This window comes from Mauremys reevesii, linkage group 5, assembly GCF_016161935.1.
Source record: "Mauremys reevesii isolate NIE-2019 linkage group 5, ASM1616193v1, whole genome shotgun sequence".
Classification (NCBI taxonomy): domain Eukaryota; kingdom Metazoa; phylum Chordata; order Testudines; family Geoemydidae; genus Mauremys; species Mauremys reevesii.
The window spans coordinates 113,072,865-113,217,043 of NC_052627.1; the positions used below are offsets into that span (position 1 = coordinate 113,072,865).

Consider the following 144,179-nt stretch of genomic DNA (forward strand, 5'->3'; position numbering starts at 1 on the left):
AAGCAATTGCTTAGGCAGATAACTCCTCACCACTAGAAATAACAGGTTCACAGCTTGGCTCGTAGTAAAGTATTACTAGAAGTGAGAGAAGGTGGAAGAATAAGGCTGTGTTCCTATATAGTCTTATCCTTATAAATTTTGGGGGGAAGGGTTAGCTCAGTGGTTTGAGCATTGGCTTACTAAAGCCAGAGTTATGAGTTCAATCCTTAAGAGGCCCACTTAGGGATCTGGGGCAAAAAAATCAGTACTTAGTCCTGTTAGTGAAAGCAGGGGGATAGACTCAATGACCTTCCAGTTCTAGGAAATAGGTATATCTCTAACTAATTTATAGAGCCTGATCCAAAAAATATAAAAAGTCAGTGGAAACCTTTTAATTGACTTCAATGGGCTTTGGATAAGACTTCAAGTTTTATATTATTGGACTGTAGCTAATGTACTCTTATGCTATTTGACTGTACTTTAGCTCTTAGGAATATAAAAGACATGTTTGAAACTTTGACATTCATCCTATCTTCCTGTGTTCAGAAACAGAATCTCATTGGTGCTTATTTCATATTCAATTTTTGCTTTGTTCTATGCATGTTGGTACTTATTAAATGGTATATTATACATGATTTTGGAATGAAAATTTGACCTATTACCATGGGTGATTTGCTATTGACTGAAAGGGTCATATTAACCCTATGAGCTAAAATAAATACAAATCTGAGCAATGACTGGAATAACAGAAAAAGAGGGTAGTGGGAGCGTCAGCATATTAAAGCAAAATAGACTTTAAACCGCAAAGTATAATTTAGGTCCTGATTCTGAAAAGACTTACACACATAGTTTGTGCACTGTGAATTCTCTTATTGAGGTCAATTGGATTACTCATAATGCATACATTAAAAACATACATAACTCTTTGCAGGATCAGGACTTAAGGTTGTAAACTCTTCAAACCAGGACTGTCTCTTTACTTCCGTCTGTTAGGCCCCTGCATGCTTTTAGGTACTAAGACATAATGTGTGGGTGGAGAATGAGAGAGTTTTCATCTATTTACTGAAAATAGAAAAATTATCATATTGGTTAATTCATAATAAAATTACAGAACCCATTCTTGAACTTATAGTCTTTAAAACTTCCACTCAGAGTATGAGGACAGAAGCCGATATATGTTTCAGTGGCAACATGGTGTTAAAATTCTGCATAGCTGATCTCATCTGTCAGCAATAGACTGAGCAGCTAATCTGGAAGAGGAAAAAGTTAAAATATTTTTTTTTAACCTGGAGAGAAGGCTGCTTAAATGGTCTTTCTCATTAGGTATATAATACCCTTCTCCTCCTCCGCAGAGATAAACAGATAGCTTTGTAGATTACAACTACTTTAAAATCAGTTGTTAAGAACTGGTGCCCAGACCTTTTATTTGAACTTGATCCTAGCTTCCTGTATACAGTAACTGCATCTACTCAGTGGTTATTGGCAGTTCCATAGGCACACACCTTGTTTTGAAAGTTTAAAGCTTAGTTTGGGGCCCGACAGGTTTCAGTAGTACATACTGTAGCTTCCTGTAATTGCTAAAAAGACTAACCTTGAAACTTAAGATTTTCAGGGTGGAGTAAATTTCCTAAACACACACAAAGAACTACATTCTTTCCATAAGCACTGCAGGTAAATATGTAAAAATGTATACACTGAGGCCTCAGTTATACCTCTGCAGAGAGAGAGAGAGACTCAAGCAATGCCTGGAGACATTAGGCCTTTGCAAAGTATAATTTTCCAGGCACTGTGGGGAGAGCTTGGTGGGCATCAGGACTTGATACATCTGTATAACAGCAACAGGTGTATCCAGTGCTGTCCCCAGCGCAGCCCTGCTGGGATAAATGGGATCTGGGACAGGGTAATTCTCCCCAACACAAAATTGCTTGTCACTTACAGTCTCCTGTACATGAGTGGCTCAGTAGAGGGAAAGAAGCTCCTGAACTTTCTCCTCTCCAGTGCACTCATGCTGGAGCAGCAATAATTTGGCCCTAACTATATAAAACTATGTCCAGTGTATTTTATGTGTGCCATATTTTTTGGCATAGAAATAGCAACTTCTTGTATGCGATGTTAATGTTGAAAACTTAATCAACATATCAAAAGGAAGGCAATTTGCTTACAAATCACATTTGTAATCAAGGCAAATCAGAAGGGGAGAAAAGCTGTATCTGAAGATTGTTTAAATCACTGAGCTAATTGTATACATTCTCATTGGCCCAAATTCAAAGTAAACCCAGCAACTTCATGGATGTGTAAAGAACTCTTTTTCAGCATTTGAAACTAAACTTGAAAAATTTTACAATGTCTGTACAAAGAACCTCAGCGAAAGAATGTTCAATATATACAGAATATTGTATGGAAATAATGGAGCTGAAGAGCATAGTTATAAGCAAGTTGCATTGTCTATGGCAACAAATTGCATTGTCCGTGGCTGCTAGATACTAATGCAATTCGCAATAACATCAAAGTTATATTATTTCTTTTGACTCCAGACCACTACTAGCCAATCCACACCAAAAAAACATTAAAACCTAGTTTAAGATGTATCATTTCCTAAAATCTTCTGTGATATGGGATGTCTGAGGAAACATTAAAGTCTGAGTAAAAGTTTAGGGGGAAAAAACAGCCTGTCTTTAGCAGTCTTCAGGGACATGGGTACTCTATAAGATGAAACCATTTTTAATTGTATTGGAGGACAGCTGTATTGTAAGTGCATCCGCTGATATGATAGATACCATCTAAATTACATAATCAAAGTGCTAAAGATATTTTGTGTATATATAAACAAAATTATGGAGCTTTATAAAGTTTGGCTTTCTACAACATTCAGGGCTGAATCCTGGCTCTGCCAGTTGACCCACTGTAAACACTAGAGGGAGCTAACAGAAAGAGTCAGAAGGAAGGGAGAAATTGTGGCAAGAGAGATACTATTACAAACTCCTGTGATTTTTATGGCAATACAGAATAAAGTAGATTAGGTTTGATACAAATTGAATTAATGTGGTCTATTATTAGGGTGGATGCAATTTCTCTGCACCTCTTTTTTTCCCCTTACTTCCAATGGCTATCCCACAGTGTTTTTCAGGTGAACAGTTACTGACAGTCTGTTCACCTGTATGCCCTCTTCTGATCTGGTGTCAAGTTCCCAAGATACCTCCCCCCTCCCCCTTTAAAAGCTGGCATGGGGACAGCACTTGCCCGTTTGCTCCTGGAATCAAGTGTATTAGCATTGTTGTGATATGACAAGGACAGCTCTCCAGAAACCCTACAACATGCCTCGAGCTGCTTGAGGTCATGCTGAGACACTGGATCTCATCGCCTCATTGACATAGGAAGATCTCGTGGCCAGCCACGAATAAAGACCTTTTTGTGGACTTTGCCAAGAAGACGTCCGAGAGGGGCCCTGACCAGGACGCTGACCAGTGCTGGATAAAGACCAAGCAACTCAGGAGTAAGTACATTGAAACGAGAGACAAAAGGGGACAATCCAGCAGGGGACACGTAACCTGTCCATTTTTATGATGAACTAGGCAGGATCCTATGCAATTATAGCACAACCCGTCCAAGACACCATGCTGAGCCTGCAGGCTTCACTCTACCCCCTCACTGAGGACAACTGGCAAGGCCAACTGGGGATGAGCTGTCCCCTGAGAGCCAGGATCTTTTTGGAAAGCCTTAGCCCAGGGCAATATACCTTGATCCCCATCCACATAGGGCAAGCCCAAGCAGGGCTGGCTTTAGGACATGTGGGGCCCAATTTGAAAGAGCTGCCGCCGAAATGCCGCCAAAGGCAGCGGTAGCGATTGAGCTGCCACCAAAGATAGCGGCGGCAATTCGGCGGCAGCTCAATCGGTTGCTGCTGTTTCGGTGGCTCTTCGGTGGAGGGTGCTGGCCCCCTCTTCCAGACGCTGCAGGGCCCTCTTAGGAGCGGGGCCCGATTCCCGGGAATCGCCCTAAAGCCAGCCCTGAGCCCGAGTCCTAGCCAGAAACACTAGCCGGGACTGAAGAGGCAGATCCCTTGGAGGGAACTTTGGAATGTAATTAGCTATGCTTACAATGTATTATTATTGTGCTATTCTTCCATTCTACCTTCTATTCTAGGTGACCTTTGAGTAGCCAGCCCCTGCCTCGCTCTTTCCCATACATATTTCCAAAATGCCGGCTGCTCCACCCAAGCGGTCAGCTTCTATCTCATACTAAGGCCACAAGTATTGACAATGTTCAGGACCGAGGCATGGAAGGCACTTGCCCATCCCCCTCTTTTCCTTTCCCCTTACCTCAACTCTTTCTGCCCAGAGAACGCCTTTCCCCCCCAAATCCTATTTGCCAGCCCAAAATGGTATCTGGCAGCACAGCTGCTACCCCTAGCCCACCCCTCTCCCATGGCATATTTGAATAATGAAAAAAATCATTTGTGCAAAACATGACAGTTTATTGAGACAATGGTTACAGGGAAAAAAGCTTCTTAGTGTGTTTGTAGCTTACATGAGGTATACATGGACATTGCATGCCTGGGGTAGAAAAGTAGAAACAGGACTGTTCTCTGCTGAAGTTTAAATGCCATGCCTTCCAGCTGACAAGCACTGGAGGACTCTGTCTATTTTTCTCTGCACTTTCTTCATGTCTGCAAAAATAAAGCAGAACTTAAGCCCGAGGAATAGCTCAATTTTGGGTTCACACACTGTAGGGAATAGCCACATACACCCTGCCCCATGGCATAGCTCGCAAGCCCCTCCCACTCCTGAAGCATTTCTGGAGAGGCCATCCTGGTGAACAACTTCACAGGGTATGTCACTGGTCTGCTCTTTGCCTTTTTGAATAAGACCATTTTCTGCCTTTTAGTCACCCGCCTCAGTCTACTGTCAGTCTAAAGGAGATGCAGGGGTGCTCAGCCCCGATGTTCCCCCATAGCCCCTCTGAAATCATAGAAGTGCCTCAAATACACAAATACAGAGCATTTCCATGGACAAGGAGAGCATGGGAAAAGTCAGGGAGATGCAAAGGCAACTCATGGCATTGTGCTGAGCCAGAAGACTCTCCTACAAAACATGCTCCTGTTAGGCCAGGAGATGCTGCAGTCCTGTAAGCCAGGACCCAGCTATGGCCTTCTGGACAAAACTGGCTACTGGAACTGACACCAACTCCCCCTCACCATACCCGCACAGCACTCATCCCAGAGGCCATTCCCCTTTCAGGTCTAACATCTGCCCACTGAAAACACTGGCTCCTGGGAGCCCAGCACTTTTGAGCCCTTCAGTGCACCTGAAAATTGTATGCTGGTCAGCTCAGCACTCAGCTCCAGGACCGTGGTGTATAAGAAGAGGCACAGGAAAGACCTATATGGGGCTCTAAATTTAAGCCTTCCCCCTCCTCTGTAATTTTTGCACTGCCTGCATTGTTGCACTTTCAATATGGTTTACACTGTGTTTTTATTTAAAGGTTTGCTCTTTGTTGGTCAGTAAGTAGATTGCTTTGGTAAATATATTTTCAAATAAAACATGGGTTCAATTTTTAGACCAACGCTGGCAGACAGCGATTCAAGATAGGGCTAGCCTGCTGTGACATACCAGAGTCAATCCAGACCATTGAGGGGGCTATGTCACCCCTGTCATGCAACGTTGGGTGCCTTACAATGCCTTGCTGAATTAGTTCCCACTTGGGCTGCTCACAAACAGCCTTCCAGCACGCAAGCCTCACCTTGAATGTCTGTGTGGAACTGCAGCCTGTCAGCTACTCCCTGGCTCTCACCAGCTTTGGTTATACTACAGGGTGACTCCAACACATCCCCAGTCCTGGATTTCCCACGGAAATGTATGTTTTGTACTGCCCTCTCCTGGACAGTACAAATATTTTAAGTCCATTATTCCTTTAAGGGAATAATATACCAGTTTATTATTTTACATAAAGTTACCCAGACACTTCAACTTAAATACACTGGATTAGATAAAACAGTAGAACAGGATTATTAACTAAAAATAAATTGATTTTAAGTGATTACAAGTAATGAGGCATAAAAGTCAGAAATGGCTACAAGAAAAATAATGATAAAAAGCTTACTAGTGCCTAACTTAACAAACTATGTTAAATTCAAGCAACGTTTCTCACCAAGTGCTTCCAGCTAGGTTACTTATCAAACTCTTCAGGACATCTCCCCCCACCCCGAGTCCAGCAGCTGTTTCCTTTCATCTTCTTAGGTGCAGTTGCTACAGAGGCGGGGGGTGGGGTGTCCGTCCTTCCTTTTAATAGTTCTAGTAGCCCTCTTGAAAAACCTTTCCAGCTGAGAACCAGGAGACAAATTGTCTATGTGGAAGAATGTTCCCTGCTGGTCATTTTAACCTGTTTGAGATTTTTTTTTTTTTTTTTTTACAGTTCTGCTTGATGACTCTGTTTGCTGGTTAAATGCAAAGTAAGACAAGTACACATTTCTGTGTTTAGGTGAGACCTGTTTGCTGACCTCTGCTTGGGCAGAGCTGTGGGGTTTGGAGCATATGTTAATAACATCATACAGGGGAATCTTATAACTTCACACTCAGTGTTGCCACACATATTTTGATGAGGACAATACTGACCAGCAAATTATGAGTTTTCAAATGATACCCTACAAGGCATATCTTGTACAAAAATTATTACAATATTGTGTAGGGTGTGGACACAGAGGTATATTCCATCACACTTGCCCAGAAAGAAAGAATGGGTGGAGACAATGGAAAGAACTTTTTTTTTTTTAAATTTGAACCTGCCTGGCTTTCTCATGCCACAATTCACAGCTCCAACAATCCCATGATGCACACTGCTCAGCCACAAAGCAAAGGACCATGGATACCATCCAAGAACACTACTCCCTCATTTAGCAGCATACTGCCACCATGTGTTCACATGAGGAAAATTGAAATGGAACAGGAATCCTGTGTGCATGCTATTGGTGTGACGCGCATAGTGCGAGTTACCAGATGCCCATCAAAAAGTTTTGCATTAAATCCCCCATGTAGACCTACCCTTAGGTTAAGTATTAGTTTGTTTCCATTTCTTTCTGCATTCATATTATGGCATCATTAGGATTTGTTAGTTGGAATATGTATATTGAGAATACAAACATAATAGAAACATAAGAAATGCCTTTTCTTTTTCATTTAAATTGATGTTTATTTGAGTTCTCTTGTTTCTGCTCTCTTGGCTTCATCCTCTGCAGTCTGATATTTCATCTAAAATGGGTAAGAAGGATTGTAAGAGGACTTTGGCAAACTGTAGATATACATCCCCTAGGAAAATACAATCATTTTCAGTGAACACAATACAATGAGGAGGTGTCTTATTACATAATTGAAGAGACAATGTCTTTTATATGCATCCCGGTTCACTTTTCACACTAAATTAATCTTAATAAGCATCTGCTTTGAGTAAAGAGAGTTTTGTGATCATTCAACCATGACCTCTCTAGAAATGATTTCAGTGATTTCACTTTATGTCTCAGACTGGAGTATTCTTTTGAAACATTCCTCTTTACTGTATGATAATCAGTGTGTTAACATGAGTTGATTAATCCCATCAGTCTAAATAATGTTGATATCCTAGCTCTTGTGCTCTTTTCTCGATAAACTCATGACTATGAAATCACTGGCTTTACAACCCAAACTGAAAGTTACACAACTACATTTATCTTCTCAATTAGTGAGCGGTTAGACTTTTTGATATTTAGTCAAATAACAAAATAAAAACCTTTTCTAAACCATCAATACAACAAAATAGAAAGTAAAGTCCTTTTAAAGAAGGCTTCCCTTTCATTTTAGAATATAGACTGAGTTGAGGTGTGTGAAAAATGTTTATTCTAATGTATCAAATTATATATAAACTTGGAAGGATTAGATTTTTGTTGGTAAATGTCAATTTAATCATATACACACAAAGGAATGAAAAAATATTTCAATTAGGGCTGTCAATAAGTAGCAGTTAACTCACACGATTAAAAAAATTAATCACAATTTAAAAAATTAATTGTGATTAATCACACAACAATAGAATACCAATTGACATTTATTAAATATTTGTGGATGTTTTTCTACATTTTCAGTATTGATTTCAATTACAACACAGAATACAAAGTGCACAGTGCTTATTTTTTTTTTATTACAAATATATGCACTGTAAAAATGATAAACAAAAGAAACAGTATTTTTCAATTCACCTCATACAAGTACTGAATGCAATCTCTTTATTGTGAAAGTGTAACTTATAAATGCAGATTTTTTTGGTTACATAACTGCACTCAAAAACAAAACAGTGTAAAAATTTAGAGCCTACAAGTCCACTCAGTCTTACTTCTTATTCTGTCAATCGGTAAGACAAACAGTTTGTTTACATTGATGGGAAATGCTGTCTGCTTCTTATTTACAATGTCACCTGAAAGTGAGAGCAGGCGTTTGCATGGCACTTTTGTAGCCGGCGTTGCAAGATAGTTACATGCCAGATATGCTAAACATTCGTATGGCCCTTCATGCTTCGGCCACCATTCCAGAGGACATGCTTCCATGCTGATGATGCTCATTTAAAAAAAAAAAAAGCGTCAATTAAATTTGTGACTGTACTCCTTTGTGGGGAGGATTGTATGTCTCCTGCTCTGTTTTACCCTCATTCTGCATATATTTAATGTTATAGCAGTCTCAGATGATGACCCAGCACATGTTCATTTTAAGAACACTTTCACAGCAGATTTCACAAAAGGCAAAGAAGGTACTGATGTGAGATTTCTAAAAACAGCTACATCACTTGACCCAAGGTTTAAGAATCTGAAGTGCCGTCCAAAATCTGAGAGGGACAAGGTTTGGAGCATGCTTTTAGAAGTCTTAAAAGAGCAACACTCTGATACAGAAACTACAGAACCAAAACCACCAAAAAAGAAAATCAACCTTCTGCTGGTGGCATCTGACTGAGATGAAGAGAATAAACATGCATCAGTCTGCACTGTTTTGGATCGTTATCAAGCAAAACCCATCATCAGCATGGATGCATATCCTCTGGAATGGTGGTTGAAGCATGAGTGGACATATGAATCTTTAGTGCATCTGGCACGTAAATATCTTGCAATGCTAGCTACAACAGTGCCTTGTGAACGCCTGTTCTCACTTTCAGGTGACAAGAAGCAGGCAGCATTATCTCCTGCAAATTGTAACCAACCTTGTTTATTGGAGTGATTGTCTGACCAAGAAGGAGGGCTGAGTGGACTCGAAGGCTTTAAAGTTTTACATGGTTTTATTTTTGACTGCAGTTTTGTTTGTACATAATTCTACACTTGTAAGTTCAACTTTCATGATAAAGAAATTGCACTACAGTACTTGTATGAAGTGAATGGAAAAATACATTTTTTTTTGTTTTTTACAGTGCAGATATTTGTAATTAAAACTAAATATAAAGTGAGCACTGTACTCTGTGTTGTAATTGAAATGAATATATTTGAAAATGTAGTAAACATCCAAAAATATTTAAAATAAATGGTATTCTATTGTTGTTTAACAGCGCTATTAATCACAATTTATTTTTTAATCGCTTGACAGACCTAATTTCAATTGATGATAATAATCAGTATTTACAAATAAGTTCTCAAGCAACAGTTTTATTACTTTGCCTATTTGAGTTTGATTTAAGGATATTTACTCTGTATATTTTGATATGTGATGTTGACAATTTGTGTTTAGACAGTAATAAAACTTTAACTTTTCAAATCTCAGCGTCTACTGCAGGGGCAGGCAAACGTTTTGGCCTGAGGGCCACATTGGGTTTCCGAAATTGTATGGACGGCTGGTTAGGGGAGGCTGTGCCTCCCCAAACAGTGAGGCGTGGTCCAGTCCCTGCCCCCTATCTGACTCCCTCAGCTTCTCACCCCCGAGAGCCCTCCTCGGGACTCCTATCCCATCCATCCCCCCGTACCCTGTCCCCCGACAGCTCCCATGGGACCCCTGCCCCATCCAACTGCCCCTTCTCCTTGTCCCCTGACCGCCCCAAGAACCCCTGCCCCTGACCCCCCCACTGCCCCATCCAACCCCCCCTCTTCTTCCTAACTGCCCCCCCGGGTCTCCTACCCCCATTCAACCCCCGTGTTCCCCGCCCTCTGACTGCCCTGACCCCTATCCACACCCCAGCCCCCGACCACCACCCTGAACTCCCCTGCCCTCTATCCAACTCCCCCTGATCCCTCCCCCCTTACCGCGCTGCCTGGAGCACTGGTGGCTGGCAGCGCTACAGCCACACCACCCAGAGCACTAGGACAGGCAGCCGTGCCGCCCGGCTGGAGCCAGCCATGCCACCGCGCGGCACAGAGCACCGGGTCAGGCCGTGGCTCTGCAGCTGCGCTGCCCCATAGAGCTCATAGCCTTGCTGCCCAGAGCATTATGCTGGCAGCAGAGCAAGCTGAGGCTGCGGGGGAGGGGAAACAGCAGGGGAGGGGCCGGGGACGAGGACGAGCCTCCCGGGGCAGGAGCTCAGGGGCTGGGCAGGAGGGCCCTGCGGGCTAGATATGGATAGATATCGTCTCCTGTCATTAAATAATTATTGTCTACCCCCTCCATAATTTCCCACAACTGTGAAAATTTAACTTGCTAAAGCTAAAAAAAGTTTAAAAAAATAAGCATCAATATTATCTGTCAAAATTAGAAAACAAAATTGAGTTCTGCCAAACCTAAATATGTAGCTATGCCTGAGTAGCGATAATCCAAAGACTCCCTGGCTGATCCTATTTACTTTGAAGTCAATGGAAATAAAGAGTATACAGTGACTTGCTGAATAAAGCCCTGTTTTGACATTCCAATGCTAGCATATTTTCTTTAAATAAAAAAAAGCAGCAAAGGAAAGAAAACCATAGCAAAAGCAGGCACCTTTGTTTTTTGTGATTATCTGCTCAAAAAAAAAAATATTAGCACATTACACACATTCAAAAAAAAACTGTTCAAAATACATTTCAGTTACATTTGTCAGCTGTCAGAGCTCTAAGACCAGAAAGGGGGACAGCTCAAATGAAGAAGGGCTGGACTGGGCCAGTACTTCAGCTGGAAACCATGTAGGTCCTGCAGGAAGTGGCTTGGTGATTTACTCAGTGACACTCTTCTCTCCAGGGGCGGCTCTAGCCATTTTGCCGCCCCAAGCACGGCGACACACCACGGGGGGCGCTCCGCCGGTCGCTGGTCCCGCGGCTCCGGTGGACTTCCCGCAGACGCCTGCGGGAGGTCCACCGGAGCCGCCTGCTGCCCTTCCAGCGACCGGCAGAGCGCCCCCCGCAGCATACCGCCCCAAGCACGCGCTTGGTGTGCTGGGGCCTGGAGCTGCCTCTGCTTCTCTCTGAGGGTCTGATCGTGCTGCAATTAAAGTCAAATGATAGAATTAACATTGACTTCAATGGGAGCAAGGATGGGCCTAAATCAGTACTGTATTTATAGAATCATAGAATGTTAGGGTTGGAAGGGACCTCAGGAGGTCATCTAGTCCAACCCCCTGCTCAAAGCAGGACCAATCCCCAGACAGATTTTTACCCTAGTTCCCTAGATGGCCCCCTCAAGGATTGAACTCAGAACCCTGGGTTTAGCAGGCCAATGCTCAAAACACTGAGCTATCCCTCCCTGAAAAAAAAAAAAAATCATTGAGTCCAACCCCCTACCTTCACTAGGCAGGACCAAGTACTGATTTTGCCCCAGATCCCTAAGTGCCCCCCTCAAGGATTGAGCTCACAACACAGGGTTTAGCAGGCCAATAGTCAAACCACTGAGCTATTTGGAAGGGTGTTTGCAAGTATTGGGCTCCTGGAAGCATAAAAAGGAGCTTGTAATTACTGTTGGTCATTAACAATTCCATAGCATTTTTTATACGAATAAGAATGTTAACCCTACTGTCCTGACCAAACCCAACTCCAGTAATCATATTTACCAACCTTAAATTCCTCCTGCAGTTTCAGTTATTTATGCTATTTTCCTTTACTTTGTCCAATAATTGTGTACCATGGCTATTCATTTTTACATGGGCTTTGTTCCCTCGCAGACGAGCTGGCATTTCAGGGGTAGGTATATATATACCTTCTCTACCACACAGGGGTTTTGTGGGACTCAATTAGTGTTTGTAAAATACCTTGAGATGGAAATGCAAATTAGATTCTATTTTAAATAAATTTTATTGTAAATCTAAACCGCAATTATACATTTAAATAAAATATTTAGAAGAAATAAATATTTAATCCAAACTCCTTTATTGTCTCTCCAGACTCCTCCCTTCTATTTCTTTCTCCCACCCCAACAGCAAAGTCAGAACATTTGTTTTATTTAAGAGAAATATTTATCAAGCAGTGCAATGTTTGGCACAGTACAAGCTGCAAATACACACATAAACAAAGAATTTCAAATGTCTCTAGTGATTTTGTAAAAGCAGCAAAGAGTCCTGTGGCACCTTATAGACTAACAGACGTTTTGGAGCATGAGCTTTCGTGGGTGAATACCCACTTCGTCGGAGGCATGTACATGTCTAGTGATTTTGGCAGGCTCAATTTTTGGGCATTCAATTCGAGACACTTTAAAGGGACCTAATTATAAAAAGGGCTAAACTCACACACCCTCTAAAAATCAGGTTCATTTAAGATCTTTTTCAGCTTGATCATCCCCCAAATCAATAGTCATTTTTTAAAATCTTGGCCATAGTCCACATCCCCTGGAATTTCTATCCTAAGGATCTCACGGCCTAAAAAAAGTTAGATTGAATTTATTTTCAGCAAACACTGAAAGTCAAATTTATTTTGTTTAAAATCCAATTCAGCAAATTGTTTACAATGTAGGGGATCTCACACACATTCATAAGGGCAGAGCTTCAGCTGGGATAAATTATCATAGATTCATCAAGCTATGAGCTTCTGCCTCTTATTTTTTGTTTGTTATTATGCAGGTGCAGTAGTGGCTCTACAGTTAAATTTACATTGAAATTAAAGCAGAATTCAAATCTGTGTTTTCACAATTTAATGATTTAAATTTGTCTCCAAAAACCTGGGAAATCCCTGCCGCCTGCCAAAAAAACCCAACTTTGTTAACTTAGAGTTAAGGTTATTAAGGTTGTTCATCAGAATTTACTATCAATTCACTCACTAAAAATCCAGGAACTCACCAATTAAACCAATATGCTTCTTACACCAATAGCAGCCTTGTCAATATTAATACCCAAACATACATAAAACTTTCCCAGCTTCACAACTTTCTTTCAGTTCTAAACTATAACCCCACACACTCAAATGCACAACTTTAACTCAGACCTCCATACTTTTTGTTTTTCAAACAACACATTGTAGACTTCAATGATACAGATATGTTAATAGGTAATTTTTACCTTAATTTAGCTAAGTTTGAGCGTGATTATGAAGAACTAGATGTGAGCATAATAGCTGGGCCTGTGGATGTAGTTGGAATTGACAGGGAAATTTGTTTTCGAGTGGAGAAGACGGTAAATGTCTTTATGTGTTAACATGTTAGGGTAGTGCGGCATGTAAATTGAGATTGGTGTGCATATGGATGCTGGTTTAATTGGTGATTTCCTTGAATTTTAGTGATTGTGTTGCTAGAAAACACATTTGAGCAATGTTAACTGGCCATTTAAAGTCCATTTAAAGGCCTTGTGTGGGATTAAATAAGAATATAATTTTGGGCTACAAAAAAATTATATTCATTGGAAATTCTTTAGGTTAAGTGTTACCTCAACACTGCCAAGGTGACCTTTCATGGATGGACCTTGCTGTTTGGGTGGAATACTGACTGTATAGCACCAAACCTCTTGCACCAGGTACTACAGATGTGTTTCCATTGGAATCCAATGCTCCATGATGCTTTGGGAGCAGGAAGGGGTGGAGGACTGGACCACATGATCTCTGAGACACCAATCCATACAGATTTATAGAAAACCAGCTGGGGCTTTATTAACTCCCTCTGGGTTCCATTAATAGTTGTTACTGAGAAGCCAAAGAGAGTCCAGGAGAGAACACTATGCGGTGAAGTAGCACTGAAGGGCATTCCCCTATATAAATGACTCTATGCACCCAAGATTTGGGATGTCCTTTCTCTGTGGACCCTGGAGATCCATGGTATTGACAGGACTTATCTTTGTGGCCCTAGAAGCCCCTCCCTATTGAAGGGATTGTTTATAGAAAATGCCATGAAATCAAACCTCACAGTATTTTTCTGCCTGTCTGACCCTCTCTTACAATGTTATTCTTGAGAAGGGTCAATCTAGCTCCTCACTGGGAGTTTTGTCCCAGTAACGGATATGGGATTGGGTCAATTATTAATACACTATTAACACCTGATTTGATTATGATATGTGTGTATATCGCAAAGAAAGATTTACTAGACATTTGTTATCACTACCTCAATGTGAACACTTTAGTACATCTTGGATTCAGCACTAGAATTAGGCCTAAAGAAGTAAGTAAAGATTTCAGATTATGGCCCAGAGGTTTTTTTCAAGTTGATGTGCTAAGCCCTGTATTAGCCAACCCAGTCACACATAGGCATATCACATTTTATTTTAAAACTAAATCATATCAAGTAACAACCTTTGTGGAAATGTTTTTGAGGGCTTGTTTACATTCAATTCCTGTGCCAATTTAAACTAATTTAAACTAAATTGGCACAGAACATAATTTTAAATCAGTACAACTCTTCGGTGTGGATGCAGTTACACACACACACACACACACACACACACACACACACTTAGATGATCACAATTGGCTATCTGATGTAACTTAGCTAAACCAAAATAAACACCTTTATGTCACTATAACTGCAGCCACACTTAGGGGTTGCACCAATTTAATAGTTTTTTCTATTATTTAGTTAAATCGGTGAAAAACTGAGTGTAGACCAGGTCTCAGAGCAAGCTCTTATTAGTAAAGCAAACACTGACTTTGTTTTTGCTGCTGATGTTGTTTGTTTTCATTGCTGTCTGAATGACCCTTTTGTGGTGTCTGCTTTTGCCTGGATGGCTGCACCCAACTGCATTTAATTACACTTACTCAATAGTTTTATCCAGGCTCACTGATCATTACCCATCAAGTCCAATAACTATTATTTAAATCCAATGATTCAGAATTGGATAATTTATCTGTTATACAATTATTGCCTAAATACCCAGTGTAAACATGCAGAAAATCTGGAGGACTTGTTCTGACGGTGGTGATTAAAGGCAAAGAGCAAGATGGATGGAGTCAGTTGTGATCAGCTGGCTCAGTTTCCTGCTGTGCGCCAGTCTCTGCCATTGTACTGGGCTCTGGGTACCAGACTTGCCATGGTCCTCTCAGCTCTAAAAGGAAAGCTGGCTTTGTTTGCCTGTAAGCATCTGCAAACTGTTCTGACACATGAGCTACCCTCTCAGCAAGGCCACTCATTAGGCTGATTATCACTTCAAAGTTTGTATTATCATCCATCTCTAAAGGCAATTAGGAATGGGTGGCTTTGAGTATCAGACACTGGGTGACACTAAGTGACTCATCTTTATTGATTCTTTTGTGAGCAGAGACAGTGATTGAGATGATACGATTGCAGCCTACCTGCCCCTTTGACTGGTAAATACTGAAGAAAACGGTGTGTAATTAACTGACAGTTAATATAGGTTCTGTTTAGTGTTCAGAGAGCACAATAGGATAAGCTGCCCAAAAGGAACAAAGTAATGCAACTCCTTTGACAAGTTAAACTCTAAAGCCAACTGTGTAATTATCTGACAGTTAAAGGGGGGAGGGGTCAGGGGAGGGGAAGGACTCTGTTTAGTATTTATGAGACCAAAGGAATTCCTGTGTGTGAACAACAGAGACAGTTACAGACAATAATCATAACAGCTGCACAAGATATTTGTATAAGTTTGACTTTCAAATGAATGATGATTGGTTTCATGGACAGAGGAAACAATACAACTTTAGAGATAGAGCGCTAGTGATATAACTTGTATCAGTTTGTATGTGAGAAATAAGTCGAGCTGTATTATTGGCCTATATTCTAAACTGCTTCCATCTTAGACCTAAGAATTAGGGCTTGTCTACACTTAGAATGCTATAGTGGCACAGCTGTGCCACTCTAATGCTTCAGTGTAGACACTACCTACATCAAAGAGAGTGGTTCTCCCGTTGTGTAGGTAATCCACTTCCCTGAGAGGTGGTAGCTAGGTCAACAGAAGAATTCTTCTGTCGACCTAGCTCTGTCTACATGGGGATTTATGTTGGCCTAACTGCAGAGCTCGGGGTGTGGATTTTTCACACCCCGACCTAGTTAAACTGACTTAATTTTCTCATATAGACCAGGTCTAGATTCCAACCAGACCAATGTTTGGAAAGTCAGACTTGCCTGGTCTACAGTAGAAAGTTGTACCAGCAAACCTCAGCACAGCCTGGCTTGCGCCCACTCTTCCTTTTGTCTCCCACCAACAAAACTCTCCACTTTTTCCAGCATAGTTATTGCCCTTTATGGAGTAACATAAGCTGGTATAGTTTTATTTGGCACAATGGCAGTGTGAATGCACATACACCTGTACCAATATAAGCAGTCCTCCAGCTGCAGTCCCACAGTGCAACCTTCCCTTCAGGAATGGGCTGTCTGGTAGCACTTTTGAACTCCACTGTGCAGAGGTCCCAGTAAATGAGAAAGAAAAAGCTGACCTGATTTTCATTTTAATAATAACTGATAGGGAATGGAGATATATTAGCCTCATGCTGTCCAGCCACAGCTGTAGTTGGGGCAGGTGGTCAAGACCGATTCAACTCGTGATAGAAGAGCGGGGACTGGCAGCAGAAAGTTCTGGAACAAGCTTTACCTCTCCACACCTCAGGCCAAAATAGCCTCTCAGGGCATGCTGCAAGGCACATCTGTTTGTGTAGGCTGCCACAGAGGGTGGGGTTTCATGGGGCTCTTATGAGTGTGTGAGAAGGGAGTTTTATGCTCCCCTTCCCTCTGTGCCCATCCCCTCTGTTTCCATTGCCCTTTTCTCTATGGAAGTGAGAGATTCCCCTGGGAAAAGGGGAAAATAAAGGCCAGGTCTTTCTTACTTGGGTTAGGCCCTACTGTCCCACCTGCACAGCAGGGGTTTGATTTGAGCTGGACGTGACCTCCTGTCTATGGGTGAAAAAGTTACAATTGGGAAGAAAATTACCTGAGGAGTAACAAGTTTGTGGGATTTGGTTGGAGGCCACTGTAGCTAGAAGGGATTAGGATGTTCTGGAGGGTTCATAAAGAGGGGTTGTGAGGGTGTTTTTCTTTCTTTTTTCCGGGGAAGGCTTTTCATCCCTGTCTGGGGGTGGTTGAGAGGGAGGTTGAGCTGGTTGGCTGGTATCTCCCTCCTATGTTTCAGGGGAAGGGTCTCAGTAAATTAGGAAGTGAGGTTACCAGAGAGGGATAGTACCTTTGGCAGTGGGAGAACAAGGCTGTGTGGGTGAAGGTATGAGACTCACTTGAATAACATGTGTTGCAATACAGTTAAGTGTACTGTCACACACCCAGGAGCAAAGAATGTAGGTTACACCTATAGGGTGGGGGACTAGTTCAGAAAGCAGCAGCTCCCTTTGAAAGGGACTTATGGGTCATGGAAGATAACAAATTAACATGAAAATTGATGCTGTGGCTAAGAAAGCAGATGTGATGCTTGAATGTGCAATCAAGGAAATATAAAAACAGAAGTAGGGAGATGCTATTAGCACTGTATACAGTGTTACTTAGACCATTATTGAGATACTGTGTACAGTTCTTGTGTCCACACTTCAAAAAGAACATTGACAAACTGGAAAAAACTGAAGAAAAGAGCTAAAAGAATGATTTGAGGTCTGGAAACCTGTTTTACAGTCATAGACTAAAGAAGTTCAATCTGTGTAGTTTATATAAGAGAAGGTTAAGAGGTGACTTGCTCACAATCTATAAATATCTACACAAGGAGAAGATTTCTGATAGTATAGAGCTCTTTAATCTATTAGACAAAGGCATAATAAGATACAGGGGCTTGAAGATAAAGCTAGATAAATTTAGACTTGAAATAAGGGATAAATTTTTAGTGAGGGTAATTAGCCATTGCAACAATTTACTTAGGAAGATTCTCCTCCACTGCAAAGTTTTTAAATAGTACATCAAGCTTGGATGTATAGCTAAAAATATGCTCTAGTCTAAAAAATATGCTCTAGCTCAGGAACCACTTGTTGATATTCTCTGGCCTGTGTTCTGCAGGAGGTCATACTAGGATGATCATAATTGTCCCTTCTGGCCTTAAAATCTATGATTCTGAGTAGGGATAGTTAAGAGGCAGCCTGGGGGACATTAGGAGTTGGGAAGGCAGCTGTACTGGCAGGATGGATAGGGTTTTGGACTAGGACTCAGGGCTCCTGGCTCTGCCACTGACCTGCTGTGTGACCCTGGCATGTCACTACACACCTCTGTGTCTGTTTACCCTTTGCACCCTTTGATTGTTGTATCTGTTTGGAATGTAAACTTCAAGGCAGGAACTGTCTCTCACTATGTGCTTGTACTACACCTAGCACCCCTCTCTCAGGTGGGGCCTTCAGATGCTACTGTGTTACAAAAACAACATCAAAGCACTTCTCTGTCATTGCTAGTTCCTCCTCCACAAAAAACGATCCCAGTCACACACTAGGAGTTTCTGGTGGGCAGGAAATGTAGGTTCAAGACCTATATTGGTATATTCAGTAAAACGAAACAATGTGAGAACTGCACAATACAGCAGAAACTAAAAGTAGCAGCTGGAAGAATTGTCAGCAGGCAGCAGAGAATCAAAGGAAACTACATTCACTATAATTGTGTAGTTTTTTTTTAATTCTATCCAAGGGGGAAAATCCTTGATAAGTTTAATAATTCCAGACTCTCTTACACTACAAAAACATTTCAAAATCACATAGTTCCTCCTGGACATTTAACTGTAACTAGCACGCCCCCCTAAAGTACATAGAGTAACCGGATTGGAGGGGGGAGAAGAAAACTGCAAACAATGATTTTGCTAGCTGTTTGTAGGGTCCGCATTACTTTCTCTGACTCCCACTTTTACCTTGATTCCAGTGTAATCTGATCCAAACAAATTATATGTAAATGGTTGTTTTTATTTTAGCCTTGTTCACTGAGACACTTAACATACGATCAATTGACGAACAAGATAAGAACAGCAAACAAAGATTAGCTTTTGTTTAGATAGCAGAATCACAGATAACGGCCTAACTAGAAATAGCCTGCACAGGCTCAACACTGAATTATATTATCTTTTAAAGTGCAGCATTGTGATCTCAGACATTGTATTTATCTGTTAGGACTACTCATGAAGCCTAATTTACATGAAGACTGATTTGTCAGTTCATTTTAAATAGGTACAGATTAGAAATAAGGCATATTTTTAGAGTGAGGGTAATTTTTTTTGGCTGAAGCTAAGAGAAAATGCCTTTTAATCTCTATGTTTTGCCTCAAGAAAAGCAGACTCACTTGAATTGGTAGAAGGAGAAGAGCACATGGAAAAAAAGAATAAATGCTTTAGTGAAGTTACAAAATGACAACAATCCTTCTAGGTTGAACTGCGGCTTTGTCTACACTAGGGGTTCCCAAACTTGGTTCGCGGCTTGTTCAGGGTAAGCCCCTGGTGGGCTGCGAGACACTTTGTTTACCTGAGCATCCGCAGGTACAGCCGCTTGCAGCTCCCAGTGGCCGCAAACCAAGTTTGGGAAGCCTTGGTATACACTACCCACCTTTTAGTGACACAGCTGTGCTGCTCCAGCCATGCTGCTAAAAGGCGTACAGTGTAGCTGCTGTTCTGCCGACAAAAAGCTTCCATGCACCTTTGTCGGCAGGAGAGCACTCCTGTCAACAAAGCGCTGTTCACACCAGCACTTTTCGTCGGTAACACTTTTGCCGTTCGGTGTGTGGTTTTTTAACACACCTGACAGGCAAAAGTTTTGCTGACGAAGTGCCAGTGTAGACAAAGCTTGAGTTTCATCAGTGGAGCAGTGTGGGAGATCTTGCACTGTCATTGTGAGTGCTGTATCTTTTCTGTGGATAAATGAATAATACTTTTCACTTCTGTAATATCTTCCTTACAAAACACATTACAAACATGAACAAAATCAATCTCATCACTTTCCTATGAAGTAGGTAGGGATTATATTATCTCTTTCACAGATGGGGAAACTGAGTCAGAGTGATCAACTGACTTGCCTAAGGTTAAACAGAAAGTCTGGCAGAGTGGGTAACTGAACCCACATCTCCTGACTCATAATCCCGTGTCTTAACCAAAAGACCATAATTCCTCTAATAGGACATCCCCCAAAATCCATTGATGTTAATGGGTTTTGGATCAGGTTCACAAAGAACTTCAGTCTTTAAAAATATTTATCTGATGCCTCTCACCAGCACTAATGTCACATAATTACATTTTAAAAAAGAGCATTACAATTTTAAATGTACTGGAAAAAAATGAGTGTAGTTCAAAGATATCAGTTCAGGGTCATGAGTTCTATATTTCAGAACATATATATGTACAATCGGAACACAACCAAATGTTTACATTGACTATATCTGGATATTGACAACAAGCTTTTCTAAGAGGTCATGCATAAATATTGTTCCACTGAGTGAAGCATTTTGTAAACAAATCCCATTAATTACAACGCCAATGAACATTAGTCTGTGTTAGAAAGTCTGATTCACATGGATAACCTAAGCAGGGGTTCTCAACCTTTTTCTTTCTGAGGCCTCCCAACATTCTATAAAAATTCCATGGCCCACCTGTGCCACAACAACTATTTTTCTGTAGATTAAAAACCAGATCTGGCGTTAGGGGGTAGCAGGCAAAGCAATTGCCCAGGACCCCACAGCACAGGGGGCCCCATGAACCTAAGTTGCTCAGGCTTCAGTTTCAGCCCCAAGCAGAAGTGGACCTGTAGGAGGAATTTGAAGGAAAGGATAGTGGTCTAACAGATCACATCTAGGAGCGCATTCCATTTCCTAGGGTTTCATGCAATAAAGCTCAAAGACGGTTATGGGAGAAGTGGACAAAAGAATAATGGAAATGTGGGGCTGGAAGGGACCATCACCTTGAGAGCTTATCTAGTTCAGCTCCCTGCGGTGAGGCAGGACCTAGTATACTTAGACCATTCCTGGCAGGTTTTTTTCTAACCAGTTCTTTTAAGCCTCCAATGATGGGGATTCCACAATCTCTCTTGGAAACTACTCCAGAGTGTAACTATCCTTATATTTGGAAAGCTTTTCCTAATGTCTAACCTAAATCTCCCTTGCTGCAAATTAAGGAAATTACTATTTGTCCTACCTTCAGTGGAATACAATTGATAATCATCCTTTTTAGAACAGCCCATAACATACTGATGACTGATATCAGGTTCCCCCTCTTTCTTTTCTCAAGAATAAACATGCCCAGTTTTTTAAACCTTTCCTTATAGGCACAGGCACCGACTCTGTGGGTGCTCTGTGGGTGCTCCCATGGGAAAAAGTTGGTGGGTGCTCTGCACCCACCAGCAGCCAAGCTTCCCGCCCACCCCACCTCACCTCACCTCCACCTCCTCCTCCTCTCCTGAGCGTGCCACATCCCCGCTCCTCTGCCTACCTCCTGTGGGTGCTCCAGCCCTGGAGCAGTTTCCTTCATCTTTCTCTTGCTCCTAATGTATTTATAGATTCTCTTCTTATTGCCTTTTATTTTCCTTGCTAGGTATAACTCACTTTGTGCCTTGGCATTTCTGATTTTGTCCCTCTATGTTTGTGCTATTCTTTTGTTCTCATCCTTAGCAATTTGTCCATGTTTCCTCATCCATGTCATTCAATGCTGGGGGATAAGACTAGCATCACTGGTAAAGTTGGAAGGGCTGCAGGGAAGAGGGGGTGTATAGTTCAGACAACAGCAGGTAAGTATGGATGGGCAAAGTTGTGAAAGGTCTTGAAACTGAAGACAAGAAACTTGAATTTGATGCAGTGAAAAAGGAGGAGCCAATTAAAGGATTCAAAGTGTATGTGTGGGGGGGGGGGGGCAACATGGTCAGTATGGTGGATGATGACCATAGTAACAAGGTTTAGAATACACCAGGATGGGGCATAAGATGTGGGTATTGGGGAGGCCAGAGAAGAGGAGTTTTCATATCTCACAAGGAGGTGATGATGACTTGAATGAGAGTTCTAGTGGTGTGAGCTGCAAGAAAAGTTCAGATTTTAGAAATGTTGTGGAGGAAGAGTGGCAAAATTTTGACCACGGCCTGTATGTGTTGGGTGAGGGAGACCGAAGAGTTGCAGATGAAGATGCAATTTTAAAAGAAAGAAAAATGTTAGAGAATGGCCTGGTCTGTCACATTCAGATCCAGAGATGGATCATTCAGATTTCAAGCATCCTCCACTCTAGAGTTGTGGTTCAGCTCAGAAAGATAGGGTCTATTATCCAAATTCAGATATAGGTTCAAGATTTCAATCACCTCAAGGAGTTGGTGTGATATTATCTCTAGAAAAAAACATATAATACAGTTTGCAGTTAGGTTTATATAGAGGGCAAAATATTCAGAACAGGAGTTTTATGCTGATTGATATTTGCTTGGGAGTCAAATTTGTTCTGCCTGAGAAAAGCTAGGGAAAGGGTTCCTCTTCTCTGATTCACTGAACAGAAGGTAATTGAAAGATCTCTTTATGGGAGAATTTACGACCTTTAAGCCTCGGTCGTTTTGAACTAAATAATAATGCATTTGCATCGTGACTGTATCTAATTTGAATTTTGTTTCCTGCCTAAACACTTTGAAAAGATGCATGCCTTGAGGTGTCTGCCTGAATAAAATTCCTGTGGAATTGAGGCTTACAAATAAAGTCTGTCGTGGTGCGTTAGAATCTGCCTTGCCCTAGAGAATAGCTCTCCTGATAAATTGTCTGATTTATGATGACAATTACTCCCACTGTTGTATACAAGTATACCTTACAGTAATGGGGAATTAAAGAGGCTTTCATGTGAACCAAATATTTAGCTTTGAAGTTGTGGGGAATGGAGTGCTCAGTACATCTCAGGAGCAGTCTCTAAGGAACTAACTTTTTCACTTTATAATTTCTTCTCAACATTTCTTCCTTCTCTATAATAATGCTATATGAGTTTGTAACTATACCGAGTAGTCAGAATGCTGAGATTTCATAATGTAGGGTGGGTTAACATGAGGTTCTTTCTGGCTTAAAGAACGCAGGGCTTATTCTTTGGTCTATTACCCCAGTTTTACACCAGTCTGATGCCCCTGACTCTGGTGTGAATTTAGTGTTTGCTAGTGAATCTTTTATAATAGGTTTGGTGTTTGACCATAAGATCCTCAGGAAGGGCCTTTGTTATCCATGTATTTGCAAAGTGCTGTGGACCATTACAGTACTCTGTAATCCATCACTCTACTTCTTATGCCAGAGTCATACCAACTCTGTAATTCTCTCTCTTGCCTGTTAGATATTTTGTATTTGCCTTTTGTGTCCTGCTCAGTTTGGATTAATCAAAGTGCACATGAAAAGCTGGTATGTTCTCCAGTTACTTACTACCCATGCCATAGCGGGGAGCACTTCATTCCAGGTACCCCTTTGTTAATGACAATGTTAAAAATGACTTTTAAATGGGTTGTTATGAAACAAACAACAAAATAAGTCAGTGTGAGAACTGACAAACTGCTTACAATTAGTTCTGGTCATTAGAAAATGGCACCCTTGCTGCTGGCACTGTAAAGTATACAATGTCACATTGCATGAAATATGTGGGGTCAGCCTTCCAATACACCCAAACTACTAGTTATTTATTAATTGGTAGTATTATGGGAGCGCCCAAAGGCCCCAATCAAGATCTGGACCTGTGAAACAAATAAAGCAACTTAAAAAAAACGAAAACAGGACAAAGTGGGTAATGATGAGGATGATTCTAAGGCAATGCATATACAGGATCCAATACTTTGAGATGTGAGCACCTCCACCTTCAAACGTTTTTGACTTCCATGGGAGTTAAGTTAATACCTTGCAGGGGTATTTAGGGACTGAGCTCTAAATGCTTTGTTTTCTCCATGAAGAATTGAAAAATGAGTAAAGGGCATAAGCAGCGTTTTCACATACAGAACTTTGACACTCGTCACTGCTTTCAGTGCCTTCGACTTGTGCATGCCAGCTTTCCTTGAAAACTCCAGTGAGTTATGTGAACTATGTGAATGTTATATTGTTCTATGTTGCTGTTTGGGCTGTTAAATTGGGCAATTAAGCCTTTTGCTTGAAGAGAATATGAGAGGAGGTGTTAACCAGTAACCCTAATAACATTGGAAAGTAGCTAGTGTAGTAAGTAAAAGAAATTTTAACAGTGCAATTGACTGCAGTTACAGGAGCCTTAACTCCATTCCTTTATTAGGGTTGTAACATATTCAACCCTTACCAGAGGGGTTTCCCTCTAGGTCTGTCTACACTAGTGAATTTTAGTGCACACAGCACCAGCTAAAGCACTTATGAAAGACTTCATGTCAACACATACAAGTGCTCCAAATGCTTCCCAAGCATTCCAGGTACCACTGCAACTGCACTAGAACCAAGCAAAGCTGCCATTTCAGTCTAGCATAGACAGGACGTGCAGGCAACGAATGTGCACTGGATCCACTGTTCTTCAAGCACAACTACACGGTGTTCTTGCGCAGCTTTCAGTGACAAACCTCAGAGCATTGGCTCTATCATCTGTCAAACCCAACCACTGACTATATGCATGAAGAAGCTCTTGGCTTTGCCTATTACCCCAACTCCTCTGTTGCATGCAGGCTCAGGAGCAGCTAAGGGAGTGGTCAGCTGGTCTTCCTCCTGCCAATCACCTCCCTGCTTCTCCAAGGTAGTAGTCATGCAGGATGCAAACAGGTTCCTTAAAATTAAAAACCAAAGTCAAAATCCCATTTACAAACAGTAACACTTCTTCCCATCACAAAACTAGTTTTTTCAATTTTAATGAAGAAACTAATTTTACTTTAACTCTGACCCCAAACTCCTCCTCCTGACATGTCACCTGAAAAACACAAGGTAAACATGTATTGCACACGTACTTAACACATGTACTCATCGCACTGGGAGCTCAGGTTGGCACTGTGGGTAGAACATAGGGCATGGAAGGTTAGTAGCTCATTATGATCCAAGTTTTCTAAAATTTTCAATGATTAGCCTTAAACATTTTTCAAACAAGTACATTTGGACTTCTTGGAAATAGGTGTTACAGTAACAGAACACAAAAGGCCAACTCCAGACTTAAATGATTTAATCTAAAGGGTGTTTAATACTATTTCCAAGCTGCTATTTAAAAGAAGGCTTTTAAAATAGATTTTTACTATTATGTGTAATGTATCGAGTTCCATAGATGTACATAGTGCTTTACAGACATGTGAGACAACAACTTCTCTGCCCAGAAGACCTTGCAATCTTGATTACTATTAACAAGTGGTAACCAATCACAAAAGGATGTAGAGAAGGGAAGAAGAGTTAATAGAGAACAATGAAAAAAGGGATGCTGTTCTTCAAGGGGAAGCAATGGGTGCTGTGTGCACTCAGCACCTCTGAAAGTCAGACTGCTCATTCAGGAACCTACACATGGATTTAGACGTCTATGTCTAGGCATCCAAGCTTGAAAATTTTAGGCACATAGTAAGTTATCATAATAGACATTGGGCCAAATTCCAAAGTCCTTACTCAGTTCTTACACTGACAAAAGCCAGATTGGCATCTGTGATTGTGCCTGAAGAGAGAATGAGTAAAAACTGAGTAAGAACTTCAGGATTTGGGCCATTGAGATTGGAGGTGGAAAAGACCTAAAAGGTCATTGTTACCATAGCAGAATTATTCCCTTCACCAGACGTCAGTAGCGTTTCACTGATTGTTATTGTTTCTTAGTCCTTTTTTTCCACAGTCAGATGTTTTCCCAGGGAGCAGTGCAGATTCTCATTCACATAATGCACTTTGACCCAAAGATAAGAGCATGATATTGCCTGAGACACTTAATTAAGAGAACATCTTCCCAGTGGTCTGTAGCTGCAGTCTTCAGAAGCACGATTTTGTTTCTGACTATAGATTAATTAATTAAAGTTGCAAGCACATTTTTCCCTGTCAGACTTTTGACTGGCTCTGAAATGTGTGTGGACAGTTTAAAAGAAATATCTTCTGTCAGCACAATCGCACAAGCTTCACTTCATATTTTGTTTAAAACAAAAAAGAACAGATGCCTGATAAATTGTAGCACCAGAGTTGAAACTTGCATCGTCAGCATTGACTTCATAACTGTGTGAACATTACCCAACTCCCTGGGCCAGGTCTGATTTCTGTTACATGACTGCAAACCCACAGTAACTCTTCTGAATTCAGTGGAGATTTTCAGGATTTATACTGGTGTAAATGAAATCAGAATTCATCTCCATGTAAGGACAAACAATTGAAACTGTTTATACACAGTCTGAAAGATAGTTGCAGAATATTTTGACACTTAACAGGTGGGGAATGGGCAAGCTGAGGAAAGTCTGGCTTTGGCTTTTCCTATCCACCATAAACGTTTCTGAATCTGAACTTTTGCATCCTATGCTCCAAGGATAGGTTCCCAGAGTGCAGGGCTCTTAGCCGGTCACATGCAGAAATTACTGGCCCTATTCTAACCCTTGTGCTGTGGTGATGATGTTCTCGGTCTTCAGCTTTCTGAGGAAATATCTAACCCTATTTTCATGCCCTCAGTCTGGGGAGGGTCACCCAGAATATAAGGCTCTGGCACGTGATGGAATTTGTGCCACAATGCGAGCAACACAGTGTCTGCCAAACGTGACCTCACAGTCACTGTGTTAGGTTCAGCTCACTCAAACTGGTTGGGATTTCCACCTGATTCATTCATAGAACTACAGTGAATATCACAAAAGGCATATCACACACCTGTGATTCCAGCAGGGCATGACACGCTTTGTCTCCTCACAAGCTCTCTACATTGTACACAGGCAACTGAGACAGCATGTGAAGAAATAATCTACTACTGGTAAGGGCCATGAGTAAATTACGTCCAACCTGAGAGTAAGGAGGAAGGAAATGTATTTTTCCAAGTCACAATTTATTCCATGGACTGCTTCAGAGGTGGTGCAGCTATGCACCATCCCTTATCTAGCTGAGATGTAAAGTCTCAATCTTGTTCTAAGAAATTAAGGGTCAACCCAAAGTCCTTACTGATGTCAGTGAGAGTTTTGCCTGAAGGAGGGGTGAGCACAGATGTCAGGATTTGGTCTGACATGCCCAGTGAATTCAGTGGGAATTGAGAGTTCTCTGCACCTTTCAGGAAATCTCTAACTTTCAACATAAATAGATGAAAATTTCATCTCCATTAGGACTTTTACCTTTACAAGGACACTGCTGTTTGGCATAAGGCCCCAAGCTAGTTTTTATAAGGAGAATTTTTGAAAGAATAATATGAATGGAAAAGTTGTTATGGTATGTTCTCATTATAATGAAAAGCATTTTACATTTGAACATCACTTGCCATGTTGTGAGTCCAGCTAACACTGGAATGTGAGTGCCTGAAAACCAGAATATGAACATTACCAGAAAGTGAGTATAAAAAAAAGTGACACTGATGACTGTTTTCAATTTGTATTTCATGCAACTGAGAGAATGTAAATAAATGGTCTCAATAATAAAAAGAAAAGTAGATTTTGAGAAATCCTTTGAGCCAAATTCTGGCTGGCATTTGTGCCTGGCTGCATAAGGAAGCACCCCAAATCAGTTTCCCCCATAATCTACAGAAAGACCACATCACAGACCGCTTCAAGAGGTTCAGAAAAGAATCATGGAGCAACATTCATTGTGAGGTCCAGGGGCCAGGAATGTTCATTTAAGCTTGTATATGCCCTTGCCTGGCAATAGTTCTGCAGATGACACATGCACCTGAAAGAAATAGTCTATATAGAGAGAATGTGCATGAGGCCGTAGGAGGCACAAAACTAATACCACAGTCGGTGCTCTAGTCTAAAGGGCTCAGTTGTATCTGATGAGCACAGACAGCTGTTGGGGGTGGTGAAGAACTACACCACTACAGGAGGCCTCTGGAAGGCCATGATCCCACCTCCTCACTGCTTTCCCCCACCCCCTTTGAAGTGGCTAGCATCCCAAGGAACATTAAGAGAGACTACAATTGCAAAACTTCTTTGCTCTTGCCTCCCCTAAGCACCAACCCTTTTTGAAAGGGAAACCCAAAGAGTTCCAGAATGTGCCCAGATGTTTTTGAAAATCAAAGATGTTTGTTAGTACAGCTGATTGAAATACTGTTTTCTGGCAGAAAAAAGATATGGTAAAATTTTTTAATCAAATACAAACATTTTGGTGGGGAAATAATTTTCAACCAGCCTTTGATTTTATTTTGTCCCCCCCCTAGGAAATTTCAAAGTGAAAAGACAATTTATTTAATTTCAAATGGTATTTCGTGTCATTTAAAAAAAATAAATTAAAATCAAACCACAATGAAAACTGTTTATTAAAATAGAAATGAAAATTTTGCTTTTAGAAATTTCCCATGAAAAAAAAAATTGCTCAAAATTTCTCATGGTAAAAATGTTTTTGACCAACTACAGTCACTAGCTATAGAAGTAAAGATTTTTCTTTAAATACATGAGTGTTATGTTGAGAACCCTCTAAGCAAACATCCGTTTTGTCATTTACACTGTCAAACACAAGTATTGGGAATGACAGTTTTTAAATCTGGAAAAAGCTCAGCAATGCTGTCTTAAACATTTTTGAAATGCCATGAACGAGAAGTATAACCACATCCTGCTGAATATCTGGATAATAATAACATGGTGTGAAACTTTGCGGAGATGTGTCCCAAATAATTAACCTCTTTGGTCAACTTCCTTTTGTCTGGTGCCAGTTGCCATATGGAACCTCTAAAATGTTCATTTACGATCAATGGAGAATTTGCCCTGTTGTTGTGCTGTTATTTTACTTTAAAGATAAAACTTTTTTTTTTAAAAGTCCATTGAGATCTCAACTCATTAATAAAAATAAACATTTAGACAGAAAATAAGCAATTACCTATTCATAATGAATGCTTTTAGTGCTGGGTGAACCAGTTGAGATAAAATTGAAACTGACCCAAACTGGAAGAGTGAAACAGAACCAATTTTTTATTCAGTTAATAAAAAGTTCCATTATTTTGCATTTACACTGGCCTCTACCCTTCCTGGCTGTAGCTGAGGCTAGAAGCACAAAGGTTAAAATACAAGTGTTCTGTCCATTTTGTGCCGAATTTGGAAAGAGCCATAAATCCCTCAAGAAAGCACACTTGCTTTAGAATTCCAGCCTAAGGGCCTGATCCTCTTCCTGCTGTAGTCAGTGAGAGGCCATTTACTGATTTCAAAGAGAGTTGGATTGGGTCTAGGTGTAGTAAATGTCATTGTTTTGGATAGTTCGGTTGGGCTGAGGTTTGGATAAGCATCTACCCATTTAATTCATTACCTGACCCCAACTGAATTGCCAAAATGGAAGGTCCACCTACCGCTCGTTTTTACATTCCAAATCTTGAGCTCAGGGAATTTGTGTGTTTCTCTTGTAACATTCATGTCACTAATGTGATCATCTAAAGTAATGCAGGAGCTGTGTCTTTCATAGTGCTTTTAGAGAAGGCCCCTGTAGTGTGGTGGAGACAGGATACGACTGAGTGAATACTGTGCACATTTGATAGACGGGGTAGTGCTCTCTGACACTCTAGCTCCAGTCTAGCTAAACAGAGTCTGCTGCCTAATATCATGATACCAGGCCTTGGCTAAGCAGTCAGGGAAGGGACTGCAGACAATCCCAAGACAAACCCCCTTGAAGTCTGGAAAAGTTCAAATCAGGATCCCAGTTTTGCAGCTCAAAGCAATCTGCAAGCGCTTTAGGTGTCAGTGATTTCTCTATCTAGGTTCTCTTACTTCACCCATCACCAGAGCATCTGAGTGTGAGAGCACAGCAGTCATAAGAAACTCAGAACTTTGTTGTCCTTAACTCATGTTTTTGAAGCTACATGATGGAAGAACTAATTTTTAACAACTTGTGTTAAGCTGCATTTACAGTGCAATATTTGTAACTTCTAACTCTACATATGTGTTCTGTAGGGAAATGAGATCTCCAAGAGCTCTGTGTGTGTATATTTAAAGCATTTCAGTTCACCTTTAACCACAAGCTTCTATAACACAAGAGGATGCTGTTTCAACTTCAGAGCTATAAGCTCAAGGGTCTTCAGAGGCCTGTGACCTTGGAGCCTTTTGAGCTGGACAAATCAACAACCAACAAAGGCCACAGTACCCAGGCCCTGCCACCCTACCTTCAAAGCATCTGTGGGTGCTCACACAGCAATTTCCTCCTTCGTAATCTGACAATTACAATGTAGTCATGGGGCTTTTCTTTCTCTCTCTTTTTTTGCTGGTCTTGGTGCCTTTTTCAGCTTTCAGGCTGCTACACGTTGTCAGAAGTCTGGCTTCAATGGTCTGAAGGGAGACAGATACTGATAAATTTCCTTTTGATCTCTGCTCTGCAAAACCACTCAGTCAGAAAAAATAGAGGGGTCTGTGTGTGTAGGGGTTGGAGGATGTGAAAGGCAGAAAGCACCCTATCATGCTAGAGTGAATGTAACTTCCATTTCACATTAGATCCCAAAGAGGAACATGAATTGGGTAAGTATGTTGCAAATCAAGGCAACAAAGCATAAGGAAATGAAACAAAAACTAATTTAAGATCATTACCACTGCAATTATTTGAGAAAAGTCATAGTTGAATGATATGCATTGATATCAGTGTTGAAAGGCTGGAGTTTGTAATCTATAAACTAATCTACTTTGGTTCTGTATTCATGACACTGAATTAAAAGTAACTGTTTCAGTTTGATGAGAATGTACTAACTTGCCTTTAATCACCCTGGTCAGCATTTACACAAGCAGTTCACTAGCTTTGTCTGCACTAGGCTTAGGCTCTACCTAGGCTTAGCTATTGGAAGCACTAATGAAGACAGGGTGCCAGTGTTTTAAATGCCATGTCATGTAGATGTGCTGTTGGCAGAATTAGGAAACACAATGCTTAAGATACCAACTGCTGCCTTGAGCCCTTTCTACTCAAAAACTCACAACATTGCTAGCACTGGTGAAATTAAACCACTGGAAACAAAGGTGGAACTTTTGGAGCAAAAAAGCCTCATTGTAAATACCTCCAATGAGATTACTTGGATGGCCAAGTGTTTACCAACACGAATTAAAGCTCCAGAAAGAGGTCCCAGATTACAATATCTCCCAAACTAGCTTTTTCTCAAAGGCATATCTGTTTCTTTTGATTGCTACATACATTCTGCTTAACAGAACACATAAACATTTATAATTAGACCTGTAAAGAAAAAAATTAAGCCATGTGTAAAGTATTTTCTGTTGACAGGAATGCTTTTTTTAAGGTAACAGGCATATATTAAACTTATAAAATAGCTAGTAATTGTAATGTGTAACAAAAACTGATAGCAAAATGCTAGATACAGAGTGTGTGGACAAAACTAACACCACTTTTATATATGGTTTAACAGGGTTTGTACTATATTAGTTTACATTAAGGTATGTGTTATATCTTTTGCTCTTTATACAAAAACAACAATATGAAGAAGGGACAAAGGGATAGTCAGGTTCCAAATAACCGCTCTGTATTCTGTGTATTCTTCTCAGTTCAAAACTCTGCATTTCAATGGTCCATGACAAATCCATTATATTTTCAAATAAACCATTCCCCTTTCTCTGGAGGCTTACAAAGTTTTGAAACAAAAGGAGTCATTCTACCACAGGCTCTTCCAAACCATATCACAGTACATATGTACAGTATATCATCATATTGTTCTTAAAGGAAATCTCAGTTTAATATAAATGATATGCTTCTCACTGCCTTTAATTACGAAGAAGAGTAAATTACTGAAAAAAGGTTTTAAATTTAATTAACAAATAATAGAACAGGACTATGACCTCTTGACAGTCTCATATACTTAGCTATAGTTGAGATTCTGTTCTTCTTTTAGGGGTCAGTTCTATAACCCATACCCATGTGACTAGGATAAGGATTTCTAGGATTAAAGATTGCGAGAGCTATTCCTGTGAGCAAAGGTTGCAGGATTAGGAAATTAACAATATTTTGCATGTTTATATTGCCTTTCATCCAAGGATTTTAAACCTCTTACCAACATCAATGAATGTAGACTTCAAACACCCCTCTGAAGTAGGGGATTCATATTCCCTCCACCTCCTTTCAGGGTTCACTTGTACCTACCAGATGTGCATTAGGGGGGTGAGTAGGTGGGATTGTGTTTCAGGGTTCCACAGTCCTTCCTACAGTTCCCTGGAATACAGAAGGAAACAGGCGCACTGCACCGTCCTTTAGACTGGTCCCATGTACTCCCCTCTCTGAGCCCAGCTAGCTCTGTTAGCCAGTGTGTAGGGGTTGACTGGTGATAGTGGGATCACAGTCTTGTCCATGCCAACTTGGTGTGAGCAATGGCATCTTGCACCCTCCTGTCCTGTATACCTGTGCAGCAACTGGGCACTAGCTGGCCCTTTCAGGTGAAATTGCTCAGGCACATAGAGGATGCTATCATTGTCAGAAACTATTCAAAACCCATGAAATTAAGAGTAGGGTGAAACTTTAACAGAAACCCACATCGGCAAAAATATGGATAATGGGGTTTTTAATCTCAGTGGGAGACATCACTAGTGGTCATCTTACACTGTCTCACAAGGAAAGGGATGGAGACTACAGATGGGTAAATAACTGATTTTTTTGGTTCATTGGCACTTCAAAAAATAGGCTGGGGTTAAAAGGCAACTGATTTTTTTTTTAATTTTCAGCAAATTAAAACATTTGGAAAAATTTAATTTTGGGTTGAACAAAACATTCCATCTCTGGGTAGTGGGGTCCTTGGTAGAGTAGATGGCCTAGCAGTTAGCATCCTCCCCAGCCGTAGGTAGGGGTTAGTGGTAGGGGAACTTATGCCCACCTACTCCACCAGGCTCTGACCCAGGGCCATATGAGGGTCATCAATGGTGGCACCTGGAGAGAATTGTGGGCCCCCTGTGTTACTTTCCATGAGTCGCTTCCTATCACTGCTCTCTCTGCTTCCAGTCCCAGCTAAGAAGAAAGAAAATATAATAAGGAAACCAAACCATCAGCCCCAAATGGGCTCAGTACCCAGCCTTAGTGTCTCAGGGAGGCATCTCTGCCTCCTTTCACAGGAGCCTGCAGGATAGGCCTGCATTCCTCCCCAGGCTCTCACCTTCTCAGCGGGGTTGCTCCCCTTCAATCCTGTCCAGTTGGAGCATGCTCTGCAGGGTTGGGGTGGGGGACTATCTGAGCCCAGTATAGTCTTTTATCCCCTTCCATCCCAGTGTGAGGTTTATATACTTATCCCACTCTCAAAAGTGGCTTTTCTTTTATCTACAAGGGTATCTACATGAAATGGGGTCTACAAAGCCCACACTGAACATAGACAGAAGGGGGGAGGAGACTCTCTTCTGTTTACAAGCAAGCAGCTTGATCACAATCACAAGCAGCTGCCAGAGCTGTCAATCATGGAGGCAGGCACCCACAGCTGCAACCAATAGAGGAAACAAGGCCTGGTACAAAAGAGGGAGAGTGCAGCGAAGGAAAGGGAGGCAGAAAGGGCTGGGATAGCAAGGTGGTGACAGTCCTGCACCAGGCTGCTTCCAAGAAAACAGCCACGAGATGGAAAGAGACCAAAAGCCCAGAAGGTGAAGGGCTGACAGGCTTAATTGAAGATGAGGGTCCAAGAACTGACCTGACTGAGAGCAAACTAAGGTGGGTCAATCAAGAGAAGCTAAGGCCCCTCAGAGACCACCCCAAGAGGCAGTGACAGTGTGTTACTAAAGTTGCGATTGCAGTTAACCATCCCTGCAAAAAGGGAATGAAAAGCAAAACAAAAAAAAAACCCCTTCCCTCCTTTTTTTTCTATATACACAAGGGAACTATGGAGGTGAATCAGCTCCTGCAATGGCTGGCTGACTCATAAGCACAACAACAATAGGGAAAACAACAGGTATTTGAACAGATGGCAGCCCATCAGCAACTGTTTTTGCAATGGGTGGCAGCACTAGTACTGGCCACTACCCCTCAGAGTTCTGCCCCTATGGGGAATGCGTCCCTCATAATTCAGAGGATCACTGCAATCCTGATGCTCCCCAAGGTGATAACAGATGATGACCTGGAATCATTCCTGGTAACCTTTGAGAGGATAGCCTTGCCTTTCCACTGGCCTACAGCCCAGTGGGTGATCTGGCTCATCCACTCCTCATCAGGGAAGCCTAGGCAGGCAACATACCTGGAGCTTGATGATGCAGCAGCCCAGAACTATGAGCAAGTGAAGGCAGCCACATTGGACATGCTCGGACTAGATGAAGAGATCCACCACAAGTGTTTTTGCCATGAGTGCTACCCCTCAAGGCACAGGCAATCGCCCAAAGCTTTAAGGTTAAAGCCAGAGTCCCGGATGGGACCCCAGACAGCTGATCTCAGTAATGGAACAGTTCATACGGATTCTTCTGCCCACTGGCTGAGACTGGGTTTGTAAACACTGACTGGTAACTCTAGCTGAGGCCACATGCCTCATGGACTATATGGCCACACAAGCCATTTGGGGATCTTCTCCAGAAGAAATAACTGCTCCAGATACATTGGAGAAGGAAATGGGCCAGGGATCCAAGCGTGGTGGCCCCCTCATGTAAACCCCAAGAAAACGCTGACAGCTGACCGGTTGATGGACAGGATGGGGGCAGGCAAATGCCTTAAGTTTCGTGAGTAATATTTCCATATAACAGTAGGTCTGTGCCTTTAAGTGCCCTGCCAGCTCCTTGCCCCACGCCTACGTAGGAACAAGGACCGAGTGGACATTAAGCCAACACTGGCTGTATTTTCCTGAGCTCTTGCAGAGACTTCCATTAACACAGGAGCCTGAGGAAGACATCCTAGAAGAGATGTTAGAGTTCTTGTTTCCTTTTAAGGACCCCGACCTTTTTACCTCCCGGCCTAACAAAAGAAAATCCCAGAAAGAAAAAAGGAGAGAAAGGAAAAAGCAAATTTGGTGAGAGAGGCTGTGATGGTACCTCCCATAAGGCTTTATGGGAATATGTCATAACTGGAATATGTTTTGTGCCGCCTGTGCCATGTAACATATCTCTGTAAAGGTTATGGTCTACTATATCTATTCATCATATTTGTACACATATATCATTTTGTACTTGAGGTTAAGAATATTGGTTGTATGCCTGCTTGATTTCTAAGTAAGCTTTGTGAGGCATTTGGTCAGCTTCTTTAGGAAGGAATTTGCAAGGTTAAGCAACCGATCAGGAAGCACTTGGGGAACAATGCATCTTGGAATGCTCCAATCCACATAAGAAGTCTTTCTGCTGACATACAAGATACCATGTGGACAATGGCTTCTGCCTGTAAAGACTGAGAGTCATGCATGGACATGTGACTTGTCCAGGTGACTCCAGAACTCCATCTTGGAGCTGGACTTTGCATAGGAGTGAGGAGGGGGGTCTCCACCCACAAGAGAAAGTCTATTTAAACCCCTGGGAGACCCCTCCATTTTGTCTTCAGCTGGCTAAGGAAGGACCCTCTCCACCCCCCAGGATACTTGAAGGAAACTTGAACAAAGAACAGTAACTACAGGGGGTGTGAGTGATTGCTGGACCCAGGCTAAAAGAAGATTAGTCTGTAAAAGAGAGCATTCTGGAACTGGTAAGGAGCTTATCTGTATTTGGTTTGATTAGACATAGATTTGCGCATTTTATTTTATTTTATTTTGCTTGGTGACTTACTTTGTTCTGTCTGTTACTACTTGGAACCACTTAAATCCTACTTTCTGTATTTAATAAAATCACTTTTTAATTATTAATTAACTCAGAGTATGTATTAATACCTGGGAAAGCAAACAGCTGTGCATATCTCTCTATCAGTGTTATAGAGGGCGAACAATTTATGAGTTTACCGAGCATAAGCTTTATACAGGGTAAAATGGCTTTATTTGGGTTTAGACCCCATTGGGAGTTGGGCATCTGAGTGCTAAAGACAAGCACACTTTTGTAAGCTGTTTTCAGGTAAACCTGCGGCTTTGGGTCTTTGTTGGAGCAGACGGGAGTGTCTGGCTCAGCAAAACAGCGTGCTGAAGTCCTGAGCTGGCAGGGAAAACAGGAGCAGAGGTAGTCCTGGCACATCAGTTGGCAGCTCCCGGGGGCGGGGAGGGGTCTGTGATCCAACCCATCATAGAGGCAAACCCTTCTGTAGGCATAATAGAGACCACAAACACTGGAGCTGATGCCAGTGGGGTGGAGGACCCCAGACAAGGGCCGTCTGTGGAACCAAATACAGCACCCTCTCCACAACTGAACCTGGAGAAGTTAACTGAACATTTGGATTTCCATGTGGAGCAAAGGAATGATGAGACCTTGAGTCGAGCCTTCAAACAAGTACACCCAATAGATGACGAAGAGGTGGATCCCTTAAAGGCACAGGAGTACCCCTACTTTGCCCTTAAAACAGACTTTTTATATTGCATAGACCAAGACAAGCAGACACAAGAGATACAGACACAACTGCTAGTACCTTGGGAGTTTCGCCATGAATTACTGCTTCTGGCACATGCAACCCCATGTGGTAGACATCTCAGGAAAGACAAGGTACAGTATAGGATCCTGGCCCAATACTTTTGGCCAGGGCTCTTTAAGGAAGTCAAGAATTTCTGCACCTTGTGTCCTAAATGCCAATTAACAGCCCCTAAGGGAATCCCGTGGGCTTCACTAGTACCCCTTTCTTTGCTGGAGACTTCTTTTGAAATAATAGGAATTGACCTTATAGGACCTCTAGAGAAGAATCATAGAACTGGAAGGGACATCGAGAGGTCATCTAGTCCAGTCCCCTGCACTCGTGGCAGAATTATCTAAGACCATTCCTGACAGGTGTTTGTCTAACCTGCTCTTAAAAATCTCCAATGATGGAGATTCCACAACCTCCCTAGGCAATTTATTCCAGTGCTTAGCTACCCTAACAGTTAGGAAGTTTTTCCTAATGTCCAACCTAAACCTTCCTTGCTGCAATTTAAGCCCATTGCTTCTTGTCCTATCCTCAGAGGTTAAGAAAAACAATTTTTTCCCTCCTCCTTGTAACAACCCTGAACATACTTGAAAACTGTTATCATGTCCCCTCTCAGTCTTTTCTTTTCCAGGCTAAACAAACCCAGTTTTTTCAATCTTTCCTCACAGATCATGTTTTCTAGACCTTTAATCATTTTTGTCGCTCTTCTCTGGACTCTCTCCAATTTGTCCACATCCTTCCTGAAATGTGATGCCCAGAACTGGACACAATACTCCAGTTGAGGCCTAATCAGCATGGAGTAGAGAGGAAGAATTACTTCTCATGTCCTGCTTACAGCACTCCTGCTAATACATCCCAGAATGATGTTCGCTTTTTTTGCAACAGCATTATATTGTTGACTCATATTTAGTTTGTGGTCCACTATGACCCCTATATATCCCTTGCCACAGTACTCCTTCCTAGGTAGTCATTTCCCATTTTATATGTGTGCAACTGATTGTTCCTTCCTAAATGGAGTCCTTTGCATTTGTACTTATTGAATTTCATCCTATTTGCTTCAGACCATTTCTCCAGTTTGTCCAGATCATTTTGAATTTTAATCCTATCCTCCAAAGCACTTGCAACCCCTCAGAGCTTGGTATCATCCGCATAAGTGCAATCTCTATGTGTTTATCTAAATCATTGATAAAGATATTGAACAGAACCAGACCCAGAACTGATCCCTGCGGGACCCCACTTGTTATGCCCTTCCAGCATGACTGTGAACCACTGATAACTACTCTCTGGGAATGGTTTTCCAAACAGTTTTGCACCCACCTTGTAGGTGCTCCTTCTAGGTTGCATTTCCCTGGTTTGTTTATGAGAAAATCATGTGAGACAGTATCAAAAGCTTTACTAAAGTCAAGATATACCACGTCTACCGCTTCCCCTCATCCACGAGGCTCATTACCCTGTCAAAGAAAGCTATCAGGTTGGTTTGACATGATTTGTTTTTGACAAATCCATGCTTACAGTTACTTATCACCTTATGATCTTCTAGATGTTTGCAAATTGATTGCTTAATTATTTGCTGCAATATCTTTCTGAGTACAGAAGTTAAGCTGACTGGTCTGTAATTTCCCAGGTTGTCTTCATTTCTCCTTTTATAGATTGGCTCTATATTTGCCCTTTTCCAGTCTTCTGGAATCTCTCCCATTTTCCATGACATTTCAAAGATAATCACTAATGGCTCAAACATCTCCTCAGTCAGCTCCTTAAGTATTCTAGGATGCATCTCATCAGGCCCTGGTGACTTGAAGACATCTAACTTTTCTAAGTAATTTTTAACTTGTTCTTTCCCTATTTTAGACTCTTCTGATCCTACCTCATTTTCACTGGCATTCACAATGTTAGACGTCCAATCACCTTCTTTGGGGAAACCTAAACAAATAAGTCATTAAGCACCTCTGCCATTTCCACATATTGTGTTATTATTTCCCCCCCCCCCCCATTGAGTAATGGCCCTACCCTGTCCTTGGTTTTCCTCTTGCTTCTAATGTATTTGTAAAATGTTTTCTTGTTACCCTTTGTGTCTCTAGCTAGTTTGATCTCGTTTTGTGCCTTGGCCTTTCTAATTTTGTCCCTAAATACTTGTGTTATTTGTTTATATTCATCCTTTGTAATTTGACCTAGTTTCCACTTTTTGTAGGACTCTTTTTTGATTTTTAGATCATTGAAGTTCTCCTGGTTAAGCCAGGATGGTCTCTTGCCATACTTTCTATCTTTCCTACACAGTATACTTTCTCGCAGGGAAAGTTTCTGGCTGACATATACTGTCAGATGGTCTTCTCCATCTACCTCTTGGGAAGGACCTGCCCCTAGTCCTACCTCAGATGTATCTATTTGTAGAACAGAGTGATGTGGGTGCTTGTGGGGGCATGGCCTGGGGAGGGAGCGCTGCGGGTGCTGCGGGGAGGGTGCTGCAGGTGCTGGGGGAAGGGGGTGGCAGATGCTTGGGGGGGGGAGTGGGCGGGGCTGGGGCAGGTTCCCTACCCACCGCTTCTGGGAGGCAGCGACCTCCAGCTCCTAGATCCACATGCTGCCTCTTCTTCGTCCCAAGAAGCCCTGGTTCTGCAGCTCCCATTGGCTGGGAACCATGGCCAACGGGAGCGGTGGGGGAGGTGCCTGTGGGCAGAATGCCTCTGGATATCACCATATACTTCTCATTGTGGACTATACCACCAGATACCTGGAAGCCATACCACTCTGGTCTATAACTGCTAAGATTATTGCTAATGAGTTACTGAAAGTCTTTGCATGGGTTTCCTAGAGAAATCCTGACAGACCAGGGGACAAATTTCACATCCTGTCTGATGAGAGAAGTATAAGAATTATTAAAAATCAAATCATTATGCAAATCTGTGTACCACCCACAGACAGATGGCTTAGTAGAAAGATTCAATAAGACACCCAAGAACATCTCAAGAAATTCATTGCCCAGGATCCCCAACACAGGGACCATCTACCCCCAGCCTTATTCTTCACCATCAGAGAAGTGCCACAAGCCCCAACAGGGTTTTCACCCTTTGAACTGCTATATGGAAGACAAATGAGGGTTATTCTCTACCTGGTATGGGAAACCTGTGACAGCCAAGCACTGAGAGCTGAAAACTTAGTGAAGTCTGTTTTAAAGTTGTGTGAGAAACTGGAGGAGGCTTTGGGGGCATACACCAGAGAAAATGTCAGGGAAGCACAGGAACAATAACAAAGACAGTATACTAAAGTGGCGTAGATGCACATCTTTCAACTGAGCAACAGAATTCTACTACTTCTTTTAAGCTTGGAATCATAGTTAATAGCCAAGTGGCCAGGCCCTTATAAGGTGATAAAGAAAGTGGGGATTGTAGACCATGTGGTCAAATAACCAGGTAAGAGAAAGGAACAATAAATTTACCATGTAAATATACGGAAGCCCTGGAAAGACAGAGAAAACCTTTTCATCACATCATATCTGGAAGAACTAGAACTAAAACCCCAAGTTAATGACTGCCTAAAAGAAACCTCAGAACCCCTTGGAAGAATATAAACCGAAAGCAAAAGGAACAGGCACTCCAACTGGTGGTCACTTTCCCACAGCTATTTTCAGCTCTCCCTGGGAAGACGTTCCTGACACAATGTCACATTAATACCAAACTTGTTAAAGTAATACAGGAAGGGCTCTGACCAATCCCCAACAAGGTGAAAGTGGTTGTTCCAAAAAAGATCAGGACCATTTTAGAATTCAGAGTGATAGAAGAATTCTAGAGTGATTGGAGGTGTCCTATTGGGCTGGTCCCAAAGCCAGATGGCTCACTAATGTTTTGCATAGATTTCAGAAAAGTGAATTCACTTTCTAAATTTGATGCCCCATCCAAGTGGATGAACTCTTAGACCAAATGTGCAAAGCCCAATACATCACCACTTTAGATTTGACAAGGGGGCATTAGCAGATCCCCTTAATGCCAGAATTCCAGGAGAAGATGGCTTTTTCTATGCCGTTCAGCCTATTTCATTTTAAGACCATGACCTTTGGGTTATAGTTACACAGAGTGGCAGCCACTTTTCAATGTTTGATGGACTGATTACTCCAACAGCACAGTCAATATGCGATAGCATATCTAGACAATGTAGTTAACTCTAGCAAGAATTGGGACTCCCATCTAGACAAAGTAGCTGCTGTTCTCCAATCACTAAGGGCTAGTCTACACTGTGTGTGTGTGGGGGGGGCGGGGTGTTCTGATGTAAGATACGCAACTTCAGCTACGAGAATAGCATAGCTGAAGTTGACTTATCTTATTTCGACTTACCTCCCGTCCTCATGGCACGGGATTGACGGCCGCGGCTTCTCCGTCGACTCCGCTTCCGCCTCTCACCCTGGTGGAGTTCTGGAGTTGACGGGGAGCGTGGTGGGGATCGATTTATCGCGTCTAGATAAATTGATCCCCGATAGATCGATCGCTACCCGCCGATCCGGCGGGTAGTGTGGACGTACCCAAAGCCAATCATGGAGGCAGACACCCAGACTGCAACCAGAGGAAACAAGGCCTGCTATAAAAGGGAGAGTACAGAGAAGAAAAGAGATGACAAGCCCAAAAAGTGAAGGGCTGACAGGCCTAACTGAAGGCAAGGATCCAGGAACTGACTGGACTAAGAGAAAACTAAAGAGGATCAGTCAGGAAGCTAGTAAGCCTCACTTCAGTACCGGGCAAATTGGTTGAAACTATCGTAAAGAACAAAATTGTCAGACACATCTTCTTCTTCCTCTTATTCACTCCCAGTGGAGCATAAGGCGTCAACCATTCTCCTCCATTCATTTCGTTCTTGAGCGAGGCAGCAAATTTCATCCCACTTCATTCCCATGCCTTTCATTTCCTCTTCAATGGTCCTTCGCCACATCCCCAATGGTCTACCTCTCCTCCTTCTTCCTTGTGGTGTCCATCGTAGGGCAATATGAGGGTGTCTATCAGCACCCATTCTCAACACATGCCCCAACCATCTCCATCTTCGTTGTTTGGCTTCATCCACTATGTTGTTAATGCCCGTTAATCGGCTCACTTCAACATTGGTGATACGCTGCGGCCAGTGTATGTTAAGAATTCGCCTAAGACACCTTCCTTCAAAACCCCGAAGCCGACTTTCTATCTTCTTGTTGGTCCTCCATGTTTCTGCCGCATAAAGCAACACAGAGCGGACGTTCGACCTGTAGATCTCTACCTTGGTTTTCATTTGCAAGATGGCCGACCTCCAAATGTTCTGAAGTCTATAGAATGCAGTTGCTGCAAGACCGATTCTGGTAGATATCGCCTTCTGAATATTACCATCAGCCGATATGTAACTACCAAGATATTTAAAATCGTTCACCTCCTCCAATTCTACGTCACATACTACTGTCGTCGTCGAGCTGGCTGTTTTTACTTTCATTGTTTTGCTCTTACCGGCGTGGATATTAAGTCCCACGCACCTTGCTGCTCTACCCACTCTATCAGTCTTCTCTTGGAGGTCCATCTGAGAGCTTGAAATCAAGGTGATGTCATCCGCAAAGTCACAATCTTCAATATGACCAGAGGGTCCCCATGCGATCCCTCTTGGCCTATCTTCGGTGGCTTTCCACATCACCCAGTCTATAACCACAAGAAATAGGATGGGCGAAATAACACATCCTTGTCTAACTCCCGTTCTCACATGGAACCACTCGCTCCACTGTCCTTCACGGCGAACACAACACTTATTATCGGCATACATATCTTTGAGGATCTTAATAACTTTCGGAGGGAATCCATATGTTTTTAGGATATTCCAGAGAGATGGATGGTGGACGCTATCAAATGCCTTCTCGAAATCAAGGTAGTTAATGAACAGTGGCGAGTTCCATTCAAGGGATTGTTCCATTATCATACGTAATACAAATATCTGATCAACGCATCCTCTCCCACTCCTAAATCCTGTTATGTTCTTCCTATGTGTGTCAGACACATAGGTGAACATAATTTGTCGGGAAATAGTCAACATGGTTTTTGTAAAGGGAAATCATACCTCACCAATCTAATAGAATTTGAGGGGTCAACAAGCATGCGGACAAATTTGCAGATGATACAAAACTACTCAGGATAGTTAAGTTCCAGGCAAAAGGATCTCACAAAACTGGGTGACCTGGCAACAAAATGGCAGATAAAATGTAATATTGATAAATGCAAAGTAATGCACACTGGAAAATAATCCAACTATACATACACAATGATGAGGTCTAAATTAGCTGTTACCACTCAAGAAAGAGATCTTGGAGTCATTGTGGATAGTTCTCTGAATTCATCCACTCACTGTGCAGCAGCAGTCAAAAAAGCAAACAGAACGTTGGGAATCATCAAGAAAGAGATAGATAATAAGACAGAAAATATCATATTGCCTCTGTATAAATCCATGGTATGCCCACACCTTGAATACTGCGTGCAGATGGGGTTGCTCCATCTCAAAAAAGATATATTGGAATTGGAAAAGGTTTGGAAAAGGGCAACAAAAATGATTAGAGGTATGGAACGGCTGCCGTATGAGGAGAGATTAATAAGACTGGGACTTTTCAGCTTGGAAAAGAGATGACTATGGGGGGATATCTTAGAGGTCTATAAAATCATGAGTAGTGTGGAGAAAGTAAATAAGGAAGTGTTATTTACTCATCATAACACAAGAACTAGGGGCCACCAAATGAAATTAATAGGTAGCAGGTTTAAAACAAACACAAGAAAGTATTTTTTCTACGCAATGCACTGTCAACCTCTGGAACTCCTTGCCATAGGGCGTTGTGAAGGCCAATACTATAATGGGGTTCAAAAGGGAGCTAGAGAGATTAATGGAAGATAGGTCCATCAATGGCTATTAGCCAGGATGGGCAGAAATGGTGTCCCTAGCCTCTGTTTGCTAGAAGCTGGGATTGGGTGACAGGGCATGGATCACTTGATGATAACCTATCTGTTCATTCCCTTTGGGGCACCTGCCATTGGCCACCATCAAAGGACAGGATACTGGGCTTGATGGATCTTTGGTCTGACCCAGTATGGCCGTTCTTATGAGAAGCTGAGGCCCCTTGAGAGACCACCTCAAGACATGTTGATAATGGCCATTAGCTGCTGTATGCCCAATCTAGAAGTGTTCTGAATTATACAATTAAGCTTAAATTTCAGAGCATAATTTTTTACTTATATCAAAACTTTATAGGAACACAGCAGAGAAAATGCACTTTAATAATAAACATAATTAAAAACATTTGAGACACATGTCCGTGTTTTATTAGTAACTAAAAACAATGGTATGTTGCAATTTAGTTATGTGGGTTGATCTGCTGCTATGTTATATGGCAGTTCCAAAGACGTGTCACAGGCCTAGTTGTAAAAGTGTGGAACCCACTATTAACAAATTCAATTTTTTAACTTTAACTACTCACCCCCTCCTTTTCTTCTAAAGTGAAGTCACATATCATCCCTCACAAAAGGCTCAGTCCTAAGGCAAGCTGAAATAACGACAATCCTTAGTGAAACATCCCCACCCTAGATATGCATGTTTATAGAAGAGAAGAAAAGTAAAATCTGGAGGAAAGTTTGGTTAGTTTTTTAGAAGGCTTCAGTGCTGTTAATGGAGCTGAGATACTCTGATGAAGGGTACCTTAGAAATGTTGTTAATGTTACTAATTAATATGAAGAATTAGAAATGTAAAGGAACAACAAAATAGGAACAAGAAGTTCAGCTGGTGTAAAGCATAACAGCTTAACTTAAATCATTTTTTCCCACTGTTCTGGCAGTACAAATGGGCCACATAGCTTCCTTAAATAGCCACCTGGAGATTCCACCATTGCATTTGGGATTTGTATAATTAATTAACTCATTTCTTAGGGTATATGTCAAGGTGATGGAAGGTTTCATCTAAAAATCTGACTAAAGAACCCAGTAAAGGTTTGAATGCTGCCTCGTGTATCCCTCCACAGAAAGGATGGTGGTTAGTTTGCCATTGGCATCACGTTGGAGGAATCTACCATATTTGAACTCATTAACCTTTTTTATTCCATGGGACTATTTAGTCACAGTTGGAAGATTCCCTGAAGTTTGTGAACTATTACTGTACATATAGAGGAACACAGATCATTTGTGAGTTATAAGTGGACAACTCACTGCCAACTCTGTCTAATCTAGCATATGTGTCTGTATTTACATAGCACCAATCATCATAGTATGTAACTACATCAACCTGTTTGCCCTCTAACAATGCAGTTGATAAACAGGTTCTAGGCTTAAATATCACAAGATTACCAAGGCCAAATGCTTCAAAAATAGCCTCTAATTTTGAATAACTTGGGCTCGATTTTCAGAAGTGTTGACCACCCAAAACTCCAGCTAAAATCAATGGAAGCTGAGGCTGCAAAGCACCTCTGACTCAAAAAGTCAGAAATTAGGCAATCAGAAATCAAGGGCACCCAAAATTAGAAGCCATTTTCATAAATAGTTTGGAAAGAGAACACATGCTGAACCCCATGTTGGGGAAAACAAGGAATATGATACAACATGGTCCTTTACATGAGTTATTCACATTATGTTGTAATCCTTGCTCTCCTGTCCTCTCTCCCCCCACCCTTTTAAAAAATCTTTCTTTAAAAAGTCTTTTGTGATTCCAACTAAAGCATCCTCCGGGTTCAGCAGATGGTTGCAGTTAGCTATTTGTTTGTCTGGTTATTGAGTTTCATGGAATGGAATTTTGAAACAGCAATTGTACTTGCTGCATAACAAGTAGAGCTGGGCTGAAAAATTGAAATTTCTGTTCTAAGGTAATTCCAAAAACAATTTGTTTTGGAAATGTCAAAACATTTAGTTTTGGCTCAGTTTGACATTAATCTGTGCCCCCTGAGCTGCCATGGTGCCTTATAGGAGCTGTAGTTTGAAAGCCTCTGACCCCAATTCACTCCTATGGGCTGGCTTCCCCAACCAGACTAACTATCCCATGAGGAATCAAGCTCACATGTCTCCTATGATGTACCACATCAGTTCAACCAGATGGGACACTATATTGCATCATGGGAGAAGTAATTCAGGTACCCCGAGTCCCTCCCCTACAGGCCAGGCTCTCTCTCTGGCTGGACTACAACTCTCATGAGGCAGTGCATCACCTCAGGCAGACAAAAATTAATGTCAACCTGATCCAAAATTAAACATTTGAATTCAGTTTAACAAATTGAAATGTTTAGATTCGGGTTTACCTGATCTGAAACAAAATATTTTGTTTAAATTATTTCAGTAGAAAATTAAAAAAAAAATTTCAGCAAACGTGAAGTTTTCTTGAGGAAAATTGCATTTCCCATTGAATAAACATTTCAATGGATCATTCCTGACCAGCTGTACTAACGAGTAATGTAGGTCCTCTTGTATCCCATTGGAAAAGAGGTTAGTTTAAGTTGACATCAATAAGTGCTATAGTAATTACACACTAGGCACAGGTTCTGGCCTCTGCTAGCGAGCACCAGGGGTTACACTGGGGAAACAGCTCTGAGCTGTTACCTTGCAGGTGTATGAAAAATAAACTGTATTCCTTATACTTTGCTTTAAAGTCTATTTGTAGTTTAGGAACTTCCTGGCTATGAACAATAAATGCCATTGAACAGCATTGTCAAAGGTATTAATGGCAGTTAGGCATGTGGCTGCCATTGACTTTTAATTGGAATTAGATAATTAACTGCGACTGGTACATTTGAATATCTTTTTCATATAAACATAATGAAACAGGGACTAAAGGCCTCAACCAGATCAGAGCCCCATTGTGCTAGATGCTGTAGAGATATAATAAATGACAGTCTCTGCCTCACAATGTATAGCTGCACTCTAATCCCAATTAAGTAAGGATGAAACTTGTTTAAATATGTCTACACGAGGGATTTGTACCAATTTAACTAGATCAACTTTTTAATAGATTTAGGTAAATCCGTGCACATTTCTAGTATAGACAAGGTCTTAGACTCCTTTACACTCAGATTTATTGGGCCAAATTGATAGGTGATGTGCAAGTGGTGGATTATAAATTTTACAGTGGTCAGCAGGTGTGAGTCTAGGGGCTAGCAGCTTCACAAAGGGATTTAAGCATTGCAAAGTTCAGCATTGCAACACCTGACTCTTAGGCCTGGTCTACACTACGCGTTTATACCGAATTTAGCAGCGTTAAACCGATTTAACCCTGCACCCGTCCACACAACGAAGCCCTTTATATTGATATAAAGGGCTCTTAAAACCGATTTCTGTACTCCTCTCCAACGAGGGGAGTAGCGCTGAAATCGGTATTGCCATGTTGGATTAGGGTTAGTGTGGCCGCAATTCGACGGTATTGGCCTCCGGGCGGTATCCCACAGTGCACCATTGTGACCGCTCTGGAAAGCCATCTGAACTCGGATGCACTGGCCAGGTAGACAGGAAAAGCCCCGCGAACTTTTGAATTTCATTTCCTGTTTGCCCAGCGTGGAGCACTGATCAGCACGGACTGTACGGGAGATACTGGATCTGATCGCTTTATGGGGAGACAAATCTGTTCTATCAGAGCTCTGTTCCAGAAGACGAAATGCCAAAGCATTTGAAAAAATCTCCAGACAGAGGCCACAGCAGGGACTCAACACAGTGATGCATGACAAGCGTAATGGAAAGCCAAAGAATCAAATGGACGCTCATGGAGGGAGGGAGGGGGAACTGAGGACTCCAGCTATCCCACAGTTCCCGCAGTCTCCGAAAAGCATTTGCATTCTTGGCTGAGCTCCCAATGCCTGAAGGGTCAAAAACATTGTCCCTGGTGGTTCAGGGTATATCTCATCAATTTACCCCCCTCCCGCCCCTGTGAAAGAAAAGGGGAAAAAATCATTTCTCGCCTTTTTTCAATGTCACCGTATGTCTACTGCATGCTGCTGGTAGACGCGGTGCTGCGGCGCTCAACAGCAGCATCCCCTCCCCTTCCTTTCCTGATGGCAGATGGTACAAAATGGTGGAAAACCGTCCTCATCATCCCGTGAGTGCTCCTGGCTGGCCTCAGTGAGGTCGGCCGGGGGCGCCTGGGCAACAATGGGAATGACTCCTGGTCATTCCCGGCAGATGGTGCAAAAGGATTGAAAACCATCTTCATCATAGCAACTGGGGGCTGAGCTCCATCAGCCCTCCCTTTCATGTCTAATGAAGAATCTGTACTGCCTGGACTATCATAGCAGAGGGAGGCTGCCTTCCCCTCATTTTATCTCACTAAAAAGTCGGTGTTTCTTATTCCTGCATTCTTTATTACTTCATCACACAAATGGGGGGGACACTGCCATGGTAGCCCAGGAAGGTTGGGGAAGGAGGGAAGCAACGGGTGGGGTTGTTGCAGAGGCACCCCCTAGAATGGCATCATCATTTTTGCGGGATCTCTGGGGCTCTGACCTGGAGCGGCTATGCTCTCTGGTTCTCTAGTACACTTGTCCCATATTCTAGGCAGGACTGACTCTATTTTTAGACAAAACATAAAGAAGGGAATGACCTGGGGAGTCATTCCCATTTTTGTCCATGTGCCCCCGGCCGACCTCAGTGAAGCCAGCCAGGAGCACCCATGACAGCAGCAGACGGTACAAAAGGACTGATAACCGTCATCGCCAATTTCCAATTGCAAACGGTGCAAAATGACTGATAAACATCATCGCCAATTTCCAATTGTAGACGGTGCTATAGCTGGTAACCGTCTCTGCTACCTTGCAAAGGCAAATGAATGCTGCTGTGTAGCACTGCAGTACCACGTCTGTCAGCAGCATCCAGTACACATACGGTGACAGTGACAAAAGGCTAAATGGGCTGCATGGTTGCCATGCTATGGCGTCTGCCAGGGCAATACAGGGCAAAAGGGCGCAAAATGATTGTCTGCCGTTGCTGTCACGGAGGAAGGATTGAGTGATAACATTTACCCAGAATCACCCGCGACACTGTTTTTGCATTGGGATCTCAACCCAGAATTCCAATGGATGGGGGAGACTGCGGGAACTATGGGATAGCTACAGGATAGCTACCCACAGTGCAACACTCTGGAAATTGACGCTAGTCTCCATACATGGACGCACACCGCCGAAATAATGTGCTTAGTGTGGCCGCGTGCACTCGACTTTATACAATCTGTTTTAAAAAAACGGTTTATGTAAAATCGGAATAATCCCGTAGTACATAAACATAAGAACATAAGAAAGGCCGTACCGGGTCAGACCAAAGGTCCATCTAGCCCAGTATCTGTCTACCGACAGTGGCCAATGCCAGGTGCCCCTGAGGGAGTGAACCTAACAGGCAATGATCAAGTGATCTCTCTCCTGCCATCCATCTCCATCCTCTGACGAACAGAGGCTAGGGACACCATTCTTACACATCCTGGCTAATAGCCATTTATGGACTTAGCCACCATGAATTTATCCAGCCCCCTTTTAAACATTGTTATAGTCCTAGCCTTCACAACCTCCTCAGTAAGGAGTTCCACAAGTTGACTGTGCGCTGCGTGAAGAAGAACTTCCTTTTATTTGTTTTAAACCTGCTGCCTATTAATTTCATTTGGTGACCCCTAGTTCTTGTATTATGGGAATAAGTAAATAACTTTTCCTTATCCACTTTCTCAACATCACTCATGATTTTATATACCTCTATCATGTCCCCCCTTAGTCTTCTCTTTTCCAAACTGAAGAGTCCTAGCCTCTTTAATCTTTCCTCATATGGGACCCTCTCTAAACCCCTAATCATTTTAGTTGCTCTTTTCTGAACCTTTTCTAGTGCTAGAATATCTTTTTTGAGGTGAGGAGACCACATCTGTACACAGTATTCGAGATGTGGGCGTACCATGGATTTATATAAGGGCAATAATATATTCTCAGTCTTATTCTCTATCCCCTTTTTAATGATTCCTAACATCCTGTTTGCTTTTTTGACCGCCTCTGCACACTGCGTGGACATCTTTAGAGAACTATCCACGATAACTCCAAGATCTTTTTCCTGACTCGTTGTAGCTAAATTAGCCCCCATCATGTTGTATGTATAGTTGGGGTTATTTTTTCCAATATGCATTACTTTGCATTTATCCACATTAAATTTCATTTGCCATTTTGTTGCCCAATCACTTAGTTTTGTGAGATCTTTTTGAAGTTCTTCACAATCTGCTTTGGTCTTAACTATCTTGAGTAGTTTAGTATCATCTGCAAACTTTGCCACCTCACTGTTTACCCCTTTCTCCAGATCATTTATGAATAAATTGAATAGGATTGGTCCCAGGACTGACCCTTGGGGAACACCACTAGTTACCCCTCTCCATTCTGAGAATTTACCATTAATTCCTACCCTTTGTTCCCTGTCCTTTAACCAGTTCTCAATCCATGAAAGGACCTTTCCTTTTATCCCATGACAGCTTAATTTAGTGTAGACATACCTTTAGATGCCTTACTATTTCATGGAATTCACAGCACTGAGTTAGGCACTAAGGCTCCTGATACAATCCACATGGAGAATTGGGTGCCTAAAAAGGGATTCACAGAAGCCAATATGATGAGCGGGCAGGTGCCTAAACTAGTCAGTAAGAAAAGCCAAGGAAAGGGGTGTGGCTTAAACACAGCCTTTCAAAAGATGTTAAGTGCCTAATATCTGGCTGGAGGGAGGCGTGCACCTACTGCCACTTGGGATACACAGCTGTGAACCTTCTCACATCAGTTATTTCGCAGGAAAACCCAAGGAGGCTTATACCTAATAGCCCACAGGTTAGGGCACTCAGCCACAAGGCAGAAATACAGGTTCAATCCTTGCTCTGCCTGACTCAGAGCAGGGACTTGAATCCAGGTCTCCCACATGGGTGCCTTAGCTGGTGGGCTATAGAGTCATTCTCTCTCTCTAGTCCAATGACCATGTAATGGAACAAGACAGTTTAGGTTGGACATTAGGAAAAACTTCCTAACTGTCAGGATACTTTCGCACTGAAATGAATTGCCTAGGGAGGTTGTGGAATCTCCATCATTGAAGATTTGTAAGAGCAGGTTAGACAAACACCTGTCAGGGATGGTCTAGATAATACTTAGTCCTGCTTTGAATGCGGGAGACTGAACTAGATGATCTCGTGAGGTCCCTTCCAGTCCTACGATTCTATGATTACATTATAAAATTGGCATTACTGGTTTCTTACTTGCTTAGATGAAGGAAAGAATCCCTTTAAACTCCAGCGTGACTTGATGATCCCTTGTAAATAAACTGAAGTGTAACCTGTGCGGTATTTGCTCTTTTCAGCAATGCCAATATTATTACTCTTTCTGGTGTATGTTTATGTCTTCATGGGATATTTGCCTTTCAGGAATTAATTGTGTCTCAGACCATGCCAGCAATAATATTCACTCACAAAAAAGAAAACCGTATGAAACTCGTGCTGATCAGTTGTGTTTAAAAACATATAAAGGAGGAAATATCTTAAGCTAGACAAAACATCATTTTATTACATACAAGAAATATATTAAAGAAGTTAAGAGTCTGGCTTAAAGGAACAAAATCCAGGAAATTCAGAGGTAAAGGTTTTTCTCTGCCCTTAATTTACCCCTTTAAAGAGTCAAGTGAAATAAGGCAATTAGGGCTAACGTGGTGTTCCTGTAAAGAAGCTTATTAACCCTAGTAGGGTGGTCAAGTTAATCCAGTTTATTTAATATGGTGATCAGTTACTGCTCTGATGGGGTCTAGATGAGAAATTAGATAGCTAATTTTTGCTCAATTTGTTCTTATACAAAACTTCCATTAATACCAGTGGACATTTTGTCTGAGTAGGGGCAGCAGTAGTGGGCCTTTAAATGGCTAACCCTTTCTAGCATAGCTCCTTTTAAAAGATACATTAGACTGATTTTGCCTCTCAGTTAACACACAGGTTTCCAATTTCTGTAGTTTATTGCTTATCACATTTGTCTCATGTGGTCCCTACTTTGAAACCAGACAGAAACAATCTTGCTATCTTGCTATTACTGCAAAACCTTCCTCTTTGAAAAGGCCTTTCTACCATACGACTACCACAACATTGACACCCCATTCTTCTAAAAAAACCCTCAACCCCTCAAACAAAATAAAAAATAACCCTGAACAAAAAAAATCAACCTTAAAACATAAATTAAGGAAAACAAAAACTACCTCAAGTAAAGTTTCTACCCCAAAAAGGGAGATGTGCCAGAGATGCCATAAAATCCACTAGAAACATTGCTGTTAATTGATTTTATGTTGAAGGTGCTCAGATACCATAGCTGTATAAACACTAGGACAGATGGATACATATGAACTAAGAACGGCCATACTGAGTCAGAACCAAGGTCCATCTAGCCCTGTATCCTGTCTTCCAATGCCAGGTGCCACAGAGGGAATGAACAGAACAGGCAATCACCAAGTGATCCATCCCCTGCTGCCCACTCCCTGCCTCTGGCAAACAGAGGCTAAGGACACCATCCCTAGAGGTAGATATATTGGGAGTAACTCCACTGAAGTTACAGCAGTTCTACGCTGGTGCAAATAAAAGAAGAATCAGGCTCCATATACCTTTATATGGCTGAACTCATCTTTTTGTAACTTGGAGATTATATAACACCTTTTTGAACCTTTTGAAGTCATATGCACCTCTGCAGAGTAGGTGTAAAATGCACCAAATCAAAATTCACTTCCACCTGTGCCCAGAGGGTGGGGAGTATATCTGACCCACTTTGCACAGAATGAAAGGACAAGGCGGTGGGGAATCATCTTCATACTCTTCTTGATCAGTTATGATTATTTGATTTGAGTTAAGATTATGATTTTTTTGGTTCTATTTTTTCAAACTATTTAGTACAGCTTGGAAAACAAGTTATGGGATGATTTCAAATGTTATGTTTGGACCTAAAAAGGCTGATTGATCAGGGAAGGACCAGTTTACACATTTACTATTTAGCACATTTACTACTTGCTGCCAAATATGATAGCTCATTCATTTTTGGAAAAGGACGGATCCTCTTATGTTAGTGGCCTGGAAAAATAAGGTATGGGAAATCCTTTCAATGGCAAAAATGACAGACAATCTTATATCAGGATCAAGTAGATTTTATAACATATGGTTAACATCTTTGGAATATGAACAAAATAAATACACAGATAAGAGGCTGACCAAATCCAAATGGGTCTTTTAAAGGTTACAACTCAGATTTGTTAATATTTCTATAGAAAGTTAATATATGTTAATAATGATAAAATAAATAGGGGTTTAAAAGGTCTGATTAACAGTTGGACATTTGAAGTAGTGCAATGGTTTGTAGGGCTTTGTACTTCATGACAAAGAAAAGTTGTTAGACTAAGTTGCTGTGGGTTTTGCATCTGGATTTTATGATGTTTGGCTTTGTAATGGCTGTATATAGAACTGATTCCAGTACTTTAAAATTTTGACTAAATGTAATTAGCTTAAGGGCTTAGAAGATGAAAGTTTATTTGTTTTATACTGGATTGAAGTATAAGTAGCAAAGGTAGCAAGAAAAGTAAGTTATATCTAATTACTGAAGTTTCCAAAGATATACATGTTAGTGTAGGACAGTGGTGGTCAGGAAGTCCAGGGATGTTAGAATTTATTAAGCTTGTAGTAAAAAAAATACCAAATATGTACAATGGAATAAAGAGATTAAGTGAAAACACAACTTGCATAAGGAAGTGTCTGATCATATTTCTTCACAGAAATGCTGTCATAAATGGGTATTGCACATCAGTGTTTCTAGCTTAAACAATGTAACACACAAAATTTCCTAGGGTTTTCAATACATTCAGGTTTTTCCTCACCTAGTTTTCACTGAAGAAGATAGCTTTGATACTCTCTGTCATGTGTTCAGCAGGATAAGAGTAGGGGAGGTGTACAGGTGATCATTAGCACTAAATTCCATTGTGGCATCGGTGATTTATTCAAACCGCTAGTACAGGAAAACAAAGTGCCACAAAACTGACCATCAGGACCTAGCTCCCTGGCAGCCTAATTTTACATTTATGAATCAGTAATACGTCAAAGTACAATTCTAGATAACTAAAAATAAGATTAAAATAAAGTTAGAGTGCCAAAACTGTTCCACATGGGAAAGCTCACTGCTGATTACCAGATCTGGAACCCATGCAATACAGATAAAACCCAACCAGAGGCTACTGGCAGATGGAACACTTTTATCTTTTCCAGGGAGATAAACATGCATACTTGGATGGTATTCTTTATTTATAAGAGCAAGTTAAGTCAGTTTTAACACTTATATAATCATGTAAAACATGTTACCTAGTAACTGCTATAAACTCTCCTTAGTACTATTCAAGCTTGGCTGATTTACTGTTTTTGTTGTTCGTTTTTTTTTCTTGATGTTGAATTAGATTGGAATTTCTTCATTCCTGGTGATGCATGAGGTGATACTCTTTCAAAAACACTTGAACGTATGTTCATTTTCTGCATCTTGAAGACAACTGCTTTTTCTCAGTCAAGGTAAGATACCAGTATTCCCCATGGATAGGATTTCTCCCCTTATTGGCTCAGTTCTGCTGGTGTTATCATTTGGAACTGGAGGTAAATGAAAATAGAGTGAAAAATGTCTCACTATTTTGCAGGCTTCTTCCCTGTTACTTGTCACAAAACATCTCTAAAAATGGCAGCTGTGCATCAACTCATGCAAAATTTTCATAAGTGCGATCAAAAAAAAAAATAGAAAAAATGTGTTTTTGGCAAAAATATTATTTTGATTCTGCAATTTATTTTTTAAATTGTTTTGCTCAAACCAGAGCCCATTTCCACTCCACATTGATTCTATTTTTGAGCAAAATCCCATGGAATTTCATTTAACTCCTCTCCCACAAAACAGATCCAATAAAACTGCAAAAAACTAAATGACATGCAATAACTTTGAAGTGTCAGTATTTCCAGGCACAAATATCACTGTAACTGCTATTTCTTAAAAAACATACTGTCCAACCTCATTTAGACAGCTCACAGTACCACCATCACAAGTTATTTTTTTCTCTTTTACAAGTCTCTTGTGATGTTCTCACTGTAGTAAGACAGGATAACTTGCACATTAGTCATCTCTTCATTGGGAAATACTCTGTTGGTTTAGCTGTGACATGATGGATCCAAGATCTGCTTATCTGATCATTTAAATAGTCAGACAGCAATGTGTTAACCCTTTGAACAGCATACAACATGGAAGATATAGAAATAGGTATACTTGTCCTCTGCTCCTAATCCCTCCATTACCAGTGATCACTTCCCCTCTGTCAACCAGCCGGCACAGAGAAAGCTTCCATGCTCTCCTATCCCATCCCTAAGGACCTATCCATCACACTACTGACCTGTTGTGGCATGTCTTCTTGAAGGCTACAGTAGCTAGATAGTATACTCCCTCCCCTTCTCTTGTAGGGTACTTTTTAGACATTGATCAAGTAGGTCACAACTGATCTGGTAGGTCACTATCTGCTCTGTTCCGTGAGGACCCATGCCAAAGGGCCTGCTGAACTAGGGTTGCCTCCAGGGAATTAAAGATTAATCCTTAATTAAAGATTGTCATGTGATGAAACCTCCAGGAATATGTCCAACCAAAACTGGCAACCCTATGCTGAAGTGACCACTTAAAAATATTGGGTTTCCTTAAAAAGTCTTCACAGAGTGCAGAAAAAGCTCAGAGAGTGAGTGAAAACACTACTTGTGGTATTAGTGCTTCCTATGTAAAAGGAGGGAGGGAGCTCAAATGCTCTGTGCTTTAAGTATCCTGCTCTGCATGCTGGGGCATAAACTGCAGAGACTCTTCAGTCATGCTAATCTCTAAGGGTCAGATTTTCAAAAGAGCTCGGAACCCAGAAGCTGCCACTGAGAACAGAGGGAGCTGCTAGGTGCTCAACACATTTGAAACTCTGGTCACTTCCAGTTGCCTAACTGGATACTGAATTCTTTTGAAAGTCCAACCCTAAAGCTGCTCAATATGAGGGCCCATGAAGGTTGTGGGCCGCTGGTCTCCATAAAGTGGGAACACAAGAAATAATAGAGCCAGGCTTGGGACTGGTGATAAGTCAGTGTAAAGGTTGGATAATTAGGATAAACATTGGGGATGAAATCCTGGCCCCACTGAAGTTAATGGGAGTTTTTCCATTTACTTCAAGAGGGCCAGGAATTATCCCTTGATATTTTGGAAGCATATCTAAACTGACCCTTTAGTTATTTACCCATAACTAACACTTATTTCAGATACTGCCTTCTGAATGACTTTGAAATTGGAAAGCTACTTTATTTATTTTACTTGGCCCTGCCAAAAAACACCATTTGTATTTGGTTCCTTCAAGACTTGGGAACGTCTGTTTTCCATAAGCAATATGCATATTCAGAGGTAACAAAGACAGGAGGCACTAAAAGACCACACACAATGCTCATGCCATTATAACGTTGTGAGATGATGTTTTTATTCAGTGGATGGACTTAATTTTCTGACACGGAAAACATTGAACGGGAAATACCTGGCGCAGCTATAAATGGCACCATGCCAGGAGTGAACTGGGTGCAGCAGTGCAGAGAATGGAGCCTTGCTGTGCCCAATGGAGGTTACTGTTACAGGAAATATTGAAGAAAACTGGGGGGCAGGGAGTTGAGAGTAACTGATGAAGAGGAGAAATAAAGATTGCCTTGTCTTGCTTGTTGTCACTTGTGCTATGTGGGTCAGATACATTTGAGTCATGTTTATAGCTCTCTCATGTTTACCATACAGAGGAAGAAAAGGTAGAAATCCATTAAGGTAAGAATTAGAGACACAATCTACCCTGAAAGAGATGCATCATGAAGCTGCTTGTTTCCAATCCACACTTTGTGTGTGAAGTTATCTTTCCTGACTATTTGGTTTATGCTCTGGATTTATGCATTGCTTCTTCTTCTAGAGAAAATAGAACCTCTCTAGGCTCTGAGTCTAAGATCTGGCACTATATGGCTTTACACATACAATATCTCCCTTCAGAGGCTAATTACATGCAGACTTTTATTTGAAACAACAGATCAAAATCAGATCTCTTTAGAATGGTATTTATTATTTATAGATATTCATAAAGAACGAGTGCAGAGAAAATACTTGTTGAAAATAAGATAACAGAATTTCTATTGCATTTAGATCTGTCAGTATAGGAATCCCAAAAGGTATAAAAACAAGATAGATTCATGAAACAAAGTATAACAAATTACAGACAAAAAATAAATCTTATCATTTCTCTCTCTATTTTAGACCTAGGTCCTGATATTCACTGTGCACTAAGTCATCACCCTTCTTTCCCCCTCTGATTCTCTGTAAACAACCATTTGACATTTAAGATTTTTCCCTGTACACCTATTTCCTGGAAAGTTAGATGGACAGCTAGCTTAGATCAATTCCTATTGGTCATTTCCAAACAGCTGAGCATATACAAATAAAGCTGTGATGACTCTAGTATGCTTTCCTAGCTCTATATATTGCAATTGTCTGGCTCTTTAAGGTTATATATCCTCCCTACGGTATCTCTTTTGCTTTAATCTCTGATTAAGTGATGATATCTTAATTGAAGATTACTTACAACAGGAGGCAGTCTTTGGTTATATGTTAATATTCAATTGCCCTCATTATCAATATATCAAACAATACATGGTTGTTAGGCCAATCTGTGCTAGCTAGGCTAGAAGAAAATTAGTACTCAGTATTGCCAACTCTAAGTAAACAAAAATCATGAGTCAGGCTCCAAAAAATCACAAGACTGGCTTAAAAATCATAATATATAATGAATGTTGGGTTCTTTAAATTTGCCTTGTGGGTTTATTTTATGGTGCACTTGGTTAACATTTTTGCAGGCTTGTCTCCACAACCATTAGTGTTAAAAACATTTTTTTTTAAATGAAAGCTGAGATTCTCAAGTAGTCACTTAGAACTGGGGCTTTAAGAAAAACATCAAATATCAGAAGACTTGCTATAAAAGCATGATAGTTAGTAACACTGGTTACCCCTAGATTACTATTTATATTGCAATAACAACTAGGGGCCCCAATCAAGGATCAGGGCACCACTGTACTAGATGCTGTACGGACAAGTAGTAAGAAGACAGTTCCTAACCCCAGGGAGCTTATCATGTAGATGAGCCCAAATGAATTAGCAGTTTACACAGTCCCTTAAAATTACACTACTACAGGCTTTCACCCAGAATGCCGCAACATTGGAAACATCGTTCACCTTTACTGAAGAAGGTGAAAGAATGCACCACTACTAATTGACTTGTGATAAATAAAAGGCTAAAGAATCAACCTGGTAACTTTGATAGACTGTGTAACTCTCATGCGAGATGAGAGGAAGTGGGGGTCAGTGTGGAGAAAATGGAAAAGCATTTGCTAGTGTGGATAGATTCAGCATTAGAAAGGGCCATTAGAACATGTCAGGTGGTGGAAATGGCTCTAGAACAAGATATCAGCCAGTTGACTGTGCTCATATCTGCTTTAAAATAAAAAGAAGTACGGAAAAGAAGCACAGAAAAAAGGCTTAAAGGAGCTCCACTCACAAATATGGCAGTGTAGAAAGTGACTGGCAAGGTCATAGTGCGAAAGCTTGAAGCATTCCACTTATGTACTGTTAGTCAGAAGGGAAAGTCCATATCCCTGGCACAAATAGGCAACATTAACTACAGCAAAGTGGAGTGGTTGATCTTTTAATTTGTTATGACTATCCTCATGAAAAGTGGATTGTGCAAGCAAAAATTTTCACTGGACTTCAGTGAGCTTTGGATTGGGCCCACACTTCCTTAAATCTTGATCTGAAGGAAACATTTGCTCTGAAAATGATTATAGCGGTGTCAGAATGAAGATGAGGGATTTCATATCCGCTGCTCCCTAGCAGCACTCCCTAGCAGCACTGCTCTTTGGCATCTATACTGCCAAACACTCCTCTGCTCGCTGCTGCCTCTAGAATCCCATTAGAGGGCAATTCCAAGTTGTGGTGGTAGCTTACAGGAAAATTCATGCACCTTAAAGCTTAGCAACTCTCTTCTAAAGATTCATCATTGGCTGAGACAACACTTTAGGGTACCTGTCTCCCAGACTCCACCCTCTTAACAGGGACCCTGATCCGAATAGACGTTTCACAGGTCTGGGAAGAGAAATAGTGCCATAGAGGCCGCTGACCTTCTCCCATGGGAAAGGGGAGTTCATACAGGGAGGAGAGCCTTTGCATGCAGAACTTGGGATCACAGTCTCCCCCAAGGAGCTTGAATTATCTTTCTGAGTAAGAAGAAGGGTTGGACCAAACCTATCAAGATTCAGACCTGTGGCTCTATAGTTCGGGTGTAATAAAACTAAGGTGACATCCTAGGCCCAGTGAAGTCAATAGCAGATTTGTCATTGATTTGACCCTGATACTTACCCATCCAAGTCACTCACTTTGGAGATAATGAGCTATTGACTGTGTACAACGTTAATTGAATAAACCAGACAACTATTCACGTATAAGATCCAGATATTACTGTAGATTTCAGTGCAAAATAACTATACTGAAGCTCAGCTTTTAGGATAATTGTAAAATTACTGGTTTTTCTTTCTTAGGTTACCTGTTATTTTCATGTTCTTGAGAAGCCAGAATAGGTTTTCTAAGTTACTTTCACTTTGAAATCTTTGATAAGTGGTTTGCTGTTTTCAAATGACCAGTAATAAGTGTGAATTTTTTAAAAAACTGTATGAAAAACATTCATTTGTAAAATAAGTTAGGGGCTTGTCTACACTTGGAGTTAACTCCACATGTGGACACTTACTCTAGAATAAGAGTGCGTTGTTTCCACTTTCAAACTGGTTAATCTCAACAGGAACAAGGTACGTGCATTCATTATGAGTGTCCACCACTGGATTGAATCAGGAACAACTCCAGGCGGAGACAAGCTCTAAGTTCCAGTACCATTTCACGAGTGCCTGAACAATTGTTTCATATGAACCAGAAACTGGAGGCAGGAACAGCCTCTCTTTATATGTTGGTAGAGGCAGGGCTGGCTCCAGAGGTTTTGCCGCCTCAAGCAGCCAAAAAAAAAAAAAAAAAAAAAAAAGCTGCAATTGCAACGCGATCTGCGGCAATTCAGCGGGAGGTCCTTCACTCCTAGTGGGAGTGAGGGACCCTCTGCCGAATTGCCGCTGAATACCTGGATGTGCCGTCCCTCTCTGGAATGGCCACCCCAAGCACCTGCTTGCTATGCTGGTGCCTGGAGCCGGCCCTGGGTAGAGGCCTTTGTTCTTGGCTTTGGCTAGGAGCTGAACTCAGCCTAACATTAGGTAGGCTCTTTCACTTTCAACTTTTCACTCAACTTTCCTGTGTGCTCTCTCTGCAGGCAAGGCAGGCAGTAAAGAAGAAGGATTCCAACCATTCAGTTAACAAAAGCATGATGAGCCTCTTGTCAGTCAAGCCTCAGCCTCCCGGACTTGGACATAGTCAAATTCAGTCTCTTGCTCTTAGATCCCTATAGAAGCCCCCCACAAATCTGGGCAATCTCACTATTCCAAGCAGGAGTTCAGTTCACTTCTGAGTCTCTGCTGGTGTTCCCCACCCAGGTCTCACCACCAGTTGCTGGAAGCAGCCTTGGTAAGCTCCTTCCACAGTGGAAGACCTAGCTTCTGGAAAGCCATTGGCTTTTCCAGGTAATGAGAAATTTAAACAAACCTTTTCAGTAAGTTAGAATGTGCCTGGTTTGCTACTGGTAAATGGACCTTGAAGTAAGAACAGCTTGTTTATATTGGTAAAATTTATTTTTAGGAGTTACTTTGACTGCACAAATATTGTTGTACACTTACCAAACTTTAAATTCTAGAGTGGTCCATTAGCAATATGCAGAGAACCCTTTCTACAAAACTCTGTTAAAAAGCTGTCCACCTTTCCCACGTTCCCTTTGCATTATATATGCATCTTGCTTTGTCTCTCTCCTGGTGCATGTTTATATTTTGCATTTAATTGATGTGCATCTACAACACAATATGCTTCCAAATAGGATTTTACTAGGATGTAACTAATTTTAAGATTTGAAACAAGTTGTGGTCATATTGACTCTATGGGACAATAAAACTAGGATTAGAATGTAATTAAAGCTGAGGATAAAGAATGAGCTCAGAGTAGTTAGATGGGAAAAGTATAAACACATCAACAGGATGTAAGTTCTCTTTCTAACTCTTTACCAAATTAACAGTTTTTACAGCAATTACAGTGTGTGAGGAATTCCTGATTAAATCTTTTCATCAAAGATCAAACCCCCAGTTTACACTGGCTTATGAAAATACTTTCAATTGTTATTAGCAGACCTTAATTGCACCAATATGCTTTTCAGTGCTTAGAAAGGCCTTTGTTCTTCAGAAATAGTAATACAAAGGTAACAGCAATACTTTAGTGGCTTTTACTGCTTGGATGCAAAATGTCCTTAAGCTTTAAAAATCTTCTCTCTTAGAGATACCATCTTTTGCCTGGAGCTAAAGGAATTAGGGGATATTTACATGATTTAAAGCTAATTTTATAGCATATTATGTTCCTCCTCTGCCATGGAATCAAATACTGGAGGATTTGATTTTTTTTAAATGTAAATATTGGTAGAATGTAATAAAAATATTGTTTGTATTGGAAATTTTCATATTAAGCTGGAAACAATATGCACATATTTGAGTCATGTATCTTGGTGGTCAGCAACATGAAAAAAACAGTATGGAAGCTCTGAAAAGATAAGCACAATTGCATCCAAATGTAGGCTGCAAGAAAAAGTAGTGTGTGCTACTAGTATCTATGATAGACACTTGAAATAATGTAGAAGGTGAAATTTGAGTTCTAAAGCCTGGTTTCTTTGGCAATGGAAAACAGAGCGAAATGTGTGATAGATGAAAACTGGATGCCACCAAAATCTGATGTATGTAAGTCTCAATCAAAATAATTAAGCATGATGTTTCTAAACTGGTTACCCAGCATCAGAGTCTATGAACAAAATGGGAATGATCTAATCTTTAGGTTTGAAATAAACCCATAGAAAAGTGATTGCCTTTATTTTGATTAACCTTTAACACTTCTTAAAGACACATTTTGAGAAAGGAAATAAATGAGTCAGTCTAGCATTTGCTTATCCGGGTCCTAACTGTTCCTTATGTGGTGGTGAATGATAGAGAGTAGAGGGTTGATTTAACAGCAGTATTTCTAGCTAGTCCTTTTAAATTTATTGTTTGTATAAAAACAAATATGAAGAGCTCTGTAGTGTTTCCAGAAATAGTTAACAACATATTATGGCTCTCCATTCAAAGTGCATTTATAACTATCCTCTTACCCTTTTGTGTAAAAAGTTACTATCCAATGGGTACTCAGATACCATGGTGATTGGCACCATGGTCCCAATCCTGTAAAAATATATGCACAGGTATCTTTCTCCATGCAAGTAGTATTGCTGAGCTCAATGGCACTACTTATGTTTGTAAAGGTATTTACATGAATAAGAATTTTCAGGGCTGTGGCCTGTATAAAAACCTAGACAGAGGACAGCAGGATAGTAAGTCTTCAATCAAAACACACACTAACATTAACTGAAATTGCATAAGGACCTAGTAAAGACTGCAGGAACTGGCACTAAAATTAATCTGGTCATATATGCATTTATTTTGTGTTTCAACCCAAGTACCCATACACAGGGCATTGCTGAAGCAGTAAGAACATGACTGATGAGAAGATACTTTCAAAGTATTAGTATTTAGGACTTGTTTACATGGGGCATTAGTCTGCACGAGAAGGGTGTAAATTCTAGTATGCACCAGCATATCACGCACTAACTGGTCTGTGTGGATCTTTTTGGTATTCATTAAAAGTTTCTAGTGCACATTAATATAGTCCCATTTCAAACAATACTACATTACCATGCACTAGGAACTTTTAGTGCATGCCAGCATGGTTCACACGGGCCAGTTAATGCACTACACGCTGGTGCGCATTAGAATTTATTCCCCACAGGTGTGGACTAACATACTATATAGACAAGCCCTTACTCATTCCTTTGTCTGCTGTGTTTCATTTTTCTGGGTATACAGATAACTCTGGGATTCCCTACCTTGTGATGAATCTCCCACACTGCCTTTATGTCCCAGAGTCATTTCCCTGCCTCCCTCCCTCCCACCACTTAACTTTGCCCTCATTGTAAGGAATTTGTTTTAGGTTTTGTGACTGAAAATGTGATTAGAGTCATATTTAATGGTAGAAATATTTGGTCCTTCAAGCATGTTTACTTGATTTGACTAACTAGATTGACATACAAGCAATAGTGTCACTGGCATACAAGCAAGCAAGTCTGTATCAAAGTAGTCTGGGGATCATTGTTTGAATAAACATCAAGCGTGCATGCTGTAAAAATGTGACCAAACAGCTGTTTCTTTGAGTTAAAAGTTCTTGTACTTAATATTAGCATTTTCAAGCCACAAGCAGTACACTTTTAACAAAATATACTGCAATTTCATAGCTGTCAAATATCCAGGCAAAATCTGAAGTTGAGTCTCGACCTTGTGTGATTTGAGTTTGTTTTGAACAGCAAGAGAAAATACCCTGCAGATCTTGTTTGACATGAAGTTCTCATACACTTTTGACTTTGCTTTTGTCATGAACCTCAAGGCTTTGCAGTATAACAATTTTGGCTTCTTTCAACAAAATATCCCTTTACCGTATAATTTTTTTTGCTATTTGAGCATGTTTGCACTTTAATAATGATACTTAACACTTGCATGGCACTTTGTCTCTTCAAAGTGGTATTGAGAGTTTTGCCCAAGTAAGAACTAGGTAAAGACTTGAGGGCTTTTCCCCCCGTGGTGACTTAATATTAGACAAAGTGATTTTAGGTGTCTGTTTGCAAAGTATGTAACATTTAAAGAAACCAATGCATTGAAATTAATTTCTACAGTAATCTTTATATGCTGTTTGAGTTTGCAAATACAGTTGGACTATATTTAATTTTTTTTAAATTGTTGCTTAAGAAAAGTTACCACAAAAGCACATTGTTTTAAAAGACAACAGAGTTAGCAATAGCAAATAGAGTTCAAGTGTTTTGAAATAAATTACAGTCATAACAATATCAAAATATTGCAGACTTGCAGTTTTCAGGACAAACACAAGAGGGGGCTTCTAGATCCTGTTCTATCTTTCCTTTAGATTGCTGCTATAGAACCTTTTAGCAAACACTAGGCTCAGAAAACGTGTACACTGGCTCTGGTTCTCCTCTCACACCAATTTTACACTGGTGTAACGCCATAACTTCAAAATGAAATTTCTTCACTTTTGCACCAGTGAGAGTAAGAACCAGACTCTGCAAGGCTAATTTATTTTCTGGCTGGGAAAATTCAATGTGTTGAAGTGTGTGTGTGTATGTGTGTATCTATTTATATATTAGACACCACAGAAAAGTCTTTGTGAACATTGGGCATAGCCCACAAAAGAAAACACAAGGCAGTTAAATCATTCCACACCCCATTTATAGTCCACTCATCCATTTCTCTTCTCAACCCCAACTACTTCCCTTCCACCACTTGCAGCCCACATATCGCGACCTCCAACCAAAACAACCAACATGCACCCTTGAACTTTGGCCAGGTTTACTGGTTATAAGTGCCTATGTTTTAATGATTACTCTATGGCTAGTGTGGCTTTCATGAATTACACTCTAAGTGATTCTGTATGTGGTTTTCTACTGGGGTGTGTAAGTAAGACAGTGTCAGACTGCAAATAGTAGCTATAAGTTATATTTCTTGAATGTTCAGGGAAACATCTGAATGGGTGATGATCTGTGTTAGTGATTGCTCTACATTTGGTATTAATTTTTATGAGGAAATTACAGTATTGAAATCTGCATGTGCTTTGGTGTATTACATTTATGGATGGAGTGAAGGTTGCACAGTGATTGTTCAGGATGTCAGCAGGGTATATGGGCCAAGAGGGGGGTGGTAGAAGCAGAGTCTGAGAAGGGAACTGATTGTTGGAGTATAGATGAGGTGTTGAATGTCTTAACTGGTTGTTTTCTTGCTTCTTACAGTTTGCCTTGGTGGGATATGTGGTCTGCCCACTAGGGTGACAAAGTTTTTTGGGGGAATTTACCAGATATTTAAAAAATATGTATCAATATTAACAGTTATAAATAGCTATCATTGGTTACGTATTATCGCTTGTATGCCTCCATGCAGAACCCCACAGTCCTTCTTGCCCCAATATAGAGCTTTGTTCCTTTACCTCAATGCCTTAATAGTTCCCCTGCTCTCTCCCTGAAGCCACCTGCTTCCTTCATTCCTCCCCATCATGCCCTATTCCACAACATGTTCCCCCCTTATCTTCATTCCTTATCACAATTGCTTTTTAAAATGTTGATGAGTATCAAGATTTGTAAATAGTCCCCGGGACATACACTGATGTTTGAGAACTGAACGTGGTAGGGAAGTACAGGGCACGATGGGGAATGAGCACGCGGGGTGGCGGGAAGAGCAATATTGGGGACATGAGGATTGTGCTGGTGGAGAGGAAATGCAATACTGGTGTATAAGTGGTGGGTGAGGGGGCATAGAGGGAAGACGGGGCGGGGAATATAGGACTTGAGCTAGGGGGGGGGGTATAACCCTTCTCCCAAGTGTTGTCTGCAGCAACAAGGGCCAGGTTCAATTATCTAATGTTTCCTTCTGAAAACTTAAATAACATTGCTCGAGCCCCTGCTCAGAAACCTGGGGAAACTATATGATCTCCCTTGGGTGACCCTGATGAGCAATACTTGCCCCTACACAAGCACACAGTCCATTGTACAAAACCAATAAGACTTACTGGAGGAAAAAAGGGCACCAAATAAACCAGGGAAAGCCAGTAATAATATATCAACAATATCTGTGTGTATGTAAGTGAGACTCCCCAACCCTAGGTGTCTTGGCAATGGTTTTAAATAAACTCATCCACTTGCATTGTGAGCATCCAGTAAAGTAATGTGATCCTAAAATAGCCACTTCCCTCCTCCCCTTCATCCCCCACTCACCGTTTGTTGTTCAGGGTTAGCAGAGTCCAGAGTTCAGACAGGTCCACCTCCAGCCCCTAAGTTCTGCTCCAGGGGCCTCTACCACCTAACCCAGATGTAATGATTACAGCTTTAGTGATTACTGTGTAGGTGGAGTCCTTACTGGAGATGCACAGCTATATTGTTGCCCTTTATGGCTTCAGCAAACGCCACCTCAATGCCACCACCCACCTCAAAATTGCCTCTTCTGTTGGTCTTCAGAAACGGATCAATGGCTTATAGGATCCTGAGCAGAGTCCTGGGATGCACTCCACCAGAAGACAGACACTCCTTTCCCCATCTTTCTCTATTTAGCTTTGTCCAGGCTCCACTACCCAACCATGCCAGACTGGTTTTGGTTAGGGTGAGTGCTTACCCCAGAATCATTTGGTGCAGTTCTCCTGTACTATCATTACCTAACAGGGATGATACTGTTTTATTACTCTCATATTTTAAACTTAAATGACTGTTGACCAAAAGGCCCCAAACTGTTACATAACAAAGATGCAAGTAAGACCTGTGTCATTCAGTCATTTTGCGTTGCTCACCAGCAGATGCCAGCAGAGAGCTCCCTCCCATATGGAACTTCTGTCCATGTGGGTTCTCAAGTAGCTCTGGATCACTCCTTTCCCTGTTTACCAACAGGTGTCCCTAGACAGCTCTCTACTCTCTAAGGCTACAGGGCTTACAGGAAGAATTGGAGAGTATAGATCCCCACTGTGACAAAGCACCTGTGGTTCTTCAGAGAGACTGGTTGTTCTTGATGTGCGTGGTGGAAGGAAAGGTAACTGAGGATGACAAGAGGAACTGATGTGTGGAATGTAAATGGACCACTGAATGACTTAACTGCTCATTTCTGTACATTTTATGGTTTGTGTTGGTAGGAACCTTACCTCAAAAATTAACACAACTATTTGTATGCACCAAGTGTCTATGAAGCTAGGACAAAAATGTATACGTCTCATGCTACACGGTATAAGATTCTTGAGAAATAAGGCCAGGAAGAAATTGCTGTGCCCAATGGTACAGTATCATGGAGGAGTTTATTCCTTTGAAACATTTGGCCTCTGTCATTATCAGAGACAAGATGCTGAACTGAATGAACCATTGATTTAATTTAGCAATGGCAATTGTTATGTACTTAAAGTTCAAAATATTATTTCTTCTCCTATCTTGAGTTAACTCTAATGAAGTACATTGGACATCTCAATACATTTTAAAAGTTTCTTTCCAAAGAAAGCACAACAAAGTAATCATCCAGAAAATGCTTCTGAAACCCTTTATATTTGTATATTTTCAACATGGACTAAAACATCTGAAATAGGAATCTGTCTCCCAACCTCCTCCCCAAATACTATCTTTGGCCCATGAATTTCAGAACAGTCTCACAGATCCAAAGGAAAATAAAGATATTCTTTACATGTAAAAGTTGAAGTCATGTGGCAGGCCAAGCGCTGTTAATTTTCAGGTAAAAAAAATTATTTTAGCTACCTCTTAAACATTCAAGTCTTTTATTCTCAGCCCTATATAGATACTATGTGTCAAATTAAGACCTGGTGTTACTCCACTGAAGTCCCATGAGTAGAGTTACACCCACTTTGTACCATTTCTGAATTTTGCCTATTACTTGTTTGTAACTAATAAACTATTTCTTACCTCTAATAATTGCTCTCTTTCTTATCTCATCCTTCTTGATCTCATAGTAGACTATGATGAAAACACTTTCTCCTCTATCCTTGTTGGACTTTGAGAAAAAAAAAAAAAAGGATGACTGTACCAGTCTCCTACCTAGTTTGAATTTTCTGGGACAATTTGGACCCTTCCAAATCCACAACATTTGCTCTTTAGATCTATTTTCATGAACCCCAAGAGTATCATATCTTTTTTCTCCCTCATTGTTTTTGTTAATTTTCATTAAAAAAGATCAATAAAAAATACAAAAAGGTAAAACAACGTACAGTTTTTATGTGTTACCAAATACCACACATTTCACAGGATAGCCAATAAAATGATGCAGTTATGCAACTTTACAACTTGTCAATGCTGCAAGACCAGAGAATGCAAAATCAAACAATATTACACAGCCATAGGATGGGGGATAACAGAAAAAAAGAAGACGACATACAGAAATAGGTAAGAAAGGGAAGGAGGGGACCAGGGGATGGAGGTGGGGACAATGGGAAGAGGGAATGAAAAAGAGAAGAGGTCAGGTGTAATGGAAGTCTGGCATTATTTAAAGGAATATCATATCTGGCAAGGATGATATACCAACATCCAGAGTGGGAGTAAGCGATGTCAGAGGCAGGGAAATTATCCCAACTCTCCCTTCAGCATGGTGCTGATGCTTTACCAAGGGTCTCCTCAGAGCCTCCTCTAACACATCGCTGTGGGGGAGGGGCAGTTGTCAGAGGGTCTCTAGTTCTATCTGCCTGGAACTCTGTCTTTGTATCTTGCTTTACAATCATCTCTAAAAACGTGTGTGATACAAGGGACCCATTTTTCAGATATGGCAACTTTAGGCCATCTTTTGTCTGATCAGACCTTGCTTTTGAACATTTATATGGCACTTAAGCGGCAATAGGGAATTTGGAGCTCCTGTTAATGACCCACTAATGGAGAATTGGGCTAGTTTCACAAGGGGACCTAAGCACCTAACTGCCCCTTCAGGTGCCACTGGCATTCACAAAGCCACTGTTCAGCTGCCTTTGGTACCTCTGGAGGTGCCTAAAGTCCCTAAGCTCCTAAATTGCCATTGGTAAAGTCCCCTAGGTGTCTGAGTTTGTTCCTGTGGCCAGGTGGGAACCCACCTAAGTCCTGACACTGCCCAGTATCTCATCCCCAAACTCATGCCTAAGCCCTGGTGAGATTCATTAGCTAGGCATTTCCCCACCTATCTTGCCTGTGGGGCCCTATCCAGTAGGCATACTCAGAGCATATCTACTCTGCACAAAAGCTGGCTGAGGAAGAGGTACTGTGTACTTCTCACCCTTTATACCCAACAGCTCAGTGGTTAGGACGTTCACTTGCAATGTGGGAAATCCAGGTTCCAGTCTCTAGACTAATGAATATTTAAGCGTTTTTTTTTTTCAGACAGAGTGGAACAGCTCCAACAAGAGAGATTGGGAGAGCAGGGCTGGCTTTATTAACTGCGAAGCCTGATTCAAATACCTGGCGGTGGTCTGGGGCTTTGGCGGCACTTCGGCAGCAGGGGGGGTCTGCTCCGGGTCTTCCACGGCACTGAAGACCCCCGGAGTGGACCGCCGCCAGGTGAGTAAAAACAATAATTAAAAAGGCACCTAAGGTGCGGGACCCGATTTCGGGGAATCGGGCGAATTGGCCTAAAGCTGGCCCTGTGGGAGAGCCTCCTAACCCCAGAGTACCTAAACCAGTGGTTAAGATGCTGTCCTGAGAAGTAGGTGAGATGGGTTCACATCCCTATTCCAGCTCAGCCAGAGTGGGAATTTGAACCTGGATCCCCACATCCCAGGTGAATGCTTTCAATATAAGGGAGGTATAGGTTCCCCCTCTGCTTTTTGGGAGAAAGGCACCTAAGCCAGATAAGCACTATCTCCAGGAGAGGGTTCATGGCTGAGAATCCTCAGTGAAGGGAGGTGCCTCCTTAAGCCTGGTCTACACTGGGGTGGCGGGGAGAGGGGAAATCGATCTAAGTTACGCAAGTTATTCACGTAGCTGAAGTCGACGTTCTTAGATCTCCTTACCGCGGTGTCTTCACTGTGGTCAGTCAACTGCTGACTCTCCCCCGTCGACTCCGCCTGTGCCTTTTGCTCCGGAGTACTGGAGACGACGGTCGAGTGCTTGACGGTCAATTTATCGTGTCTTCACTAGACGCGATAAATCGACCCCTGCTGGATCGATCACTCTGGAGGTAAGTGTAGACATGTCCTAGATGGCTAATAACTCCCTGAGAGATGTGGGACTTAGGCCCCACCACCTCTGGGCCTTTCCTACTAGGTAGCTTAGGCAGCTCCCCCTCAGCTTGCTGGCTTCTGTGAATCCCTTTCTTAGGCACCTAATTCTCTCAATGCATTGTATAGGGAGCCTGAATGCCTAACTCAAGATTAGGAATTGCACTATGCAGCAGGGTATCTAAAAGTTAGGTGTTGCAGCCCTGTGCGTTGCAATGCTTAAGTCTCTAGCCCTGTGTATTAAGCATGCTATCTAAAAATGTATTGTTTTTCTGGATAGATGTACAACGTCATATGATGGACAAGGGTATTGCTAAAGTATCTTTTATCCTGAAGTGGCCTGTACTAGTGATCTGATGCTAATACAGCCTCAAAAGCCAATCAATTCATAACAGCACAGACCTTAGGGGGAACAACATGTGCTATGAATCTTTCTGCTGGTGAGTAAAACAACAAAGAAAAGATGCAATCTCTCTGGTAAAGGGAAACAAATTCATCTGCCTCAGTCTAATCTGGAGATGGATCAGTTGTGGAACTCTGCAGTCACAGCCTTTCTATGGCAGAAGCCTGTGCAGTTGTCACTCACACTGATGCAATAGAGGAGCTACTATGACAGTTCCAAGGCTGTGTGTTCACAACAGTAGTTCTAGCTGTATTTCAAGCATTCAGACTCTGAGTGGGAGATATTTCTTCAGTCATGAATCTTTTCCCCTCAAGTTCACAGCCAGCAAATTCCTCATTCACGTCAGCATGAAGCATTCCTTCCAATTTCAGATACTCATTCAGTTCAGGCTCCAGGAATCAGTTCTCCAGCTGTACAAAGGGCACAACAATTTCTTTGAAGTACTACACGCTGAAAAATTCTTCAGCCATTATTATATCAAGTTGCTCGTCTGCTAGCAGCACATCGCCATAGGGAGCTTTGGGCTGTGGAGGTGCTATTGGATCCAAGTCCAGTGTTTAGACAATTTCTTCTGCTTATTTAATAATAGACACAGATGAATCACTTCTTTTGCCTCATTAACTTTTCTTTGACAAAGTTTATTTGACATACCCAGCATGGTATTGTGCATTGGCTTTCCTGTAAACTTTTATTCCAGAGGTGTCTGGGGTTCTACAAGTGAGGGACATTAAAGCAAACACATTTACAATTGGATTCTCCTATTCAGAGACTGCTGGCCTTTGTTTTTACATATCCCAATTTAATTTCTTTTGTAGTGTCACATGACTGGACAACAGCTTTTAACGATGCTGTCCCTTTATGAAAAGGATCAGACTAGATGATCTAATGGTCCCATCTAGTGTTAAAATCTATGAAACCATGTGCACCTAAAGGACACATGTAAAGTATTGACTTGGTTTTTTTAATATATATAGTAGTTTTTGCAGTGAAATCCCCCAAACTGCCTGGTAGCTGGTAAAATATAATTGATTCCTCCCAATGCGGCATGCCAGGGCTTACATGGTGGGGACTAACACTTTCTTACTGCATGCCATATCTATGTAATCCTGAGCTCCATCAGCTATGACAGAATGGCATTGTGAACCACAATTAATTTCCTTTACAATAGTGTGGATAACTTCATGGCTCATTAGACTGATGATTTCATTCTGAATTGTTGGACTTGTGTAATCTTGTTTTCTCTTCAGCTAGCTTCCCAGGGTCTCATTGTCATTGCTGTGAAGCTTCAGTAATTCAATAAAATTCCCTTCATCAATCTGATGGCCATGAATTGCCAAGCCTTGTCTACTCAAATAAGATACAGAGAGTATTATTTTATACAGTGTCCAAAACCAATCTCTTTGAACATTACATCTTGCCAATCTTCTTCAAATGACGATGAAAAGTGTGTGATTCTGACATGACAATCAAAATATGAGCACTTCTGTGATATTTAAAGCTCACTGGTACCTGGGGGGAATCCCTGGTTGGTGGACCTGTGCTACTGGTGTTGGCTCTCCTTTCCCTCTGCTTTTGTTTTAGGAACAACTCATGATGAACAGAGGAATTGTGACATCAGAGACAAGTCACCTGTTCAGTGAAATATTTAGAGTGGTGGAATTGTGACATCACACCAAAGAGAGTAGTCATGCAGCAGGCAAGGATGGGTGGAGACCAGACAGGAACAAACAAAGACTATTTTTTTTTATGAATATGGGACCAACCACTTCTACTACCCAGAGGAATACAGAATATTTACACAGCTGGATCTGCCAAACTGCCATGTCATTATATGTTCCTGGAATTACATCTAGAATGAATGACACTGCAGCAGCATCCAGTCAGAATTCACCATCACCAGGCGTGCAAAATGAAAGACAAAAGAAATGGAAAAAGAGAGATAGTGTGTCAGTGCCAAGAGCTGTGGGTTTTCAGGAGGGATTTGAAGGCAGAGAGTAAGGATGCTTTACATGCTGGGAGAAAGCAAATGTAAGTTGTTTTTAATTTTGGTTGTAATGTTATAAAGCCAAAAGGATACAATCAAGTGGTTTTCTTTCCCCATTTCAGCAAGGACATTTGTTTATACTCAGGTCTTGAGATACCCAATCTCATTGTGCAGCATTTCTTTAGAAATGTCACCCCCATTACTACATCTGTGGTTTGGAACAAGAAATTGAGAGACAGGATTATCCAATGGTTAGGGCACTAGCCTGGAACTTGGAAGACCAAGGTACAATTCCTTGCTCTGCCACAGACTTCCTGTGCGACTTTGATTAATTCACTTTGGGCTAGATGCACAAAGGGGACTTAGGCTCAGAGTTCCAATACTTAACTTTTATGCGCCCTGCTGTCTAGCAGAATCACAGCCCTAAGTTAGGTATCCAGGCTTCCTATACAATGCACAGGGAGAGTTAGGTGCCTACAATGGTCTTTGTAGAAGTCAGCAAGCAGAATTGGGGGCCACCTAAACTAGCCAATAAGAAATGCCAAGGAGAGAGGCAGGGCTTAGATCGCACCCCTTAAAGAGAGCTAAGCACTTCTCTGTTTGGATTCACAGCTGTGATTCCTAAGCCACATCAGCCCTTTCTTTAAAAAGTGATGGTGATGATGTCCTGGTCCCCTTTCACCCAGTGGTTAGAACCCTCACCCAGGCTGTTGGAGACCCAGCTTCAAATACCACTCTATCGGATTTGACTTGAAGCCAGCTCTCCCATGTAAGTGCCCTACCCACTAGGTATAGGGTATCCTTGCTCACTCTCTCCTTGTGAGACTGTTCCATTTTGTATGACATTAGTTTAATAATCGAAATTCATTAGAGGCAGGACTAGAACCTGAGTTTCATAGGAGATTGCTCTAATCACTAGGCTTAAAGAATCACTCACTCTCTTTCTGACCCAATAACTATTTATGTCTTTATGCACACACAACCAGTAGAGGCCAATGGAAGTTGCATATACGTACGTATATTCATTCATTTTGAACCTTCCTTATGTAGCATGAATTATGTGAATAAGTCCAGTTTGGTTCATTTGGTGATCCCACTATTCCATATTTGTTACATCACAGGTCTCCTTTCATGGTAGTGAATTGGGAAGTCAAAGTTAAACATTGTAGAGCAATATTGCTGAATAGGGCAAGAAGAACAGAGTAATTAGAAATGAGGATATTTTTCATAACATAATTAATATAAATGAATAATGGAACACTGGTTATACTTTTTAACAGAGTGACCAATGGCCTTGTAGTTGCCTTGCATTTACAGTGCAATTATGCTTTGACTGCTGGCAACTAATTCATATAACTTTAATCCAGCTACAAAGTAAATATTACTAATGACCCCCTTTTTCATGTTTATAAACCAAGTACATGCAGTGTATACACACAGCAATTAGCCTTTTGGTTATAGGAATTATTGGTAATTAAATTACATGCATCAAAAAGCATAACCATAAAGTAATTACATAGGAATTGCAGTGTAACTACAGTGTTATTACAGTCACTCCATAATAAAGTGTAATTTGTAGGTGACAGATGACCTGGCTTTGACAAAAAATACTTTTGAATGGAAGTCTGGGTATGTGCCCTGATTCTTTGCAGTATGACAAGACTTTCATTAATGTAAGTGAAGTCTCTCAGCTATTTAAGGCTAAATCCTGAGCTTCATTGGGGAATCTTTTTATTATACTAGTCATGTCAAGAGTCCATACTGCTAGCTTAAGCATCAGCTGAAGATTCCTTCTGTGTATGGGGAATCTTCTGGTAGCATAAACCAGATACTCACAGATATGTAGACTCCTAAATCCCCAATTTAGGTGCTTAAGTCCCAATTTTAGGTGCCATTGCAACCCACAAATCCCTCAGTCGGCTGCTGCCTAACCTGGCAGGTGCCTAAACTCACACAGTGCCTACATTTTTTGGTGTAAAAGTTCCCTAGGATGCCTAAATTCCTGCCTCTGGGCATGCGCTCTGCTGCCTTGCTCTATGAGCCTGAATGCCTATCTCACAACTAAGCCCCAGTGCAATCCACGAGCACAGGGAAGATAGGCACTCCTGCTCCCATCTTGCCTGCATGACCCAATGTGGTAGGCATGCTCTGAATATGCCCTTATTGCATTGGGCCCTGTTCAAAACCTGGCCAGCGAAGGCTGCTGCCTCCCTAATATATTTTATCCGAGTGACTAGAACACTTACCTGGGATGTGGGAGGCCTGGGTTCAGTTCTCCTCTCAGTGCAAGGAGGAGCAAGGATTTGGCCAGTGGTCTCCTACAATCTCAGGAGAGTGCCCTGACCACTGAGCAATAGGATATACTAATGTGGGTTTTCCTCACTTTTTCCTGTTGAAGCCATTCCACTTTGGATAAATACTTAAATAGTCCTTGAGCCAAAGAGGGAACATGAGAATGAATGACTCTACAGCCTGGTGGTTGGACTACCCACGTGGGAGGTAAGAGATCTAGAATCTAGAACCCCTGCTCCAATGACTATTTATATACCGTGGAATGGCTTCAACAGGAGAAACTGAAGGTCAGCAACATTAGAATATCCCATAATCCTGTGGAGAGGGAACTCCTCTGGGAGGTGGCAGAGCCCCTCTTCAGATCCTTTCTCCAATTCAGGCAGAGTGTGGGGGATTGAATTCAAGGTATCTCACATTCTGGGTGAGTGTTCTAACCTCTGGGATAAAAGGTATAAGGGAAGCCTTAGCGGCATATCAACATGGCTCCAGTTTTGTGTGGAGTTAGGCACCTGTTTAATTCTTGCAAAAAATGACTTGGGCACCTAAGCCATCAGACTCAAGGAAAGGGGTTCCTGACAGTGGGTCACCAGCAGAGTTAGGTGTCTCCCTGTATCATGGATTTAGGCATTGAAATTCCTGAGGGGGGACGGACTTAGGATAATATGCCCCTTTTCTCACCATCTCCCATTGGCTAGTTTAGGCAGATCCCTGATTAGTTTGTTGGCTTTTGTGGATCCCATTCTTAGGCATTTCTGTCTTTGCAGGCATTGTATAGGGACTCTATGTGCCTAACTCAGGCTTTGTGGATCCCATTCTTGTTGCAGTGATTTCCTAGGCATGCATCTAAGGGTCTCTCTCTGCTGCAGTTGGGAGTAAGCCTCCCAGCCTGGATAGACAGATGGCAAATATGGTGGCATGGACTAGCCACCCGAGCTTGGACCAAAGGGATCATGTGGGCTTGTACTCAGGTGAGTAGCCTGAGCCACCACCTGTGCCATAACATACACATTGCTATTTTTACTGCGCTAGCTAGAGCAGAGCTACTGTGTGTCTGTCTACCTGGGCTGGGAAGCATGCTCCCAGCTCAAGTGTAGACATACCCTAAAATGTAGGCATTTTCAACAGTGAGGTTTGCAATGCCTAAGACCCTTTGTGGACCTTGGCAACAAAGATGCCATAGCTGGCTTTTCATCACTCCCTTCCTAGCGTCTGGTGTAGGGTGCATGTTGGGTGCTGAAAAGGGCATGACTGAAGTGTGTCTGCTCCAGTAATTTTTAGTTGGCACAAAGCACTTTGGGGGTCGGAGGGTGTTGCAGTAGGATTAAAAAGCTGTCCACGTTAATTTTTTTTTATATTGCATGAAGCACTGTAATATATAAAGGATGTACCATATACATCTGGAAACTTCAAGACAAGGTTTTCCTCACACAATAGGTTGGGTTATTTTGTATTTTTAAAGCATTATTATTTTCAACCTCTGTATAATTTTGATTCTTGGGAAAAAATAGGTGATGTAGGATTTTATTCTTTTGGGACCTCTTCAATGGTTTCATGACTATCCATCATAGTATTAGTAAGTCTAGACAGTTTAACACAAGTTGTATACTGTTTTCTTGTGATCTTAATATATCACATTACCCTCTCCGTGGAATAGTCTTTTAATACTGTGGCTAAATTGTTATCCACATCAGTAAAAAAGAGGCCTACTTGCACTGTTTGATCTAAGTGAAAGACTGGCCATGGACTGAATTTTGACATTTGGAAATAGTGGGTAAAATTACCCAGCTGTGCACCAAAAGTGGATGTGTTTTTCTGTAGTAAATTACAGGTATTTTACACATAGTTTCTCAAAGAAATGCCTTACTGTATGCATTCATTCTGTGACAAATCTATCACAGGCTTTTTTGCATAGCAGGGAAGAGACTAGGGCTTACTGCAGATGTATAAAGAAAAGCAGGTCTATGTGCCAAAACGTCTGTTTCCATTTGGAACAAACCCCTTTTATAGTCATCCTACTCCAAAATGTAACAGTGTCTTTACTCCTTGAGATCAAAGCTTTTCAAGGTACAAGATGTCTAAAAGAGCAATGTGGGTCACTTATTTTCTCTACAACAAGCTATGTCAAAACCCCAGTCTGGCACAACCCACTTAAGGCAACAACTCTAGATTGACTTTTGGATGAAATTTAAAGATGGTTTTGATTTATAAAGCTCGGAATGGTTTGGGTTTGAGAGACTGCATCTGTTCCCCAGTGGTACTGGTTACTTTTCCCTTGATAGCCTTCTCACGAAATCTGCTGCTTCCTGATATCTACAAATCCTCCCATTCCGCTAGGAGCAAAGGTGTGTTATTTCCTGGTCCAAATTCCAGCTCACTTTCTGATTAAACACCTAGAGGTTCAATCCCCACAACACTCAAGCAGCAATTTATTTCACTTACCCTAAGGTCTTGGCTACACTGGAGAGTTACAGCGCTGGTGGTGGCTTTACAGCGCTGCAACTCACTCACCGTCCACACTTGCAAGGCACATAGGCGCCGACTTATATGGGGCTCTGGGGCTTTAGCCCCATGAATAAATCCCAAGCAGGGGCTCTGCCCCACCAATGTTTTTTCTCCCCTGCTTAGAGCGCCCCCCCGCCGCTGCCGCCAGGGCTGCCCAGAGCCCTTTAAATCCCAGCCGCGGCCGGGAATCAGAGGGCTCTGGGCTGCCTGCTGCAGCGGGAAGCCCAGAGCCCTCTGATTCCCGGCCGCGGCTGGGATTTAAAAGGCTCTGGGCTCCCGTGGTTGCAGGCAGCCCAGAGCCCTTTAAATCCCAGCGCGGCCGGGAATCAGAGGGCTCTGGGCTGCCTGCTGCAGCGGGAAGCCCAGAGCCCTCTGATTCCCGGCGCGGCTGGGATTTAAAAGCTCTGGGCTCCCGCGTTGGCAGGCAGCCCAGAGCCCTTTAAATCCCAGCCACGGCCGGGAATCAGAGGGCTCTGGGCTGCCTGCTGCAGCGGGAAGCCCAGAGCCCTCTGATTCCCGGCCGCGGCTGGGATTTAAAAGGCTCTGGGCTCCCCGTGGTTGCAGGCAGCCCAGAGCCCTTTAAATCCCAGCCGCGGCCGGGAATCAGAGGGCTCTGGGCTGCCTGCTGCAGCGGGTAGCACAGAGCCCTCAGATTCCCGGCCGCGGCTGGGATTTAAAGGCTCTGGGCTCCCGCGTTTGCAGGCAGCCCAGAGCCTTTTAAATCCCAGCGGCTGGCCGGGAATCCGAGGGCTCTGGGCTGCCTGCTGCAGCGGGAAGCCCAGAGCCCTCTGATTCCCGGCCGCGGCTGGGATTTAAAAGGCTCTGGGCTCCCCGCGTTTGCAGGCAGCCCAGAGCCCTTTAAATCCCAGCCGCGGCTGGGATTTAAAAGGCTCTGCGCTCCCCGCGGGTGCAGGCAGCCCAGAGCCCTTTAAATCCCAGCCGCGGCCGGGAATCAGAGGGCTCTGGGCTGCCTGCTGCGGCGGGGAGCCCAGAGCCCTCTGATTCCCGGCCGCGGCTGGGATTTTAAAAGTTCTGTGCTCCCCGCGGGTGCAGGCAGCCCAGAGCCCTTTAAATCCCAGCCGCGGCTGAGATTTAAAGGGCTCTGGGCTCCCCGCCGCAGTGGGAAGCCCAGAGCCCTCTGATTCCCGGCCCCGGCTGGGATTTAAAAGGCTCTGCGCTCCCCGCGGTTGCAGGCAGCCCAGAGCCCTCTGATTCCCGGCCCCGGCTGGGATTTAAAAGGCTCTGGGCTCCCTGCGGTTGCAGGCAGCCCAGAGTCCTCTGACTCCCAGCCGGGGCTGGGATTTAAAGGGCTCTGGGATCCCCGCGGCTGCCAGCAGCCCAGAGCCCTTTGAATCCCAGCCTCTGTCCGCTGATTGCCCCCTCCCCAGACCCCTGCCCCAACTGCCCCCCAGAACCTCCACCCCCTATCTAAGCCCCACTGGTCCTTGTTCCCCAATTACCCCCTCCCGAGACCCCTGCCCCTAACTGCCCCTTGGGACCTCAGCCCCTATCTAAGCCTCCCTTCTCCTTGTCCCCAACTGCCCCCTCCTGAGACCCCACCCAACTTCCCCCCCCAGGACCGCACCCCCTACCTGTCCCCTGATAAACCTCTTAGACTCCCATGCCAATACAATTGCTGCCTGTCCCCGGAAAGCCCCATTGAACCTCTGCCCCATCCAACTCCCCCTGCTCCTTGTCCCTTGACTGCCCCCCGGAACTCCCTACCTCTTCTCCAACCCCCAAACTGCTTACTGTGCCACTCAGACCAGCGTATCTGGCTCCATGCAGCTCCAGACAGTTGCTGCCATGCTCCCCCATGGAGCCCACAGCCCTCTCCCACCCCCAGCACCTGCCTTCCAGATTTGAACATCTCAAAATTCAGGAGTGCTCAAGCTCGGTTTGGGCAGCTTTACTTCATTTCTCCCAAATCAGTTTCCTGCAAGGTGCCAACTGAAGGTGTTGGAGAACAGAGAGATCAGGTGGCCTCCTAATGCCTGGAAAAGAGACAAAGGCCGGAGGAGGGAGTGTCAGTGCCTGTGCGGACTTCTGGGAAGTGCACGGTGTGGAAGGGGATGCTGTGATGCTTTGGAACATCTCCATACAAAGCCAGTCAGGACTCTGGGGGAGCCTCCTCTCTCGGAGCATACTGTCTCCAGGGCAAGAAGCTTACACCTTCCTGGGTCTGACCTCGGAGCATTCAGCATGCCCTTCCACGTCATGCACTTTCCAAAGTGAGTCTGCCCAGGCTGGTCCTGGGGCAACCAGAGGTCGCTGCACCTCAACTCTGCAGTCAGATGTGACTCTCAGCCAGACAGTAAAACAGAAGGTTTATTAGATGACGGGAACACAGTTTAAACAGAGCTTGTTGGTACAGAAAACAGAACCCCTCTGTCAGGTCCATCTTGGGGGGTGGGGAGCCCAGAACCAAGTTCTGGGTCTCTCCCAATTTCCCCAGCCAGCTCCAAACTGACACTCCCTCCTCTGGCCTCTGTGTCTCTTCTGGACAAGGAGGCCACCTGATCTCTTTGTCCCCAACACCTTCAGTTGGCATCTTGCAGGGGAAACTGAGGCACCCACACAGTATTCAGAGAAAATATTAAGAACATTCCCACTTCATCACAACAGATGCAACAAAATATAATACTGTATATTGAAGTAGGCAAGTGCTGCTTCTGACTTTCCACTTTTAATTGACCCTTGTAATCTTGTGGCGCTGACGCGTTGTAGCTTCATTTTATATCGGCTTACAGGGCGGGAGCGGGGGGGCACCACCATTTTGGGCCCCACCAAAAATTATACAAACCTGCCGCCTATGGCAAGGCACATACAGCGCTGTATCTCCCTGGCTACAGCGCTGGCTGTATTCCACCTCTGCCTGGGGAATAACGACTGCAGCGCTGGTGCTGCAGCGCTGGAGTGCCAGTGTAAACAGTGATTAATCTTACTACGCTGTAACTGACCTCCGGAATTTCCCCATAATGCTTTTAACTAAAGAACTCTCTTTGTTTTGTTGTGAACTCGGGGCTCCCGGAGCTGCTTATCTAAAAAACAAACACAGCTACTGTTTGCTGTGAATGAGGCAGGCACGGGGATGAATGTCCACAGCTAGTGTTTGCTTGAGGAGAGAAACAGCATGGCGGGGGAGGGGGAGAGGGAGTCCCTTGGAGCAGCTGCTTATCTGGTCTGAAGGCTATTTGCATTTAAGAGTGAATGAGGGGTCGGGGAAGTGGTCGGAATTTGGAAGGCAGGGAGCTGACAGTGTCGGCTCCAAAAATCCACTCTCTCTCTCTCCCCCGCAAGCTCCCTGTCACACTCCACCCCACCTCCCTCTTTTGAAAAGCACGTTGCAGCCACTTGAACGCTGGGATAGCTGCCCATAATGCACCGCTCCCAACACCTCTGCAAATGCTGCAAATGTGGGCCACACTGCAGCGCTGGTAGCTTTCAGTGTGGCCACACTCCAGCGCTTTCCCTACACAGCTGTACGAAGACAGCTTTAACTCCCAGCGCTGCACAGCTGCAAGTGTAGCCAAGCCCTAAGACATGCCTGGTCTTTCCAAATCTTTTGGGCCACTGTCCTTTCTGCTCCAAGCATTGGCATCATAATGATGATATCCACGAGCAATCTTGTATCTTGTTCTCTACCCAAAACTCTAACTGATGTCAATGGGAGCTACAGGTTCTCAGCCATTGGGTTCTGATCCTACTCCCTGTTAAGTCATTGGGAGTTTTACTATCTGTTTCAATGGGAGCAGGATCAGTGCTTCAGCGCCATGAGCAAGGAGAAAGTAATTCGCAGGGAAGCCACCAAAAAACAAACAAACAAAAAAAACAAAAACAAAAACAGAGAATGAATCCTGAAACAGGTCTGTTAATTTATAAACATAAAACCTAGAACTCAGTTTGTGAGAATTAGAGTACAAATTAAATAGCCTCTCAGATTTAAAGTATATCATTTTCATTTATATGGCAAATAGATAAGCAACTTTTTAAAGATGAACTGATTTAGAACTATTTGATTAATGTGCAAACAGGCTTTAGACAGGTTTGCTTCCTAGTTCTACCTAATTTAGTATTAAACATATTTTTTGTGGATAGTAAGAAAAAACCTTAGGAAAATGTGAGCTAGATTCAGTCTAGAAACAAATGAAAAACTGTACATTAAAACATCCTTTTAATTTTCAGCTAATCTCTTTACAATTTTAAATTGAATTGTTTGTAATTTCTTTTAAAGAAGCTTGAAAATCCATTTAGCCTCTCTTAATTTTGTCCTTTTACTTCATATTAACATGGAAAATACTGTGTTTTGAATGACTGGAATTACCCTGTCTTTGGCTGATACATTATTTAACGGTGGAACATTGCACTAAAGTGCTATTTTAAAATGTTAAGTATAACAGGACAGATTTTCAAAAGTGCTTAGAACTTAGAGGAGGGACTTGATTTTTTTTTAATAGAGCTCAGCCCTGATTCAAGCACCTGGGTGAAGTGTCCAGATTTTCCAAAGTATTAACCTCATTGTGAACTTTTGAAAACTTGGCCACTTAATTTGAGTGCCAGAATGAGAGCTGAGGTTTTTTTTGGGGGGGAAAAATAGTCAAGCATTGCTGTTATTACTCACCTCTTTATATCAAAAACACCTTTGTTCTGGACCTCATTCTGTAGGTCTTACACGAGCAAAACGCCTCATTATGGAGTTTTGCTACAAGAGTGGACCTTTTTGTGGACCATTAATACTACTTAATATATCTTATTTAGCTAGCCAAATGAAATGTGATTCAGCAGAGGAATTAAATGGGGATTCTGAAATTGCTACTAGACTGATCCATGACTTACTGTAGCTGTAAACATAACAGTGCCATGTTTTCTTCCTTTAGGGTCTTGTAGGACCACCACTGAGCACCCGAACAGCAAAAGGCAGTCTGAACATTTATAGGTGAATTACAAAGCTTTTGCATGTTTAAACTGTTTAAGGTTCTAAATTAATAGACTATGGGCAGAAAAAACGTACATGCTTATTTCAATTTTGATTCAATTTATGAAAATGTGTCCCCACCTAAGCCTCTAAATGTAGCTAGACATTGAAACACCATGAAATAAAATTTGATATGCCACCAAGTGGCAGCAACAAGATGGACTCCTTGAATTTACAGCTACTTCTGACAGAAAAAAAACAAAGACAAGCATAATGTTCTTAATCCATTACCTTGAGCAGTCCTAAAACAAAGCATGATGAAAGCATGAAGAAATGGGCTATGCCTTGAAGGTGTGCAGACTGGGGTCTGGTCTACACAAGACATTTTCCCCATCAATATAACTATGTTTGCTAGAGGTATGATTTTGTGCCACTATTGTTATACTGGTACAATCCCTAGCGTGGACACTGTTGTATTGGTACATTAAATAATCTATTCCCATTTGCTAGATGGGAAAAAGCTATTCCAGTATATGTGTAACCCACTGGTGAGTGGGTGTTACAGGTCCCCTTCTGTGCCAGTCCATAGTCAGTGTGTGTTGTTACAAACCCAGCTACAAAAGCTTGGCTTTTTAGCTCTAGCCTCTCATGCTTTTGGCTCTGAAAGTTCCTGGTTCAATTCCTATTTTTTGGGGGCAAAAAAGCAATATCAATATAACTGAATCCACACTAGCACTGTTGTGGCACTTTAACTATACAGATATAGATACAGAAGTGCAACTTTTGTGCGGTACACAAACCCTTAGGCTCCACTGGACTAAATGGGGATGGAAATTCCATAGCTGAGGACTCTGAGCATATTCTGCCCTCAGCCCCAGACATGACTCTAAAGACTGTTAGCCAGGATCTCATTTGATCTCTACTGTTGCAGCAGTGCACACAGGGAAAGAGTTGGTTTCTAAGGTAGTTAGGTCCTAAGTCATGTAAGTCTCTAGAGAGGAAAAAAGTCAACATTTTAGTTTCTTCATCACTTCCGAGTACAAATTAATAGTTATCTTTGGAACACTGATATTACGTTTTCCTTTTCTCCAGTCCTACTAAGCAACTAGACCACTGCATTGAGCACTAGCTGGAGCTTCCAAGATTTTCAAGAACATAATGTGTTCAGAAGGCAGCACGGTAATCTAGTCAGTGAAGCAAAAATATAGAACAACTGTGGTCAACGTGGGAGAAAAGGATGAACATGTCATCCCAAGATCAGTGAAAAAAAGACTTCACAAACCACTGATGTTACCTGGAAAATACAGGGGAAAATGAGGGTTCAAAATTCCTCGTATTTTGCCATTGCCAAAAAAGATAACATAACAATGGCAATGAGTAATAGTATATAAAACTTATTTTACTGCACAAATATGAGTTGACAGAACCATGGACAAAAGCACTTGCTCCAATTATAGTTAATGTGGCATCTTTCACACCACATGCTGCTATGCCAGCAACAACTATTCTGTCCTACATAGGTTTTTATACTGTGCTAATCACCAGAGTATCTGAGTGCCTACTTCTCACTTTGATTTCAGTAGGAACCACATCCTAGAAGACTTACAATCTAGTAAAACTGAATTGTGCACATTTGAAAACTCAGATAGTTCTTCTATTGGTCTGTCTCAAGCAAAAGCTTGGTGTCATACCATGCTAAGTATTCCACAGCATTCAAACATTTTTGAACACTTCTTTCAAATGACTTTGAAGTGGAAACAAAGACTACTATATCGTATTACAACTATTCCGATGGTACTGCATATAGTCTGAAGTGAATATAGTTCTGTAGGGATCATTGTCTTTTTGCAGGAATAGGAAACTTCCTTGTACTGTAAGCTTCTGAATCATAATATAGATACTCAGTGGAATTTAGGAATTGCCATGGGGAGCAAGCCTGTGGTCCATCTAGAGTCCAGTCCCATTTCTAACAGTGGCCAGTACCAGCAGCTTCAGAGGAAAGTGCAAGAAACTCTGCAGAAGGCAGTTATGGAATAACCTGCCCATAAGTATAGAAATGTCAAAACCCCATGGAAATAGTGAAAATGTAATAAATGCATAAAGAGAGATTTTCTCTCTCTGCCTCTTATAAAAATATTTGTAATTGGGTTCCATAACATTTAAAGAACCAACTGGAATCCTTTTATTAAATATTTAGAGTAAATTCTCTATTTATAAAAATGCCGGACGACTTCTTTGCATCCACTGAATATTCATTGGGAAGTTCATTGGTGAGTGCCTATTCAAAACTAAAAGATCAAAAGGGAACTGTGTCAATTTTGTTCTTTTCTGGGGTGACTGCTATTTTTTGATGTAATAAATTGCCAATTTTGGAGGGGTAAAGAACAGAAATGGAAACGAGTATGCCTTTCAGGCGACTTTTGACTGTGCCATTATGAATAGTCTCCAAACAAACAGCTTGTTGCAGGCCATTCAAATAGTAGATAGACATCCAATTGTTAACCATGCAAATAGCCATATCCAATGGTCAGACAGCTGTTAGCTGGCTTTTAGAATGTGGGTAACCACGTTTTTGTAGGACTTACCTCTGTCTACAGGCTGCTGGGTCTCATCTTTTTCTGAAGTCTTAATAAAATTAAAAAGTTTCATGCAGTTGCAAATGTCTTTTTAAAAACCCCTAACAGTAATTGTTATATACTGTACTAAAAGAGAGAAAGAAGTTTACATGTTATCTTCATAGCCACAGTTTACTCCACATAAATTTTATGTATATAAAATTATCCTTGTGTGACTATTGTACAGCCTTGTACTTGGAGTGGTGTATGTTTTGTGTATATAAAACACTCACAGTTTATATGCATATATATACACTCACACTATGTAGTGACATAATCATAGGACTATACCCTGAAAATGGAGCATATAGTAGTTTCCAAAACTTAGCCACCTAAGGGTAGGGTGACCAGACAGCAAGTGTGAAAAATCTGGACAGGGGGTGGAAGGTAATAGAAGCCTATATAAGAAAAAGACCCCAAAATTGGGACTGTCCCTATAAAATCAGGACATCTGGTCACCCTACCTAAGGACCCCATCAAACTCCCACTGATGTCTATGAGAGTCTCTGATGAACACTCCTTTAGAGCATTAGACAACTGAACCCTCACTTGGTTCAACCTAAAGTTTTGCACAGTCTTCTCACCATTATGGGGATGGTTTTCATGTCATAAAAATGTGTGTATATACTGTATCGGTGAGATTTTTTCCTACAGATAGACAGACAGCTGATTTTTTCAGTGTAAACAAAAATAGATTAATGGAAAAAATCTCAGGATTAATCTAAAAATCAGAGCAATAGCTGGACCTGAATTTGGCATGCAGATAAAGGAAACGATCCTTTAGGCTGTACCGTATGCAATTAATCAGAGGATCACATGGGGTAATGGGGCTTGATTGGGACTGTGCGACTCTTCTGTCATGAAAGTATCATGCATTGACAATATTAACTTAAATGGAGTGCACTGTAAAAATTATTTTTATAATATTTACAGGTCAAAGTACATTCCGGCTTAAGTGTATCCGCTGTAAATAATTTCAACACTTAAGGAGAGGAAGGGTGGCCTAGGGGTTGGAATGCTTGCCTGGGATTTGGGAGACAGCGTACTTGTCTACATTACACAGGTTTGTCGGCAAAAGGCAACAGTGGAGGTGTACGCACTACAAAGCTACTTTTGGTGGCAAAACTCCGCTGTTTTTGCCAACAAAATAAAACCACCTCGACAAGAGGCATAAAGTTCTTCACGGCAAAGTTAAAGCGACAAAGCATCAGTGCAGATGCTGCCATTCATTATGTCGAGATAACTGCTCTCCCCCAGTATTCCACAATGCCCAGGCTCTGCTAACTGTTTTGATCTCTCTCTGCCCTGCAGGCATGTGCCCCTCCCCTTTCAAACTCCAGGACGTTCTGACAGCTGAGCCTGCTGCTGGCAACAAAGAGCAAATCATTAACTGGAATGTTGCTCTCTTCCCCACTATGAACACAGAGGCAGGCAGGCAGTGTGTGTGTGTGTGTGTGTGAGAGAGAGAGACTGCAGTGCTGTGCAGAGCCAGGGAGAGAGGCAGGGGCTGATGTCAGAGGTGTCCCCGTCCCTCAGGACTGGTTGCTTCCAGCGGCTGCCTGAACTTAGAGACAACATGCTGACACACTCACTCTCCCACAACCATAGGCGCTGACTCCGTGAGTGCTCCACGGTTGGAGCACCCACAGAAAAAAAATTAGGGGGTGCTTGGCACCCACTGGCAGCCAGCTGCCCCCTCTCCAGCACCTCCTGCCCGCTGGCAGCCTTGCTGATCAACTCCTCCTCTCCCTCCCAGCACCTCCCTCCTGCCACAGTCAGCTGTTTCATGGTGTGCAGGAGGCTCTGGGAGTAAGGGGGAGGAGTGGGGACAGGGCGTGCTCAGGGAAGGGAGCAGAACTGGGTGGGAAAAGGTGGGGAGGGGGTGGGGACTTGGGGAAGGGGGTGGGTGGGAGCAGGATGGACCTGGGGCAGAGCAGGTGGTTGATCACACCTTCCCCCCAGGCTTGGAGGAAGCCAGTGCCTGTGCCCCCCAACATACACTCTGTCTGTTTCTTCTCATGCCCCCACACGCCGCCTGTCATGCACTCTGCTCCCCATCCTCCACTTCAGTTGAAAAGCTTCTGGCAATCTAATAGGATGCCCGTAGAAGAATGGGATTGAGAAACCTGCGTGCATCATGTGACTCTGTATCTGCCCCATGGCAAACCCTTCCCAAAGCACCCTGTGGCCAGTTGCACAGTGGGATAGCCTCAGATTCTTTTCCCTGTTATGCCACTGACTTGCAATCTGACTTAGGGCAAGAGGTTTTGTCTCTCTGCCCTCCCAGGAGTGCTAGGAGGATAATAAATACGTTAAAGATTGAGAGAGCCATGGTGGGTGAAGCAATATCTTTTATTGGACCAATTTCTACTAGTGAGAGATACAAGCTTTCACAGAGCTATTCTTCAGCTCTGTATAAGCTCGTCTCTCAGCACCAGAAGTTGGTCCAATAAAAGATATTGCCTCACCCACCTTGTCTCTCTAAGGGTACGTGTCTCTACTACCCGCCGGATCGGCGGGTAGTGTTCGATGTATCGGGGATCGATTTATCGTGTCTCATCTAGACACGATAAATCGATCCCCGAATCGACGCCTGTACTCCACCTCAGCAGGAGGAGTAAGTGGAGTCGACGGGGGAGCCATGGCGGTCGACTCATCGCCGTGAAGACAGCCAGGTAAGTTGAACTAAGATACTTTGATTTCAGCTGTGTATCTTAGTTTGAACCCCCACCCCCCCACCGCCCCCAGTGTAACCCAGGCCTAAATTCCTAGGAGCGACATGGCTACAAAAACACTGCATACAACAATTAAAGATTGAAAGGTGTTCAGGTATTATAGTAACGGGCACCACGTCAATATCTTAGATGGATGTAAGGAAAGAGACACACAATCAGGTCTAGAACCAGATACTGCCCAGTAAAAGCCACCAATGGTCATAACATATGGGAATATAATTTTCAATAGCTTCCTCCTCTCATAGGTTGATCATTGAGCTAGTTCTGCGTCTTGCTCCAAGCTAGGAATTTTTCCATGTAAAAACTTCTTGACTTCACAGGAACAATAACTCTATGCAGCCATATGATTTCATCAAGGAAATATAAAGGGCCAGACGTGACACTGGTATAAGGGGAGAGGCCTGGGACACAGTGTTCTTTTCCTCCTCATTTGCCCCACCCAAGAGCCAAGCACCATCACAGTCCCTGTACTCAGGGCAGGGCAGTGCTACTGCCTTTGTGTGCTCTCCAGCGTGAGCATTGCCTTAACGGAGACGGGGAGGGGAAGTGGGGCCATAACCCTGACACCACCACGCAAATGAACAGGCTGTGCCTTCTTCCACCCCATGGCTAGTTCAGGAAGCCAGAACATGCCCCCCAGTGGGTCAGATTTTCTTGCTAATATTATGCTCTGTCCTGTGAGGATTTGAACTAGACCCATTGTTTCCAAAAATACCATATTTTCAGCCGATTGCTGCAAGGAGATTAGCACCTGTCAGCTGTGGGCCTATATTTTCCAATAATGCAGGGGGTTCCAACAAGCTGCTTCTCAGCTTCAGACACATTCCATATACTAAGAATCTGGGATAATCGAATAAGTATTTTCCAGTATTTCTGAGTTTAACTATAGTTTCTTTTATCAATTAGGTCAAAACCTGCTTTAATACTCAGTACTCCATGTCTGATTTTCTTTTTTGCCTGATATTAATGTACTGTGAATGCTATGGTGAAACCATTTAACAGGAACTTTAACTTAATTGTTTATGAAGAATTATTTTTTTTATGTATCCAGCACCATAATTATGTATGACCCTTAAAAAAGTGGGACATGGTAGATGAGGTAATATATTTTATTCGACCAGCTTCTGTCAGTGAGAGAGAAGCTTTTGAGCCACACAGAGCTCTTCTTCTAGTTAAAAAAGAGTGACAGACCCCTATCCATCTAAGCTAGGTCAAACATGGCAACAACAAAAAAAAGGTGAGAGTGTTTGGAAGAGGGGTGGGGTGGCAAGGATTATTGCAACAGTGAAAGGTCAGATATACTTATTGCTACAGATGTAGTGTGTCAGTTCCCCCTTTGACAGCTGGCTGAAATGGGAGGAGAGTGGGATGAAAGCTGGGGACAACTCAGCTCCTCTTTCCTCTTCTCCTTCAAATCTCTCCTCAAAACCCACAACTGGCAGTTGTGGGTTTTGAGGAGAGATTTGAAGGAGGTGATGTTTCATGGTCTAGAGATGGGGGTGGAGGGTATCTTCCAAGCATGGAGATGGCATAAGAAAATATGGTGCCTTTTGAGGGACAAGGAGGCCGAGGGAGCATCAGGGGAGGTGGATCAACAGATCATAGGGAAGCTGGAAGAGAGATGGTGCAACTTGGGAGAGCTGTGAGAGCCTTGAAGGTGAGGATGAGAAGCTATTTGTTGAGCTCTCTTGATGTGCTTGGAGCTGTTCATTATGTAGAAGACACGGTCCTCACCCCAAAGGCATATACAGCCACTAAGATTGGCAGTTTTATTTGCCAGTCTTTCAATTTACACTCCACAGCTATTACAACTGAAGATATCCAACACCAAGAACATTGCCAATCTCTTGAGTCAGAGGTGGTTTGCTCTGAATGGCTCTTCCAGCATGAAAAAGAACAGTGAGTGGAAACATGTGAACAGTCTATACTTCGTCCACACTGATCAGACCTGATATGTGTTTTTGTCTACAATCTATTTTGCCTAATAGAACAGAGGCAAGTATGCTTAAACTAATGTACATGACTAGAGTCAACCCATTTACTATGACTAATTTACAGTTCCATCTTGCCCTATAAGTGGGGACAGGGATTCTGCTGCATTGACTTGCACTGTGACATTGGGCAGAAGACTGTATAACCAATAATCATGGGTATTTGTCCTTTTCAGTTTTGGTGACTCTTGGAAATTTTATGTGTTAGACTCGTATCTGGAAGGAGGAAGCCTTTATATTGCAAAAGCCCTTTTTTGAAAGTTTGTATTGTTTAATCTACTGAGTGCTGTACTGCTTTGGTCTAGTTCTGGTGGTTGTGCTTGCTGTGAGGGGCATTTAGTGGCCTGTGATATACAGGAGGTCAGGAACTAGATGATCTTAGAATCATAGGACTGGAAGGGACCTCGAGAGCTCATCTTGTCCAGTCTGCTGCATTCATGGCAGGACTAAGTACACTTCTACCCCAATATAACATGACCTGATATAACACAGGTTCGCATACAACACCGTAAAGCAGCGCTCCAGCGGATCAGCGTGTCAGCTCCCAGCCAGGGCGCTCCGCTTCCTGCCGCCGGTAAGTGTGAGGAGGTTGGGGAAAGGACGCCTCCCGTACTCACCTGTGGCGGGAAACGGAGCGCCATGGCTGGGAGCTGGCAGAGCAGGGCCGCCCAGAGGGGGGGGGGGGCAAAGGGGGCAATTTGCCCCGGGCCCCGGGCTCCGCAGGGGCCCCCAAGAGAACAGCGGAGGCTCCCGCCTCCGTCCCGCTCCTGGAGCCTTAGCACATCAAGCGGCGTGTCTCAGCCGGGGCCCCTGAGCCCCGCCCCGCCCCGCGCCGCGTGGGGAGGGGGCGGGGCTGGGAGCTCGGGGCGGGGCTGGGAGCTCCGGCCTGAGCTCTGCTCCCTCCGCTGGGCCCGGAGCTCCCAGCCCCGCCCCCTCACCACGCGGCTCTGAGCGGGACGGAGCTCAGGCCCCACCGGGGACACGCTGCGGCTGTTCAGCCGAGGCGCTGAGGCTGCGCGTGAGGAGGGAGCTGGGGGTAAGAGGCTGGGGCCGGGGGGGTTGGCTAAAGGGCAGGGAGCCCTGGAGACAGTCAGGGCAGAGGTTGGGGGAGCGGTCAGGGGGCAGGGAATGGGGGGGTTTGGATTGTGGGTGTTCTGGGGGGGGTGGATAGGGTCAGGGCCGCCCAGAGGGGGCGGGGCAAGAGGGCGCAGGAGCTTCTTCGCTCCCGGTCTCCGCCGGCGGGGGGTCCTTCCACTCCGGGGAGGAAGGACCCCCCCACTGGCGAATTACCACCGACGCGGGACCCGCCGCTGACGTGCAGCCCGGTCTTCGCCGGTAATTCGGCAGCGGGTCTTCGGGGCACTTCGGCGGCGGGTCCCGGAACGGAAGGGCCCCCCGCCGCCGAAGACCCCGGGCCCCCGGAATCCTCTGGGCGGCCCTGTGGCAGAGTGGAGCGGGCTGGGGCCAGGCTGCTCCACTTCCGCCACTGCTGGTGAGTGTGGGAAGGTTGGGGAAAGGATGCCCTCCGTACTCACCTGTGGTGGGAAGCGGAGCACTGCAGCTGGCAGAGTGGAGTGGGCTGGGGCTGGGCTGCTCTGTTTCCGCCGCTGCTGGTGAGTATGGGGAGGTTGGGGAAAGGATGCCCTCCATACTCACCTGTGGTGGGAAGCGGAGCACTGCAGCTGGCAGAGTGGAGTGGGCTGGGGCTGGGCTGCTCTGTTTCCGCCGCTGCTGGTGAGTGCAGGGAGGTTGGGGAAAGGACGCCCACTGTACTCACCTGTGGCAGGAAGCAGAACGCCATGGCTGGGAGCTGGCAGAGTGGAGCAGGCTAGGGCCGGGCTGCTCTCCTTCTTGCTGCTGGTGAGTGCGGGACCTTTCCCCAACCTCCACCCCCCTGCCACCCCGGTGACATGGCTGGGGCCGGGGCAAGGAAAGTGGAGCGGGCTGGGGCTGCGTCACTGCTTCCTGCCACAGGTAAGTGCAGGGGGCATCCTTTCCCCAATGTCTCCGCACTCAGCGGCAGCAGCGGAAGCGGAGCAGCCCGGCCCCAGCCCGCTCCATTCCGCCAACTCCCAGCTGTGGTGCTCCGCTTCCTGCCACAGGTGAGTACGGGGAGCGTCCTCTCCCCAACCCCCCCCGCTCTTATCGGCGGCGGGAAGCGGAGCACCGTGGCTGGGAGCTGGCAGAGTGGAGTGGGCTGGGGCCGGGCTGCTCTGCTTCCTGCCGCTGCCGGTGAGTGCCTGTAAGGGGGTGGGGGTGTGTGGATAGGGGTCGGGACAGCCAGGGGACAGGGTGGTTGGGTAGAGGGTGCGGTCCTGGGGGTGATTAGGGACGGGGGTACCTGGAGGGGGGTGTTTAGGGGACAAGGAGCAGGGAGGCCAAAACAAGTTCAGTATAACATGGTCTCACCTATAGCACGGTAAGATTTTTTGGCTCTGGAGGACCGCATTATATCGGGGTAGAGGTGTATTATCTAGACTGGGGCAGTCAATAGGCAGACTTCATGTCAAAGCTGGACCACCAGATGCTTTTGAATGGACCCCATAATCTTTTTATTTGCTTATCATTGTTATTCTTTTATTATTTTCTCTGGAGTCTGGATCTTGACTATACCTTGGCCAAGAAATTTGGACTTTGACAAAAAATAATTGACTACCATGAGAGGTGTTTGTCTAACCTGCTCTTAAAAATCTCCAGTAATGGAGATTCCACAACTTCCTTAGGCAATTTATTCCAGTGCTTAATTACCCTTTTAGTTAGTTTTTCCCTAATGTCTATCCTAAACTGCCCTTGCTGCAATTTAAGCCCATTGTTTCTGTCCTATCCTCAGAGGTTAAGGAGAACAATTTTTCTCCCCACTCCTTGTAACAACCTTTTATGTACTTGGAAACTTATGTCCCCTCTCACTCTTCTCTTCTCCAGACTAAACAGACCCATTTTTTTCCCCAATTTTCCCTCATAAGCCATGTTTTCTAGACCTTTAATCATTTTTTTTTGCTCTTCTCTGGACTTTTTCCAATCTGTCCACCTCTTTCCTGAAATGTTGTACCCAGAACTGGACACAATACTCCAGCTGAGGCCTAATTAGCTCAGATTCGAGCGGAACAATTACTTCTTGTGTCTTGCTTACAACACTCCTGCTAATACATCCCAGAATGATGTTTGCTTCCCCCCTCCCCCCGCAACAGTGTTACACTCATATTTAGCTTGTGATCCACTACGACCCCCAGATCCCTTTCTGCAGTATTCCTTCCGCGGCAGTCATTTCCCATTTTGTACGTGTGCAACTGATTGTTCTTTCCTAAGTGGAGTATTTTTTATTTGTCCTTATTGAATTTCATCCTATTAACTTCAGACTCTTTCTCCAGTTTGTCCAGGAGATTTTGAATTTTAATCCTATCCTCCAAAGCGCTTGCAACCCCTCCGAGTTTGGAATCATCTGCAAACTTTATAAGTGAGCTCTCTATGCCAGTCACTAAATTATTGATGAACAGAACCAGACCCAGAACCGATTCCTGCGGGACCCCACTTGTTATGTCCTTCCAGCATGACTATGAACCACTGATAACTTCTCTCTGGGAATAGTTTTCTTGTGGTCCCTTCTGGCCTTAAACTCTATGACTATGACTCACTGCAAAAAAATGTTGCATGGGCCTCCTGCCTTCAGCACTTAATCTCATTATTAGCTTCATGAAGAAACTCTACCCTGTTCATGAGTAGTGAGTCAGGAGTCAGTACTAGTATACAGTAGGTCAACCCCAACAATAGGCATAAGTGGCATATTTAATGTTCATAGCTGAAATGTGCACATATTCTATTTTTAGTGTATCATATAAATTCCTTTCTAGACAAATCTCAGCTACTGTGAAACAGAAAGTTATTTAATACAGTTCTGTGCTATTTCAGACTCAGTGGTACCATAACAGTCTTCACCGACTGTATATCAGGGTAGCTCTACTAGCTTCAGTGGACCTACTCTGGTTTACACTAGCTGAAGGTCTTGCCCACGATGTCTGTTTCTCTCTTGATTTGCTAAACTATGGCATATTTAATCATTTATGTTTGATTCCTTATAAAAATTCCCTGGTCCTAACCTGAACCATGTCAACTGAAATAGAGTTAAAGAACATTCGGTTACTAATTTAACTGCTCTGAGACAAGAATACATAGAAGTTAATGTTACACTGTTCCCACTGTGACAAGATATTGCAGTGCACACGTGTTACTCATATCTTCAACTCCGCTTTCCCTCAATAGAGCCTTCATACACACCAGTGCCATAACATATGATTATGTAAAATTGATAAAGAAAAAATGCATCCCCTGGTTTGTCTTTGCCTGTCTAATATAGGGTGACCAGATAGCAAGTGTGGAAAAAGGGGAAAAAATCCAGGGGGGATGGGGAGAAAGGGAGGGAATAGTTGTGTATATAAGATTGAAAAAGTTGAAAGTAGAATGTGCACATAGGCGCCTTCAAGGAGCCCTACAGTACAAAGTAGGCCTCCTTGAGGGAGCCGAAGCCCAAGCCCCTCTGCGTGGCACGGCTTGGGTCCCTTCAGCACTGTGAAAAATCTGGGCAAAATGACGTCCTGACAGGACTTTGATCGGGATGGGGACAAAGCCCCTAATATCAGGACGATCCCCATTTTATTGGGACATCTGGTCACCCTAGTTTAATATCAAGCAGAGTGCATTAGCCGGTGAGTTAGAACTCCCCTAGAAAATAGGATTAAAACCAGAAATGCAGACTGACCCTTAACAGCGGTGCCAACAGGCACTGCTTTGATAGACTTGCATTCAGCAGTCAAAGATTGCAATCCACCCTCCAGCAAACTTCCTGCGGCTTCCAAATACAATGTGACAGTCAGATTGGGAGGGGAAAAGCAAGCTATTTATCTGCTTTATTTTAAATAAGCCTCTTTTTTTAAATATAACCATTAGTTTTTATTGATGGGACTAATGCTTTGCATTTAACCTAAATTATAATAGGAAAGGAGATGCTTAAGGGTAACTGGGTGATGAAAGGACTACATTAGTGTACATGTCCAACGGCTGCTGTTTCTTATTTGTAATGCTGAATCCACATGCAAGTCAAATTTAATCTATAAACGGTGGCGCCTAGGGAGTATACACTCAGATTGCCTTGAGAAACTAAATACTTTTATCAAATCACCAGATGGCCCATTATTTGAAAACCATTTTCCTGAACAACATTGTTGCTAATATGCCTACCTTCAGTTAAGTTCATAGGCATTTCATAATTAAGGCACAAACTAGCATGTTTGGCCTTATCGTTCATATTTTATTTAAGCATTTCATTTATTTCAATAAATTTTCTATATAATACAACTTAGTTTTCATGAACCTGGCATATTTTAATTGTATAGTTCAACTAGCATCAAATTTTGATCCTCAAAAATGCCACGATATTCCACTCATACTCCCACATTTTAGAAAAAATAATTTTGTCTAACTTTCTGGCTTCATAAAGAAGTTTGGAATATTGCATGGACAGAGGTTGGGAGAGGTAGCAGAGCAGATGTGGGCTGCAAGGAAGAATCATGCCCCACATTTGAAATCTTAATTAGGGTATTATAGAGAGGAGGGTTTTGGATTCATGGATCATTGGAATGGTTTCTGTGATGACAGCTTTAAGGACTAGCTAGAGATTGATGTGGGTGGTGCTCAATCTGCCAGGAGGTTATGTCCCATTGGGATTTGCCATGATGAGAGCCTATTTGGGTTAAATAATCTTCACTTTAGCAGAAGCAGCATCAACTTCCTAGGTGCAAACCTTTCAGACCTCTTTAATTATGCTTTAAATCAGTCTGAGCAGAAGAGAAGGGAAAGTTGTTTTAATTCAAATGATAGTGTAAGTACTTGCAACATACAAAATAAAGTGGAAAATAGGGTTGTTCTGAAATAAAAGATGGAGAATAAGAAGAGTAGGTGAGTTTAACCACTAGCATGTCAAACAGGCAGAAGAGGGGGATAGCTCAGTGGTTTGAACATTAGCCTGCTAAACCCAGGGTTGTGAGTTCAACCCTTAAGGGGGCCATTTGGGGATCAGTCCTGTGTTGAGCAGGGGGTTGGACTAGCTGACCTCCTGAGGTCCCTGCAGTGGGTGGTGGTGCTAACAAACATATCTGGACTAACATTTAAAGCCCAATTCTCAGAGCTGCTGAATGTCTGATATTCTCCCCTCCATTAAAGTCAATAATAGCTGCAGAAGCTCAGCTCTTTTGAAAGTCAGGCTGCTAATCTCTCTAGATGTATTTCTAGTGTACCAGTGACCATTGTGCCTGGGTGCTAAAGGACTAAGCCACATGACACCAAACCCAAGGGATTTTTAAATATCTTGTGCTGGGGTGTACTACCCCTATAAGGGATAGTCTGATGCTTACAACCAAGACAACTTGGGGGGGGAGAATCAAAGAACACCTTGCCCCCTCCTTGAGGGTGGGCTATATGAACAGGCAAAGGAAGCTGAGCAAGAGAGAACAATGCTGGGGCTAGGGACAATGCTGGCTGTTACAGGCCCCAGATCACTAGCCTGACCTGAGCACTAGATGCTTTATTTTGCTGTCCATAAGTTTGGTTGCTCTGATTCAAGGCTTTGAGGTAAAGGCCTTATGAACTGGGTTGAATGGCTTCTCCCCTGACCAGATGGCTAAGGGAAAGGGAGAAAGCCAGTTTACCGCCTAGAACGATAAGGGAACTAGGAACTCTGCTAACAGGGCTCTACTTGGAGGCCTTCCTAAAGGGGGCATTTATTATTGTTAGTTTGGCTTCCCTCTTCTTGAATCCTGTACACACACATATAGCTGCTCAGTAACAAATACAACCAAATGCATTCAGGAGTAGGGATATGATATTCTTCCTGTTCCTGTCCAGCTGAGCCTGCTTCCAATCAATTCCCATCTGCCTGGCTTCTCCTCCAGGTGCAGCCTGTGAAGTTAATTGGCCCACCTCGCCACCTTAACAGTACCACATTGCCAGAAAGATATACAAACTGAGCAAAGCACAGAGAAGAGAGACAAGGATAATAACCCAAATAGTTATCCAGACTAGCTTTTGCAAAGTATAAGACTAAATGTGTTAGGCACACTTTCTTTTCTTTCAAGCTGATTTTCTGTCCCAGTATTTAATCTTGTTTTACTACAACCCACTGTCCTTGAGGAATCTCTTTTGGGTCATCCTGAAGGGGTGAAATAATGCTTAGCCTCAGGGGCTTGGTCTTCACTAAAAAAAAAAGTTATTTATTTATTTATTTTTTTAAAGAGAGAGAGCTAACCTGAGATAGTCATTTTATTTAAAATACTCACCTGTTTCCAGTGAAGCAGTAGTAATGAAGGAAGGGTTTCTGAAGACTACCACCCTCTGGATTCTCTGTTAGAAGAGCAAGGATGAAGGACTGGAGTTTAAGTTAAAGATGAAGATTTCTGTTGAAATCAGAGAGGGAATCCTTCTCTTGAGCTTGAAGGAGTTCATTTCCTCCAGAGCTACTCCTCTTGCTGTTTCTGCATTGCCTGGTAAAGTGGAGAGAGTGTGGTGAAATCAGGCAGGAGAATCTGAGGCAGGAGCAGTAAGAGAAACTGTGCCTGATTCAAGAGTTTACTGATCTCCAAGCCTTTCCCACCAGTAAGTGGAGCAGAAACCTTGATGTAAGTCCAGCCAGTTAGAGTTGTTGAACAAGTACTCTCAGAGACCTGTGCTATGACATCAGTCCAACAGGTTAGAAGTGGTGAGCTAGTGATGTCACAGAGGCCTGAACCTGGATGCAGGAACAGTTAGCCAGGGATGTTGAGCCAATGACCTCACAGGGGCTTGTACTGTGACAACAGAACAGCTAGCTTTGGATGTTCTGAAGCCTGCTTTTTCAACACTTGAGATTGGTAATACTGAATTAGTGCCTGTAATGGGGTTGGCACCCACCTCTCATGAGTGCCCCCTTCTAGTTGGGCATGTTTGTGTTCTTTAGTTCTGGTGACTCCTTTCAGTGGTTCTCAGGTGGGTTTGTCAGTGACACAGTGCTCTGGCCAAGTCACACTGTCTGCCTGTTAACCAGCACAAACCCCTTCCAGGGTATACAATCCACCAGGGCCTATCTCAGTACCCTTCTAGTGGTAGTAGTCCAGCCCTGGCTTCCTGCAGCCCTGCCCAGGCTCAGTCCCCACTCAGTCCTTGCAACCAGCCAGGAGCTCCCTTAATGCTCCCCTGGTCCATGCTAGCAAACCATCATCCATAACCCTGCTGCTCCTGCAGTCCTTTCTTCTTCTGCCACAAGCAGCAACTGACTACTGCTGTGCTCTACAGCTCCTTTTATATGGCCCTCCTGGGCCCTGATTGGCTGCTTCCCCTGCACCACTCTGCTTGGAAGACCTTTCCATTGTTCCTTTCCTGGGATGGGTGTGGCAGAACCCTGAGGCCTCCAGCAAGGGGGCTTTTGGGCCTAATTCACTCCATCACAATGCCATTTTTTAATGTCCCCATTTTCCCAAAGAGCTGGATAAAAACAGCCATTAAATGGCAATAACTTTTGGTAATCACCTGCCCAGGCCTGACCTGAACCAAGGGATATCTATATAAACTAGATGTCCTTCCTCTCACTCCTTCAGCTATTTCTAAAGCATCTTGGTATATAAGTATCTAGAGTTAAAACTCTTTGTTTCTTGTTATCAGTCCTCAGTGCCATTCCATCCCCTTAGTATTATTCTGCATTTAAGAAAGGACATTTTCTGTACAGAAGGACTGGTAGAAGGAGCGTTTGAAATATCTGATAGTGAGAAATATTTGTAATTTTCCTTGTTGACGAGACGTGTGGTGTCTAAGCTAAGTGTCCATTCAAGATGATGTAGTAAAACTCTCACTGGCATAAAAGAAACAAAGACTTTCATTTTGGTTTTCTACAGGCTCTCATGCTACTTTCTGAACTGATTGTCTTTTGGGTTTGTTACACAATTACTTTTAGTGAATCACCTTTTTAATGAGAGCAGAAGGGAAATAGCCAAGCACACATTTCTTCAGAAAGGCCCATTGGAATTTTAAATGGTTCTTATTTTGTGTTCTTTGCATAATTTGTTACACTAAATATGAAACAAATTTCAATGGCAACTGTAGTGTGTGTGTTGTTATTAAGAAAAACTCAAGTCTCATAGAACACAATTGCTGGCTAATTCAGAGTTTGTTAACATTGTAATTGCTGGGCAGAATGACACTGACTAGACATGCTGTCCAATGATGAAATGAAACAAACAATCAGGGGCAGGCGAGATTCAGCTGAGAAATGACATTAACATTTGCGCCTCCTCTCCTCACCTTTATTCTTGGCAAACTGCATTATGACTTAAGGTTATATGTACTGAGGGAGAGCAGCAAAACTTTTACCAAACTGTCTTGTCAGCAGCGTTATCATCACCAGGAGAACATGCAAAGAAAAACATGGGGTTTGTCTGCACTGGGAACTTGTTCCAGTTACATCCATTGGGGGCTGGCCACCAGTATAGCTGTACCAGTGCAAACCCTGAATGTAGACAGGCAAAGCTGTATAAATCACAATTTGTACCAGGCAGCAGTTTCAAGCAGGGACAAGCTACACTGATGCAAATCTTGTTTATAGCAGTTTTGCCTATCTCCACTTTGGTGTTTTATGTAACTTCAAAAACAGCCAACAGAGGCTGGTTTTGACTGCAGCTCCCTACAGTCCAATGCCTCACTTTCCAAAATGGAGGATGACTTTTGGTCTCTGCAACAACACCTGCATCCCGACACGTCAATCACAGCTGCTCCCACATAGATTAAGGGTGTCTCTACATTACAAGGCACTGCAGCTATATTGCCTAGTGTAGATACTTACTACAGAGATGGAAGGGGGTTTTCCATCACTGTAGTCAATCCACCCCCTTGAGAGGTGGTAGCTAGGTTGACAGAAGAATTCTTCTGTTGCCCTAGCTGTGTCTACAGTGGAATTTAAGTTGACCTAACTTTGTCACACAGGGCATGAAATTTTTCACAGCTCTGAGTGATGTAGCTAAGTTGACATAAGTTTTAGGTGTAGACCAGGCGTAAGGGTTTGATTAGCATGGCTGTACTGATGGCTAGTCCCTAATGGCTGAAACTCCCAGTGCGGGCAAGGCTGTAATTACAGGTGTTTAGTAAATTAAAATAGTGCTTTATTTCTGCCATATTTTCAGAACATTTTTTTTAAAAAAAGGTTTTATTATACAGCTCTTTGGGGGCAGGGGTTAGTTTTTGTTCTGTGTTTGTACAGTGCCGAGCACAATGCATCCTGGTCCATGATTTGGATTTCTTGGTGCTACTGCAATACAAATAAGAATAATTAATAATGTTGGTGGAATTGGCAGCACCACCTACAGGTAAGGTTGCCATTATAGGACTCTGTTTGAACTTGCTTTTAACTTTGCCAAATTGTAACCATCCAGGCTGAAATTCTCCATGCCAGGGGCCTGCCGCAGGCTGAATTTTTGGAAAATTTCAGCAAAAATGGTTCAACCATTTCCAAGAATGAGATTGGGAGAAATGTTGTTTTGCTCATGTTAAAAAATACTTTACAATCTTTTTCTTGAATTGATTTAGCGCCTCCATGCTCTGTGGCAGGGACTTGAAATTTGGGTGGCAGTAAGGTGTCACCCTGGTGTGAGGGATGTGCCTTTTGCTTTCCCAGTGGAAAAAACAGTCTGATTTGGCCATGTTATAAGCTTTTGAAAAAAAATCATAGTGTGCACATGCTCAGTAGAGACTGGTAAAGTTTGACAGCTAGATTTTCCAAAGATCCTGTTTATACTGAGTACATTTGACCACTGGGGTTAAAAGCTGAGCAGGTTTAATTATGCCACCAGGAGAGCTCTCTCCCGCCGGCATAGAGTGGCTACACAGGAGACCTTACAGCGGCACAGGTGCAGCAGCTCAGCTGTGCCGCTGTAAGGTCCATAGTGTAGACTAGGGTGACCAGACAGCAAGTGTGAAAAATTGGGATGGGGGAGGGAGGAGTAACAGGAGCCTATATAATAAAGACCCAAAAATCAGGACATCTGGTCACCCTAGTGTAGACATAGCCTAGGTCTGGAAGCATTTTCCAATTTCTTTTTTGAAGGCCTAGCATTTTAAATGCCCCTTTTGATCTTGCCCACCCTTTAAGACCAAAGTGACTGGCTTCTGGTTTCCATGTCAGTTGTTCCTGCATGGAGGTGTTAGTCTGAGTCAAGCTCAGTTTGTCTTTAAATTGTCAGGATTTACAGTGCACTTTCTTGGTCATTTCATCTTATCGGTCTTTCTATTTTACATTAAATATGAATGACTGAAAGATTCAGACCCTTCCATCACACAAACCAATAGCCTTTGCAATTGTATCAGGACAAAGAAAGGAGAACAAAGGGAGTGAGGAGTTGGGGTGAAGATGAGGCAGGGACTTGAAAAATCAAGGGTGTGATTTTTCTCCCGGTGAAGTCAATAGTTTTGTCACTGAATTCCTTTGGAGCAAGAGCTGGTTTCGATGTAGATATTTCTCAGGTTTTGGAGTGCCTAGGCAGCTCCAGAACTCTGACCTAGAAGGATCAGGAAGGATTTCTCTGAAGGTTACTTACGTTACAGCCCTACAACTGAGCCAGCTAGTTATTTCTGAGTTTGGTGTGAATGGGCGATTTTTCAGGTAGAAGATGGTTTAAACCATCTTGTTGCTCTTTAGTGGTCGGTCCATATAGGAAGTTAGTCTATTATAGCTGCCAGCTAGAGAATTTAGGCTGATCTGTTTGAAGCTAAAGGACTCATTTTTAGTGCTGAGGGTCCAGGTTCAAATTCTGACAGCCCAAGGAGGACTGTTTACAGAAGTACTGACTTTATAAAGGAATGTATTTTACCAAAGGTGAGCTGATCTGTTCCAGAATAATGATTGTAGCAGACTTTAGCTGGAAAGTTTTGCAGTATGCGGTGGGAGCATTTATAAAATCATGTCTAAAATTTAAATCAATGCATTTGATTTTCCTACTTTTCCAGCTTATTTATGGATAGTACTGTCCACACTGGCGCTTTTGTTGGTCAGAAGTGTGTTTTTTCCATACTCCTGAGTGACAAAAGTTTTACTAACAAAAATGTTAATATAGACATAGCCCAAGACAAAGAGGGGCTGATACTAGAAGGTGAAGGAAGTGCACAGGAAGCAGACACTATTGTACCTTCCCTCCCCAAAGAAGGCATATCTGGTCAAGTGTTATTGCAGAGAGTTTCAAATGATTGTTCATTAATACCTAGCAGTCTTCCATTTTAAAGTCAATAGAAGTTGGTTGCATAATGCCATTGCACCTTTAAAAGTTCCCCCACATGTTCCATCACATAAAGGCAGACAACTAAATATTGCCAAATTTTGTAAGCACTTGAATACAAATGCAAGAAATTTAAATACAAAAATGAGTGAATCGGAGTGCCTGGTATTAAATGAAGATATTGATATAATAGGCATCACAGAAACTTGGTGGAACAATGACAATCAATGAGACAATAATACCAGGTGACAAAATATATAGGAAAGACAGAGTAAGTCATGCTGGTGGGAGTGGCACTATATGTGAAAACAAGAATGGAGTCCAATATAGTAGAAATCTTAAATGAATCACAGTGTATCATAAAATTTATATGGATAGAAATTCCATGCTTGAATAATAAAAGTATAGCAATAGGAATACACTACTGACCACATGACCAAGATGGTGAAGGGGACGGTGAAACGCTCAGGGAGATTAGAAAGGTTACAAAAACAGAAAACCTAGTAGTATGGGGGATTTCAACTATCCCCATATTGACTGGGTACATATCACCTCTGGATGGGATACAGAGATAAAATTTCTAGACACCATTAATGACTGCATCTTGGAGCAGCAAGTTCTGGAACCCACAAAGGGAGAGGTAATTCCTGATTTAGTTCTAAGTGGAGAACAGGATCTGATCCAAGAGGTGATTATAGCTGAACCGTTTAGTAATGGTGACCATAAAATGTAATTAAATGTAGAGTGTGTATGTGTAAAAATACACAAGAAACTCATCGTAGTTTTAACTTCAAAAAGGGGAACTACAAAAAAATGAGACTAGTTAAATGGAAATTAAAAGGAACAGTCACCATAATAGAGGCTCAAATTAAATATATACCCCAATTTATAAGAAAAGGACCAAAAGAATACAACCAGGGATAAAGAGAGAAAAAAGGCAGTTAGAGACAAAAATACATTTTAAAAATTGGAAGTAAAATCCTACTATGGAAAACAGAAAGGAACAAAGTCTGGCAAGTCAAGCGTTAAAATATAATTAGGCAGGCCAAAAAAGAATTTGAAGAGCAACCAGCAAAAAGATACAAAAACATTTGCTGTTAGTTTTTGTAAGTGCATCAGAATCAGGAAGCCTGCCAAACAATTGCTGGGGCCACTGGACAATCAAGGTTCTAAAGGAGCACTTAAAGAAGACAAGGCCATTGTGGAGAAGCTAAATGAATTCTTTGCATCAGTCTTCACTGTGGAAGATGCTAGGGAGATTCACTTGATCCATTCTTTTCCTCAGATTTGTCATCTACATTGTCCCAGATTAGGGTGTCAATAGAGGAAGTTTTGGAACAAATTGATAAATTAAACAGTAATAAGTCACCAGAATTGGATAGTATTCACCCAAGAGTTCTGAAAGAACTTAAATACGAAATGGCAGAACTACTAACTGTGGTATGTAACCTACCATTTAAATCAGACTCTGTACCAGATGACTGGCGGATACAGCGCTAGCTCCAACTTTTTTGCCGCCCCAAGTGGCAGGGAAAAAAAGAGCCCAATCGAGCTGCCGCCAATCTGGAGCGGGCCGATTGAATTGCCACTGGACCTGCCACCCTGACAATGGATGCACTGCCGCCCCTTTCAATTGGCCACCCCAGGCACCTGCTTCCTTTGCTGGTGCCTGGAGACAGCCCTGGGCTGTTAGCTAATATAATGCTGAGTTTAAAAAAAAAAAAAAGAAAAAAGACTCCAGAGGTGATCCTGGCAATTACAGGCTAGTAAACCTAATTTCAGAAACAAACTTTCAATCTTACACAGAGCAGCAGCAGAAGAGCTCTGTGTAAACTCAGAAGCCTGTCCCTTTCACCAAAAGAAATTGGTCCAATAAAAAATTCTTACCTCACCTACCAATGTCTCTAGAAAAATCATGTTAATTTATGTGTCTGATAAGTCGGGGAAGAGAAAACACGGCTTTTGTAACAGGAAATCATGTCTCAACCATATTAGAATTATTTGAGAGGCTCAACAAACAAATGGACATGGGTGATCCAGTGGATCTCATGCATCTGATGAAGTGGGTATTCACCCATGAAAGCTCATGCTCCAAAACGTCTGTTAGTCTATAAGGTGCCACAAGACTCTTTGCTGCTTTTACAGATCCAGACTAACACGGCTACCCCTCTGTAACAGTGGATCTAGTGTACTTGGACTTTCAGAAAGCCTTTGACAAGGTCCCTCACCAAAGTCTCTTAAGCAAAGTAGGCAGTCCTGGGATAAGAGGGAAGGTCCTTTCATGGATCAATAACAAAAGACAGGAAACAAAGGGTAGGGAATAAGTGGTTTATTTTTCCACATTGGAGAGAGCTAAAGAGCCAGGTCCCACAAGGATCTGTATTGGGACCAGTGCTGTTAAATAAATTCATAATAATCTGGAAAAAGGAGCAAATAGTGAGATGACAAAGTTTGCAGATGATACAAAATTACTTAAGACTGAGAAGAGTTTCAAAGGGATCTCACAAAACTGGGTGACTGGCCAACACAATGGCAGATGAAATTCAGTATTGATAAATGCAAAGTAATGCATATTGAAAAACATAATCCCAGCTATACATACAAAATTAAGGAGTCTAAATTAGCTGTTGCCATTCAAGAAAGATCGTGTAATCATTGTGGATAGTTCTCTGAAAACATCTGTTCAATGTTCAGCAGCAGTCAAAAAAGAAAGCAGAATGTTAGGAACCATTAGGAAAGGGAGAGATAATCAGACAGAAAATCTTATAATGCCACTGGTTAAATCAGTGGTATGCCAATACACTGAATACTGTCTGCAGTTGTGGTCACCCCATCTCAAAAAAAGATATTTTAGAATTGGAAAAAGTACAGAGAAGGGCAACAAAAATGATTAGGGGTATTGAACAGCTCACAGGCACCAGCTTCCTGCAGGCTCTGGGGATGCTCAACCCCCTGCTCCACCTCAGGCCCTGACCCCACCTCCCCAGTCCCTATTGCTGCTCTGCCTCTTCCCACCCCTCACCTGAGCATGCCCCATCCCCGCTCCTCCACCTTCCCCCAGCACCTCCTGAATGCCTTGGAACAGCTGATCACAGCGGGCAGGAGGTGCTTGGAGGGAGTGGGAGGCGTTGACCAGCAGGGCCACTGGCAGATGGGAGGCACTGGGGGAAGGAGGGGGGCAGCTGGCTGATGGTGGGTGCTAAGCACCCACTAATTCTTTTTCTCTCTTTTCTTTTATTATTAAAGCTTTCATTTTTAGTTGTTAAAGGATTAGCATCATAGTTATATATTGACCCGGCTAAGTGGCTGATCCCTTGGCATTAGAATGACCCTATATTTGATTAAATTGGTTTTCAGTAACCACACATCATAAACTCCAGTGTTTGGCAAGCCCAGGGCTGTGATGTGTACGGAGACTGCATCGTTAACCAGGGTGGTGAGCTTGTTACTGGCTTGGTATAATCTAATGGTAGAATAACCACCACTTTGGGGGTGAGTCTGCCCTGTTTCTCAGCAGTCTGTCCTAATTTGGCATCTTCCTCTGTGACCCCCCTGAGGTAGGGTAACAGGCCATTCTTACATTAAGTACCAATGTAACCTCAGTCAACATGCCTGTAGACAAGTGGACTCACCCCTGCGGCATCTCCTGCTGGTGACTTCTGGGAATTAGTCCAATTCCAGCTCCAGGGGCCCTCCGCAGGCCAGTGATCTGCCTGTCCTCTGGCCCCCATGTCCCTCCCTGGACCCCAGTGCCCTTTTACCTGGGGTGCTACCCCCTGGCAGTAACCCTTCAGTCTCAGGGTCTCCCCTCCCCAGGGAACCCCCACCCACTATTCCCACCTCAGTTTATGGCTACTGCCAGTCATCATCTAGCCCCCCCCCCCACCCTGGGGCAGACTACAGTATCAGCCTACTCATCACTGGCAAGGTTGGGTTTGGACCTGTGGCCTTGGCCTACCCCTGGGCTGCCCTCTGCAACCCCCAGTACCTGTTAGCCCAATGCTAGGCTTTCCAGGCTGGAGCTCCCCAGCCTTTCCCCAGCCATACTTCACTCAGGTACCTTGTATCTAGCTTCTCTGCCTTTATAGGGCCAGCTGAGTCTGTTTGAGGCATGGCCCCAGCTGCAGCCACTTCCCCCAATCAGCCCAGCATAAAAGCTGCTTTCTCCAGCCACTGCCCCTTCTCAGGGCTGTTTTTACCCCTTCAGGGCAGGAGCAGGGGGGAGGGTGGGTCTACCCCGCTACAATGCCTGATCTGAGAATGGATTCACATTTCGAATGGGTCTTATGTTCAAAAATGGTCTCAGACCCTGAGACCATAAAGGATGGGGGTGCAAATGGGACAAGCGGGAAGAGGTATTTTGAGACATTTCAAGTCAGACGGTGTGTCCAATGTGAAGAGAGGGATGTAGCTATGAATGGCTGGGAGACTGAAAAGGTCAGGATAGGAGAAGAAAAAATGTTACCTTCTAAATGAAAGCTATTAAAAAAAACCCCTCACTAACTAAACCTATGAAGGACTTGGCTGGATGAGTTTTGCAAACTTTAAGACTCACTATGTTCAGCAGGCTTTCTTCTGTTTTACTCTGATTGTCTCACTCTAGCCTTTAATTAGACCTCTGGATCTCTGCTGTGGATTGGGAATTTCATGCAGACCCATCCTAGAGAGCCCACCTCATTTGAGATTCTCAGTCAAAACAGCACAAATAAGGAGTCACCTCCCATCAAGTGTGTCACTCGCAGGGCAGTGTTCCAATGAACACATGAGACAACTGATCTTAAAGTGGATGAGGTGACAGTGTTTGAAATAATCTTTCACCCGCAGCCACAGATAAACAGTAATATGGCTGTGACTCAGAGAACTGAGGGACAGATCCTCAGTGGGTATAAATGGACATGGCTCTGTTGATGCCAACATAGCTATGCCTCTGGGTTTGAAACTCAAACTCTGTTGTGATCCAAAACAGGAGGAGGAAGTTTAAGGTGCTGGGAGGAGAACTTAAGAGGGATGGTGTCTTAGTCTCCTCTCAGCTGCACTAGTGGAAATCAGGAGAAATTCCACTGAAGACAATGGAGAGGCACAGGTTTAAAACTGGTTTAAGTCCGAGAAGAATCAGGAATGGGGTCTGATCCAAAGCTCACTGACATCAATGGGAGTTTCTTCATTGACTTTACTGAACTTTGGACCAAGCTACTCGTTCCTTGGATTACAGCAGCAGTAGAGTTGCCAGCATTTCTACGGTAGTCAGCCATGTTCTGCTTCACTGAATCTAGGAGAGCCTTGGGGGCATACTCCCATTAACGTATTTGTACAAAACAAAACCAAGTACTTGTGTGTGTTCTCTCTCTGTTTACCATGTAAATAACTTACTCCACTGTGCATCAAGGCTGGAGTGACCATGCTTTTGCATTTCATCTGTGCAAAGCATCCATCATGTACATCTATTACACCATGTCCAAATGTTAATAATAATAATTATTATTAATAATATTGCTACCTTATCAAATAGGATAGTGATGATTTACACCTTTCTTATGGTTAGAAGATCCAGGTATCTGAGCATCTCTGGAACTACTGACAGCCACTTTAAAAACTAAAAAGAAATACATTGTTTTATGAGTGAGAACCCTGGCATTTGCTTTCTTATTTAGGATAGATTTCCCCACCCCCACTCCAAATCGTCACTACACTCTTTATATCTTTATTATAAAGCTTGCTGTATGGTTAACAATAATCAGATTAAATGTTGCCAAATTTTAAACCATTGCTGATCCAGTTTGATCCCAATGAACAGGCTAAAATATGCAGTAATTTGTACAGCTGGCAACACTTTTAGGAGTAAATACAGGTTTGTTTTTTTTTCTTGAGTTTGAGAGGAGGGGAAGAGCAAAGGAAAGGAGCTTGAAATTTCAATAGTTTAATGTTGCTTCAGTGCTGTGTTTAAGTATAAAAGAATTTCTGGGGCTGTTCAAGATGTGCCACGAGGTCAAAGTGCTTTCTAGTTCATCTAACTACTTCTTAATAAAGTAGTAACTATTTGAGGAATTGACAAGTCCCATGGGTCAGGAAACACACATTAAACAGCTTTACAGAAGTTTCCCCCTTTCAGTATTGAACTGATGTAGTATGACGTAAAAGGAGAGCTTTAATTCTCTTGCACGCATGCCAAACAGGGATCTCTTTCAATCTCTTTTTTGAGTGCTAGGATGTAGGGACTTTTCATCTTAAATATAAATCATGCCCAATAATAAATAAAATAAAAATAAAAATGGTGATGGAATATGAAGGGGATAAGTGAAAGGGGGGAAGAGAAATAAAAGGGACTGAGAGACAAGAAGAGTTAAAGGACAAGTGTCCTTTTCCTCTATTTCGTGCTTTCCCTATTAACTCCTCTTCTTTTTCCTTCACCCCCCCTTTTCACTTTCTTCCTTTTCTTTTCCCCACCCTTTCAACAATTTTTCTTCTGCCTTCCATTATTTTTATGTAGATGTATTAAAATGAGCATATTCAAAGCTCTAAATATTTGTTCCTCAGTTCAAAAGCCATCACTACAGGAAGTCATGGTTCCTGAAAGGAAACATGCCTCCCCAGTGGACTTCACCAGTCTAGAAGGACATAGGTCCAATTCAAAGGTCATAATCCAAAGGTCTCAAAACATTTCCAAAACCTCAGTATGAGACACCATCCAAAACTTAAACAGGGAAGACTCCATATTTTTCTGGTCATGATCTGGCCATTATAGAAGACAGGCTGATAGAAATCCAAGTTGTCTTATCCACGGGTACAGTGAACACTCCTCACAGTGAGAAATACTTCACTGCCACCAAATAGAGACCCCCCCTGGGTTTACCACAATGTTTACCACCTAGAACAGCTTTTTGTTAAATATTCTGAATTCTCCCCACTTTTCTCTGTTTGTCCCTTATTCCCAACCATTTTATTATCTTTGTGTTCAAGACTTTGTATTCTATTTCTATCAGTCTTCTCTTTTGTTACTTCCATCTTCTCCATCAAGTTTTTAATTAATTAATTTTATATTCTTCAAAGTCTTATGTTTCAGCATTCTTTAACTAAGAAATCTAATCTCCCCAGCATGACTCTCCTATCCCTCCCTGTCCAAATTCCTCAGCACCGAAAAAAGTTAGCTCTGGTGTCCTGGTCAAGAACCAACTGGGTCATTACACTCTGTCTACCTAATGTGTCCAGTAGGTCAGATACTCTTCAAAAAGTATTCTCAATTTTCTACCCTGAGCACTTACGAAGTTTGGCTGTGTGCTGTAAAGTGATTGGTACTTCTGAAGGAAGTTAGCTCTCTCTCTCTCTCTCTTTCACTAGGATTGCCAGGTGTCCAGTTTTTGACCAGAATGCCCGGTCGAAAAGGGACCCTGGCGCCTTCAGTCAGCACTTCTGACCAGGCCGTTAAAAGTCTGGTTGGCAGCACAGTGGGGCTAAGGCAGGCTCCCTGCCTGCCTTGGCTCTGTGTGTCTCCTAGAAGCAGCAGCATGTCCCCACTCTGGCTCCTAGGCACAGGGGCAGCCAGGGAGCTCTGCATGCTGCCCCCGCCCCAAGTGCCTGCTCCACAGCTCCCATTGGCCACAAATTGCAGCCAGTGGGAGTTGTGGGGGCAGTGCCTGCGGACAGTGCAGCCCGCAGAGCCACCTGGCCGCACCTCTGCGTAGGAGCCGGAGGATGGACATGCCACTGCTCCCAGGAGCTGCCTGAGGTAAGTGCTGCCCAGAGCCTGCACTCCTCACCCCTCCCACACCCCAAGCCCCTGCCCTAGCTCTGATCCCACTCCTGCCCTCTGAACCCCTCGGTCCCAGCCCAGAGACCCTCCTACAGCCCAAACCCCTCATCCCCAGCCCCAGCCCAGAGCCTGCACCCCAACCGAAGCCCTCACCCCCCCATACCAAACCCCTGCCCCAGCCCGGAGCCCCCTCCTGCACCCTGAACCCCTCATCCCAGGTCACACCCCGGAGCCCGCACCCCCAGCCAGAGCCCTCACCCCCTCCCACACCCCAACCCCCTGAGCCATCCTGGTGAAAATGAGCGAGCGAGTGAGGGTGCGGAGAGCAAGCAACAGAGGGAGGGGGGATGGAGTGAGTGGGGGGCGGATCCTCGGAGAAGGGGCAGGGGGCAGAGCAAGGGTGTTCAGTTTTTTGCGAATATAAAGCTGACAACCCTCTCTCTCTCTCTCTCTCACACACACACACGCATGCACGCATGTGGATAGTCTCAGCTGCTCTGCAGCAGTTTGACCTAAATTCTGTAGCAAGACTCCTGTATTTATAGCCATCCGTGGCAGTGGACTGCAAATTCTGCAGTAGCTTCAGTGCAGTGTTGCAGTAAAGAGTGTCAAGTGTCATCCTTTCTGTCCGTGTGGCTGCAGGTTCAAATCCTGTGTAATATGTCACAGAGGAGGCGAATGTTCTCTTCTGTACAGCTTACCAGTCTATGGGTACGGTTATAGCTGACCATACGAGAGGGCCTGGGCTCCAAGCTCACATAAGTGTCTGTGTTTGTTTATTTGTTTTTTAAGGCCAGACTAGATGATCTAATGGCCCTTCATGGCCATAAGATCTATGACTAAGCTAAAGCTGAGAGCAGAGTTAGTTGAAAAACAATTCAAAATTTCAATGACATCTTTTGCTGAAATTTCAAATGTTGACTGAAAAACATAGGACAAATTATTCATAGTAATTTTCATTCCAATTTTAACCAGCTCTTAAACTAAAATTTGTTAGTGAAATAAATATGAACTGTTATAATAAAATCAAGAGATCTGGTTTTAATCTGACATTCTACTTGTTTTACACTGCCTCTGGATTTTTTTAATTTTCACTGTGCTGGAGAAGTGTGTATTGAAAACAGGGCAGGATCCCACAGTTTTGGTAGGCCTGTGAAACACGTTGGCACCATAACCTCTCTACCCACAAAACACTGACTCCTATCCCAGCCTTTCAAGCCTCTTTCCCAAACTAACTCTTGTCCATCATGATCACACACCTATAAACTCTCTTGTGTATGAACAATACACTCTCTATTTTAATAACTAAATAAGATAGCTACATGTCCCCTGAAAATTGGGACTATTTCAGCCCAGAATCTGCCTGCCAATGCACACAGCTCTATTGCTGAAGTTGCAGCTGTGCTAAGGCTGTGCTACCACTCTAATGTCTTGGGGAAGAATTTTCTTGCACTTCCTTTGTCTACCAGGGACTTCTGTGGTCTATGCCTCAGGCTTATTGTGGGGATCAGAATTTGGCCTATTATAGTTAAGGGATAATCTCTGTTGCTTTGTAGTACTCAAACAATAAATGACTTTGATTGATGGCTAAAGCAAAGATGAGACGTTTATTCCATCTCTAAAGCTGTTAATTGTGAGCATGCTAGAAGGCAACGGGGGATAGTCACAATTGCACAATAAACTAGTGCAAAAAAGAACAGAAATGTGCTTCTCTTCCACCAGGATCTCAGTGTAGTACTCAACATCTGTCTCAGATTCTAGTGAGAGATCAACACACTTTGGGGCGTGGACATTAATAATTCAGCATGAGCGAAGCTACACCTGATTAATACCCTCAAAGCACACCAGGTTGGGCCTTCTTAGAAAGGATTATGTGATCACCTACATACTGTATGAATCAACAAGGGTTTTCAGTGTCATTTGTGAGACCTGCAATGCTATTATATCTATCAATCCCTTTATTTATAACAGTCACCACTGTATCCGTTGTCTATACACAATCTATTCAGCATCGCTGTAAAGATACCAACATATTACATGGGTTCTGCAGGGCTTGGAACTCTATTTTTCAATAACAAAGGGCCAAATTCTGCATTACTCAGGGGGAAAAGTCATGTTGACTTCAACTGGCATTTTGCCTGTGTAAAGTGTTTAAGTTTTAGCCCAGAATGAGTAATTACCAAAGTACACACCAGATCCCTTCCAAAGAGTCATCTTGCTGATGTCCTTTTGTCACACAGCCTAGACAATGTACTGTGGTAAGTGAGCAATCACATTGCTATTAATTGGCATCCCATGTATTTGCTGATAGATTAGTCCCTGAGAATAAGTCTCATTGACAGCATGAGGCATAATATGATAATGTGTAAAGGAAACAATTTTGGAAAACAGATGCAAAAACAAAACCACAGAGTAACATTTCCTTTTGATGTGTGGTGCTGCATCACAACCATTTAACTTAATCCCACAAATAGTAGCCCTACAGTTGCATATTGAAACCACATAAAACTTTACCAAATGCTGTAATACTTTGTAATGATAAAGTATTTTGAGTGTTTTTAAAAAAAATAAATTTACTTTACAGTTACTAATAGACAGTTTACCAAGACATCAACATTAAAATTGGCATCTTACATTTATTATTTTACACAGATGCCAGATTCATTCGTGCTCCAGAGCTGTCACTGTATAATTTAATCTTTCTTAAAACAAAATCAATATTGTTTTCTGGTTTGCACTATATCTTTCTCTCAATGCAACCATCACGTCTTCAAACCTTTCTGAAAATGATCCTTCCCTTCCCCCAAAGCCCCCTCCTTGTGCAAGTATAATTCTGGAAAGCTGTATTTTATTTTGATCCGTTCCTCTTTTCCTTAGGAAAAAAAACCCTGAAGCATAGACAAGCAAGCGTAATATATTACCTCTGTTGGCTTAGCTGGACAGCAGCGGGGGCTTGTAATAAGGATGTGGTAATACACCACAAGGAATCTGTAGACTCATAAAACCTGACCTTATAAATCTCTACGTTTATCAATTCCATACAGCAGCCACTCCCTGCGGTGGAAGTCTCAGACCAATAAACCTGCAGTTGATAACCATATAATTTATCCTCAGTTTTTTCCCCACCAAGCCAGCTAATCATGCTACATTAATAACGTCTGTAAAAAATTGAAATGTCATTTAAAAATAAAGATACCATCTGATCATTCTCGTTACCCTACGTACAATTAAAATGTGAAGCAAATGAATATACATGTATAGCAAAGCATCTTAGAAATGCTTAATTCATATGTTTGTATCTCTTTTGTTTTTTGAAGTGCCTTCTGCTATGAAATAGTGTTTTTCTGTTTTCTCACTTTATTTAGCTTCCTACATTAGGCCAGCTTAATAGTTTCTCTCACTGTGTGATATAAATTCAAGAAAGAGGGACACAGGTTTAGGTTGCAAGTATACTGAAACTATGGAATATGCCCTCTTTTTTAAGGTTGGCAATACTTTTAAAACACTGTGATTCCTGGTTACGCATCTTAAGAGCATTAAGAAGCAAACCCTGTCCCTGCACCAAAGCAGACTTCAGAGGCTTGGCACAGGGGAACTCTGCAAGGGGTTGGAGTGGGGGGAGGAGTAATCTTCCCGCCAGGCCTTGGAATGGCAGCAGAGAGGCAGAGGCTGCTTATTTAAGCCTCATGACTGCAATAGGTTGCTCTTTTCTCCCTTTCCAACAGTGGTGGAGGAGAGGCTGGTCGATGAGGACAGGCCCGATCCTTCATCAGCTTATTTACTATTCATATTCCAACAGGGGCCTAGAGACCTCAACCAGACGGGTACTGTACAACCCCACCTTGCTTTGATCCTCAGTGCCAGAACCCCTGCATGCAGAGCTATGGTCCACAGAGACACTCAGGGCGTATCCCTCTGCCCCTTCTCACTGTCCTGATTCCTGCATAGTGGGGAAGGGTTTGCCCCTAAAGACCAGATTTCGATATGCCTTGTGCACCCAGTTTTGAATGCAGAAGGGCTGCTTCTGCTGGCTTAGGTCCTAAATTTGCATTTAGAAAGTGACTAAACAAACATTCTTCTCTGTTTCCCAAGCCCATGTCCTCCCACACAAGGTTTCCATTTTCAGCTACACACACATGATGTGCACCAACAAAACTGCCAGGTTATTATGATATTCAGTCAGAAAGTCTGGTGACCTAGATGCAACCTGGCCAGCAAGAATGAGGATGAAGTTTGGCTTATTCATTTGATATTCATGTTACATTTAAATGTGATTGTGCAGCACACTCCTCCCACAATGGGCCCCGCTCTGCAGCAGGTCCACTTGCTAATTTCCTATTAGAGTTATTCAGTTTCATATAGAATTAGCTGCAAAATCAGGCCCAATGTGAGTGATTTGTTCTTTTAGCTCCATAAGAGTTAATAGCTGTTGTTCAAATAAATCTCTTACACTTGAAGAGGAGATATGACCCTGACTTCTGTAATTTACAAGAAAAAAAACCCATACCCAATAAGATTAATTCAGATTACACTGAGTGACAGATCACGGTGCAACATTCGTTCTATTTCTATATCTTACAAGTATCCTGTGAATGCAGTTGGCTGGTATGTGTTTAAGAGGGATAATTTTGTATCCTATCAGACTTTTAGGTTGAAATGAGACCCTCAACAATTTTTTTTTTAAATCAAGGTCTGGTCTGATCTGCATGGTTATTAAAGGTCCTATGGCACTTTTTCTAAGAGTAGGGGTTTGTCCTGTGTCCTCAGCCAAGAAGTTACTCTTTATTCATCTTGCCTTGCAGTGTTATGTGTGTGGGACTTTGCTATCATTCTCCACCCCAAAGTAGGCTGCACATTAGTATGTACTGTATATAGTTTGCAAAGTGCACTGGAACAAAAGAGGTTTTAGAAACTTAAAATGTTACTAATGAGAAATTAATAAATATAAATATCTTTCGTTCTTAATCCTTTGCTCTCCACTGAATGCCCATGGGCATTCCCAGTAAAGCTTATGTTAATGATCATTGTATTAGGCAAGCAATACAGGATAGAGTTGATTCTATAAAGCTTAATTTTAGATGACTAGTTCCATTGAAATTAGTGGAATAAATCTGCATCAGATAGGGCCCAAATCTGTAAGCTTTACACATGGGAATAGTCCCATTAACTTCAGAAGGCCAGATTATGTCTTTGTTTTAGGGTTTGTCTACACAACACCAACACAACAAAATAGATGTTTTCTTAATTTCGGTTAGCTAGCTCTGGGTAAAATAGCAGTGAAGACACAACAACTGGGCTTTTAACACAGGTTAAAAGCTGGAGTTAAAGTCTATAGGTGAGCTGGGGGTTGAACTCAAGCTGCTAACCCAAGTTAGAAGCAGAGTTGCTGTGTCTTCACTGCCATCTTAACCCAAGTTAACTAATTCATTTTAGCTAATCTGAGATAAGAACTTTTTTTTTTGCAGTGTAAACAAACTCCCATACTCAGTTGTGCAGAGAAGTAAAGCTAAACCCACCAAAACCTGTGCCATCTGGGTAAGACTGAGCTACCTGCATCTTAAATCTGAGTCCAGCTGTGGGGCAAATCACAGCCCCTGTCCTCTGGATAACCCCACCCACTTCCAGAAACATATAGTCCAGGAGAAGCCAGAGAGGAAGGGGGAGTGGCCAAAACTACTTTCACAGGCCAACACTGGCCAGTGGAGCTGGACACTAGGGTGGGTGGAAAGTATACTGAATCATAGAATGGTACAACTGGAGGGGACCTTGAGAGGTCATCTAGTCCAGTCCCCTGAACTCATGGCAGGACTAAGTATTATCTAGACCATCCCCGACAGGTATTTGTCTAACCTGCTCTTAAAAACCTCCAATGTCAGAGATTCCACAACCTCTCTAGGCAATTTATTCCAGTGCTTAACCACCCTGACAGGAAGTTTTTTCTAATGTCCAGCCTAAACCTCTCTTGCTGCAATTTAAGTCCATTACTTCTTGTCCTATCCTCAGAAGTTAAGAAGAACAATTTTTCTCCCTTCTCCTTGTAACTAGTTTAATGTACTTGAAAACTGTTATGTCCCCTCTCAGTCTTCTCTTCTCCAGACTAAACAAACCCATTTTTTTTCAATCTTCCCTCATAGGTCATGTTTTCTAGACCTTTAATCATTTTTGTTGTTGCTCTTCTCTGGATTTTTTCCAGTTTGTCCAAGTCTTTCCTGAAATGAATCCACTAAAGAGGTGTGAAATCATCTTCCTCCTAAGAGCAGTCGGGGAGAAAAGGAGGAATTGTGACTCTTCAAGACACAGTTCATTCCTGGGTCTATGGCTAGGGATGCAGCTGCATGCTACCCCTCACTAAAGGCTGGGCAGACAGGCTCAGTCTAGTTTTATTGGTTTCTGTGAATTTTGGGCCAGATTCTGTGAGCAGTGAGGGCACTCAGCATCTTGCAGGATCAGACTCTGAATGATTAAGGAATTGCAGGAGTATAGGTACAGGACTGGACCAATAGGTAGTATAACATTGCAAACATATACCCTGATGTACGCTGATAGAGTATGAAACAAACCGGCCAACAAAAATGTTCTGGAAGAAAAAACCCACACTAAAACCAAAAAATCCAAACATAGCTATTTTCTTGCATATATTTTTTTTTCAGGAAATCAATCCAACCTAACTATTAAATCACTAACAAGAATAAGCAAAGTAATAGCAATGGCAGGCTAATATAAGAGTTCTCTTTCCAGGATTATTTTTTTCCCCAAAAGCAATCTTGAAAAGCAAAAGCAGATCTCATTTTCCTGTAGCCAGGGAGTCTCAATATACATATATTGTTTTAAGATTTTTTTGTCTTTATTGTAATGCAAATTTGCAGTCAAAATTTACCATATTCTAGTCTCTGAATCAAGTGATTATTTTTAAATTTTGTTTTAAGAATACATCAACAAAGTATGCAATTATACCTAGTAAAATTAAGGGGTGATATCTCAGCCCTATTGAAGATAATGGAAGTTTTCCCAGTAACTGCAATAGGGCCAGGATTTCACCCATGGAATTTACTACTGTATTTTATCAGTAGAGTATGATAAAGCAGTTCTGAATTTAATTGACACATCTAATGAATTCTATACAAATGGAATAAATGATGTATTTTAAACAAGTTTTCTGTTTGCCAGAAATTAATTTTTATCATGTTAATATTAGTTTTTACTCTTTATCAAGTCCATCATAACAATGAGACTGAATTGAAAATATGTACCAGATTAGTGGAAACTATTACTTCTAGTGCATAATGTAAGATGGTAAATTGCAAAACCTGGGTCTGCTGCTACATCTCCACAGAGCTGATATGTTTTCTAATTATACAGTTTATGGTCTGGATACTGCAATAAGTTTTGCAATAGCCAATCTTATTACAAGATCAAGTCCTAACTGTGTATGTTTATGTACCAAATACTTGGAGTGAAATCCTGGCCCCACTGAAGTCACTGGCAAAACTCTCACTGATGTCAATGGGGCCAGGATTTCACCCTTGTATTCTGATTGTTACCTATCAATAAGGAGAAGAAAAGCCATTCTCTTTGGCTCAGAGCCTGCAATTTGTTGTGGGAGGCTGGACCTCTGCACCTGTGTGCTGTTCCATTTGTTTAATTGGGACTCGGCCCACATGAATGAGAGTGTGGAAAGGGCCCTTGTGTGGAGGCAGTGTGGTGTAGTGGATAGTGCACTGGATTAGGACAGGAGATTTTGGTTCTATTCCCAGCTCTTCTACTGGCTGATCCTGGGTAGTTGCTGTACCCCAGTTTACTCATGTGTAAAATGAGGATAATGATACTGACCTCCTTTGTAAAGCATTTTGAGATCCGTGGATAAAAAATGCTATGTAAGAGCTAGGTATAATTGTTTGGAAAAAGCAAGAACAACTGCATATATATCATCTGTATGTTCAGAAAGTCATAAGAAATATTGCACAGGTTAAATCTTAGTTCTAGTTATTACTAAATGAGCTTATAATCATTTAGGTACTTTGCTACGGATATATTTCCCATTTGGTATGTACAGGAAACTATTCTGAAGCTCTCCAAAACAGGAATGGTCTCTTCATCCAAGTTCGTACAGTGCCCATTGGGATGGTGCCCCAATTATGATGAGGCGTCTGGACAGTACCATAATATAACTGGTAAATAATAACAACAAGAAGATTCAGTATCTGTGCAATCTATGGATAGTCTATTAAAGCAAATAATCATTGTCAACTATCTCATCGGTAAATTAAATAGACTAGTAGAAAAAATTAACCAGTTACTATTCCTTTCGTGTGTCACTGGCTTTTGTAACTTATGGCTGGGATGCCTAGCGCCTTGAACAAGTCCACTTGTTATTTTGTACAAACCTATGCCCCGGTTCAGAGGGTGCTTTAGCATGTTCTCATCTTTAAGCATGTGCTTATGTCCCATTGAACTCAATAGAATTTAAGCATGTATTTACAGTTATGTACATACTTAAGTGCTTTGCTGAATTGGGGACCCAAGGAAAATTAATTAAATATCTGGCCAAGTGAGTTTTATTTTTAGGGAACAGGCATCTAATAGGCTAATATTAATATACTAATCCTGGGTTGGATCATCAGTCTGCAATCTAGCTCATTGCTGGGCTGGCTCTGGAGCAGGCCACCAGGGAGACTGCGACTTGGGGAGTTATAATTTCCCTCCCAGTCTCCTCATGGCTCCAGTGAGGAGCTAAGTGGTGACAAGTTTACACCTATCACATTACTTTATACAGTTCTTGATGCGCTGGCGTAACTACACCACTGGGCAGATTAGGGGTGGAGCCAAGACTGTCCCCTCCCCCGCGCTTTCTGCCCAACTTCACAAGGGTGAGACACAGCAGTTCTGCAGAGACTGCTTCCCCCCTACCACGCAGGAAGCAGTGGTGTAGTGCACCAGTGTGAGGGGGCTCCTTTTACTCCCTCTGCTCCCTGGAGCTAGCGTGCAGGATGGGCCTTAATTTTGTTGGCAAACATCATGGCTATAGCAATTTGCACGACACGGTATCAAATAATCAAATAGTCATCTGGATGAGGTGCAAAATCTGCATATTTTCTGAAACCTTAAAGGTATCAATCGTTTCTGTCTTCCAAAAGTGCTTCCAAAATTTAATTGTGTAGGACAGAATTCTAAGGGGATATTGTTTTGTTTTAAACGCCGTACTGAAGAAAACTGTTGTACCAAAAGAAAAGAAGAGGGGTTAGGTCCAATTTGTGCAAGAAAGTATTTAACTCAGATGAATGTACTAATTTATTCAGCATATTTCTGTAGGATCTGCATTTTATCCTTTTTTAATTAACTCATTTCAAAGCTTTCAAACTTGTACAAAAATATTGTATTGGAATTTCATTACTATTGTTTTCCTTGGGAAGGCAGCCTATAATCTTCATGATATTATTGTAAAGCCATCACTAAGCAACATGCCTTGGCATCTGTATAAGCTTTTGTCCTCCGTCTTCCCCCACCCCATCCAAATCCAGACATTTGCATTTACTGTTAAAATATTATGGATGCTGACACCAGTTTAGCCACAAGACCTGGTGTTTGACTGACTCTAATTGATTTAATTATTCATAATTGCTCAGTTGGGGCTTATGAGTACTTTAGCGTGATTAAAGGGAAACATACAAGTCTGCAGCTAATGATGTGTTCCATCATAATTTACAACCGTGAAGCTGATAGAGTTAAATTGTATAGGCATAGTACACTTTTAATCCTGTTTTAGAATGGTATTTCAGACCTAGTTAAAAAAAACTACAAACAAAACACAAACCATACTTGCTCTATATAAATGAAGGTTAAAGAATGATTGGAACAACTTGGGAGTCTCTTTTAGTTTGTTTAAATAAAAAGGCACTAGATAAACTCATCTATGTCTGTAGTGTGTATGATTCCATTGTAATGCATTTCCCTTTGTTGTCTCCTCCTCTCTGTTTAGATGTATTTACTAATTTGCTGCTAAAACCAAAGTGGTGGTGTTTTATTTGGAAAATACTAAGGTATCTGTGGTTACACAAATATAAAAGTAACTTCTGTCAACATGATGCATCACAATGATCATATATGGCGGTTTTCTTAATTGTCACCAAACATGTTTCCATAATTAGTTCAAGACAAGTGATTTAGACAACGTGGTGTACATTTTATGAGACAACGTCCTTAAAAAATAATGTTGAGAGACAGCAGTGTCTTTTTTGTGTTTGGACGTGGCTTGCACATTGTGAATGTTATTGAGCTACAAATAATAAAAAAATACTAAAAATTGTGTGTTCTTCTGTAATTAGATGGCTTTAAAAAAGGGCTTCTTCTAAACAAAAGTGTCTTATTTTCCTAAGATGTTTAAGGAGAACGAACACACACACACACACAGTGGTCCAGTATGAATGATGATGAACATTTTTTTTGGATTTATATAATCATGAAATTGTTTGTTAGTATTAAGTTCTGCCTTTCTGTTGAATTCACTTAAATCAGAGACTGCCACAGAAAGCGAGTGAGCTCTATTTACAGGATTAGGTTCAATTTGGTTAAGTAGATGGGGAAATGATGCAAACTAGAAAAGGCACCATTTGCATCCTAATATTAGAGGCAGTGTGGCTTTGTCTGGAATAAACCCTATGTGGTAGCATGGCGTTAACTTTATATAGCCTTTGTATTTTTAACTCCTCTGAACAATCCCAAAATAGTATCTTCCCCCTAATCATTACACAGAGTGGTTTTGTGGACCTGTAGATAGACACAACATGCAACAATTAGAACTGAAATGTATTATCAGAAGGATGTAATTACAATTATTTATTTAAGCTGGTTCTGAACCAGAGAATTCTGATATGAAGCTGGAGCCAGTAAAGGCTTGAAAAACTACTGACAATAAGCAATTCTTCATGGAACAAAACTATTACAATAGAGAGCCTTTGATCTTGCCTGTCTCCTGTTGCCAATTGAACTTTGTCACCATGCACTGTCATCCACAAGGGAGCACTTTTGAATTAAGCAGTCTACAGCAATTTAGTCTGTTCCAGCTTTGAAGTGCCAACATCAGTCAGGCCAGTACTAACTTTTTTCATTAATTTTTTTTTTTGAGTTCTCTTAGGAGTTGTGCAGCCCTGGCATTTAGATAACTAAAGTCAAGAAACCAAGGCACTAAGACATCAAAAGCAAGAGAGGCCCCTAAAATACAAATGTGAACAATCATTAGGCTCTAATGGTGCACTTCATTAATGTCCACTTCAAAGCAAAAGTTTACTGACTTTGGGATTGACTAATTTACACATTGTGGGAAATTGCTGCCAGCCATGCATGTAACCACTAAATGTTTCTGAAATAAATAGAAACGCCCTCTTCCTTCAGAAATCAGGAACTGCAAACTGAGCCTTTAATTGCAAGATGGCTTTTCATTTGAATTGGAATGGATACCCTGTCTAGTGCATAAATCACTAAAGCCGTGTGTGAATCACAGATGCCAATCAGCACTTTTCTGCAAATTCCTACTTCCCCTCCATCCACCCCAGAAGATACTTTTCTTATGGAAATGTTCATCCGTTTGGAACATTCATTGACAGGGGCTAAAACTCTCTAAAGTTCTCAAGTGACTTAGGAGCCTAAATCCCATTTTTGAAAGCGACTAAAGCGCTCAGGAGCCAAAAGTCTAATTGAAAGTCAGTGGCACCAAGGGTATGCGTACACTTCAGTCACTACAATGTCATGGGTAGGTTCTGCAGCCGTAGTGCTGTAGGATAGATACTTCCTACATAGACAAAAAGGGTTTTTCCATCCATGTAGGTAATTTACTTCTCTGAGAGGGGGTACCTAGATCAATGGAAGAATTCTTCCATCAACCTAGCTGTGTCTACACCAGGGTTAGGTTGATCTAACTACGGACCTCAGGGCACAAAATTTTCCATAGTCCTGAGTCACATAGCTAGGCTGATCTAAATTTTATGTGTAGACCAGGCCTTGGGCTCTTAAGTGCCTAAATCCCTTTTCAAAATGGGACTTTATCTCTAAGGTCTTGTCTACACACAAAAGGTATACCACTTTAAGTACAGTTGTATATTTAAAGTGGTACAATTCCCCCCCCCCCAATGTATAAATGGTACCTTTATACTGTTATAACTGCATGCACACTAGAAGTTTCACGGTATAATTATCAGTTAAAAAAAATCACACCCCCAATTGACCTGCTGGTCCAAATATTGTATATAGATCATGCCTTTGGAAAATGTTACACAGCAACTTCACTTAATCAAAGTAAATAGTGCTAACAAGGAAATTGACACCATACATAGTCCAAGTTATACAATTTCAGCAATATTTGAGATTTTGTGATTTTCAAATTGTGATCAATTGAGTTGAATGACACAGAGGAAGCTGACCATGACTTAGAAGTCAGTGTAGCCCAGGAAAAGTGGTAGTCAGGATTTAATTATAGTGAGTTGATACTATTATGCTAAATATAATTTGTCCTGGTCTACACTAACCACTAAGTATCAGAGGGGTAACCGTGTTAGTCTGTATCCACAAAAACAACGAGGAGTCTGGTGGCACCTTAAAGACTAACAGATTTATTTGGGCATAAGCTTTTGTGGGTAAAAAAACCACTTCTTCAGATGCAAGTCATGGTAGTATCCTGCCGTCTAACTGTACTGTTCCCAATCTTTTTCAAACAATCAGATCTTGTTATGTAGATGAGCCCCACAGGAGCTATAAGAGATCAGCACCTTTGAAAACCAGGCCATTGGTTTTTCATTAGCAAAAGGGTTGAAAATAGTCTGCTAAAACAGTATTTGGACAAAGTTGTCAGAGATCTACACTTATACATACATTTTTGGAAAAGGAAAACTATTAGACATGGATTGGCCAAAACACAGAGAGAGGTTGCCAATGGATATGATTTAAAAAAAAAACAAAAAAATGTGGCAGGGAGGTTAAAAAATTGTAACTTTGCTGCTTTGCATTTCAACTAACTTCCTTAATTATAGAAAATTTTTAGCAATTACCTCCTCTTTGCAACATTTCAATAAAAGTTCTGCCTTCATGCCTGGCAGGGAAGCTGACTTGCCATGGGCAAGAATGGCAAAAAGAAGAAGAAGAAGAAGAAAAAAAAAACCCACTTAGCAAACCACAAATTTCAGAGACCTAGTCACATCTGCATTTTATCAGCTTTTTCCGGATAGTATTACACCAAACAATTGTCTGCAGATCGGTAGACAGCTGAGACTTTAAAGTGCTGAATTACTGAGAAAATGCTAGAGATAAAAAACAGCACATGTATCCTATCAGTATAATGAAACCAACCTGCTGCTAGCGCCATAGTGCCGTAGTTCTAAGTACCCTGTAGAGGAACGGAAGGCTTTCATTTAACTCTTAAGAGGAAAGTAAGGGAAAGAAGAGTAAAGGTCATCTAATACCAGCCTTAATCACAGAACAGAAATACTTTTAGATATATGAAGGGAGGAATGTTTGGTGTTCAAAATTAAACACCAACAGCAGACAACAAGAGGGTGCCTACTCATACTGGAGCAAGCATTTCCTGTGGGAAATTCCCAAGCCTTACCTTGATGTCAGCTGCAGTTACACAACCATGGAACACAGCAAAGGATAAAACTAAAATCAAACATGTAGATATTCAGCCTCTGCTGCATAAAGGATTAATTCAATCTACTCATAAACTCTCAAACAGAAGGTGATTCAGTAGATCAGCCAGAAGGTACTTTGGAAATGAATAATGGATATTTCCTGAACTGAGCATGGTTATTATGCATCAGGTCTACTACCTAGTGGCAGATGTCTAGGTAGAAGTCATGTTTAGAAATCCAAAAAGGGGAATCCATTAGTCATGAAAAAGGGTTTATTGTAGTATTTCTCACTATTAATTGTTCGACTTCATGTAAGGATTCCTGTGTAGATTATATCTGAGCTTTGATTACTTGTCCTAGTTGAGCTTAACATTTAAGCAGATATCAAAGGTGGATTTACTCAAAAAAGGTGTAATCCTGCACCCATTGAAGTTAGTGGTAATGAAATCCTGGTCCCATTGAAGTCAATGGGAGTTTTGCCATTGACTTCAGTGAAGCCAGGTTATTAGCCCCAAGGCCTTCCACAGGAATAGAATTAGCCTTGCAGTGACTGCATGAGACAACATAAATTATTATTCTCATTATTTAATATTTCTATTAGAGCAGCACCCAGAAATTCCAGTCAGTATCAATGCCCCTTTGTCCTAGTTGCTGTACAAAGATAGAGGTAAAAAATAATTCCTTCAGAGATTTAAGAACAGCAACACAGGAAGGATGATGGAAAGGAAAATATTCAAATGTAAACAACTTTTTTATTCATATACATTTCTTTTTACTGGTTTTGTAATTGTAGCCTTTTATTTTATTTAAAGTGAATTTAGTAATGTTATATTACACCACCATGGGTTCGGCTCTGGTGGCTACAGTTTCAAGCTCAAAAGAGTGAAAGTCACCTGCACTACTTGTTTCAGATTTAGAATCTCTAGGAACTCATAAAGACCAAGGATAGTGGCCACACATACATTTCACAAGTACAAGATCTAGTCTGTTTTACAAGTTTTATTAAAGTTACAATTGAGGTTATGATTACCCAAGCATATACAAATCCTATAAAGACCTATGTACAAGTTACAAAGATAGTCAAACTCACATCCTTAATGACATTCTTAGGGTCTCATGGCTGCCTTGTCAATTGATCATCAGTAGAGGGATGGTTCCTGTTGGAGTTTTCCCATAGGGAACTCATTTTACGCTATCCAGGAACCCTCTTTTATCTTATGATTCTCACTGTACCTCATACCCCATGCATGTGCATGAAGGTGTCCACCCTCTTTTCCCTCATTTGTACTGTATCCCCCAAGAATACTGGGGTGCCCATTTTTCATAGGTTGTTTATAGTTCCTTTTATTCTCATTAGCATTTGCGCACATAGTGCACCGAGTGGCTGGGGCATGTGGTAGAAACAAAAGTGCCTCTAGGGCATTTTGTGATCCAAAATTAATCTTGTGGACAGTTTTTCACAATACCACCCGTTGGTACATCTATTCCCATAATCTTGTGGCATAGGGTCATTCTTTGGTCACTTATGTCAAGCATTTCTTAACTCTAAGGCCTAGTGTGGCTAAACTGACATCTTACAGCCTAAGGCCTTGCATTTCAGCCCTACTTAGATACTTAATCCATACTTATCACTTCAGAATACTTATCAATCTTATACTTCTATAATTCTAATTCTACAATTTACATCTATTCAACCTATGATGATTATATATAACAGCATGCTAATGTTAGTCTCTAAGGTGCCACAAGTACCCCTCATTGGGTTTTTTCTGATAAAATGAAATAATTGGCTACATAATTAAATACCTAAATATTTACTTTCTCCAATTATCCCTTAGGCATCTGCCCCAAATACCCCTCAGTTTAGCCATTTAAAACTGGTTGATTTCTTGTAGGTGTTATGGCAGAAACATAGAGTAGAGATTTCAAGGAGGAGAGAGGCTAGCTTTCAAGCAAGGTATTCCAGGCCTAAGGAGTGGTAAAGAAGAAAGCACAAGAGACATTTATAGGGAGAAGATGGTAGTTCAGACAGGCATCATTGGCAGTGTAATTTGTAATTAAAAGGTGCCTTTTATATACTTTAGCCCAAACAATCTGAACACACCATTTAGGTTTTTCATGCTCATAATGATTGATACTCTATTTTAGTGGGTATTTTCAATTGAGCCTTCTGACAGTGACACACACACACACATTTTAAACAACTGTATCTGTATTCCTGGAATTGGGCACACCACAGGTGCATGACTGAGGTATATGGAAGTAAAGGAAATGAGGAAGTGCAAAACCACACTTCATGTATAGGTCAATTCCATTTTTAATGTGTTCTACTGTGCAACCAAGTGTGAAACTGAGGGAAAAAAATTATGACTAAAACCTATAATTTAGCCTTATTGGCACTTATTTTTATTGGCATTCTCAGTGAAACGTAGTGGAGAACTGTTGTTTGCAAGGTTTGTTTTTAACCCTGTGTTCAAACATAGGCTCCTTAATAGGGTGTCCAAATCCCACAAACTGGCATGTAGGCATATAAAATGGGATTTTATGCACTTAAGATCTTATTTGGGCATCCAAATATGAGCTCTAGATGTCATACATATACCATTTATAATTGAAAATTGGGCTCTGTTCATGCTGAAAGCTCACTTCTGTAAACCTTCTGGGAGTCATCATTTGCAGAGCCTTAGAGCTTGCTGTCTATTAAAGAAAGAGTAGATTTACTTACAAATTCTATATAATTTGGATATTCTGTGTCAAAGGAACTAAATATTGTGTTGTGAGAAGATTAGAGGAAGGTTGAAAGATAGGAGTAAGTGTCCAGTAACTTTATGGGGCAGTATAAGTGGGAGACAGTATTCAACCTACGTATTATAGTTACAAAGAATGTGAACAATTAAATAAATCCCATCAATACACAATTATAGAAAATTTTAATTTTGTTTACAGAGCTAGGATTTCAAAAGTTTCCAAGCAATAGTGCATGTCATTCACTTATTGTTCCAGTTAAATTATTCTTTAATGTTGATTGATTTAAAAGGTTGTCTTTAATTTAAAAGCTGTTTTCATTTTAGTTTTCATCTTTCTGTCATGTTCCAAATGAGATGAAATTGAATTACACACAAGTATAAACAGAGTTTTGGTTTTCCTCATTGGTTTATCCCCAAGGATTGCAAATAAGCATTTTTCATTGCTCCCACCTCCAAGCCTGAGACCACTCATCAGGAGGGTGTGGCCACTGACCAGCTGAGTCCTTCCTTAGCACACCTTGTTCTCTGTGCGCCAAGATTAGACTCATAGACTCTAAGGCCAGAAGGGACCATCATGATCATCTCGTCTTACCTCCTGAACATCTCAGGCCACAGAACCTCACCCACCCTCTCCTGTAACAGGCCCATAACCTCTGGCTGAGTTACTGAAGTGCTCAAATCTTGACTTAAAGACTTCAAGTTACAGAGAATCCACCATTTATTCTGGTTCAAATCACAGTATAATCAGTTTTTAGACAGCAAAGGGAAGGGGTGAGCACACAGACATGCCCCACAGCAGTGGAAATACGGCTGGAAAGGACGTACTACATATACAATGCAGCATTCCATATATATGCAAAAGGGATAGAAGTGCAGGTCATACAGAAGGAAAGAGAGGCCTGTATATTGCTCTGTGCCATGCCTCGATATGATGAGACCCAGACAAATTGGAAATTGACAGATGATCAGAACATATTGTCCTTCATGCAGTATTTACCTGTGTTTATTTTGTATCCACTTCATTTTGTTGGGATCCCATAATGTAAATCACTGTACTCTGGGCATCTCTATTTTTATTCTTTTACTATAACCTCCAGTTTTTGTTGCATTCTCAGCCCTGCTCACAACGTGCCGGTTGCTTTTAGCACTGCTGTTCGTAGCATGGCATTGTACCGCTTAGCCCCACTTGCACATCATGGCCAATGCACTTTCATTTTTATGATATTTTCTTACATAAACCATCACTGCACATCAGGCAAAAGCACAGGATGGTTTGGCCTTTTTATCTGAGATGGTGTGCGTGTGACTCCTGGCCTATTGTTCGCCTGGCAAAGTCAGGCCTTGGCTTGTGGCTGGTAAATTTCCAAAGCAGCATGAAAAAACTGAAAATAAAATCTCTTAAAATAAAACAAACACCTCAGGGGTCCAAAAGATCAGTCCAATCTTCTCTGAAATAATGTCAAGGTGCTGTAGGTCAATATTTTTAGCTTTATAGCCTTGAAAGTGTCTTTTTAATAGTGGACATCTCATTCCTGCTTGCTCCCTACTTAAGGACAACCTATGAAAATATAGCTAATTGTAGCAACATACGAGCAATGGGATGACAGAACTTGTCCTGCAAATACCTGGTACAAACAAGGGCTATTGGCACTTCTTTACTTAGCACTTTTGACTTGTATACAGTAGCTATAGCAAAGCAATTATTTACCCAGTTCTGCTGAACCATCACCCTGATTTTCTTTATCATTTGTCATTTTAGTGAATCAGCTAGCAAATTGTTTTCCTTCCAAGACACTTCATTTAGGTTTTTAATTGAATAGCATATTCTTGAATATGCTAATGAGTGTCAAGAGCTCATTGCAGGGTCTCTCTTTCATCTTGAATTGGGAAGGAATCAAAATTCATCTGTGTATTTATGTACAATTTAAATAGATTTTATAGTAAAAGGCACATAAGGCCTATTTTGATAAGCCCTTGGCCTAATGTTTCCTCGACGGAGTTTAGTTCTACTTCTTTGACTGGGAAGAGATCAAATGCTGTTGGCTCTGTTTCTTAGCCTATTATAGGAATTATAGCCATTGATCTAGCTAACCAGCTGAGATATTCTAAGGTATGGCAGCTTAGGGAGTGGAACACAGATTGGCTGGCTTCAAGACAACACCTACAAAAATATTTGTACAGGTATTTTCTCATCTCAGTGTATATAGATTCATGCATATAATTCCTGTTAAAACTGATTCCCTGTGGACTGAGATAGTAAGGTTCCTTTTCATCAAAATGAGGCCTATAGTATATGTCCTAAGAGATGAAAAGCAGCAATTCATTCCCAGTCAAGTTTGTTATGCAATGGCCAGCCAAGAACCATTAAAGGAAAACTACCTAGGTATGGATTAATTTTCCTCCCATATCAGGGCTGGAAAGATATGTAAGTTACCAGGACCAATGGAAAAGAAAATGAGATGCATTGATTGAAAATGGGTCACATGGTGAGGGGTAAACATTCAAGATGCACAAACCCACTACCCCAAACCCTTCCAAAGAAATAAACAACAATTCATGGATTAGAAGCTAAGAGAATTAGGAGCTCAGCTAAAATGGTGATGGGAGCCATATGAGAATCTTAATAGAAATAGGGGGAAAATATCCCACAACAGTCCTGAACAGCATGTGCATAAACATGTGAAAAGAAGTAGTCAGTCTACCTCTGTCAAAGTACAGAAAGAAAATGTTAAGAGTATGTATGTATTTATATGTGTATATAAAACACACACACAATTATACACACACACCCATATATAATCTATTAACATGGCATTTCTTTAGCTAACCATTGGTTTCTTTACATCTTGTGATTCAAATATATGGATTAGTTAAAATCAGGTGAACTCTAGCCCCAAATATTTAGAAAAAATCAAGCTGTTCTGATATTGACACCTGCTATATGTTCTCAATTCTTTTTATTTTGGATAAAATATTTGAAAACTTGTTCTATTCTATTGCATAGAAATAAATGTGTTTTATCTTCGTTAAGTTATATGACCTAAGTGTTGAGATGTGGCCGTGCCTAGTTAGGCATCCTGCCCATCACAAAATTTAAGATAAGAACCAATTGTATGTATTAATCAAAATAATGGTCATTATTTAAAAAAATATTTCTGATGACAGTACTCTGAGCATCTGACCAATTTTAGATGCCGAGCTAATGTATTGGGAGATTTTCTGGTTTTCTCACTAATCTGTTTTTGCCTTTTTCAGGAGTTTGTCCTGCCATTTTGATTTCTTCCTATCCCCCAGTTGTATCAAACCTGATTCCTTGGCTCTTCAATTATATTTTAATAACTTTTCTCTTCCAACCTTTCTCTATTCTTCCTCTTTCTTTTCTCATTCATGAAAAGAAGTAATATGGCAAAACACAACATTTCCAGTAAGTTCTTAGAATGTATTGGGGACAACAGTGGAGAAAGTAGCTCGGGAGACAGCCATTTTAGACTTGATTCTAATCAACAGGGAGGAATTGGTAGAGAATCGAAAGGTGAAAGGCAATTTGGGTGAATGTGATCATGAAATGGTAGATTTCGTGATTCTAAGGAAAAGAGGGAATGAGAACAGCAGAATAAGGACAATGGACTTCAAACAATCAGAGATTAACAAACTCAGAGAACTGGTATGTAATGTCCCATGGGAAGGAAATCTAAAGGAAAAAGGAGTTCAGGACAGCAGGCAGTTTCTTAAGGAGGCAATAATAAAGGCATAACCGCAAACTATTTTCATGTGAGGGAAAGTCAGGAATCATAATAAAAGGACAATATGGTTCCATGAGGAGCTCTATAGTAACCTGAAAATCAAAAAGGAATCCTACAAAAAGTGGAAACATGGCCAAATTGCTAAGGAGGAGTTCAAAAGAATAGCACAAGCATGTAGGAACAAAATCAGAAAGGCTAAGGCACAAAATGAATTACACCTAACAAAGGACATAAAAAGGCAATAAGAGGAGGTTTTAAAAATACATTAGACGCAAGAGAAAGATGTAGGAAGCCATAGATCTTCTACACAGCGGGGAAAGAGAGCTAATAGCTGATGACATCAAGAAGGCTGAAGTGCATGATGCAATTTGGCTTCAGTCTTCACTAAAAAGGTTAAACATGGCCAGATACTCAACACAATTAATATTAACAACAAGAAGGAAGGAATGCAAGCCAAAACAGGAAAAGATCAGGTTAAAGAATACTCAGTAAGTTAGATGTATTCAAGTTGGCAGGGTCTGATTAAATTCATCCTAGGTACTCAAGGAATGAGCTGAAGCAATCTTGGAACTGTTAGCAATTATTTTTGGGAACTCCTGGAGAATGGGTGAGGTCCCAGAAGACTGGAAAAGGGCTAATATAGTATCTACCATCAAAAAGGGGAACAAAGAGGACATGAGAATGTATAGATCAAATAGCCTAACTTTGATACTTAGAAAGATGCTGGAACAAATTACTAAAAAAAATCAATTTGTAAGCACCTGGGGGATAATCGGGTTATAAGGAATAGCCAGCATGGATTTGTCAAGAACAAATTATGCTAAACCAAGCTAATTTCCTTCTTTAAACAGGGTTATTTGCCTAGTGAAGGGGGGAAGCAGTAGATTTGATACATCTTGATTTTAGTAAGGCTTTAGACACAGTCCCACATGATATTCTCCTAAGCAAACTAGGGATATGTGGTCTAGTTGAAATAATTGTAAGGTGGGTGCGCAACTGGTTGAAAGATCATACTCAAAGAGTAGTTATCAATGGTTCTTGACAAACTGGAAGGATGTATCTAGTGGGGTCCTGCATGAGTCAGTCCTGGCTCCAGGACTATTCAATATTTTCTTTAATAACTTGGATAATGGAGTGGAGAGTATCCTTATAAAACTTTCAGATGACTCCAGGCTGGGAGAGGTTGCTAGCACTTTGGAAGACAGAATTAGAATTTAAAACAACCTTGACAAATTGGAGAATTGGTCTGAATTCAACATGATGAAATTCAATAAAGACAAGTGCAAAGTACTACACTTAAGAAGGATAAATCAAATGTACAACTACAAAATGTGGAATAACTGGCTAGGTGATAGTATTACTTAAAAAGATGTGGGGTTTATAATGGATCACAAGTTCAATAAAAGTCGTCAATGCGATGCAGCTGCAAAGAAAGCTAGTATCATTCTGGGTCTTATTATCATAGAATCATAGAATTCAAGATCAGAAGGGACCATTATGATCATCTAGTCTGACCTCCTGCAAGATGCAGGCCACATAAACCGATCCACCCACTCCTTAAGCAAGCGACCCCTGCCCCATGCTTCGGAGGAAGGCGAAAAACCTCCAGGGCCACTGCCAATCTACCCTGGAGGAAAATTCCTTCCCGACCCCAAATATGGTGGTCAGCTGAACCCCGAGCATGCGGGCAAGACTCTCCAGCCATACCCTCTGGAAAAAGGCTAACAATATCCTATCATTGACCCATTGTACTAATTACCAGTGTGGCACTTAATTGACCTATTGACTAAGCCCGTTATCCTATCATACTATCTCCTCCATAAACTTATCTAGCTTAATCTTAAAGTCATGGAGGTCCTTCACCCCCACTGTTTCCTTTGGAAGGCTGTTCCAGAATTGCACTCCTCTGATGGTTAGAAACCTTCGTCTAATTTCAAGCCTAAATTTCCTGACTGACAATTTATATCCGTTTGTCCTCGTGGCCACATTAGCACTGAGCTGAAATAATTCCTCTCCTTCCCTGGTATTTATCCCTCTGATATATTTAAAGAGTGCAATCATATCTCCTCTTATCCTTCTTTTGGTTAAGGAAAACAAACCGAGCTCCTCAAGTCTCCTTTCATACGACAGGCTTTCCATTCCTCGGATCATTCTAGTGGCCCTTCTTTGTACCCGTTCCAGTTCGAATTCATCCTTCTTAAACATGGGAGACCAAAACTGCACACAATACTCCAAATGAGGTCTTACCAACGCCTTATATAACGGGACTAGCACCTCCTTATCCCTACTAGAAATACCTCGCCTAATGCATCCCAAGACCGCATTAGCTTTTTTAACGGCCACATCACATTGCCTACTCATAGTCATCCTACGATCAATCAGGACTCCTAGGTCCTTCTCCTCCTCCGTTACTTCCAACTGGTGCGTCCCCAGCTTATAACTAAAGTTCTTGTTAGTCATCCCTAAATGCATAACCTTACACTTCTCACTATTGAATTTCATCCTGTTACTAATACTCCAGTTTACAAGGTCATCCAAATCTCCCTGGATGATATCCCGATCCTTTTCCGAATTTGCAATACCTCCCAACTTGGTGTCATCCGCAAACTTTATCAGCCCACTCCTACTCTTGGTTCCCAGGTCAGCGATAAATAGATTGAATAAAATCGGACCCAAAACCGAACCTTGAGGAACTCCACTGGTAACCCCCCTCCAACCCGACAGTTCCCCCTTCAATACGACCCTCTGCAGTCTCCCCTTTAACCAGCTCCTTATCCACCTCTGGATTTTCATTTCGATCCCCATCTTTTCCAATTTAACCAGTAATTCCTCATGCGGTACCGTATCAAACGCCTTATTGAAATCAAGATATTAGATCCACCACATTTCCCTTGTCTAAAAAATCTGTTACTTTCTCAAAGAAGGAGATCAGGTTGGTTTGGCACGATCTACCTTTCGTAAATCCATGCTGTAATTTGTCCCAGTTGCCATCGGCCTCATGCTCCGTAACCACTCTCTCCTTTAAAATTTTTTCCATGACTTTGCATACTACAGATGTTAAACTAACAGGCCTGTAGTTACCCGGGTCACTTTTTTTCCCCTTCTTGAATATAGGAACTATATTAGCTAATCTCCAGTCAAACGGTACAACCCCCGAGTTTAGAGATTTATTAAAAATCATCGCTAACGGGCTTGCAATTTCACTCGCCAATTCCCTTAATATTCTAGGATGAAGATTATCCGGGCCCCCCGATTTACTTCCGTTTAGCTGTTCAAGTTTGGCTTCTACCTCAGATACCGTAATGTCTACCCCCATATCTTCATTCCCTTCAGTCCCTCTATCACTATTCCTTAGCCCTTCATTAGCCTCATTAAAGACCAAGGCAAAATATTCGTTCAGATATTGTGCCATTCCAAGATTATCCCTAATCTCCACCCCGTTTAAAGTTTTAAGCGGTCCCACTTCTTCCTTCTTGGTTTTCTTCCTATTTATATGGCTAAAAAACCTTTTGCTATTGGTTTTAATCCCCTTCGCTAGGTCCATCTCCACCCGGCTCTTTGCCTTTCTCATTGCTTCCCTACACCCTCTGACCTCAATAAGGTAGGTTTCTTTGCTGATCCCTCCCATTTTCCACTCCTTGTACGCTTTCTGTTTTTTCTTAATCACCCCTCTGAGACGCTTGCTCATCCAGCTCGGTCTAAAACTGCTACCTACGAGCCGTTTTCCCTTTCTCGGGATACATGCCTCTGACAACTCCTGCAACTTCAACCTGAAGTAACCCCAGGCGTCATCTGCCTTTAGATCCCTAAATATGTTAGTCCAATCCACTTCCCTAACTAGTCGCCTTAATTTAGTAAAGTTAGCCCTTTTGAAATCGTATACCTTAGTCTCAGATGCAATTTTGATTATCCTCCCATTTATTTTGAAACGAATTAGCTCATGATCACTCGAGCCAAGGTTGTCCCCTACAACTATTTCCTCAACAAGGTCCTCGTTACTCACCAAAATCAGATCTAAAATGGCATCCCCCCTCGTCGGTTCAGCAACTACTTGATGAAGGAATTCATCAGCTATCACGTCTAGGAAAAGCTGAGCCCTATTATTATTACTAGCATTTGTTTCTCAATCTATATCCGGGAAGTTAAAGTCCCCCATGATCAAACAGTTCCTATTAGTATTTACCTCCTTAAAAACATTAAAGAGCTCTCTATCCATATCCAGGCTAGATCCCGGCGGTCTATAGCACACCCCAATCACTATCCCAGGGGAGGCTCTAGTAGTTATCTTCCCCAATGTGACCATTGCCCAAACAGACTCCGTATTATCCATTGCATTGCTAGTTATTTCGTTACATTTCACCTCATTATTGATATACAATGCTACTCCCCCACCTTTACCTTTGCATCGGTCTTTCCTAAACAGCACATACCCTTCCATACCTGTACTCCAGTCATGGCTACCGTTCCACCATGTTTCGGTTATTCCTACAATATCCGGTTTCAATTCCCGGACCAGGAGCTCCAGTTCCTCCATTTTGTTACCTAAGCTTCTCGCATTGGTGAACAAACATCCTAATTTTTGCTGTTTGGCTCCTCTCACCCTTTTCACCCAACTCGGTAGGGACACAGTACTACCAGTATGACCTGTCGATCTAGTATCCGTCCCCCGCCCTCTTCCTTACACCTAACCGTTCCCCTCTGGCTATATCTGTTGTTATCCTGTTGTTCTCACTCCCAATGTATAAATTTGGTGTGGAAAGCACCTGGACCTCTCCCAACCGTCTCCCCCCAGTGTCTAGTTTAAAGCTCTTTTAATCAGATGAGCCAGCCTCCCTCCTAGAAGTCTACTTCCTTCCCTACTTAGGTGGAGCCCATCCCGTGAGAACAGTTGTCTGTCCCCAAAAGCCTCCCAGTGCCCATACATCCCAAAGCCCTCCTTGTAACACCACTCCCTCAGCCAACTATTAATCGTCACGATCCTGTCACCCCTTTGGCGCCCTTCCCTAGGGACAGGTAGGATCCCACTGAAGATCACCTGAGCCTCAATTTCCTTGAGCGTCTTACCCAACCTGGCATAGTCTCCCTTGATCCTCTCTAGCGAGAATCTAGCCGTGTCATTCGTTCCTACATGAAGGATGATCAAAGGGTTCTTACCTGCTCCTCTTAGGATCCTTTTCAACCTCAGGTCCACATCCCGTATTTTAGTGCCCGGTAGACAGCACACCCTTCTGTTCTCCGGATCGGCCCTGGTCACAGGCCTGTCCAACCTTCTCAGTATGGAATCCCCAATCACGTAGACCTGCCTTTGCCTGGGGTCAGTGCGGTCCTCTAACCTATCCTCCGTCCCCCCTGGTTGCAAGCTCCTTCCATTCCTATCATTCCTTGTGGTTCCCGTTAAGCCATCCTGTATCCTCCCTTGGCCCACACTTGGTGCTGCCTCCATAGACTCCTCCCCTCTTTCTATCGGACTAGCCGCTCTTCTCTTTTTCCTTGGCCTCCCACCGTCAGCTACCATCTGCTTTACCCCTTCCTCATTCTCCAGACCTTCGAACCTGTTCCTTAGCTCTATTTCTCCCTCACTGGCTCTCCTTTTTCTCGGCCTGCTTCTCACGGTCACATGCTTCCACCGCCCATCTTCCTCATCCGGCGGTCCCCCCTCACTGGCCTTAGCCCCTGCTTCCCCATGTACCCCTGGGCATTCCTCTTCAGTCACTGCTTGCCATTGCTCCATCAGCTGCTCAAACCCCCTTCTATGCTCTACCAGGGTTTCTACCTGCAGCTCTAGGCCTTGGATCTTTTCCTCCAGCAGCTCTATTAGGCGACACTTCATGCATACATAGTACTGTTCTGGGTCCCCCGGTAGAACCATGTACATACCGCAGCAGCTGCATGCTCTCATCCTCGGTGTATCCTCCGCTGCTTGGCTCATGGCTGCTGCTGTCTCAGCCTCGCTCGGCGTTCCTACCTGGGGAACTCGGGGGACACGGTGCTGCCCCCTTCCGCCTCCCCCTGTAAACTCCCACTCAAACTCCCCTGTTAGCAGTCCTGTTGGCCGGCTCCTGGGCCGCTGCTATCAGCCCAGGAGCTGATTATTAACAGGAGCTTATTAACAGGAGCGTTGTAGGTAAAATGCAGGAGGTAAGTATCCTGCTTTAGTCAGCACTGGTGGTGCCTCAGATGGAGTACTGTGTCTAGTTCTGGGTGCCACACTTTAGGAAAGATGCAGATGAATTGGAGAGAGTCCAGAGGCGAGCAAGAAAAATGATAAATGGTTTAGAAAACCTGACCTACGAGGAAAAGGTAAAAAACCTGGGTAGGCTTAGTATTGAGAAAAGAAAACTGAGGGGGGACCTGGTAACAGTCTTCATATATGCTAAGGGCTGTTACTCAGAGAACTCTGATCAATTGTTCTCTATGTCCAGTGAAGGTAGGACAAGAAGTAATGAGCTTAATCTGAAGCAAGGGAGATTTAGGTTAAATATTAGGAAAACTTTTCTAACTACAGGGTAACTAAGCTTTGGAATCGACTTTCAATCGAGGCTGTGGAATCCCTGTCATTGGAGGTTTTTAAGAACAGCCTGGACAGACATCTGTCAGGGATGGTCTAGGTTTATTTGTTCCTGACTTAGTGCAGGAGGCTGGATTTGATGACTTCTCAAGGTCTCTTCCAGCCCTACATGTCTATGATTTGATGATTTCTATGCTTCTGTGAAACATTTACATAGAGCTGGACCCTGAAGCAAAGCCATGGACAAGAACTCCCCTTAATCTCCAAAACTTTGTTCAGAATTTGGCTCTACATCTGAATTTGGTGGGTGGGTGCCATCTCTGTAGAGTCAAACCAAAGCCCTAGACCTTAACACCCCAAAACTGAGCGGGTCACAATCCAGATCTGAATTTTGCCTCTTGGGTCCATCCGTAATTTCACCCAGAGTGACCCTCAAATGTAAGCAACTTGACATAGTCTACAGTACTGGGACCTTCAAACCTAAGAGTCCTTAACAGAGTATTTAATTAGAGCACCTGGATAAATATAGATGCTACAGAGCAGGAAAGATGAGTATATTGCCAACTCTTCAGCTGATTTCATACTATAAAGTTACTGGAATTATTGGGGAAAAAATAAGATCTTCTTTTGCTTAGTTCACATCAATAGTGAATAGGAAATATTGAAAATAAGCAGTTACCAGTCCCTCAGACCTTAACATACCAGTCTCCATGACAACATGAAACCCAGAGGAAGGAAAAATATTCCTAAGGGAAAGCTGAGAAGTGCAAAGAAAATGTAAAAAAAAAAAAAAAAAAAAAATAGAAAAAAAGAGTGGGATGTGGTGTTTATTTTTGTTAGCTGAGTCCTACTGTTTGAAGTCCCTTCTTGTTGTTAGATTACTTTATCTACTGCTCCTTAGGGAACAGACACCATGCTATCACTTTGTATACACTACACTGATAATGCTATTGCATTTGGGCATAGAATTGTATGGCATTTCATTAGAGAACTTCATTTTCCCTAGTGCTGTCTGAACACAGAGCTTATGTGATGCAGAACAAACTTGCTTCAACTTTGTTTCGTTTTTAAGCTTTCAAGTTTAGAGATGTCTTTAAATCATTGGAAAAATTTAAAAGTGGGGGAAGGGGCAATAAAATAAAAACCAACAGTGCGGGAAAGAGAGACATTTTCTAAATAACAGTGCAAAATATTACCTGTGAGAAAGCTGTGAGAACCATATGAGCAAGTATCATAACAACAATATCAGTAACAGGCAAAATTTTTAAAAGCACCTAAGTAACCTTGGAGTCTAAGTCCCATTGACATTCAATGGCACTTAGGCTCTAAGTCACTTAGACACTTCTGAAAATTTTATCCAAGAGCAATAGTAATGACTATTATACAGCACTTTTCATTCTGAAGGATCCCAGAGCATTTTAAAGGACTGCACATGTATGGATACAGAGACACATTTTACTGCGCCTACTACTGAAACACAACCATTTCTTGTGTGGATTACGAAAGCTTTTTCACCATGCACAGCAGCTGAGGAAAAAGCAGGGAGCACATTAAGTGTGAAAAACTACCTAAATATGTTTTCACTAAAATCAGTGGGTAAACTCTCATTGACTCCAGTGGGAGCAGGACCCAAATTAGAGATTTGGCCAGGACATGGATAAATCCTCTATTTTCCTATGAGATGCCATGGGAATTTTTATGAGCACAAGTGGTTAGGAATTCAATTGTACATTATAAAGACAGTATTTCCAGCAGTACAACACTAAGAGGATTCTGAGACACTGGTTCTGTACTGGCCCAGTGGGGAAGTGTCTACTCCAGGAACAGCAATATCATCAGTGACTTGAAAGGAAAGAATGAAAACTTCTGTGTAATTTTGAGAGAAAGAAAAAGACAACGGAAAGAGTCTTGTGTATGTGTAAACCTGCCACTCAATCAGACTTGTATAGTAACATAATGGACCCATCTACCTCCTTATCTCTCAGAAATCAGTCTCATACATAGATACATGGTGTGTTGACTTCAACTACCTTTATACACCTTGTCATGCCAGCCTAGCTATTGAAAATGAATTGGAAAGAAAACAGTGATGGGAATCTTGACACTGTCATGTGCCTTCCCTCCCAAAACATCTTAAGGTAACTGGTAGATAGCAGGTATTGCCGATGTATGAGTCAAACTGCTTTATGTATCTGGCACACAGATGTCTGATCTTCTATGTCCCAGTTACCCAACAGCAGACAAATGTTTTGGATGTAGAATGGTGGGGGGAAAGGGTATCCCACCATTTTGTCTTATAGTGAAGCAAATCTGCCAATCCTTACCCACCATTTCATTTACTTCTTGTACTCTAGCTGATACAGAAGAGACACCTATCATCCCCTATTCTATTATTGGGTGGAAGAATGTTTGGACGGAAATTAGATAGACTGTGCTGTGCTTTTACACATATAACACATACTGCAAGTTCCTTAATCCTCGCTATCCTTTCAACATGTCAGTCTTTTAACACTGTGCTATTGTAGGAGGAGAAAGGTGTGAGCTATTTGTGGTGTTTTCAAGTATGCTGCTAAGCACTGGTATATATTTTTTCATTTGTAATACCATAGAAAAGCAAAGTAAAACAGCCCACTGCTTCTATAGCATTCACCTCCAATCAGCTATCACTTTATTTACTTGTTGTATTATGAGAGGTGAATAACCTAGATCCCAACTTGCAGTGCTTCAGTTCAAACATGTTTCTTCAATCATGATTTTTTCCCAGATACTTTAGAACAGAGGTGATTGGTTTAACAGGGGTTGGTCTTTATTACAAAGCTTCTCATGCAAGAGCAAGCATAAATCAAACATATGTAAAGCTAGCAATTAGCATAGTACTGGGAAATTCACTCCCAAATATAGGTGAATATTGCCCTATTTGTAGTGGGGTTTGTTCTGTTAGTATATGACTTTTTCAATTTAATATGGGCCCTGATCATTCCACTCTCACTAAAGAATAAGCTCCCATTTATCTTCATGGAAGAAGGAACATGGAATTTATTCTTAGAAATTGAGTGTCTCAGGACTGAGTTGAACTTTAAACCCTCTTAAAGGGCCAGCTCCCCATGGTGCCGCCTCAATCCCCCATTGGCAAGTTAGTCTCCATGGGCGAAACTGAGATCCAGTGAGGAAGCATGTCAGTACATTCTGATGTCAGAAAGGAAAGCGAAACCATAATACTGAAGTTCAGAAAAGAGGTTTTATTGAGTGGAATAGAACCTAAAGACTATTGTAAATGGCATTTGAAATGCCTGCTTGAAGAGGTGGAGGTGCAGTTCTATAAGTTTCTACACAGGCTTACAGCTATATTCAAGGAACCAAACTCTGCCCTCAGTTACATCTGTCCAAGCACATTGACTTCTCTGGGATTGCAGGAATGTCAATCAGGGCTGAATTTGCAGGCCAGTCGGTCTGTTTCAGTCATACAGTGCAGTCTGAGGTATGGGAGTAACCAGGCCCATATGATACAGGGACTTTTCATATCAGACTTCCTCCCAAGGCCATACCCACTGATGATGAGACTACTATTTTCTACCCAACGTACACCTTTTAGTTGTAAAATGTAAGTACAGTTCAAGATCTTAAAGCATTAAAGAGGTTAATAATACCAATATTTGCCATAAGTTGGGAGCAAGCCCACTTTTGAAGATGTCACTGGCCTTACTCCGGCTTTACAGAAGTGTAACTGAGAGCAAAATAGGCTGGAAGCTTACATTTAGCTCTTTGTGTATAATAACATAGTGTAATATAAACTGCTCACCTGCCCTTACTGTAGGCATCATTTTACTTTGATACTCTTTGCTGCAAACTGTAGAAACACTAATATAAGCTCTTTTCAATATAAATGTGTTGTTCTGTTCACCCCACCTTTAAAAATAAAGATACAACACTGTAAGATATGATGGTCAATGTGGCGCACACTATCTTCATGAATTGCTGGCTGTTCTTTTCTCAGAGGATGATAACTAGCTATCTAATCAAAATGCATAAGCAGCGTCTGCCCCCTCCACCCCCAGCTCCATTCATTTTCTGCTCATGATCTCTACTTGGGGTAGTATAATTGCTTTAGACATAATTTACTGCTTACTTGGTAATGCAGCATTTCAGCCTCTGATAAAAACCATATCAAGTCACAGCACTGGTACTCAGCTTGAAAGGGAGTTAGTGTAATCACTTTCTTACCCTAACCCATTGCCATATCATTTTTGCTGGATGAGGGGCTGAAAAGTAATCATTGTTAAATGATGCTGGCTCCAAACAGGGGCTTTGACTTCCCAGCCTGACCACTCTTCTTTGTCTCCTGCTTCTTTTATGGGGAGGCAGCAGGGAAACTTTTATAGTTTGAATTTCATGGAAATAAAATGAATATAATGGCGGACCATACAGACATGAGACATCTATCCTAGCACAGGGCAAAGATAAGTATCCCAGAACTAACCTCTGGTGGCTGCGAGGGAGAGTTGATAAGTCATGATGGCGTAGGAGTATAAATAGTAAAGTCTTGAACATTTTGTTTCATAGCTGTGGGTATATCTATGCTGTAGCTGGGAGTGCGCTTAAAGTAGCAGATTGGGTGCTGCAGCATGGGTGATGGCTCCTCCAGCTAGCCACCAGAGTTTGGTGCTGCAGCATGGGTGATGGCTCCTCCAGCTAGCCACCAGAGTTTGGACCCTGGGGGTTGGGTGGGCTTGGACTTGGGTGGCTAGCCCAAGCCACCGCCAGTGCTGCAACATCCACATTACTATTTTTAGTGCAGTAGCTTGAGTGGAGCTGGCACGAATCTGTGCACCTGGGCTGGGAAGCCCACTTGCAGCTGCAGTGTGGACCTACTCTGTGTGCTCCTAAATGTTTCTGTTGTAGCTGGTAATGTTTAACAATAACGACTGGAAGTTAACATAATCAGTAGTATTTAACAAGGGTGGGACTCTGTAAGGAGGGTACTGCAAGGCCTAGCTAATTAAAGTCTGTCCTGTGAACGGAAATCCTTGAATGAAGGATGCAATATGGTAGAGGTAAAAAGGTGGGCTAATCCCTGGTCCCATTTAAGTGAATAGGAGATTTGGCGTTTGCTTCAATGGGATCAACACGGGAACTTATATTATTGGTAATGGGCTCAGTCTCCCCCGGCTCTCTTCATAACCCAAATCAATGCACAGAGGCATCCTCTCTGCAGGATCATACCATACTTTCATGTGGAAAGGGGTGTTCAGCTGCCTGCATAGAAACATCCCCCTTGCCTTATACCTGGACTCCGTTGGAGGCACTCTGTAGATGTGTTGATCTGTATGGGGAAGGTAGGCAATAGATGGACCTGGGGAGCAGTGGCAAGGCAAATTGGAGGATGGAGAGCATGCCGTCTACACAACTAGTCCTGTGGAGCTCAGGGAGAAAACTAATACCACTCCAGGCTTGCTCTGCCATAGACATCTCAGTGTAAAGGGGGAGAGAGGATAGTTCCATCTCCATGCCTCTTGGCCTCTGTTCTGGGACTTCCAAGTCTGCTAATTAGTGTCAGTTATGATTTTTTGTAACAGATAAGCAGCCAAATGTATTCTCACTGGAGCTCCACCAGTGGAAAGAAGAATAGAACTTGGGCTGCATCCCCTAGGAACTGGACTGAGGTAGTTCATTTCACATGGGTCATTGAACAGTCAATCAGATGGTAGGGACTTTTGGGCCCTCTAACCCTATGGTTCTAAGTGTGCAGAATTCTGTCAGCAGAATTCCACAATCCTGTCTCTGGGCTGGATTCACAACTTCCACTAGTTCAACTTGCACAGAACTTGACTGTGTCAGTCACTTACTTCCCCTGCACCATGTAAACACATTTTATAAAACAGAGCATGGAAAGAGTGATTCACACATTATTATAGAACACTCAGTTATACTTTAATACAAAGCAGAAGCTTTTTTTTTAAAAAAAATCCCATTCTGATTCAAGGTCAGAAAGCGGCAGACACACCTTTGACAAGAATCCCATTTTGCTATCGCAAGCTCTGATTCAGCCTGAGATCTAAATAAGGCTTTTAAGGTGATGTCCTTACAGGTCACAAGCCACTAGATATATGGTCTGTTATCACTGGCAAAGTGCGCTCTATAATCATAGCTTGAATCTGCTACCAGCCATCTAGCCTCTGCCTTACAGAGCCAAATTCTGCCCTCAGGTACACTCATGCAGCTCCACTACAGTCAGTGGTTCACAATTCAGTTCAGATTGTTTATGTTCCCTTTGACAGTAAGGCTACCTCTACACTACAAGCTAGGGGTGTGATTCCCAGCTTGCGCAGACATACCCCCGCTAGCTCTCACTGAGCTAGTGCACTAAAAATAGCAGCATAGTTGCAGGAGCATGGGCAGTGGCAGCATGGGCAAACTGCCCCGAGTACACACTCATATGAACCCTGGGAGTCCATACTCAGAGAGCCTAGCTTGTGCCATGGTTCACAGCTGCCTGTGCTACTGCAGCAACATTACTATTTTTAGCATGCTAGCATGATGAGAGCTAGCGTGAGTATGTCTGCACGAGCTGGGAATCACACCCCTAGTTCCAAGTATAGACATAGCTTAAGTAAAAGATTGATAACCCCTTTTCCATCTAATCAAACGTCACTGACTCTGCGCCCAATTCTGCAAGGCACTGAGTGTCAGTAAAGTTAATGGGTGTTCTCCCTTGGCCGGATTGGGTCCTTAGAAATGACTGCATTTCGATGGCGGGATATCCAAGCTGCAGTTCAGAGGGAATCAGATGTTACTGTAGACAGGTAAGCATTCATGCCAGCTGGCTTTTAAAAGTTGATAAGTCCTGTGCTGACTAGGCTTGTTCTTTGAAGTTGTAAAATGGTCTACTTTTACTTTGGCAACAAAGTAAAGGTCAGTATTTAGCACAAGCTACTACGGCATAGAAAGAGACAACAAGCATGAAAACAGGGTTTACAGTGGATGAAAAGGTAAAATAATAGGTGCTCTACAGTAGATAATCTCCTTTTTATCAAGGAAGAGAAAGAAACAAAGATTTGTTACAGCTGGGAGTCAAGAAGCCAAGGTACTTTACAACAAAAAGTCTATTCTGATACCTACTGAAAGTTAAACTCACAGATCTAAGCTGGCATTTCTACTCTTAGCACATAACTCAAGACTCTTTACAATCAATAACATTGCATGTAGAAACCTTGTCTATTTAAATAAAAAAAGATAATAAACAGTTTTCTTGGCTTTGAACACAGTACTGTGGTCTACTCACATATGAAAAAAGCTGTTAGAATATTGTCAGACCCATAGAAGCCAGGAAATTAAAACTGAAACGCTGTCCTTAGCTCACCCTGTTGTGTTTCAATGTTGCAGCTCATATGTTACATAAAATCATCTACTATATTACAGCCCCCTGAAAGAGTATATAAAATGCATTACCTAGGAATAACTGGGTGAATTCAGGATGAGGTTTTGACCCTGAATTAGGACCTGATCCTGCAAAACTCCTTTTAAAGTTGAGAAATTTAATGGCGTTTTGCCCAAGTACAAATAGCAGGAATGGGCCTTACACTTATTCTGTGAGTTTATTGATTCCTTAAAATGTTGTTCTTTTACTGTATATTTAATGTGCAAGTTTCCTTTTCTTTACATGTTAACTTTTTAAAAATGAAAAAGCACTTGGGATTTTTTTAAAAAAACTTTCATTGGCCCATTAGACTCCCATGTTTTAATGTTTGCAGATGTGTGTTCTTTGCATCACCAAATATAACAGCTCCAAGCAATTATATATCTATATTTAGAAAGCTGGAAAAAAGTTGAGGTGGTTGTTTGTTTGTTGGAGGGAGTGGTCTACTTACTGGAACAAAATGATCCTTTTCACTATATAGGAGTATATGAGCATAGGAGTATATAGGTTATATGACTATAGGAGGAAATAGGTTATATGAGTATAGGAGTATATAGAAGTTAAATGAATGGTCTATGGCCCTTATCCTGCAATACACATGTTTAATTTCAAGCCTGGAACCACTCACATGCTTGAAATTACTCATGTGCATAAGTCTTTGCTGGATTGTGCTCTGTGATTGCCATGCCTCCATATGCTTAGATAGGGCCTGATTCTGCTCTCCTCTAGTATCTTACTCTACAAATAGTTCCAACCTGAAATCAAACATGGTTCCACTCAATAGGAGTAAGAGTGGCAGAACTGGGCCTATGGTAAATATTTGGTGTGAATTTTTAAGATAGTAAACTTTAGAGAGCATCCACAGTAAACTACATTTTAAATACATTTACATGGTCATTTGTTTATTTCTAAAATATCTAAAGGCACCAGTCCATGTTATGGACTATTGAGATACAGAAATTCAGATCAGAAGACAAAACTATTTGAAACCACGAGCTTCTATTTATTTATGTCTATTTATTTATTTAAGGACTACTTTTGTTAGTAAG

At 42.1% G+C, this 144,179-nt stretch overlaps 2 long non-coding RNA genes across 15 annotated transcripts; one reads left to right on the plus strand and one right to left on the minus strand.

Annotated features, from left to right (window-relative positions):
• Window positions 1-4,448: 4,448 nt before the first annotated feature.
• LOC120405505 lies at window positions 4,449-96,991 on the minus strand. Of its 13 annotated transcripts, XR_005598615.1 has the most exons (10): window positions 96,403-96,991; window positions 73,044-73,206; window positions 67,371-67,458; window positions 65,697-65,781; window positions 50,095-50,181; window positions 44,098-44,163; window positions 39,181-39,308; window positions 38,509-38,564; window positions 30,343-30,505; window positions 24,358-24,894 (listed from the first exon to the last, which is right to left on the minus strand). It is a non-coding gene; the product is annotated as an uncharacterized LOC120405505 (long non-coding RNA). The 13 variants fall into 13 exon arrangements; XR_005598614.1 differs by lacking the exon at window positions 50,095-50,181 and having other exon boundaries at window positions 96,403-96,990; XR_005598608.1 differs by lacking the exons at window positions 38,509-38,564; window positions 39,181-39,308; window positions 44,098-44,163; window positions 50,095-50,181 and adding exons at window positions 7,129-7,223; window positions 11,933-12,126 and having other exon boundaries at window positions 24,774-24,894; window positions 96,403-96,989.
• Window positions 71,375-84,406, plus strand: LOC120405506. Of its 2 annotated transcripts, XR_005598618.1 has the most exons (3): window positions 71,375-72,071; window positions 81,699-81,757; window positions 82,829-84,406. It is a non-coding gene; the product is annotated as an uncharacterized LOC120405506 (long non-coding RNA). The 2 variants fall into 2 exon arrangements; XR_005598617.1 differs by lacking the exon at window positions 82,829-84,406 and having other exon boundaries at window positions 71,378-72,071; window positions 81,699-81,952.
• Window positions 96,992-144,179: the final 47,188 nt, after the last annotated feature.